We start from the raw sequence: 113,284 nt of genomic DNA on the forward strand, positions 1-113,284 counted from the left end.
TTCTGGCTTCAGCTTATCAAAGGCAGCAGACAAGGCTGCCATCCTGTGGCTGTGAACACCAGGCACTGATACAGTTCCAATTTAAAGGAAACGTTAAGCATATAGTCCATTACCTGATTTTTCTCAAAACTTCCTCTCAAACCTTCAAATAATAGAAATCTTTGCATGATTTTATTATATGCCCATTATTTCTAGCACATTTTTAAGCAAAACCTTTCCCTACTTTGTTAAACTCAAAAGAAGCCTTGTTTATCGCTGTGAGAATCTGAGAATAAAATTATTACAGGCGGGATTTTAATTGTCCGAGTACACATATAAAAATAAAGCAAGTAAATATTAAATTAGGTGTTTGATTTTTCTGTTTCTTCTAATAACCTGCAGAAGGATTCTCAAGGGTAGGTAGCTAGGAAATCCATGTGCAGCCACTCTGCTTCTAAACCATCACTGATCTCATTTTGCATCTATCACAATTATGCCACAGAAAAATATGAGAACCACTGAATTAATGCAGCTCAGTGCACTGGCTCTTCAGACTTCTCTGTAAGCAGGAAACACATCTCCCTCTCTCTCTCTGTCTCATATATGGGCACACATTTTAAACAGGATTAAACAGACTAATTCTAAAACAAAACAGAACATACTTAAATGGAAAACAGAAGTAACTTAAAATCAAAATTTAGAAGGACCAAGATATTATTTTAGCTTTTCTAAGGGATACACTGGACAAACTGCAGAGAACTGGCATGCTTACTCACATGTTTCAACCTTTTGGATCTAAAAATACATTTAGAGTTAATGAAAACAGTACAGAAACTTCAAAGCAGAAAAACAGCTATTAAAAATCAGATGACAAAAAGTGACACTTCATCTGCATCCACAGTATTTAATTTGTTTGAATAATATAGTTACAGATAAACAGGTTCACTCCATATACAATTACCAATATCTTTTTTTATACAGCTCATATTCCAGTACATCAACACTATTTTATTTACAAGATATTTATGTACATAACATCTTTCTAAAGTCAGTGCATTGTCAATAAGTTTTATACAATAATTTACAAAGTGAATGTAGTTAATAGTTAACTTAATAAATTTACTACTAATTCATGAATTAATTTAATTAAAAAATTAATTACAACCAATGTAACAAACACAGAAGATCAAATAACATTAGTAGATTGTGCTACCTGCTTAAATAAAACATTTTAAAGTAAATAATTTGAAAATCTTTCACTTTTCATGGAGTTTGCGTAGGGAGGAATAGAGAAATGGGTACTGAAAAAGCTTCTAACCTAGAAATTTACAACTCATGTTTGCTTTTCTTCAGACTCAATGTTTAGACCACTTGAAAGATAAAAGAACGTATAGGATAAGGAGCAACACTTTACAGATAAGACAATACTTATTTTGGAACTGCTCTGCTGTCCTTACAGAGGCACCACCTCCGAAAAAGACAACAAGGTTTTTGCCTGACTAAAGACAGCAAGACCAGCTGATAATTTCTTAAATGGATAAAACTCAGATCTTTCTGGAAATTATACACTTACCGGTAGGCTTGGCATTGCTGTAAAGCACATTAAAAGGAAGCCAAATATAAACCTCAGAGATCAACAGTGTAAGTTATAAGTTTTGTTAGTGAAGATACAAAATCTAAAGAATTTGGAAGATGGTTTGATAAAATTAGTAAGCTTCTAAGACTCAGCTGAGGAACAAAAGGCTGAAAGAGCGAACCATTTATCTTCATTCAGATATGCAAAAAATTTAACACTGAAAATGTTTAAAGAAATGCCTACTCAAAAATAATCATCTTTTTTTCTCAGTCTCTGCGAAGACTCTGTCATGCTTTCCTTCATACAATAAGCCTGCTGACTTAAAAGAGCATCTTGCAAGGACATGGAAAGCAATTCTGTTTTAATTGCAAGTATATGCATAACCTGTTGCAAGAAAGAATTTGAAGAAGGCAAACCAAATTTTGAAGAAAAAAAGCCCTATTAAATTATGAAATCGATTAAAAAAAACCATCCATGAATGCTACGATAGCTACCTGACAGCCACAGCTTCTTATCTGTTTGAAATACACAGTGGATAATTCACAGCCATTCACTCCAGAGCCCTTACAACAACAAAAACAAACTATGTTTTTGAATTTAATTATAAGAATTTTTAAAAGTGCAAATTTAAAAGCAACACCAGTCATGAAACATAACCTCAAGCATCTTTCCTTCCAAAAGCTGGGAACACTTTGTGCAATGTGCACATTTTAAGACACCACGCGTATAACCACAACTACTCTCTTCAACCTGAAGTTTCTTTTTTGAGGCATCTCAAAAGTCTAAGATAGCACTCTTCAGGCTGAAAAGCCATTCCTGAAATATGTTGATTTGCACAGCCACCATGTGGAGAAAACACAATTATAATAAAATCATTCAAGTGTAGAAATTAATCTCTTCTCAAATTATGATTTGGTTGTGCTCCCAACATACAGAAAGAAAGCAATTGACACACATTAGTGATGGCAAAACTGGAAACATTTCCAACTCTCGATGTTCAGCCTTCAAATTCATGCGCTTTTCATTCTCTTGCTTTCCTTGTTTTGCCAATAAAATGCAATAAAACTGCAGGAAAAAGGAGGTAGCAATATCATGTTGTCCAAAGACAACACTACAATTTTTTTCCCCATTATCTTAAATCTAAGGACAGCCTTAGGATTTTGTTAGGATAATTGGTAAACTCTACACTACTTTGTTTAGCTCTTATTTGGACTATTTAATTTAGCTCTTATTTGGTCCTAGTTGGCTTTTCTCAAACCATTTTATTTAAAGGCCAGTGGCAGTTTCAGCCTGATGTCTAACATCAGAAATGTTTAGAGCATGTAGTGAGATAACAGAACAAAACAATACTATCTTTATATTAACTGCTATTTAATTAGGGTTTTCTTTTTGTGCTTTCATATCCCAGGTACAATAACTACACTTAGCTTATCTGTTTCAATAACATTTCGCCAAATGTAAGTTTCAACGTGTTATCCCTCACACTCTCCAAACAGTCCATGGAAGATCACCTGCTCACTGTAAAACACAGTACTTCTTATAATCTGACTCAAAATCTTCATCCATGCTGCTTGTGTCTGCCATCTTTTTGCCATCTATCTTTGGCAGAAATTGTGCATAGTCTACCCCCTGCTGCTCGTAGAAAAGAATGTAGGCAGAGTCGGTGTCGATCTCGTCAGGATGCAATTCCTGCAAAACAAAACATTTTCTGAAGGCTGCAGTGGTACAATCGTGTTACTGTCACTGAACTTCAACACATGCATCGGCCCTAGAAACAGTCTTTTTTAAATGGCAGTTTACAGCAAGAAGAATCACATTTTCTCAGTCTCCCTTATTACAGTTATCAGGCTCCATTATTTACTTGAAAAGCATTACATATTTTTAGTGACAAATGCAAATAGTTAGAAATATTGAAACTTAATTATTCAGTAATTGAATACAAAACAGCTGGCATAATGAAAAATATTCTGGGACTTCCATTTTTAGTAACTTTTCCATCTTTTTACAAAATAAGCTGATGAACACATACTAACATGAAAAGACCTCATGTACAATTTCAGTTCACAATTTTAATAGAACGGTTCTCAAAAAATGTATATTTCTTTGACTGTAGACACCCAAGAAAAAAATTATTTCTTACAAAAATAAAACATTTACCTTACAGCTACTGTCATTGTAGCAGTACCACTTGTTGTTTGGGTTTTTGGCATAAGTAACATAATGACCCCCTCCCATAATTCCTGAATGGCACTGAAGAAAATGAAAAAGAAGAAAATTTTGGATCAAACATCAAGACCACAGAATTCACAGAATAACGTAACAAATTCATGTTCTTTCCATGAGTGACAATAGCTCATGACAATCTATACTTGCCAAAGATGCCTAAGTGTTACGGACTCTCTTAAAACAAACCTTCTCTCTGAAACAGCAGTGCGGCATACTGTATATGAGAGAAATATTTTATGCATGCTGGCCCCAGCAGTTCAGCATAGCCAGTCCAAGGCCAGTCCCCCCCTCACACCTCCTTATGCCTTTATCATTTTGCTTTACTACCAAATTTTGTTTCCTTTTTGTTTTCATTTTTCCTCATCCCCCCAAAAACTAAAAATAATCCAAGTGTTGGTGCACAGAAAGATCTTGCTTGATAAAAGCAGCAGAGACAGACAACCTGAAAAGTGTATTCTAATTCTGATTGACTGTGCTGTGCTTCACAGCTTTTTTTTTTTTTAAACATCTGAAGCTGACTAAGCTTATATATTCAAGCAGAAAAAAGAACATTATTCAAACATGTATTTTTCAGTTATATTCAGTTTTATGGCAATTTTATTTTGCTCACAATGACTCTACTTTGCTCTCCTCGACAAGAAATCTCTACTTTTTGTAATGAAAAGCAGTAAACACGTTTAGTCAAAACAATGCCACTGTAAGGGCATAAAATGTCAACTTACCGAAATTGCATATAGATTGTAAATAGGGTTAACACAAACTTCTTCTCTTTGGTCATCTGTAATATCCTCCTCGCTGTGGTTATCAATTTGACCATTGATACTTCCATTACTATATGCATTCTGCTCACAAATGTATCCGTTGGCTAAAGTCATCTCAGTGTCCTGAGCAGTGTATAGTTCACTCTGGCTACCACCCAAAATCCGCCCTCTAGTAAGAGCATCACCTTGTTCAGAAGTATATTTCTGTTCCTGGTCGGTACCATTCTCTTTACTTGCATCCAGATTTTCTTTGCTATTTGACAGTTTGTTTTTACCTAGCTGTGGTAGCCGCAGGCGCCCTTTACCTCTTCCTAAAGTCCTTGGGCTACTATTTGGGCTACTGTTTTTACTTGAAGGACAGTTGGTTGCACTTTTCCTTCCCAAAGATGGAGATGCTAGAACAGAAAACAAATATGAACTTAAAAGAGAAGTAAATACAATCTAGTTTTTTTAATAAAAGATTTCTTTTAATAACCAAACATTAAAAATCCACTGTTCCAACTTATGAGTAGCATATAAAAATAGGACTGTCTGTGCACGCACACACACATGCACACTTATAAATTTCAATTTAACTTTTTTACGCAGAAGCACGTTCCTCATTCTTAATCCTGTCCACTTACATGAACAGACAATGCTACTACCAATAATACCACTGAGTAACTTCATTTCTTCATGGTAATGCTTCATTAAGCTTCCCATGGCAAACAGCAGGGGAAATGAGTGTTTCGGAATAAATTTAATGCTTTGGCCAAAAAAATACTAACATTTTGTTAAAAATATTTCTTCCCCCCAAATACCAGCATTTACCGGAATGCACTATTTTCCCTAATTATTACTTACCTTTGATATTATTCAAGACATTAGTAGTGTTAAGGGAAGATGGACTTCTGTTCAGCACATCCCCTTCGCCTGCTGTGTAAGTGATCTGCAGATCTATTTTTCTAGACTCCCCTTGAAGAGTCCGTGCATCAGGAAGGTCATCAACATGGGGAGTTAGCTGTTTTCTTTGAAAATGACTTGGATCCCTTTGTACCAAAAAGGCACTTGGGTCAAAATTTTCTCGGGGAAATTTAACGATTTTCTGAGATTTTATCCAGCGGCCATTTACAAACTGAAATCTTTTCAGGTGAATGATCTAAGAAGAAACATGTTAGAGAAAGTCAAAGGAGGACAATTACACCACAATGACCTAATTTCACTATTAAAAGACATTTTTGTTCCTGAAACATATATATAATTTTATCATATATTAATAAAAAGTAGTAACAGTGGATCTAGGCATTTGGAATTAGAGTACAGGCTGATAAAATATGGAAAGAATATTTTCAGAGGAAAGTGATAGAAAAGATCGCTTCATTTCAGTCACCAGTGCTGTGTATAACCTACCAAATTTGAAAGGCAACAAACACAGGTGTTACATAACTAGACCAAAGATAAAGATTGTGTTACCAAGAAAGACTGCCTTAGTGTGAATTCTATGTCAGAGCAGATCAAAGTCAATGCAAAATGCAACCATTTGCTGCAACGTATCAGCTAAAAAGATGCACAAGGATTTGAGGTTTGTTTTGAGCTATTTGCTTGCATTATGGAAATGCATGATGCAAACAAAGTTAGTGCCCCTGCTGAGACAGTGAACAGGAGTAAATATAAACCTTCTTATTTAGTAAGAAAAAGGAGACATACCTAGCAATTCAAAATATGTGAGGAATGTACTTTGTTTCTGTTGCTGTAGAGGAAAATTATACAAGATCATACCAAAATAGGGGGAAGCCTCCAAAGATCCAGTTTTTTGGTGGCCAAACAATGGGTCTTGCATTTGGAACAGTAGTACATCTCATCCTCTCCCAATTCCTCCTCACTGGTGAAGGCTCTAAGACAGCTGTCCAGATTGATGGGCTCTGCCTGAGCTCGTCGGCTTTGTTCAACACTTTCATGTTCTTCTACAATCTAAAGAGGTGAGATTAAACTGAATCTGACTTGGAAACATATACAAACTGCTCAGAGGAAGGCTGTATTTAAAGTACCATAGAAGAAATATATCATATAGTTATTTAGGATTAAAGATCCAAAAACAGCTGTACTAATTTGAGCAGCTATTTTATTTCAACTATGAAAAGACAGACATACAGATAACGTGCTGTCACTATTCTTAGTTTTTGCATATCCACAAGGCACTAGTTTATGGATTCCACTCATGAATCAGTATAGTTCTTCTAGATTAACTCAGTTGTGTGCTTACTTTTATTTCTGTTTTGTAGACTCAGTGAAGCAACTATGTTTACTTACACACAACTATTTGTAGCATTGGTGTCCTTAGAAAGTGTACCAAATTAACACAGTGTACTATATTGTGGAAAGTAGACCAAAAGCAATTCAGAACAGCCAGAAAATACACATCTGTGGTTTCTTAAAAGATTCACTTTCATGTTACAGACATGTAGGAGGTCTAAAATTAAGACACAGATTTATCCAGAATATACTCTTCAATGACTACCTGCCTTTAATTTAACAATAAATAGATGAAACAAGAATTGCTAAAAGAAAAGAAAATATCTTCCAAACTTGGTCTTGGTAAAATGGGATATGCTTCAGAGCTATTAACATTCAAACAAACACTGCAGGCTTTATGTTGTCATTTTACCCGCTCCTGTGATGTCTGGTAGCGTAGGTGGAGTGCTGTTGGATCCCAGTCTACAGCAATGTAAGCATTCCCAACACAAGCTCTATCTTCTGTGCACTCAATTTTACAGCCACGACAAAATCTAAAACAAAAAGTTAGATGTGATAAACAAACTGTGCAATGACTCAGATCTACATTAATTCACATCCCAAATCTGCTCCTTATTTTGTATTAGATACACCTCCACAGTTACAGGCTTTGCCTTCAGTGTAAGAGGCATTTTTTGAAAAAGACAACCAATGCCAATTCTCTATTTTGCCACAAAACTCTGATGGAGATCAAACACTGAAGCATTTGGGTGAGCTCAGTCACCTGTCTGCAAAGAGTGCTGAGCAAACCTAACTACCACACCAAAACTACTACAGTTCTTTGTCTCCATAGGTATTCTACGATCTGATAATTAATGTACCTTATTTATCTAGCTGTAGGAGACACCTTTTTGGAATGAGCATGTGGTCTGACTACCTTCCAGCAACAGTCTGGGATTTTCACTAGCCTGTCCCTTGTTTAGGGAAAAACCCTAACCCACAAGAGTGCTCCTGGGCCAAATACCTGTTGTCCATTTTAGCTTTTACTTTTCAAATGGCACAGAAACTGCCAATGGTAAATGATTTACATCCAGAGTAGCGTGTTGTCATATGAAACCATCCTAAACCATCTACATACGTACAAACGTGCCCCTGTATATTTACACACTTGAACAGGGAAGGCTGGAAGAGGTTAAGAGGTTTTTGATAATCTGCCTATCTCCTAATTTAAAGTTTCTGTGTCAGTGGAGTTTTCAGCTCTTCAAGTCATAAAAGCTATTCTGCAGTGAAAGTCTGACATGTGGGGGTTCTAGTTCAATTAGATTCTAGACTCTCATTGTTTGATATTGCCTCTGAAGTCTGAAATGTATCAAAAACCCACTATCATAAATTACATTTCTGCTGAAGTGACTCCCATGATTAAATGTAAAAAGGACAATTTACCTGTACCATGGACACCAAGCGCAGGAGTTTCCATCCTTCTGAACTACCCTCAGGGTGAACGGATACTGATAGCCCATGCTATCATCACTGAAACGGAAGAGAAGGCAACGTGAAACATGAGCACTGATTCAGACTGCCAGTTACTTTTGACCTTACTTCATTACCCTTGCTGTTTACTAAAACACAAAAAACCCCACAAAAACAAAAAAAGAATCGTTAGAAATATTAAGCATAATATAATAAAACAAGATCTGCCTTTATGTTGTCTAAATTCTAAACATGCACATCATAGAATTAAGTCTACTCAGCAGGATAATCATTAAAGAGCAACTATTAAAAAAAGAGAGAGGCACAATTAAAATGTACATCAATCACACATTTATACTACTATCAACACTACTATCTACACAACTAGAGAGAAAGGAAAATTCAAGAATATTTTTAAAGACTTTGTGGAGGTAACAGATCTCACACAAGCATCAAGAGTAGCAAAGTTTTCTTGACACATGCTGGCGGATGCACAAATCAATTAACACAAATCATCCAAATCAATTAAGCAATAGCCAAGACTTTCACAATTTCACAGCAGTACATCCAACTAGAAATGGTCGCTCATAAATTGCTTTATATAGTGAAAGAAATTAAGGCATTAAATCACCATATATTAAAGATATGAGAGAGTTATTTAGTAGAAATAACACAGCAAGAAAATAGAAAAGAGCTTGTGATAGAACTCATAAGTAAGACAGTGAGAAAAATCTGTTAAAGGGCAGGTCTCATGCATACAGACTGACGCGTCCCCAAATAAAGGTGAAGTTTTCAGTCTATTTAATTAAATCATTAAGAATCTGTCATTTAAGCCCACACTGCATTAACTTGGATTGGGTCTGACAATGACAGAAATTTAACTGAGCAAGAACATCTGAAGTGTTTCCACAGAGGATTTACATATTGTTAAGTACTAAGCCGCAATGAATACAACCGTGAGCAGGTGTGCAGACGGAAGCAGACACCACAGTTTCAAATACCTGGTCTACCATTCATTCTGCCCCAACAATTAGCCTACAAATTCCAGATATTGTGCTTTTTCCACCCAATTCTCTAAAGTGAATCAGACTTAGCATCAAAAGCATCAGCTGCAAAGCAGAATTCAAATGACAAAGCCCTCCCCACCTCCAAAAGTCTGAACAGTTTAAAGTTTTACAAGAGAATTAAATATACAGAAGACACTTTATTAAATACAGTCTCATTTAGAAAGCTATCTGAAAATATCTTACTTTCACGAAGCTACTGTATTGCCTTTCATCGTCATTATTAAATTACAAGACTTTTAAGTGACTTCCTACAAAAATAACCCATGAGACAGAATCTGCAGGCTGAAAACATCTGAGGTAGAAGCACACACAAGGGTTTATAAAATTGTTGATATTTAAATCTTAATTATACGTTAAAAACTGTACATTCCTTCCATGGAGGTATTTTCAGCACTTAAAACGGATAAAGATGAAGAATGAGCACTTGTTAAACCTTCTAAAGGAATCTAAACCACTGCATTGGGTAATCCAAGTCAAAGGTTGGCATGCCACACTCACCAGTCTTGTGCATGATTACTAGCTTCCTGAGGAGGCAGAGGGCTAGCAAGCCTTGAAACCTGAATCCACACTGCATCATACAGGTCTTTTTTCCGTGTATGAACAGTACAAGGGACAATCAGTGGCATTCCAAAGAGGCTAGGACGATTCTTCTGAGACGACAGAAAATATAACTCTGTCCGCATCTGCATATTGTGGAATAAGAGAATGACTCATATATAAGTATGCATTAACTCACATCACCATAATTATTACAACGCTAACCTTGTTACTCATTTCAGTCTCTGGCAATTAAACAAATGATTAATTCAAATAAAAGTACTCAATTTCAGTAATTTTTTCAATATTAAAAAACTGAATTTTGATCACTGTCTTCAAACTGCCTGAAAATTTAATTGTATATTATGATATTGTGGCATTAGACCATATCAACACTTAACATAAACCTGTGTTTCAACCATGTACAATTTTTTATTTCAAATGATGCATATTTTCTTACTTTGACCACAACATGGTAACTTTACAATGCACACAGATGCTAATATCTGTCCCAAAAGGACTTCCACACTAGGCAAGTTTATGTCCTCTAGCGAAAGAAAACTGTTATGTCTAAAGAACATAATGGGAAGTTAATTTGGGCACTACAAACTCGTACACAGGTCATTCAAAGGAGATCAACTAATCTTTGTGCTTCACTCTTTCCATCTGTAAGAAAGATTTAACACACGGACTTAATGATACTGAGGTACAGTAAACTGCTACTGAGCCTTGCACAAGTTTTACGCAACTGACCTACTCCATTGATAAAATTTTTGGCAACGACAAGCATGGATTCCTGGCATAGCTTCCACAGGCAACTTTAACGCTTTGTAAGCTATATACCTAACAGCCTGTAACTGCTCAAAAGCATTATACCAATCCCCCTAACAGATTCTGCCAAATCTTGAATCAAGATTGTGGTGATAACAGTGCTCGTTGGCCACTACTTGAGAAACTAAAGCAAAAAAAGGTCCCCACAAACCCACTGTAAAGAGGGAGAGCCCACAACCACTAGGCTCTGTCAACAGATTCTAAGGCCTGGAGACAGAACACACACTGAAAGCGAGGTTATTTGAGGTGTCCAGTCATCCAGCTTTCACATTTAGAGTTCAACTTGGCTACAAATGCTTTTACAAAGAGTAGTTCATGCGAACAGAATGATCCATGAATGCACCATACATCTCCACTCTATTTCTGTATAAGAAATAATAAGGCTGTTCCATATAACAGGAAAGAAACAAATTTCACGTTGTTTCTCTAATTTTTTCTTTTTCTGCTCAGAGACTCCTGGAACATTTTATCAGGGAGTCAGTGAACACCCAAGTATGCATCTCAGGATTAAAGAGCTGGGAAGCATGCCAATATTGAGGAAAGAAAAATACACCAACATTAGACATTGCAAATTAAATCCATGAAGGAGAACTGTGTGCATGCCTAACAGGGAAACGTGTATTCATATTCCCTCTTTTAAGGAATACAGATCAACTGATCATATGGACTTCAAAAGAAAACTGTGCTGACTTTGAGAAAGTATGTTGCACACAATATATAACAAACAAAATCTACTCACCATTTTTCTGTGGACTGCAATTATATACCCTGTACATGGACTATCAGAAAGCAAGGGCACATGACCATTGAGAGTCCAGTTGGCAAGGTTATTACGTTCTGTTCCACATGGCACTACAGTGTTTGGCATTCCATTTGGAATTAGGGTTGGTTTGGGAAGGTCCCCATTCATCATTATGTTGAGTGCTCCATTAGCTGATGAGCCAGTTGAGAGATCTGTAGATGGACAATTACTCTCAATAATCTACAGCAACCAGAACTGATAACAACAAACAAGATTTTTCTGCCTTCCATTCTGCCCAATGTATTTCATGAAATACCTTCTATTCTCCGTCAGACCAATACCTAATCTTTTGCCTACAACTTTGCAAAATCAGTGCATTTGGTAACAAGAAATAACAGTTGTTTACAATCCATATATGAAACCACAAACAATGAAACAGAAACCGAAGCTGAACACCATGCTTACACCTTTTTAAAGTATGTCCTGCCCTACAGGCAATCTGCATGTTTCTTGTTTATTACTTGCAAAATATTTTCATTAGAATAAGTATATAGTAATCTTCAGACTCCTATCCTGGGCATGATCCTAGAAAGGATCACAGACCATCAATGAATATTGAGATGGCTCAGTTTTTTCTCTGGATCAGAGCTGTGACTTACCTGTCTCTTTAATTCTCACTGTTCCCAAATTACCAAGGAAAGTTTTTCTCCTGAATTTCTCCAGTATCTAAACTCTGTGCATTTTAAATGAACAGGAAAATAAGTATGTTTTATTTTACCTGTCTGCACAGGACTTGATGCTGATGTAGGGGATCCTGGAACTGGTATTTCAAATGCACACAAAAACCCACTCACAGATAACCGGACTTTCTGGTTGTCTTGAGGAAAGTTCTTCAGGAAAAAAAGGAAAGTTAATGAAACACGTATGTACTTTTATCTGTGATCTGGAACACATTTCATTCTTTTGCAAACAGTACAACTATCAGCTCATCTCTCCCCTCCCATCTGCTTTCTTACACCTACATGGAAAAAGGAGAGCCAAAAACCACATGACTTTGCAGATCTCTGCAGCAAGACCCGAGAGCACTATTATTCGTTCTCTGAACAGACCAAAAGCATCCAATTTCTACCCACTGAAAGCAGTTTTAATTCTATTCAATGACAGCCAAAAAAAGTGTGTGTGTACACATATATATACACACACACACACTACATAAAATCTAAGCCAGTCATTTCTTATACTTCCAGTCTCTTGATAGTGTTTAAATTCATCACAGCACTCTAACTTGAGACTTACTATGTTGAGAAGATTTTAGCATTTTTTTCTAAACATATCATTAGTAATCAATTCAATTAAAGTTTTGCAAGCTATGTCCAATTTTCATTTTGGTTACAAGTGGTTTATTATGGTTCAGTTGCCTTCAATTTTAAATCTGTTTAAAGCAAGCCAAATTGAGGTTTTAAAATGACACAAAAGTTCATACTTAACTAAGCTGAATTTATTACCATGCTTTTAGTTAAATTGTTTCAGGGCTCCTGTAGGCAAAGCTTAGTGTCAAAAAGAAAGACATAGTATGCTGATGCACACAAATAATCAGAAATACCAAAACTATGTTGCAACAATGATTTTTTTTTTTTTTTTTTTTTTTTTTTTACCTTTATATTGGAGCTATGCACTTCTGCAAGTAGAATCTGTTCTGGTTTTAGCCCACAGAGTTCACTTAACTGTTTTTTCAAACCTGTATACTTTTCATCCATGTTCAATCTCAGGCCATATCGAACAGGAGTAGTACCATCTAATTTAATTACTTTAAAGGGGAAAAGAAACACCTTAGTCAGCAAACCAGGTAAAATTTAATAGAATAATACATTATATCTACTTATTTATTAGAAAGCACTATTCTCCCATTTTTAAATCTGATTATTTTTTCATTATCAGACAATTTTCAAGGTCTGCAAAGAAAAATGCCAGAAAACCCCTAACTGCCCTAGCCCATAGAAAATGGTTTCAAATTTTCTTCTGTCGCTCTTCTCCCACAACATATGGGTTCTTCATAGTACAGCTCATAACCCACAAAATAATTTGTTTGCTCATTCTTCCCTCCCCCCTTTTTTTTTGCTCTAGGCAGATTTAAGACAACCTATAAAATGCAAATTTTCAGTGACCAGAAGGAAAACGTGCAAAATTGAGATTCTGCAAACTTATGTATTAAGTACTTCAGTCAAAATTGAAAATTGACCATCTATACTGTTTTAGAAGATTTTACTTTAACTGCATTCCAGTGAAAATTCTTATAGTCTAATCTATTATACTAAATAGTTATACTATTTTTAAAAACATAGCTGCATTGCTAGTAAGTGCTAACACAAACAAAATTTGTTTTGTGACTGCTCCTTGAAAAATCTGTTTTGTATATATAATTTTTGTTTCACAAAAGGCAAGTTTATAGGGTGTTAAACCACTACCCACCTGTTATTTCTAGGTGCATGTAGCTATCCATTGGTAAAGGCAAGGATAAAAAATTAAAAGGGTCAAATCTAACACTTATATGTCCACAAGTTTTACATTTTACTTGTGACTTAAGCTGCCCATGAAATAAATCTACGACAATGGATCTGTTTCTTCTCAGATGGTTTTCCCAGGCCTAAGATAAAGTGCAGAAAAATAAAATAAAGTTAGAGACTGAAGACCACTTGCTAGAACTGCAGAGGGAGAATATGTTGGAATATCTCCAAAGCTTTATCAGCCTATGGAACTGAAATATGTTCCTGCAGAAGTTGTTTATTAATTTATAATAAATAGGTAATATTTAGTTCCAACATTAGTAAAGAAAAGTTCATTCTAGTAAGACAATAACCAAGATATGAGATCATTTAAAAAGCTTCTGAAAAGACCATCAGGTATTCTGAAAAGTTTTGGTGTTCCACATTCAGAAGAGTCATTCAAAATGACTGAAGTACCACCTTTATACCTGTATAATATTTAAATCAAATTCATTTTCAGTTCAAAGGTGAAACAGATTCCTTAAATCACAGATCTAACAAGTTTCAAAAGACAGTATAGCAATAGTATTACCAGAGCACCTCTCATCAAAACCTTTAGCTTTCCTAAAAAATAAAGTAGTTTCTAGTAGCTTAGTGCTAAGAGAAAACACCTTAACCCATACCTCTGCTGCTACTTCCCAGTCTGGTCGACCATCGCTATCCTTCAGTTCAACATATGGCTTATCATGGACTCTGTTCAAATCCTCATGAAGGCCATCCAGAAGAAATGCCAGGAGCTCCTGTGAATCTTGTTGTTGAAAACCATTAAATCTTGGAGCATATTTTGCTATTGTCCACTATAAAAAAAGCCAAAAAGTTATTTAATATGTGACAAAAGTTGTAACAATAAATCAAAATATTGTAGAAAAAATGCATGCTGTCAACCAGCACGATAAATGCAATTCCCAGAGTTAAAGGCATCTCCCTGTGCTTTCAACAAAACAACAAAAGACCATTTACAGGCTATGCACAATCTTCTGTCCCTAGCAAGGGCTACAGAAGTCCATATCTTTAACACCACAGCCTCCAGTTCGTATGAGGTAACTCCTCTGAACTTACAACCTCAGCACTGAACCACAATTATAATCCACAGACAGGTGCTCCCTGAGGGCCAGGACTAATGCATCTTGGTTAGCTACAGATGTGCATCTTCTTCCCCCACAGCTCTTTGCTGAACACCTCTGCTACATTCCTCACAGACAAGAAATGGCAAATCTGTGACCAGTTTGGAGTAACGTACATGAGGACTTATTGCCCGGGATATGCACGCTGATGTCACAGCCGACTTCTAACGCACGGAATATATACGCAAGGTCCCTTCCCTTTCTCTAGTGGAGATATCTGAGTCTCTGCCCAGTACCTACACACTAACTTTAACAAAGCTGTAGGGATGTAATCATCTCTAAGTCTTCCGCATCTCTTTAAAATATGGCTGAAAATGGTCAGAGTTCAATGTTATTGTGAGTGGAAGGCAGGAGAACTGAGAGAAGATTTACAAAGACTAATTGCATAAAGACTGAAAAAGAATACTATAGTATTAATCATGCAAACTAATGACAGAGACTTGTGCTTTTCTTCCTTACATAGCACAGATTTCCATATTTAAATAAGCTGAACGACAATAATGAGTAACAGACACCATGAATGATAACTGACAACCTAAATATGTAGTCTAACTTTACTAGCAGCACTATAACATAATTAACATCAGCGATATGGTTGCCTCCAGCACAAGCTTGTAGGTTGCACAGTTCAAACAGATGTGTAAGTTTAATATGAATCCTTTTTTTAATTATCAAACTCTTAAAATAAGAACGCTTATTAAAATAATAACAACAGGAACATTTTTGTTAGTATTTCCTTTTTTTTAAGCCATAACAAAAAAAATTTTAAGAAAAACCTAACGTTCATACCCATGATCAAAGCAAATATGATAATTAAGTAGCATAGAGGAGGCTTTCCCAGAGCTATTACAATACAGATAACATCAGAAAATAGAAGAGTGCTTTTAAAAATTTTTGGTATTCAAAAAATAAATAAATAAAATATATTACAGACTTACCCGCAGCTTTAATGGCGCTACATTCTTCTGAGTTCCACTCCACAACTCCTGAACCAAATCCCCATAGCATTTGGCCATGTGTCCTTTCATTCCTATTGGATTTGTCCTAGAATTCATGAAGTCATTAATGTCATACTAAAATGTAAACAAAGTTCAAGCATGGGGATAAATGAGGAAGCCCAAAGGCTTCTTCCTGAACTGTTCTAACTCTCTCAGAAACAAAAGAAGCTATATTTTGGTGTACCTAATCTGGTACCAGTTGCATAGCTGATGGTTGGTAACGCTAAACTTAATAGGATTTATTCATGCTTCTACTTTTGAAGGCTGAAACTAATTAAAAAAAAAAAAAGTTAAACACAACTAAAATGCTAATGGGCTCAAATAGAAGATTACCTGTTAAGTTCATAAAGATGTCTTCCTGAGATGAAATATCGTGTTAGAGGTTGTGTATTACTGACACACTGGATACTGGAGTTCATGAAACATGTGTTACCCAGATTGCTTAAACCAGTAGCACCCTTTTCAGTAGGAACTGAGAGAAAGAAAATATAATTATGACAACTGTGCAGATGTGAAAAATTAACCCACAGTGCTATATTAATAAAGTTAAGTTTATGACCTTTTAATTGCAACTTACTCAATTTAATCTGCTCCCAATTACAAGACTACAGTTAGCACAGAGGCAACAGAGGACAAGTCTGTTCAAAATATCCACTCTCTCAATTTTACTTAAGTCAACAGTAATGGAGGTCAGCCACATTTTGTCAGGTTTGATCTAACATGGCCATCTGTACATGCCATATGAACTATTGATTTCATTTGGTAAAAACTTAACTATTCTTCATCTGAAAAAACCCCCCACAAAATAATAAACAAAAAATCTAGAATTTGTTAAGTTCCATTTGCTACTGCTGTACCTAGGCAACCCTCACAGATTTATTGCATCTAAGTTAATAACACAGAAAAAACAAGCAAAGTAGCAAAGGCATAAAAGACCTCTTTCAATGTTGAGAGCACTTATATTAAAAATAATTATTTCAACATAATATGCTCTTTAATTTTTCTTCTCATCATAATTCAATTACTGTGCTGAAACACTTACCTTTATGTCTGTCTATTTTACTGCTGTTCGCTATAAAAGACATCTCCTCTGGCCAGCTCATGTCTTTGTTTCGAACTAGAAAGAAATATGGTATAAGGGTTATAAGGACTTTTTTTTTAAAAAACTTACTCCAGAGAGCTTATACAGCTAGAGAGATTTAATTAAGTTTTCAACTATTTATTTAAATTGAGATTAGAAACTTGCATATTTTTAGTTGGTTATTATTTTTGTTAGCTTTCTTTTCAATTGCTTCCAGTCATTAGTCACCCCGGTAACTTCTCTGGGACGCAGCCTTGAGATTTCTTCCCTGTCGCATAACAAACCTTTTTAGGTATTATCATAATATTTAAAAAGGCACCCCACCAAACCTGAATGAATCTGTTCCATTCACGAGTGATTGCTAATATTTTTTGTTGTCGTTACAAAGCAACAACAGAGTCAAGTGTTTTTCAAAATAGTGACAAATTTCACACATTTCATGATAAAGTTGTGGAAAAAATTCAAGCTTTCCTAAACTAGCTTTGCCACCACCTCCGCAGTGATGGATTCCTTTCCCTCTGTAAACCTCTCCCTCGCAGTGACACAAAGCATTTGTACAGCCATGCAGCAGCCTGGCTTAGGGAACTGACCTAGCTGAAAAGAGGAAGAGGGAGTTATATTTCACTAGATCACTTCTGAGAGTCAGCTCATCAGATAGGTGTCAAGTAGTTGTCCACAGGTAAGGAAAGTGGCATAACAGAGGGAGGGCAGACTGCTTCTTTCCGTGGCAGCACTGACTTCAGGCAGTTTGTTCACCAAACAGGATTTTGTTTCACCCGATACTGAAAGGTACAGTCCGTCTCACCACCCATCAATTCTCATTTCCTCCCTTGCGTCTATTCTAGGATTAATGCACGTTCACAGTAAGTTGGATCAGCCACTAAGCCAATTTTAAATTGATTAAATATGGACTGAGCCAAGTGGCAAAAGTGGCCATGCCATTCAGCACACCAACTTGAAGTATAACATAAAAGCAAACCAAGCGAGGCTTGTACAGAAACAATGCAAAAACCACTTTTGAGTATTTCCTCTAAATGTTTATTTTTCCCATTCTTAAAATGAGCATAGCCTCTGCAATATAAGTGCAATAGTAGAAGGGATTAAGTATATACAATTGTGTTTCCAAATTTAAGAGATTAGACAAAAGTCAGCTCAAACTAGCTGAAAAGTCAGCTGTTCTGTGCACCCTTCTACTTTCGACAAAGGCCTATTTCATCTGCGATTAACAGTACTACCTAGCATCATAGCGCACGGTGGGAGAAGGAGAGGCAATGGACGTTAAGTTGAAAGGAAAGAGATAAGGACTGATATAAGGAAAAACTTTTTCACCATGAGGACAGTCAGTCAAGCAGTCAAGTCCAAATGCGGTAGATTCTTTCCAGATGCAGAAAAAAAGCAGTTTGTAATGAAAATCTTAAAAATGAACCTCGCTAGACTGAAACAAGCAGTTTTCTTCACCTTTTGCTTTGTATTTAACATTGTGTTCCTGCAAATATCATACCCCGTATTCTTGTACAATTAGTGAAGAAAAAAAAAGAAATCAAATAGCCAAAAAGTCTCAAATGCTTCACAGAGCTTTTGTTCTGTCTCTGGTGTTTTAGTTATTACTGTAGCAGCAGTGGATTATTTAAGTTTTGGAATTTTCTCCTGCATTGCTTTCAGTATATACAGACAGATGTATATTTACACACACTTCCTTCCCAAAACATTTCCAAAGATTTAATATTTAGGCAAAAAGTGTGTTTGTAGTACATACGCATAATTTGTTAAGCACATATATACTTCTACAAAATTGTACTTGCTCTTAGTGCATAGACTACCCTATAGGCCTCTTTCATACCTTCTATTACCAAATGCTGCTCATCCTGGATTTTAAGATACTCCAATCTATGATCTTCATCATCCAGCAAAGTAAGATAGTTCTGCAGGATAAAAGATACTTCATATAAATATTTCTTCTAGATTTAAAATTCTCTGAGGATAATTTAATCTCAAAGCAACTTTAATACATAAAATAGTATTAATAACTTCTTCACATGTAAGAATATTGGTTTCTTAGCTATGTTAGTTAAATACAGCAGTTCACTAATCTCCAGAAGCTTCTATGTCAATCCTTAAATTTTATATGATATTTCTTTAGAATGAGAAAAATTGTATACTAGATGAACCAGGAAATTTTGAGATGAAAGGGGCACAAAACATTCTCTTTGAAACTATAAAGCTGGCATGTTCAGAGCTGTAATCAAAGGGTGTTTTTCAAAGCACTTCCTGATCTGGAAGAATACATTCCGCTTTTTTATTGTGATTTGTTCTCCCAAGTCCTCCTAGACCTACTCAAGTGCCTCCCTAACATTTAATTAATTTACTGCATTTGCAAAGCAGTTTAGGGTTAGCCCACTGGTCCCAGAGGTACAGGCAAACAAAATAAAACAACCCTTAGTATACTTGCATACTACTGCATACTCAGATCCACTAGTATGAAAGTCTCAAATTACACTGTCAAGGACAGAAGACAAAATTACTAACTAAACAGTGTCAGTTGTTTATTAAATTCAAACTGAAGACAGACGCTTTTCTTTATTCCAGGAAGAGATGGGCAAAAAAGGCTTCTGAGTTTAAATCTCTTTCACACAGTGATATAAAAATGCTACTGTGTTTTAAGAAAGCTTCTTTTTTTGAATGCCAGACTGTATTCCAGGAAAGCCTACCTCTAGGCAGTTTCTTTATGGCTTAAGTAGCCAAATTTGAACAATTTCATTGGATTTCTATAGCTTCATTAAAATCATTAAATCATTTAGAAATCTTAAGGTTTTTAATCAATAGGCAAATACAAAATACATGTCTAATGAAAAACATTATGTGACTCTGGTCTGTGTGAGCAGAATACTCTAACAACTCTTGCATCTTTTAACTGCTTACTGTGACTGTCGTGATTCTTTTATTCATTGTATTAGAGTGGCTATCCATAATTAAGTTATCTGTGCAGACAGTGCATGATTGTAAGGGAAGTCTAATCTTTTTATGCAAACAGTCACTATGGACTTTTCTGTATGACTATTTCAACGTATTGATATAGAGCTGAAGAGCTGAGTAAACCAACAATACTGATCACAACTTTGCAATCACTATAATTAGTTCAATGTAAACTGCATTCTGCATCATGCCGATTAATTTGATTTAATGGCAGTTTTAAGTCAGTGACATTTTATACTGTCCTTTTTTCAGCTTCTTGCATAATCTTTTTTTTTTTTTTTTACTATGTGTAAAAGAGCACGAACAAACATAGACATTTGGAAAAGGTCCTGGATGGCTGCTGGTTTGTGTGTCAACAGAAGCCTACAGCATTATGTGCATCAATAAAAAAAAATACGTATTTTCAATTCCATTTACAACAATTTTTATGAAAATTTATATCAAGCCTCTAAATAAGTCAACCGATTGCCAATTTTTAAGTGAATCATAGGATAAATTAGTATGTATGAGGCTATCAGGAAAACAAAAGATAAATTTTCTGAATCCAAGATCTAAATTTCATTGCTTGGAATGCACAGCAAACTCCAAACCACCAGCTGCAAGACTGAAATCTTTATTTACACATTTTGGCCCAAATTTTTCAACCTGGGTAGTTAAATTGTGTAGGAAACTTATGTTTCATTATTTTTGCTGTGCATGAATGTTCAATAGTTTCTGGAAAAGAATACAGATTTACAATGCACAAAAGCTGAGGAAAAAAAAAAAAGACATATTGACATTACCTCACTGTTGTATAACCAGAGGCGCATATCCTCTTCTTTTATACGTAGCCTCTGAGAGAGATATTCGTGTATCTCTTTAATAGTTTGCATCCGACTAAAGCAGCCAGTATAAGCCAACACTCTTTTTAAAGGAGCATTAGGTGAAGGTACATTCCCTGGATTTACAATCATAAGAAAAAAAGCAAAAGATGTTCATAATGTGCATACCCATACGCAAAGCAAAGTAAAAAACTGATCACCAATAACTTACTATGCCTATCATGCTAAGTACTTTTTGTGAAAAGGAACTATACAGTTCTTCTCCTTTTATTTGTGGACAAAATAATGGGTCAGATCAAAACCTAGTTGTTACTAATCCTTTGGGATGTCTCACATCAACACGAAGTAAACTTGCTATCGCATAGCCAAAATTATCACAAAGCAGATAAATTTATTTCCCTTCTAACCAGAAGTAATAGAAAATTGATCTGTTAAGATTCTCATGGGAAGTAGGTCATTTACAGGATATTTTAACAGAATTGTCTGATTAACAAACTTTTCTTTTTTCTCTTAAAAATAGAGTATCAGAAACAATCATAATTTTCAATATAATTTCACGTAATCATAATTTTAATATGATTGCACATTTCACAACAAAAATACTCTTAAACTCATGTTCTGCAAGCATATTCTGTGAAGATACCTAGGATTTTGACCAGAATTTCACAACAATCTTATGTTTGCAATTCAAAGTAATTCCATTGCTCAAGATTGCTGCTGTTTTCTATAATATTAGCTCATCTTTAAACGAAAGATTTGCAAATACTCAGTTTGAAACAGATGAGACCAACTTTACATCTTTTACTTTTTTTAGCTTGTTCAGTTTAAACTTAGGGAAGTTCCCACCTCCCAGAGACAAGTCTGTAATATCTTTACGGAAAAGCTGGGCAATTGCATTACTTTAAGTAACCACAGAAGCGGTATCGTTCTAATTTTGTCATCAAAAGTTTAAAATAAATTAAACAGTATCATATGAAAAGACACAATATTACATGCAATCTGACAGGAGAGTAAAACTCTACTGTAATCATCTTAGAAGTAAGCAAAGCATCAGTTTTGCTTCAATATATCAGGCAAAGGACTAATATTTTAAAGAACATCAAAAAGCTTTTTCTAAGATTAGGGATCAGAGGATTAGTTGTAAGATTACAGCAAGAAAGCACATTTGAAAAACCTCAAAAAGATTAATAATTGATTGGACAAATGAATTAGTGCAGAGCAAAATGATTCCAAATCAAGATCAAATTTGCTGTGTCGGAAAATCCCATTTATGTGAATTTGGGCATTTTAGGATGTCCAAACAAAGCAGTTTCCATTGTACTTGGCGAAGTAGGAAAAATGAATTTGGGTAGCAGGCAGTTTCTGTAGCGGAACTTGATCAAGCAGGCAGCCACTATCTGCATATTAAGTATGAGATTCTATCAAAGCAGTGAAAAAACAAGCATCTACATGAGATTTTAAACACATACTAACACTAATAAATCTCTAGAATTTAATTTGCAGTAGGCAAGTGAGCCTATTTCTGGACACATGCTACTATGGTTGTCTAATCTGTGTGTATGCAAACACACATGCATATGAAAATCAGGTATTTCCTTAGACCCGTTGTACAAGCCAAGTATGCAATTGTGCATACAAACTGATAAGCAAAAACAAGTCCCTGCAACACTTTTTCAGCTGAAAGTGTGAAAAGCTAGAAGCTAAAGATTATTCTATAACACATGACTTGTACAATATTTTGGTGAGTACAAACGCTGTAATTATGGCACATATGTTTTAGTTGGAAGTTTATACTTTCCACCGAATCCCCTCCACCTCATTCTTCTCACTCTACTATGTTTAGCTTTGCAAACTGCATCAACTAATAGCCTTCATATTCCATTAATTCAATCTCTTTCTAAAGAGCATTAAATAACTTTGGGCATCAAAAGTCTAGCTGCCCAAGTAACTAAGAACCAGCTGAGGGCTAAACAACAGTTTAATTTATTATAGCACTATATTATCAGAGTATATAAAGTATATAAAAATTATATATATATACACACACGCACCAATATACAGATGCATGTATTCTATGGCTACATAATTAACCACCAATAGGAACGATACGATTTGCTCTTTTTAGCTGATTCTTTTATGCGTGCACATTTCTCACTTCCAATTAACCAGTCTATTTGCAGTAACCATGCAACTTAACTGACTTCACTGATAATGCTCCCTCATACCTCCTCCTTCCAGAAGGAGATAGGAAGAAAGTCTAAATTTTTTTACGAAATGCTGATTGTGCCTTACAGTTGATTAGCTGGTGTATAAGCACAGTGGCAGCAAGCTTCTACAGTTGTGGATCTCGCTTTCTTAGAAACTGCGCACTTTGTATTCTTGCTGCATTCTTAAGTTACCTCTAGGTAAATGTTGAGGAAACATTCTCAGGCTCATCATACCCATATTCACCCAGATGTTTGACTGTTGCGTTCGAGTGGCAGGCTGCTGTCTCAGAAAGAGCAGATAGCGAGGAAATAACTCTAGTTCAGGCACATTTGTTTTGCTGTTTTTGATCACCTAGTAAAGACATTTAAAACGCATTTTAGAGACTGCTGTGTGTAGGAAATCCTAACAGGAACAGGACGTAATGATTAAAGCAGAGGTCTAGGAAGAAAAAAAAAAAGTTATGTTTTACTAGGAGACAAGAAATCCTCTGAACTTCTTATGGGGTCTTAGGCAAATATCCTCAGGGATAATACTAATTTACTGATTCTGAAGTACTTTTTGAAGCTTATTAGTTTCAGATTGTCAAAAACAAACACTTCGTTTAGTGAAAGCTTAGCTTCCTGTACAATACCAGGGAAAGAACGTATTTCTAATTCCCTGAAATATCCATGAACTTACAACGAACCTCATGAATTGCACTCAGCGTATTCTTCAATAAAAAGGTTCACAAATATTAAAATAAACCCTCACATTCTGAAAATGTCTTTTCTGATCTTTCTGGATTATAGGATCCAATTCAAACCTTGATAAAGTTTACTATTATAAGGATATATTAAAACTTACTTTTGTCACATTTTGATATATTGACAGAGGAACCCAAAACTGCCCCCAAGGCATTACTGCAGCTACTCTGGTTACCATTCCCACAGAGATTTTCTGTCCAAATCTGCCTATTTGTAGAGGTATATAAATGGCAGGAAGACTATTTTTGTGAACATGTGAACCAGAAGAAAACACTCACCTTAAGTTGTGAAAAGCAATACACTGCACTATTGGAATTAAAGTGTATGGTATCAAACTTCAGTTACAATAAAAACAACTGAGGACTGACCTTTTCTGGGAAGAAGTAACACATAGTATTCCCCTACCGCAGGGTGAGAGATTGGAATTTTAAGTGCTGCCTGTATATATATGGTTACAAGTAACCGAATCATCTTCACCATCAAGAATTCAAGTGTTCACATAACTAAATGTCAGAATATTCTTTAATTATGGACTGAAAAGTCAAATTGAAAATATATATATATTATTTATTTATTTATTTATTACAGACTGGAATTAACCCCCAAACTCAAATTCTCTCATTCAGAGATCATTTTCTTCCTGGACCCTCTTGACAAGAACCATTCTGAATAGAAGTCTCCTTTTTAATACAGCTATAGTGAAAATCTCAAGCGTATTAGTTTGTGTTATGTATAAAGTGATGTGGCCTTTTCTGGATCATGAAAGGTGTTTGTTTCCATGGAGAACGTGTGGGAGGAGGATAACAGAAGCCAGTGATTTTTCACTGTAAAATAACTGCCAGGATCATGGCTAACAGACCAAACTGTTGAAAATCCTTTACCTAATTCTTCCTCATTTGTAACGCTGAATACTGTAAAAACATCGAAAAAGGCGGCAGCTTAAAATCTGTTTGGAATCAAAACATTTTAAAAAAGGAGGCCTGTCTTTCATAAACATCTTCATCTAACAGGATCCAAAATGCTTTACAATTTACTAAGAATCTAGTCTATAGATGCAGTCCTGGAACTGTAAGAATCCAGCTGACCACAAGGTGAATTCTATGGAAGAACGTGAAGCTGAAGGAAAGTGAGCAGGATTTGGTAAGTGACTTTTTAGTAAAATTATGACCAGAGAATCCTAATGGTTCTGGAAAATGTTTAGGCTATCTAAAGGGATACAAGAATCTCCAGACACGTCTGGTGAGAATAACAGAGGTTTCTTAAGTAAGACTCAAGTCTGGACATTGTCTGGCCAAGTCTCAGAGAAATCTTGCTCAACTTAGGCAAAGCATCAGGAATCAAAGCAAAAATTTTACAAGAGCTACTCAGGCTACTCCACTGAAGGTATCCTTTTGTTTGAGCAATATAATCCCTCTCAAAAGAGAAATTCCTTGCATCTTCAGTCATGTTATTTCAATTTCAGGGCTGCTAGTTCAGCCAGGATTTATCTGGCACGGTCACATACTATTCAGAGATGCAGGCTAGTTTTGCCTTCGGAGATGTAGGAAATGCGAGTACAACGCCAAGAAATGTCGCTGGCTGAAAGCTCCTTCAACAGTGTCAGGCATATCAGAGGAAGAATATATAGATATGGACGATCACTTGAAGAAGGGGTAGTATCCAAGTAATGATGTCATTTGGGTGGCAGGAGGGGGAGAGGAGGAGAAAGAAAATGTTTTCGGTATAGATCCACATACGGTGCTGGTATCTAGCCAGCACCTTAAGTGATACAAAAAGGGCCAGGGAATTTTCAAATACTGGGTCACAAAATCCACCTTTACATCTTATTAGAGTTTCTTTTTCACACAGTAGCCTTTTACAAGAACACTGCTTTTATATTTCCTCCAAATGTCATTAATTCATGGGCTGCAATGAAAGCAGATCTTCCAAAATAAAAACAAAGACTGGTCACTAAAATCCTGCCATTCAAGAAGAAATGACCACCTAATCTCTATAGCTACCTAATCTCTATAGCAAAAAAACTCATTCCCTTTTCAGATATTAAAGTGTAGCTCTTACATAAGACCCTGTATGATGAACAAGAAACCACTGTATGGAATAAATTCCTATTCAACAGAAATTATATAAAGTTTCCAATATTGTGAATAGAATAGTCCAATAAGTGAATAAATTACTTGATTTTTTCTTGATTAACTCCAGCCTAATTTTTAATAAATTCAAGATTAATAATTCAAAGCATGCAAGCTTTAGTTCTAAATGCTTATCACCTGTTAATCATTTTGCACTATTATACAGAGTAACAGAAAGATAGGTCAATAAATTGAGTAAGTTATATAATTTACCAACAACTATTGCTATATAATTATTGCTTCTCTTTTAGAATACTCTTGCTGTTTTAACTATGCCTGGAAAACATCTCATTGGGATAACACTACAAATTCATTGTTAGTCCACTCAGTCAATTCCATTTAATACATACCACTTACGCACATTTGAAAATTAAATTTTGTATTGTGCCCAAAATTCATTCCAAAGATATTTCAGCTTTAATTAATATATGTAATATATAATACCACTGTTATTTACAAAAGTCAGCTTCAGTTCCCCCCTCCTTAAAAAAAACCAAGAAACATGTATACAAACAAGTAAAAATATCACCTTATCTTTTAACAGGCTCATGCTAATTAGTAAATGTTATTGCAAGGTAGTAGTTATTATAAGGAACAAAAAACAGTTTATATAAATTCACAGTATTACTGATTCATAAATGCACTTTCTATTATAGAATGAATATACTTAGGTTAATTGTTTATAAATCTATTTCACAGTTTTACTGTGATTCACTGGCTTTTCTACTTATTGTAAAATGTAAGAAGTGTGAAAATTCACCACAATCCATTTACATTAATAATTTGCTTCCATAAGTTTGGACAAGTGTTACCGAGCTCATGCTCAAGAATGAGAATGATCATCACTTGCCTCATCAACAAGATTTTTAGTTACTTTTAAATTAAAAAAAGAAATTGTGATTTTTGCAACACTAGAAGAAACATGACACAAAAGAACAGCTCATTTTAAATATACTATCTGTTCAAAATAACAAATGGTATTCATACTGCCTTAATACATAAAGGCTCCGGAAAGAAATGAGAGCACGCGTGTGCACATGTGTGTGCGCGCGCATTACAGCATCTACCTTAAACAGCATCAGTTTTCTAAAACAGATAGTTCATTCTTAACTTTCAGAAATTTATATAAAATCAGCATTCATATTTTCACACTAATATTACAGATAAGTAGACTAATAACAAAAGTCAAAATCGAAGAATTAACATATGAAGAAAAGCATGACTGGATCAGCATACCAGTGAAGACTATTGGTCTTGCTTTTAGCAATGAGCATGGTTAACTAAAATCATTCTGACGCAGCCTTCAATAGTAGATGGCTGCTCAGTTTCAGCATCTCTTTCTTGAGGAATTGCCTATGATGAATGCTTTCTTGAAAAATATTTGACTGGAAGCTGAACAATTTAATCAGTCTGTGCAATACTCAAAAGTTGATGTGCTCATCCTAAAACTTTGCAGGAATACCTTCTCCTGAAGCTTGCAGCTCTGGAGTGTTTCTGAGCAACAGTTCTAATAAAGAATACTCTTTGCCTGGTTTTTTTTTGGGTTTTTTTGGTTTTTTTTAATTGCGATCACCTAGAGCTATCCATTTTTAGACTTTCAGTCAGTCTTGGGCATTGTGTTTTCTATGATGCTGAACTTGAAAAACAGACATTGTTAGTTCCCCCCACCATTTCATAAAGTTGTAAGAGGTAAGAAATGGACGTTTGAAGTCGCAAGCGTTCCAATTTTGATTTTACTGCTTCTATTTTCCTTGCAGAACAGTTAAAAATTTAAAGGCAAGCATTTTGATGCCACTTGTTTAAACTGCTTTCAAGTTTATTTTTGTCTGCGTTAGCAGTCATAGCCAGTTGACCAGCCCTTCTGCCCTTTGCAATGTATTTCCTGCAGCATAAACCTGCAAACGTCCTGATAGATGTCCACTACGTTATGTCCATGTTCATTTCTGAGACTGTTTCTTCCCAGTTTGCTCTTTAGATTTTTCATTCAGTCTAGGCATTTGGAATGAAGTGGAAGGTGACCTTAGAAGATTAACTTCTGCAACTGAAAAAAGCTCAGACACAATAGCTTGCATTTCAGCAGTTATGCCAGGTAAATAGTGCCTATATTCACAACTTACCGGCCTAGGCAAGGACAGATTTGCTCCATACCAATGGTAAAGTGCTCTCCAGACTGGTTCTGGTACCATTATGTAGTCCTTTCCTTCAATCAACTGTGGAGACCGTTTTAATCTTCCACCCTCCATTGTTAATGATGCAGCCTTTAAACAAAAAGGGATTTTGTTACATCTCAAATGCAGAAAATAGTATACAGCTGCAACAATTTTAGTTCATGAATACAAAACACATTTTGATTATTAAAATACTTCTAAGTAACAATTAGAAACTGCTTTTCATAGAGAAAGGTGGTATTTAAATCAAACAATAATTAATGCTTGAGTTTTACTATTTACTATTTCTCTGAAAGGTTGTCAAATACAAAATTCCTATCATGTTTCTTCTCTGCATCACCTACTCTGACAATTTTGGATACTGCATAGAAAAATCCTACTCAACATTGACGGTACTGGTCTGTGTTATATGTTTTAGTTCACGGGAATACTGGAGAAACTATCAGTTTGGTGTTACTATGAAGGCAGTTTTCTGGCTTTTATGCAATAGCAGTATGCTATTATATTTAGATTGAAAACACGGTAAAGAAATTAATTATAAAAATATTTTATGAGTAATGTTGAAAGTTGTGTTTCCACAGAAGTATTTTCCCCTTTTGTAAGTTTTGTGAAGCTATTTAAGAACACTTTGAATGCTTCTCTTCTTACCAAATACTCAAGCATAGCCCCATTAGTAGAACCAATTTTTTTTTCTTAAAATAAGAGTAAAATGTGAATTTTGATATATGACAAAGCAATGTTAATCTAGACTTCAGCCACTAGCTGAAACCAACAGCATTTAAAAAACAGTGATAAAAGAATGGTTAAAACATACTTTTCCTGTATTCACATGAGTCAGTTACATTTACCTTCACTGGTTCTTGTGTTACCAGGGGTTGATTATCAATAGCTCCTGGTTTCTGAGGATTAATCTGTAGCAAACTATTCCCATTGTTTCCAAGCAAACACTGGTTATTATTGTCCGAAGTATTATGCTGCCTGGCAAAACATGTATCAGTCCCTGGTGTGCCAGAGTAAAGAATATCTGGAACAGAAAAAACAGAAAAAATTCTCTATTTTACTTTGAGTCCATACAACATTAATGAATCAGTTAAACTGTTTTAGTCTTTTTTCTTTTTTTCTTCTTTTTTTTTTTTTGTTTTTGTTTTTAAGGTCATTGAAGACGTTTCCAATCCTTACTGCATCAGTAAAACATTCAACTATTCCAAATTATGGAGTAACACGTATATTTGCATTCACAGAAAAAATGAAGAAGTGGATATGAGAGACCTATATACTCAAGCAGATGCTTACACAAATATTCGTTTGAACACAGTGTAACTAGGCTTGTATATGCAAATATGTTCAGCATATGCTTGCCTGGGTGTTTGAATATCACCAAATCAAACCCTTGAAAATTTTATACACAAACACAAAAATACATGCAATAATGCCTTATTTGTACTTTTTCCTCCTCAAAAAAGGCAAAATGGTCATTTGGTTAAACGGAACACTAGATTCAAATCTCAGGTTTAAAAAAATTTGTAATCTAAAACTTGCTTCCCTTCTGGCCTTTCCCCTAACCTTCCACCCCACCCTCAAAAAGGACCATTGTAATTTATCTATTCTAAAAACAAGGATACACTTGTAAACACCAGACTTAATACTCAGCTGTCTTATAAGAAAAAAAAAAAAACCCTCAAATTCTCCCATGAACTGATTGAAAAAAATCAACACTAAAATCTCTTGTCCTTTCACAAAGATGGCTCCTAGAATCTACACGAGCTCACTTATATCATATGCATTGGAAAACCGAACATATGTTTTTCCTAAATCTTTTTCTGCTTCTTTCCTTTCTGTAGTATCTGAGGTCAGCTCATTGAAGACGTAGTACAATACCAACTAACAATGAGCTAAGAAGAACATACTGAGAAGGGGAAAAAATCCACTCAGAAAACGATGACAGGGCAAAAGCTATCTTGAAAACAATCCTGGAAACAAATCATAGCATAAAAGTTCAACTAGTTTGTTTAAGTGAGACTGTTCTGGTTTATCCACCACAACCTAAGTAACCAAAATCCATAGGTAGGCCACTTCTGCAACTTAAACTTCATTATCTTTAGTTTGGAGGAATCCATGCAGTACCTAGTTTTTTCAAATTTGTTCTACATTAAACCTCCAAGGAAATAAGATTTTATGCTTACTGCTGCTAGTAGTCTCTGAGGCTTCTGATGCAGTAGAAATATTATCTGAAAACTTTTCTTCTGTGGCACTGCAGTAATTAAGACCTCCCATTTTGTCTTCTCCCTGTTCTGAAGTACTGGCTGCAGCAGCTACGAGTGAATTCTTACCTCCACTCAAGACAGATGAAGGCTCTATCACAACAGGGTTTGCATCCTAAAATTGGTAGATGAGCAGAAAATTTAGTTATAAATCAAAGATATTTAACATCAGCCAAACTAATCACCAGACTTCACAGCTACGTTGCCACTTTCACATATCACAATGTGCTTTATAGAAAATTACATTTTCTACATCTATTTGTTAAGAATCTGCAGAAACAAATCAGCCGAGATTCTTAAACCAGTGGAATAAACTCCTATGCACAATATAAAAATTGTGAAATACCAGAATTTTTGCTGTCTAGATACCTAAAAAAGGTAATCATTTTAAACAGCTATAATCGCAGACTTGAAACATTTGAAGAATTGTCCTTGTTGAACTTCACGTGGTTAAACGAGAATAGCACGTGCAATAACAAAAAACATTCTTCCCTCAAACCTGCAACATTTTAGTCTTCCCTAACTTTGTTTTCATCAGCCACAGAAACATTTTAATATCAGAAGAGGCTGAGAAAAAGAAACCGATGAAAAGGCGACAGCTTAATGAAATTATACTGAAAAGCCCTCTGTGTGACAATGATTCAGCAAAACAATTATTTTTCACTAAGAGACAGAAGATGCTTAATTTCAAGCATTACTGGTTTAGCAGTCATTTGCTCTCCACTCTTTTTTCATGAACACATTCCCAAATACAAAGAAATCACTTATTCAGTATACATTACCATTATACTTACATATTTGACATATTCCTTCCACTGGTGCCACCATGGCATTGCAATAAGAAACCAGTTGTGCCCTGGCTGAAGGCCGTATCTGCTTTCCCTTTCTAACCAGCCTCTACACAGAGAGAATGAACACCATGATTTAAGTATTAACTGAATCGTGCAAATTACAAATCCCTCTTTTGAAAATAATGGAAGGTGCTTTTGAAACCTATAAAAGATTCAGAGCAAAACACACACCTAATAATCTGTCCTTCCTCTTCTGGAGTGGCAGGCCGTAGCCCCAAAACTATATGACACACCTGCAAAAAGAGAGGTAATTCTTATTACAAATGTTGCCACTATAAAAACAAGCATTAGGCAAATGAGAGGAAAACAAACTACTTTAATGGCACTTTTCAGAAAATTCTTTTTAACTATGTAGCAAGATTACTAAATCAAACAAATCGCTAAACAAGAAATATTTTAAAGCTACCAGATTCACAACCTGCTCCCGCTGTTTAGATAAAGATACTGAGAATGCCAAATGGCCGAAGACAAATCAGCGAATACAAAATGAGTTTTCATTACTTTCATGTCTTAAGAAAAGCACACAGTATGAAAGACCACAGTAACTGAAACAGATCTGATGTGCAAAAAGGTAAGACAGCTACATGTACTTGGGGGAGAGGAAAGGCAGAATGTGGAGAATGCAAGCTGCTGGAAGAGGATAAGCTAAATGTTAAAAGAAAGGAGGAGGGGAAGGGGAAAAATGGGGAAACGAGGAACACTGAAGAGAAGTGCTTATATAAAGGACTGAAAAGAGAAACAGCATGTGGAGAGACTGAAGGAGAAGTTTAAATGAGTCCAACCAACCAGTCACCAGGGAAACTGCTCTCAAAACCACAGAAAGCTTTTTGAAAGGCAAAAGGTCCTTCCTTTGACTTTTTTTTTTCCCCTGCAATGCAAAAGAAAAAAGGCACCGTCTCCTAGACAGCTGCCCAACCGGGGTGGGGTTCTATTCTGAGAATAGGACAGCAGTCCCAGAGGGCCCTTATTTTACTTCTTTCTGTCTAGAAAAAGTTGTCATGCCCTTGGCTGCAGTCAAGTCTCTAGCCAGACTCTGTGAGCACATCCCGCAGCCACCCGGCACGCGGTATGGAATGATGAGCGGAGGGAAACAGACCCTACGGGTGTCTTTGTTTTCCCTGTAGGGAGGGGGGTCAGCTGTCTCATCTCCAAGACAGTTTTCAGACTGGTTGCTACTCAACACGATTTATAGTCTTTTCCTTATGTCTCTTTTGAGGCTATCAATTTGCATCTCAGCTGGAGATTTCTAATGACTGGGGAGATATCTTATTTAAATTTGTATTACAGCATGAGACCATTCCACAATCTGAATAAAACAAAGGCCATTAGCTGCTGGGAAGCAACAGATTTTCCAGCACACGTATCACAGCTGGCTGTGATGCTTCTTTTTAGACTGATGTTACATTGTACTGGTATTAACTTCTTCAGATAAACTGCCCCAGCTGCAACCACACCAATTTGTCAAAAAGCTTTCCAATGTGCTTTACTAACACTACTTAGCTTTTCTGCCTGCAGAGGAGACAGAGAACCTCATGACAGTTCAAATAAATTCACAGGCAAATCAATGGCAGACTTTGCCCTGTGCCAGTATGCTGTTGAGTCTGCAGCATGAGACAAGGGTGCCTCGTAAGTTAGAGATATCAAAGAAAATTAAAAATAAAAACCTAAAATGAAAATGCATCGACTCTGTCAGAAGAAAGCATTGCAGATGCGACCTCCAACAAACAATGTGGAATAACCGCAACTAATCATCATTAAGACAAATTTATCAAATGTTCATTTGTTCTACCCCCAATATGCATAGATATTTGTTACTTAATCAACATTAAGTTATGATCGGATGTTTGACAATACTGCAAAGATAAAGATAGCCTTTCTTAAGAAGGCTACAAAAGGTGAGCAAAAACTGATGCAATTAGTGATAAAAAAAATTTATACAACTTTCTGATTTTATTCTCTTCAACTATAGTATAGCTGATGGCCTTAGAATATTTTCGCTCAGCCTACCTGAAGTTTTAGGAAAAGTATAGATCAGAATACAATCTGAAAAGTAGCCTAAGATTATAACCAGGAGAATGAGTAGTATGCTATTCAGGCAGGCTCTGGCAATAATCATTTACTGTTTCTTGAAATACCACACAACCCCTTTCAGAAGAAATATTTTCCTGCTAAAACCTGACTCTGATTAAGCTTCACTGATAAGATGAGAATGGAGCCCATTGGTTCTTCTCCACACTCACTGAAGAGCTGAGACTGTCACAGAGGGTTGGTGGTGAATACTGAATTAGAGCAAATCTTCAACACTCCATTAGGATTATTATTACTTATACTGAAGGTACCAGGTTCTATGGAAAACTGGTAAGGAATAAATTACATTGAATCAAAATACTCTTAGAGGTTTACTTTCTACACAAAGTGAGCCAAACACTGAAATATGAATGTTTTAAGCATTTTTAAAAATCCAATTCAAGCTCAATTAAAAAAGAAAAAAATCCAGCGCACGCTAATCCCCAGTTTCTGCAACATGAGAGTGAAATGATATCATAGTTTTCAAGGATTGCTCCATTAAGAAAGCAACGAAAGGTTCCTTAGACAGCCTTTACAGAATATGTAAACGGAAAGTGGTAAGGAGTTAGCAGTACCTTTCCTTATTTCCTGTATCACTTTCTTTGCAAAGATTTGGAAGCACAACCTTTTAAGGAACACAGCCTTTTTCTAATGGAAAATGTAACTGCTGATACACCTGAAATTTCCTTTCATTTTATAAACATTACACTACATTCATTTTAACAGATTATGCTTTAGGCATCTCCATACACTGAAAAGAATAATTAAACAGAGAATCATTTAGTCAAGGTAATGCACACTTGCAAAAACACATAGTTTATTGCAACAGACAAAACTAACCATGTTGGCACAAATACTGATGCTGTACTTCATGGTCAGATGAGTTAATTACTGTAATTTTCAAGTTTTAATTTTCTCTAAATATACCTGAAAAAGTAGATTTAAAAACTCATTGGCAAGAGCACTCTTCACACTCCATATCTGGTAGTCTTCCAGAGTTAGATGTCCAATCTTAAAGGGTGGGCAAGAAAGAGAAAAGAAAGAAAAGCATCAAACCATTAACCTATTTCTGTTAAAAAGCTATTTAAATGTGTCAAAAAATTAATATCTACCACACTTATAATAAAGCTTGACCCAATGAAAGAAGAACAATCCAGATATGCTAGTTTTAGTGTAACACATGCAACCTAAAGAACCAAAAATCTTTGAGAGTACACAGGACAAACTATGCACAGCACATAATCTTTGCTCCTAGTCTACACCATTCAGATTTAGTTATTCATGCTCAATTGCTGTCATACTTTCTCAGACAATGCAACCTGCAGAAGCAGTATGCGACTGCTCAGGGCAATCATTTTGTAGGAAACAAAACAGCTCTAAAACTTTGTTCTTCCGAATAAGCTCTGAACATACAGATACTTTTACCCATACAGAAACCCACCATCATCCCTGTGTGTCAGGAAATCAACATATCCCGAAGCATCAATTCCTTATGGTCTTAACTTGCATTGCTATGAATTCTGGTCATTGCAAAGTTAAAGTAGCATAAATGATCACTGTCAGAATTCCTTCTGATTTCCAAAAATTCAATAATAGGATCAATTTAATATTGTGATAACATAATCCATAACCATTTTTACAGCAGTAGTGGTTACTCTGCCCCTTCTCACAGGCTGTTTTTTCTCCAGAGTTCACAGGTCAAATGAGCTAACATGTGAATAGAGGTTTAGTAACTCACATAATAACTGCATCAATAGCTCTTTCCAGCACTACATTCAGGACTCACTGAGAAAGATATTCTGCAAACTTTGCTCTCTTCTGTTTTAACTCTTTGTGGAAATGAGATTGCTATATGCTTACTTATACACTACTGACATTAAAGGAACAAACAGGAAAAACCTTGAAGAATGAAAGAACGAGCTTACTGAAGCCATATTTTCTACTGCTTTGGTAATGAAAGAGCTCTAATAAAATATTTGCCTGCCACTTTGTTGGAATACAAGTAGGCAAGGCTACTATTCAAAGGAGTAATTAAGCATTTCTAGCTGTTCTTTATAGTTTTTCTTAATTTATAGTTTCCAGACATTCCTCCTCTTATAATTTGTGAAGCAACGGATTAAATGACGGAAATAACTTCCCATATATTATGTGCAGATGGTGGTGCCTATCTCTAAAAAGTAAGAACATAATTAAAGATTTTTACAAAACTAACTATAAAGCACCATATAAACTATCGAGATTTGTTACTTTCTATGTGTGTCAGGACAGATTGCTCCATAGTTTCACAGATGTTCAGCACTAAGACCATACTGTGGTATATAGTCCACTGTGTGCATATAAAATTATTCACAAACAACATAGTTTGATAATGATAACATGTAAGTTACTACTGAATTAATACAGTCCTGTTCTAAGATAGGAAGATAATACGTATTCTTATATAGCGTAAAATGTAAGATACACTAGCACACTTGCTTTTTTCTTAAGATCATTTTTAACATGAAATAAAAGATCATTTCTTCAGAAAAAGTCAAGCATCAGACTAAAAAGTGGTATTAATTATGCATAGAAAAGCCTAGTAAACAGCATATGGTTCAAATCTATTTCATCTGGTTATGTATTTTTGGTTTAGTTTCATATATAAAAATGGCTTGTAAAATTCAAACACATTCTTTTTCTAACAGAACAATGTGGAAAATTTTAATGGAAAACTGACAGCAATTGAAAGAGATTCTTTTATTGATACATCTCCAACTCTAAGGAAATAGTATATTCAAGAAAGAAGTAAAATCTTGCTAAGATATAAAAATGACAAGAAAAGAACAGTGAATTCTCACCTTTGTGGTATCATGCATATTCAAAATATCTTCTACAATTTCAGATAAATCCATGTCCAATTCCTAAACAAACACAAGGATCAGGAAAAAGAGTTAAATGCTTAAGGCACACTCCAGAGCTATATGTGTTCAGAATTAAAAAAGTGAACTGCAAGAAATGTTGACGATACACTATAGCACTGTACACTATAAAACTTGCAACTGAGTGCTTCCAGGCAGTTATATTTTTGTACCCAAGGTTTCTTTCTATCTCATGGAACAGCAAACATTATAGTCAAGTAATTCTACTTTGGTTAACGGTAGTGCTAAGTTATGAAAGGTAAGTTACATTACATCCAGTTAACACTACTCAGTTATGACAGCTCAAAGAAGTGTGTATCAATTGACATGAAATCAATTTCTGATTTCATCATTTCGAAGGATGACTTTAGGAAACAAGAACAAATGACTAAAAAGCCAGATATGACTTACAGGTATTTTATCAGTACGGTTATCTTTCCAGACTTCTAAAAGGGCAACCACCATTTCTTTAAGTTCAGTGCGAGACAACACACCATCCCGGTCAATGTCAAAAACCTTGAAGCAAACTGAGAAAAAAGAGTATTGCTTTTGTACGTTAGAACTACTCAACAACTATCTTCTAATTTTTTCTTGCAGAAAGAAAGTCTGCAGAGTCACAAGAACATGATTTAGTGCTGACAGTTTTGATGAGGCCAGATGCATGCATGGTAGTGAGGAAATGGAGCAGCTGTGTTTAATAAACTGAAATCCAGATTCCTGCAATTTTGTGCTGTGTTTTCTGATGTGACCTAGCAAGGAACATATGTGCATCCAGAAATTTCCAGTGAATGGTAGCATTTAAGTTGCAGTAATACAGAGCTGGAAAAGCACAGAATGAAGGTATTTCAAAACGCAGGAACCCTGCAGGGAACCAGCTGAAAAATGGACAATAAACAAGATAAAACATACTATTTACCACAAGCCAATCAAGTAGATTTGCTTTGTATTATACATAATGAACAGACAAATGTTTGCACTTTCCACTTTGTGTATTGACATACACACCTCTGCATCATGATGAGTTAACACTGCAAGAAAAGTTCTGAAATAACAAGGTTTTTATAAAAGTCCTGGATAAAAATATACTGAGTTAAGCTTTATCATGTTTTATAAAAGAAAACCTTCATATTTCAATTAGCTTCAGCTTAAGTCCGTCACGTCCCACAGATACACACTTGTTCTGTGGCAAAGATTTCTAAAACATGGAAACAACTAAACTTAATTGCTCAAACTGAAGAAGTTTTTTAAAGTTAATAGTTAATGTTTTCCACACTTACATTTTTGTCTTTCTGCCAAGGGTCCCCTGCAACATGCTGAGAGCCCACACGAAATTTCTTTAAAATCTATATGATTGTCCCGATTTTCATCAAAGGCATTAAACAAACCTGCAAACCACAGACGCATCTCCTGTTACAGAGTCCAGCCAAAACAGCTGACAATAATACTTAGCACTTATATGAAATGTTAATGGTCTACTTTTTCAAGGACAGGTACAAACTCATGATTATAACTAATCCCTGATAAATGTAATAAAGATAATGAAGCACTAATAAGAGCATTTTATTGCGGGGGGGCGGGGGGGGGGGCAAGAATTCCAAACAACAGTCCCATTCTCATGCCTTCCTTGTATTGACCAATTCATAGCAATGGGCATTTAAACCAGCATGGCTAGGACAAGTATTTTCCTGAGAGCTAAAGGACCAGAAGAGTAAAGGTACTCTTATGCCAAGATGGCTTTTCCAAAGTGCCTTAATACAGACTCCTATGAAAATCATTGAAAAACTTTGCAAATTTGGCCCTGAGGAAGTTAGGAGTTTCAGTCACACTGGCGTAAGAGTTTTATTCATTCAGCGCATATAACACTTTTTATTGCATAAAGTATTTTTTAGCGTCAGTAACCCAATCGCTTTATCCACAGGGGACACAGACCATGAACAGAAACCATTCAAATTTCCCCACAGGGAATATATTTATGGGGATAAATCCCAAATTGTTCTGTTTTTCTAACACTTTGCATCTGCTGCAGATGAACTACCCAGTTTCTACTTACGGTTGACACTTGTCAATAAAGTTGATAATTTGGTGACAAAAAATTGTCACCTTAGGACTGCAGATACACTATGGAAGTGGAATGTTAGAGTCTCTAAATTCTGCAGTAAATGACAATTAGACAATTGCAACTTCCAGTTATTAACAGCCTAGCTTCAACTGGAAAGACCAACTTGGTTATTAATTCCTTTACACTGCAATATATTAACCCTCCTGAACAGATCTTCCTTATTTTGTACTATTAAGGAAGACTGTTTCATCGACTGTATGATACAGCTTCTCACAAAATGAATTGTCATTTCACAGATGAAACTGGCATTTGTCACTTAAAAAATGTGCTTCTACTTTACCACATTCAGGCACAGCAGGTTATTTTGTCACATTACAAAATCTTAAGGAACCCAATGAAAAATGTCAAGAAACTACAAGGTAAAGTTATACAAAACGTTTGCCTATTTCCTGACAACTTGGAAGAACGCAACACGCAGAAGGATCACTTTCTCTGTCATTCCCGGCAAATACAGATTCTCAGACACCTTCTGTCATTGTCAAACATTTAAAAATCAGAGAAATGAATCTCCTTAATTTAAGTTTAAAATAAATTTTAGAAGAAACAAGCTCACTTTTAAAACTCTAAAGTTAGTATTTTGGGAGACATCAAGTATTTAAGCCCGCACCAACGTCACTTCAAACGTTTTATCAAAGTTCCATACCTTCACTCAGAGATGGATGAATAGGAGGGGAAACTAAGGGGGCAAATGTTTCTAAATCAAAACGTCCAGTTCTTGATTGAGCTTTTAGCAGCCAATATCGTTTTTCAAGATCAATGATGTCGGATTCTTCCACTGCATAATCAACAAAGAAAAGAATTTGGTAATATCTAGACCATGTTAGAGCTCAGCACTAAATAAAAACGCAGCATTATTTCTTCACAAAGGGAAATGGTGGTAATATTTTATATTTGATTCCTGCACATACAAATGGAAAAAAAAGAAAAGGGAGAGCTGGTGAGAAATAAAGTTATAATTTTACTTTCTTTACCCACAGAATCATCTCAACTGTTCGATATCTAGGAGTATAAAATCAATAGTGTATAACTATGTCTAGAAGTACCACAGAAATGAATTTTGCTCACTGCTAAAGGCTCCAGCTGTTTCTTCCAAGAAGCTTATTTCTTCCTGATCAATCAAACAGGTAGATTATATATGCAATATCATATTTTCATATGATATTCAATATTTAAATTCTCTAGAAAGAACGTAAAGTGGCTTTTAAAAAAATTCCCAAACTGCTATGGAAAAAGAACTTAGAACTTCATTTCTCTTGAAAAATTCATCTTTGAAAATTTTAGCCTACATACATAGTAATAAGGCTAAATTTTAACATGATATTTAGACACAATATCTCAGCATTAGTTATTTCCATATATAAAATATTTAATTTCACTTTATTATTTATACTACAGATGCACCAAGAGACTCAGTCAACTTTGGGGAGTGATTGTACCAACCTAGAAAACACTTTATGTTGAGAAACTTATAATCTAAATTAAAGAAAGAAAGAAAAAAAAACAGCAATGAGTAAAATAAAGTGCTATGCAAAGGTAGAAGAAATAGCCACAAGAATTTGCGTTTTCTTTCAAACCATCATATACAAATGTCATTTAATTTTTTTTTTTGAAGCCTCACATTTCTATCCTTGAAATTAAAACAAAAAACGGGAAAAAAAATATTTCTGCTCAACCGTATTTTTAACCTTTTTCATATGCAAGTGTGTCACAACACTGCTTTAGGTCAGTGCAAATTAATTGGTTCTCCAATAGATATGTAATGACAGAGCTGTCTATATTAAGAACCACTACGTGTGATCCCATTCCCAGATGGTTCTGAGCCTTTAAATCCATGCCAGCTTTCTAATAGGTTTAACTTGAGCTATTTGGCCTGGTTTAGCCTACAGAAACAATAATAATCCTGTAAAGCTTAAGAACAGAGGAGATAAAAAGACATCACGGAAAATGAAGTTGTACTGATTTTTTTTCTATTTCTCTCATTGACAGTAGTAATTAAATCAGAGTAGTAACTTAAAATTAGTGTGAACTGGTTGCAACAACTCAGCAGGCATGCAACATAATGCACTACAAACTACACACTGCCTTGCCCGCATCAGCGCAAAGTTGGGAAAAATTATAACAAAATATTAAAATCTGAAATGGGGTTGGAGGAGTATGCAAGGTTTGCACCTTCTCATAAAGTACTTTTTAGATGATCTGAAGAGAAAAGTAACACCAGTGAAAATGTCCTTTTCCTCTGTGCTTTTGGCCCAATCAATTGACAGACCATATATCAACACGTAGAACACCCACACCAACGCCACACCTATAGGGCCGCGTTAAGCCAATCTAAGTTCAGGCTATCTGGATGCCTACCCTTCCCGTAACTCCAGGCATAAGCTGCAGCATCCTCACTTGCACTAACATCAGCTATTGGACTGACGTGGTCAATTAGACAGGGAACTGATCCAGCTGAAAAACTAGCCGGATTTCCTTTCTTCTCTCCCCCTCCTGAGAAAGTACTTTCAAGCGGGATAATTCCCCTATCTAGCTTACATCTCCTAGCTCTTGATTTTGTAGTAATACATATGAAAGCAATAATCGAAACATATAAAAGAAGGTTATTCCACTAGGAATCAAGAAGGACAAATAGAATATATATTCCTTTGAAGATCAGCGCGTAGCAGTATCATAGATGCTGAAGACTGTGCCACAGATGCAAGCAGTTTCATGCGCTTAAGTAGAATGGTCGAGTGAGACTGAAGAAAGTACTGCAGCTGGTGTGTTCTCAGAAATAGGGGGACGTCATGATCACTTAATGACACACCTGTCCCACGATGGTGAGACTTTTGACAGATAAGAGAAAAACTGCCAGCTAAAATACACTTTCCCTCAATCTTGTTTTGTCTACAGATATCAGGGTGCTATAGTATTGATAACAAAGAGCTCACAAGATATCACATTAGGACTAGATGTCTAGCATTCTGCAAGAGATGCAAAAAAAAAAAAAAAAAATTTCAGAGTTTCAACACCAGAAATAATCAAAAAAAAATCAAAGGTAAAAGCTACTTTGTGAGACAGAATCCTAAGTACGTGGAAAGATTTGCAAAACCATTACAGTATCTAAACAACTGCTTATAAAGGGCAAGTTTATACTCTTATTTTTAAAGTAAATTTGCATGCACATGTTATTGCTTTCATTAGCAAATACAAATACATTATGCTAACACTCTTGAAGATGCGCATGTAAATCAGTCTGTTCCCTTTTAAGCTACCTGTGTGGCTGCACATCGTTAAAATCGGGAAGTAAAAGAGTTAACAGGGCTGCTGCTTCATTCTTGAGATGATTCAACAAGATGAGGCAGTTCAAAGTCTTTACTGAAGAGTAAACCTTAGGAGCAGACATTTGCTTCCTCTAGCAGGTGCATTATTTACCTTTAACTATTAAGAACTGAAATATGAATTGTCTCACAAGATAAAATATTCTCAAATATCTATAGTATAAGCTAGTTCTACTCCACTTACTAATTGTATTTGACAGCTAGTATCTACAATACTAACTTTATTGCTTTATCAATTTATTCTCAGAAAAGAAAGGTTATCAGACGGCATCTTATCTGCATTTCCGTCAAGCAGTGACTGAAATTACATGGTCATTAAAAAACAAAGCTTTTCCAAATCTTCATACTCAAAAGAATAGCTGCTAAATATGAACATAAGTAGTGTTACACTGATAACGCAGCCAAGGCAGGTCTAGTGTACTGATTATACTCTCACAAGGAGAAGTCAAACATTTTAGAAAGTAAAACTGACAAAGCAGTAAAAAGAACACTTTTTGTATTAATTAGACTTGAACAACTCAAATTGAATACATTTTAAAAGTGAAACTGTGACAAAAGAATACTTTTCATTCATGGTACCATGAATTGTAGTCCGTTATAATAGTTTCATTTACATAAAATACAGAAAGATTTCCTGCATTATAGTAGATGTGAATGTTTAACTCCAAAGTTGAAGAGCCAGCTACTAGGTAATTCCATTTCTCCAGAGTGATTTTTTGCATATAATCTTGTAAATCAATTTCGGTATATGTACTGCATCATATATTCCTCATTACATTTAAACGAAATGGAATCAAGTAACTTATGGCCTATATACTCCATTTCAGGCACTCAGCTTAGGACCCACTGAGGATGTCAGCGATTCAAAATACATACTGAACGCAATTTCCTTACAATTGGCACATACAAACTGGAGCATCGAAAGAAAAAAATCACCATGAATTTCTCAAAACAGTGCACAGTATTCATAATCCATATGCCATAATGGCTTGACTGACAGCACATTTTCAGTAGTCTTCTGTAATTTATGATACATACATATAACCATATTCATTACTGAAGTTTAAATGAAGCATGATAAAAGCAGAGTGTACTTATCCAAACATACTAGCTTTTATGAAAAAAGCCATCTTTTTCTAAAGAGGTTTCATCTGAAGTATTTTAGCTCTTCAAAGCATAAAATTTCTATTTTCCTAATGCCCGTTCAAGTCACAACAGGAAGTGTGGACTTTTATTCAGTAGTACCGATTTTGAATAACTTAAGATGATTTAAAAAACGTATTTTATAAATACAATATACTCCAAAGCATTGGAATAGACTGGTTTTCTAGGCCAAGTAAGCATTTATTTTCATCAATTATATGTGATAGGATTCTTTGAGATCACACTAAGATATATTCACCTGTGAAATTTAAGTCATGATTAGAAATATTTTTGCCTAAATTTAGAGCCTATACTAATAGCTTATTATCCTATGCTCTTCTTTCACTCCTCTCACCATCTGTCCATTAAAAACATGACAAATTTTCAGATGTGTAAAATTTTAAGGGTAATATCTTATAGTTCAAGTTCTCAAAGAGCAGCAGTTAGAGAAGTTTAATCAGATGAATAATAACATCAAGTACACCTCAAGCTACAGTCTTCATATAGTAAAGGAAGAACAGTAAACCAAACATTTTCAGCAAGAATATGCACCTGAGAAACTGTAAATGTACTAAAAATAAGTTAGTTTAAAGCCAGCTTCTACACCGATCAACCGCACATGAAAAACACTAAAACAAACACCCTTCAATTTAATGCCATTTTCATGATATGTACTTCCTTCTTAAATGTTACATAGGTAGCAAGCCATGAATATTCTTTTTTCTTAGAAGAAAATAAAAAATAAGGTCTCTTTCAGGCAATATTTATTATAGTTCTTTATAACATCAGAATTAACTGAAGACTTCAACACATTTTAACAATTCAATTTTTACCCACCTAATGGCACAATTCTCTCTGGCTCACAACAGTAGAAGCATACCATATTCCCAACATTTTAACTGAAGCTTGGTTTGTTTTTCTGTTCACCATGATATTCTCCAAGCAAATCCAGGTCCCATTCACATAAAGGGCTCTTCATCACCAAGTGGCTGAGTCAGAACCAGAAGACTGAATGACTGAACAACAGTATTTCTGACCACACACTTGTTTGTCACTTCCAAATTAACTCAGAGAAGATTCTGGGACCCAGGCATAGAGGGCTGCTTTACAAGACATCAAGTAACCTGGGAACTAAGAGGATAACAAAGCGGCAAGATGCAGATTAAGCCGCACTAGGGCATTTTCTTCTTGGCCTAGCCTGCTATAATACTTTTTTTCCCCCCTTTTAAAACAGAACAGGAGACACAGAGAAGGGAGTATTACAACTTCTACCAAGATTCTTGTGCATGCCAGCCGCTAGCATCTGGCTGTTTGCCTAGCAAAAGATAGTACACGCGTATCAGTGCCTTAATAAGATCGGAACACATAAGGAAAAGATATGAAACACTAAGATGCACCTCAAAGCACAAGTGTTCACACACTTGGAAAAAAAATAGTACACAACTAAATAAGCCAAAGGCACCTCTGTAAAAAAAAACAAACAAACCCCCCCCCCAAAACCCACAGATCTTACAGTATAGATACCAGAAGTATCTTATAGTAGCCTTAAATACATCATTAATAGACAGAGTTTCAAGTGTGGGTACCAAAACATAAGTAAGCAAGCTGCAGAACAGGAATCTGCACTTATACAGACTTTTAACATGAGCAAAGTTAAGTGATCACGTCATTCTGCTTACCTTTCACAAACTCACAGCTTGATATTGATATAAAGCTCTACAGATTTATAAACCCATCTCTGACAGGAGAGGTTACATTCACAACATTTAGTTTCAATTTCATATATTACTGTTTCAAAAACTCACTCTTGCATTTCAGCCATGTCTTCTGGTTATTCAGACCTACCCTCATTTATTATGTTAAATTAGCAATAACCATATGTTCTAAAATATAATCACTATACCCATTATACGCTGTCTTACGGGATCTCAATAAGTAAAAGCTGTCAGAAAAAGCAAGGGCATGTTGATGAATTTTTCTGATGACAGAAGAGAGGCTCTTTTTAATTCAAAGGGGAATTAGGATGCTACTTAACAAGAACTCAGTGACACAAGAACTGGAGTAACAGCACAGAAGCACAAACTATACAGCCTGTCAGTTTGAAACCAGTAACTTCTATAATGAATGGGAACCTTTTCCTGTTGAAAATGACTAAGAACCCAAATATAAAAGCCCATCATGGGAGATACTGAGACACACCAAAATGACCCAGCCATAAAAAAAAAAGCAAACACCACCTATGTTGCATCAGAAGAAATATTTCCAAGTGAAGGAAACCAGTGAGGTCTCACCTGGAATATAACAGCAACTTACTGCCTGACAGAGCAGAAACTGGAGGATGCAGAAAACGACTCTGATGAACAATAAAGGGAGATGAAGCACCCCGTCTGCAACAAAGCCTTGAACCAGGCTCATTTTACTTTAACAAAAAGGCCAAGAAGAAATATAACAGTCATCTGCCTTTATACTGAAGGGCTAAAGGGAAGGAGAACAGGGACTCTCTGAGATCAGGGAAAATATTGACAGAAAAGAAAGATATACACTGCCCACAGATGCACGTAGAAGATTTACTGGAATAGCTTCCCAATAATAACAACTCGGAAAAAAAAAAAAAGCCTCCGTATCTTATGAAAAGAGTAATAGTCGCTCACTGGGTCTGCACTCAGGGAGACAGGAGACCCCTCCATGTCTCTCGTGTTCCTACGTGTCCGTCTGCTAAATTAAGCAGCAGAAAGCTGTACTTTGCGGGGAGAATGACCTCAGTTCTATTCCTGTAATTAAAAGAGCACTAAGCAGCCACGGCATGCAACAAAATGACATCCCCCAGTGGCCAAGAATTGTTATATTACTGAACTACTATACTTGGGCTTGGGTACCAGAGCAGAATAGATGTTTAGTTTTTAATTATTAAGGATATGTAATGATTTGGGGGAATATTCTCGTACTGAGAATTTTAGTGTTAGTCATAGTCTCTGACAGGATTTACCTTTGATTTAAATGTTTCACTACATTTCTATTCAATATGACAATAAAAGAAATAAAACCAAAAACACCCAGTCGTACTACAAAACTGAGAAAATCCAAGCTAGTGCTAGTGGGTCATTATGCAGGTGGAGGAAAGACTCATATCCCTCAAACTGTTTTGGGGGAAATATACTAAAGGTCCAAGAGAAACTTAAGTTATTTTGCTGGCTTTCAAATGAAGTGATTCATATTCACAATTTAAGTGAAATGGAAAAAAAACTGATTAAAAGTAGCAAGTGTGTGCAACTTCCTGTAACTTCAAAATTTAATTTCTAATTATGTGCTGATATATAATTAAAGTAATCTGCATTCTGAAACAAATGATATTTACAAGTGAAAAATTAGAATTTCTTTGTTTCCTTGATATCTTGCCTCATTAAGCAAATTTAAATGGAGTCACTGATGCTTTGCAATAAATTGTTTGCTGTCTGTTTCTAAATCAATGTTAATAATTTTCACTATTTTTATCACAGCTATTTTTCTAGTCTCTGACATATTATTCAGGACATTCAATGGCAAGCACACGATGAGAGGAGGCAAGGCCAGAAGGGTTTGCAGCTTGAGCGGATTGATGTCCCAGGAGAGGGCGCAGCAGCCGGACTCCAGCATCCAGGTGATAAATCTGCAAACTGCATTAGGAAGTCTTACAAATTAATTTTCATTTCACACTAGAAGAGATTTAAAAACCTTCAGTCTTTCACTATACTTTAATAGTGTTTGTACAGGTTTACTAAACATTATTTCACTCACTTGTTCTCCCAGAAGACAACTACTATCCTAGTTAGAAGTACCACAAAACAAGCCTCTGTTTAGAGAAAAGGAACTGTCGTAACGGCCCTTAATGGTTTCTGTGATCAGCTGGGGTAAGAATACTGCTATACTAAAATTTCTTATTATTTAGACTGACACACCAATATATAAATATATATATATATATAAAAAATACATTCTTTTTTACTTTCATATCTGATGTACGATATTTCTATACAGCTTCAAATTACACAATAGATTATCAGACACTTTATAAAAAAAAGTATTTGTGCAGATTTGTGGGAAGCAGGTTAGTTCACCAGCAGTCATCTTACCATCTTAAATTCTTACCAGTTTTTCCATATTTGTCAGTTGAAAGACACTGAATTGCAGACATCATAATATAGACAGTACAACTACAGTCTGTTTCTCATTACTACATTTAACTGGAAAATAACAATTTAATTTTATCTTGAGATCCACACATGCACCGTAAGCTCCAAATTCAGTTAATTATATGGAACCCGTGGACACTATACAGTTTCAAACATTTTACATGTTCAAAGAGACATGTAAACTATACAATTCTCTTGAATACAATGAACAGCTTGACCTTAGATCTTACATGCAGATGTCAGAAGACTCAATAATCACTTCAAAGACTCTCAAATATCTTATTTAATTTTAGCTTCTTTTAATCCTAACAATTGAAAACTAATATTTCATTCAGTTCTATCTTCATTAAGCCAATCAGCCTATAGCTTATAGAAATAAGCTGAAGGTAAAGAAACAGAGTACTACCAACTACCAGAAAACATCAAATTTCTCAGTCGTCTGACCTACTACATAGCAACACAAATGAATTTTCTTTTCAGAACATACAGTTTATGTTGAAACACTCGCAGATACAAAATTCTGCAAATGTATAAAAATTTTGCAAATTCTCCAGCAGAACGTGTAGCTATACAAACCAGCACACATAAAAGAGCAGCCACGCATGTTTCCTAGAAAAGGAGGAAGAGCAGACACTTCCTCCTGTAATACAGTTTACAGTATCAGATGCAGCAATGCACAGAAGTGTTATGAAATTTTTATACACCAACTTGATCACAGAGAGACTAAAACCAAATACATGAAATTTACTTGTATTTATAAATTTTAAAATACAAGACTTGCAAAAATACCACTTTCTAAGAGGCAGGGTGAGCTGATTTCAAGGTTAACATTTTCGAAGATGGTTACCATGCTGAGGTATGATCACTGAGCCTACCAGGAAAATGTAAACACAGGGCGAGACAGTTACCTCCTAAGGGTGACAGTACATGCAAGAGCAATTAAGCAAGATTTGAGACTGTACAGTTGAATATCTCAAAGAGCTAACTGGAAGTTAAAGGGGACAGTCGCCATTAAATTGAAAACAGAGACTACTGTTCCTGCAGAGGCATTCTCGGGCAAGGATTACATGGCTGAAATGTTAACATAATGTCACCTTGATTTGCTGATAGGTCCCTGCAATCAAAGAGGATCAAATGTAAACAGGGGTACTTGAGGCAATTTGATTTGACAGCGACTGCTGAAGTAACTATAATTCTGTTAATCCAAAGGCTGAAAAATCTGAGAAGAAAGTGAAAACACACACTCTACAAAATGAGAAGAAAAAAGAAAATAATTATACCACAGTGGAAACAGGTGTGAGATGGACCCAATAAAACTTTTTCAAGAATCAGAATAGATTGTGTGTCATATTCTTTTCATTTTAACAGGCTCTCTCTCTCACCCAGTCTTCTTAATTCTTTTTTTAATTATAGCCCTTCAGTCTTAATGTCTCAAATTTCGGTTCAGAAGTGAAACAAACCCATAGCCTGGTAAGCTGAAGAAAGGCTTTCTTCTTGACACAAGAAAGTAGGTGTGGGTGGGCTAAAGTAGAATATTGTCCTCTTTAGTCTAAAGATCGTTTCTTCCCTGAATCATTTAATTTGCACATCTGCAACACACAAGGGAAATAGCTGGGCCTGGCTGCAGATGGTAACAGTAACAGGCACATAAAAAAGAGAAAAAGTGAGAATGATATTAAACATGAAGCATACAATCCATTAAAAATGGAGCTCTTCAAAATACTATTTTTTTTATTGACAATCTCAGTTTCAGTATAAATAAACTTTTTTGCAAAAAGCATAGTAAAAAACATTCAGAAAAACTTTCAATTTCAGAACATGAAGGAAAAGCAAAGTAAGTTCTGAGGTAACACCAGAGGCCTGGGGTAAACCTTTCCTTGAATCCCTAGGGCAAAGGACATCTGACAGGTTTGGAGGCATAGCACAGATCAATTTGATGCAGCTTGAGAGATTTGTACCAGGGCTAATGTCTGTAGAATTCAAAGAGGTTGGTGGGGGGGGGGGTTGATTTTTTTTTCTTTTTTTTACCATTGCTCTTTCTCTGCTCCATCTATTAGACTTCATAGTATTTAGTCATCTTCTGTAACCTCAACGCCTACTGCAGTCTCTCATGCAACATAAATATACTACCTGTCTATAAACTTCTAATTTTATTATGCATTTTCATTTCAGATGATCGCAACATGATTTTAATGCTTGTATTTAAAACTTAAAAAACAAAAAATACACACAACCCCCCCACCACCTTTATTCAAGAACTCCACCTATTAGATTATATGCCATGCTCTCACCAAAGGAAGTCTATGACACCGCACAGAGCAGAACCAGATTGCTCAAATCACAGATATCTCAACAGCAAACATCCTTCCTCTGCTAAGGATATGACAACCCCCAGGAGCTTTACTATAATGTATACTAATATTATATTTGCACATAAAGTATAATTTATCAGCCCTTAATTCTTACATTTAACCTAAAAAACAGCTGCTCCTTCTTTTACATCAACACAGACATAAGAAAGCATTTGTTCTTTTGAGATCATTTCTATATGTAAATTCTGAACAGGTTTCTGCTTAGTTAATTAAGTTGCCTGACTACATCGCATGCTAGGAATATTGCTTATTTCACTATAGAAAACAAATTAAGAGGTAATACTTATTTTTGAGAGAAGCATTATTTTCAAAACTGCGCCAATAGTTTTGAGATCTACTGTATCTAAAAGAGCAAATACAAATCTGTATTAACGTCAAGATCCTTCAAATGAAGGTATTTATCAAAGTTTTTTTTTTTTTTTTAATTTACTTGGTAGCCAGCTTCTATAAGAAGCATTGTAATCTCACTACTGTTATCTCTTATAAATAATGACTCACTACGTCCTTGTATATAACAATGTTTTACATGTCACAGCACAAAAAGCAGAGAACAAATTAGCACGGAAAATAAATTTATCTTGCTGAGCAGAACTGTATGCATCTAATCAGAGCAGTAAGATTTAATGAACAACTACTGCAAGGCAACAGTTTAAGTCTGTGAACTCTGAAATGGTTTTAAAAAATATGCATAAAAAGAACTACCATTTACTTACAGTGTGTGACTCCAGCGAGGGTTTGATAGAAGGTAGGGGTATCGCTATCATCAGTGAGTGTCACATACACACCTCCAGACAACAGCCAACGAGAAAATGTGAAAGCATCTTTGTTGTGTAATAGCCAAATCCTGAACTTCTCATAGTTTACCTTTTCACCCTATGAGAAAAATGAGTAGTGAGCTGTTTTTCTCCCCTTTCTAAGTATCAGTAAACAAGAACCATCCAGCTGTATGAACAAGAGGTGGGACAGTCTCCTATAAAAATAAGTACTAAAATAATTTTTGTGAGGCCATGCTTGTTTTTCCAATTTTACCCTGAACTATAGCACCGGGAGGGAAATTAGACTCCTCTGAGACTCTCTACATTTCAACCACCTACTCAATGTGGCCTTTGGGAAGTTATTTACCCTGAACCTGCGGCTAAGAGGATTATGAGAAAAATGGTTACTTACAACTCGCAATAACAGGGGTTATTTTTTATGAATTTAAATTTATTATGACTGATGCTCTTATGTCCCAAACAACAGGCGCTATAAAATCATAAACATTCTGTTATATCTGTGCAAGTGTACAAACACCTAATATAAAAATTCAGATTTGTGACTAATCATACCATTAGTTATTCAATGCAGCAGCATATAAAACTTTTCCCCTCTATCAACCATAAAACATCTTGAAAAGTATATGTCAACATGACATTCACAGTATCTCCTAATTCAGTCTCTCTTGCTGCTTGTCTCACATGGAACTGTGTGTTCAGAAATATATAAAAATTCAGATTTCACAGAGTTCAAATGCTGGAGAGGCTGTTTAAACCATTTAGTTGAATGGTTTTCAAGCTGTGGCCATGAAACCACAGAGATCAACAGACTTATTTTTACAGGACCCACAAAACTAACTAAAATAAACCAAGACTATTATCAATAGACAAACTCATTACAGAAGGGCCCTAATATCGGTGGGAAATAAACAAGGGTTGCAAACTATAAAAGGTTTCAAGTCATTGACTGGTTAAACCTCCCTAAAATCACAGACTATAAAACTTTATTGAATTACACCTTTACAGAATCCAGTAATTTGCTTTGGGCTATAGCCTATCTGGAACTGCCAATTGGAGAAAACTGAAAATCCGCCACTTCCTTTTCAGGTTGCTCAAATGGTTAATCACCATCACTGTTAATATGTTTACTTCATATTCCAATTAAAATGGACTGTTTCAGGTTCCAGATCCTAGTTTTTATGCTTTTCCCTAAGATTAAAGGGTATTCTAATATTGTATTTTTCTCTGATAAATACATGCAGATACTGTAATCAAGTCACTTTCTGACCCGCCTCTTAGTAATAAACAGAGGAAACTCTTTGTGCTTGTTGTTAGTTTTGCAGCCCTGTATCATTTTGGGGAACTTTCCCTACACCTTCTTGTATTACAAATGTGGTACAAAAGTTAATCTAAGCATGTCAGAAATAAAGAGAACTATAATAGAAGATTGACCAAACAAATATCAGGAGGGAATATCCTTTTAGAACACCCAGTTTCAAAAAACCTGCATCTGAACTGCTACACATTTACTATGATATCAGCATAGAAATATAGGGTGATGGAAATGGAAAAATAAAAGGTTTGGTGTTTCTTTTCTATGGGTCTTAGATAATAACATGTTTTAAATGTTTTACAAAGGTTCATCAGCAAGATTCAAATTGGCAAAATTCACTATCTCTTTATCTGTTTTCCTTTAAGTACATGCAAGCAAGCAATTTGCCAGTCCCCACCATTACTTGATAAAGTCATACAAATTAAATGAGAACAGAGTTTTTAATTTCTACTCTATTGTAAAATTTACACATACAATCCAGAAAAATTAAGATGCCTTAAAAATGCCTTGGTAATTCTTGGTAAACAACTCTCCAAGCTATGAAGCATCTGGAACCATCACAGACCTAGTGAAATCCGCATAGCTCCAAACCATAAAGCCTCCAGATGTGGAAGCTTCAATCTATAGCTAAATCTTTGTGTGTTACTTGTTACACTTCTGGTTTTGAAATCACAATACCTATATTCAGTAATACACTTACAAAACTTCCTCACATGCAGATCACTGTCTTTCAAAATCTGTTAACACACACAAACTGTAGAATTACCAGTTAATATCTAGAGGGATTTTATTTTTAATGCTTTGGGACAAAGTAGTTTATTTTCCACAGTTCACTCAATCAATTATTTAGAATAAAAAAATAAGTACTCAACCTAGCTGGGGAGGGAAGGGGGCTGTCAACAAAATAAATCAGAATCAAAACAAAACCCATCAAAATTACAGGTTTTATCAGGAGGCAGCCTTCATTAATAATTGACAGAGAAGAACGACTCCCTAACCTTCCAAACAGAGAAGAAAGGTAGAATTTATGAACATGATTCATTTGTTTCTCCATTGTAAAACCTGAGGGTTGTGCTACTCACTCATTTGTCTTTAATTAAATTGAACTCGGTAGCAGAACACAGGGCAGACTAACCCACTGGATATATGCAACAAAAAAATGGTAAAAATGCCCCAATACTTACAGTTACTAATCACACACTTCCACATGCTAGTAATTCAAGGAAGTCGGGATGGAGTCTACATTGGTATTCCATCTTCAACTTAATCTGTATAAACCCACACTACTCATGAGAGCAAGAGTCCTACCCTCTTCCTCCCAGCACTGTTCTGATCCCTTCTCTTCTGTGATTGCAGTCACGTTAGTGCAGCCATGTGGCAAAACAGAGCTGGCTGAAAAATAACCTAGAGGATTAGGAGTTACAGAAAAAGAGGTTACTTTTCAGCCAGATCAGTTTCCCAGTCCAGCTGATCAAGGAGTCACACGAATGCTTGAGCCAGCACAAGGGAAATGAATGACAGTGAGGAAAAGGGTAAGACAACCCTTGGACTTTGCAAGATTTGCAGGATTTAACCAATTATGGAAATACCACGTAAGTAAAATCAAATCCACTACCAAATGAACAGAGAAGTAAAACGTAGCCTAAAATGTATTTTTTCATTTCTATAGCAATTTAGATCAGACACAAGATGATTTTTTTACTACCTTCCATTCTACCTTTCCTCCACTTTTTTCCACTGTTTTTTTGAAAACGGAGCAAGAACTGTGCTGTGTTTCTCTGAGATTCTCTGCTGCTCCAATTGATTAGAGAAACAAGGAAGATGAGAGACAGGACGGCTTTGGATTGGAGGGGGCGGGGGGAACCACACATTTCAAGCAAGCAACTACAGCAACACAGATATCACTAGTGAATTTGTTTCCTGTGTTTCAGAAACAAGAGGGAGACAAAGCCAGATATATTTTAAAGCTCATATTTCTAGTTGAGTACATGCAATAATTCTGCAGGAAAGAATAAAAGTCCCTATAAACATCATCCTTGAAAGCATAAACTCATCTGCCATATAGCAGGAAGGAAGGCCTTCCTGCAGCAGGAACATAAAACTTTCTCACTATCCAGCAATGGCTTAGTATGATTAACAGGCCAGCAAATCCTGCTGAGAGGGTTATTACACTATTTTCATTTTAAAAGAAAATCAATATAGAGCATTTTCTTGAAAAGGAAAATGGTATCAAGTAACATAGATACTTCTCTTCCGAAACAGCTTCATAAAGTATTTCTAAATTTCTTGGACAGTATGCGATTAACTTTTAGTGCATAATTCATCACGCCATACTGATGGGAAATTATAAATAGGAAACACTAAAGTGGGTCAGCTCCAGAAACTGGACTGCAGTACACAAGTGATTTGAGGTTTCAGCCAAGAATGAAGAATGTAATCATTGCCTATGAAGCCATCATAACAACACCACCAGAATAAATGAGTCTGCCTCAGCCAATGCCTTTTACGTGTCTTCTAGCATAAGGTTATCTTCAATACAGTACAATAAAATTTAAGGTAATCAAGTACTCTGAAACCCACAAATGAAGCTGCTTCTTCTCAAACAGCTTTTCCAGTGGAACGTGTAAAGCCTAGATTTTGGTGGTCTATACTCCTCTGACAACAGGAATTGAATCAAACGAACCTGACAATTCATCAGGATCACTATTGGCAAAGAAGCATCAGGGAACATTTAAATGTAACATAGCCCATTTTAGCGGAGGACTTCATTGAGCTTCAAAGATTACATCTCTCAACCAACCTAAAGCATAAATACATACTGTAGCTCCTGTCAGGCAAAATGAGACAGAAGTTACAAAGCTTTTTCTGTTGAATGCAACAAATCAATGAGGTAACTGGAAACAGCAAAGTGTGCTCAAACTAAGGCTCCTGAACCAAACATCTATTTAAAGACTATTACACTTACCACTAGTGGGTTCTGCTTGAATTTAAAAATTAGAGAGATGGCTTTCGCACATAAAGTACAAAGTTTTACACATGAAACTTAAGGTTTGGTATAGGTTAAGAGACCATGAGGAAAAAAGACTATTCACAATGGCAGTAGTCAAACATTTGAAAAGGTTGCCCAGAGAGGGTGTGAAATCTCCATCCTTGGAGATATTCAGAATTTGACTGGGCAAGGCCCTGAGTACTCTGCTGTAGATGGGCCTGGCTTTTAGCGAGAGGTTGGACCAGAGACATCCAGAGGTCATTTCCAACCTATTTCATTTTAGGACTGTATTCCAAAACTCCTATTTTTAAACAACAACAACTGCTGGTAGGCTTTCTTATTGCCGGTGAGCAGATTTTCTTTCTCCTCTCAGACCTGTGTTCAAGATTTCTTTCCTGATTGCAATAAAATGTCCACAATAATCAAGAAAATCCCCTTAGCAATATTAATTTTTAAATATGATAACATAGTTAACCTTAGGAAATGGTATCTTTCAAACTACCATACTAAGTAAAGCAGCATGGAGAGCACCTACATTTATATACAAAGTTGCTATTCACATCAATGCAAATCACATATGATATAAGATAAAAACCTCTAAACTTACACTCTGTTTGAACGAGACCAATTTGCATGCATAGGACAAAGGAAAACAAACTGCCCAAAATAATAGTAATCTTCAATTTTTGTAAATGCAGCAGGATAAAACCTTTATGAAATACCTCAGAAAAACATTTCTTGAGCGATTCTGGGACTTTCCCATCAACCACATGCAGCATCTTCTCCATCTCTTCACGGACAACATAACTCCCAGATTCATTAGAAAAAAGACTGAAAATGTCTGGGGAAGAAGAGAAATGTTTAAGCAGCCACAGTAGTTACATTTTTCAAACATTAAGTTTAAACTGGCTGAAAAGGCCAAAAACTATGCAATGACTAAAGCACTAGAAACTTTTAGATTCGTTCAACTCCAATACAGCTCAAAGTTTAGGTTGAGAAATATTTCCTTTTTCTTTTACCATTACCCACTAATCAAAAGGAAAGCAAATTCGGATTAACAAGACGACGAAACAACGCAAGTCAGTAGGCAGATGCTTTCACTCATTTTGAAAAACATCAGTGCTATTCTCCTTTCTCTGCCCACATGCGATGCTCAACAGTCTTTCTGTAGGATCTTAACATTTACGCTCATGATGAAATATCAGATATTCCACTTTGAGTACAGGAAACTAAAATGCATTGAATTTCAAGATATATAGCTAATAATGTCTTAAAATGATACTACATTGGCAACCCTTTATGCTCTGATTACATACAAAAATAGTTACCGAGTATATCACAATATAAGCTTGCTTCAAGAAAATGTCTTTTACACACTCTATACACTTGTAAGTTACGCTACTTACATTTTGCTTTCTCTTCCTCTCTGCCTCTTGTAAGTAGAACTAATCCCACTATCAAGTTATTGAAGTGCAGCCCTTTGGATATTCCTCCAAATGAACAGTAGATAACCTAGGAGAACGGAACAGGAAAGTTAGCAAGTCTTTAACTGGGAACAGACATGGGGAGAACAGAGATGACAACACTGAAAGCAACAAGTTATCCTGGGGCTTTATTTTACAATCGTTTTCTGGGTTTGTCGTCTCACATTCAACTAAACATGCTGTCAAAACTAAATTGTGTTACATCTGCATTCGCTTTCCCTGTACCTATAATCCTAAACCAGTTTTTAGGATACACTAAAATTCAGGAGAGAAATTTCAGTCTTATTTGTTAAGAGGCAGATACTTTTCATAAATAACAATGTAAAAGAAATTATTACAATCCTTCAATGAAAACATTTTCTTGCTTATTCACAGGTGCCATTTCATCATTTTCCCAGTAAGTTTCATTACTTGCTTATAATCCTGATATTTTTACCTTCAGATATGTAAGCATCCATGACAGAAAACATGCACACATAAGAGAACATGAAATAAATCACTAAGACAAGAATTATTACACACAAAGATTTCCCCTTTTTAGAATAAAATTAATATAGATCTCTTGGGCACAGTTAGGAAACAGAAAACAATGCAGCACAGTTCAATGAAGAGACTGATGCCTTAACTTGGAGGCGGGATAAAACAAAAGGTTGATCTTGTTTCATTCAGAACAAGGCATCACAGAAGGGCTCTGACTGTCCAGTTTTTACAGCACAAAACCTACCAATGTACTAGACCCCCTCAAAAACAGCAGAATTCAGATCAAAAACCTGCTGGGTATGTCCAGTGAACACTTTAAGCATTAAATTACCTCTGAAAAACAAAGGAATAATCTGAAACTAGATTAAAACAATCAAAACTATATTTAACTACAATAGAGTTTTGTACGCCTCCGAAGAGAAAAGACTGCAGACACACACACTGGAAGAATATGAAGTACCTACATTTGGGCTTATTTGCAAACTTCTGTGATTAACACACACAAGGAAATTAGCAATTCTGCAGTTTCATTTTGTTTTTAGTATTTTCCAGCTTCTTCCCCCCCCATTCATTGCTAATTTAAACATATATAAAAACAATCATTCCTTTTATTTATTTATTTACTTCTATTCCTATCTTCTTATACGAAAACAAGCATTCCTTTTTTTTCTTCCTATTCTTTTTTTCCTACACGAAAACAAGCATTCATGTAGCAGGACTATGGATGAAATCAGGGAGCCAACTTGGATTCGAACTAACCATTTCTGTTACTGGGTTTCGCTAACACAGTTCACTGAAAGTGGGTGACTTCAGGGTAGAAACAAGTAGCTAAGGTTAAACTAACTGTGCAACTAGTACAAAATAACTGATGTAAAATAAATGGCATTTCAATTGCAAAAGAACATCTAGATCCTACCATAACGATGTAGGACATTTTGCTTAATCAAGGGCAATCTTTTATCAATTTGGCCTCTCAAAGGGGTCAGACAGCACAACATTACAACAAAGTGTAGTACAAAGGAAACCAATTCTCGACAGGCTGAAAGCCCTTTGCAAAATTAAAGTTCCATGTCTCCCAAACCAAGACAGACAAAAGTATCGTATCATTCACACAGGTCTATATGCCAGCAGGCTGTATGCCAAAGACCTGATGGGCATCAATAATTGTTACTCTAATTATAAGCCAAGAAATCTGTTAAGTACTTCAGCAGAATTTGTGCCTTCTACACTGATGAAGCAAAATTTAAGTCTACATTTGTTGTAAAAAATTTTCTCTCTCTCAAAACAAACAGCTGAAGACTGGTGCAATAACACCACAGTGAGGCTTTTACGAGATGTCAGTAAGGTAAGTGACACAAGCAGAAAGATTCGGGGGCTAAGAGGCCCCTCTGCCTATACCCTCCAGTAACAGCAGCGTCCATGCTGCCACCAGAATCCTCACTCTTACAGCACAAGTAAAGAAAGGGTGGAAGAGAGAGCCGAATACCAGAGTCATGTGAGTGAGTCATCAGCTCTTACCATCTCAGGTAGTTTTCCATCTCAAGTAAAAATTAAGGCAGGACTGGGCGCGAGCAAAGACAGCTGTGGGCCCGTCAAGGGCACTGCGATGGATAGATCTGGCTAAGCCACATAGTATTGTGGTGGCAAAAACAAGAAAAAGAAATACCTGAGACAAAATAGCTACATTATGTTAACTACTCTAACTGCCCTTTATGCTTTGCTTGTAACAAGCTGTGGAAAATCTACCAGTGTTGCCATTCCGTCAACAGGACGCAGAGTAGCAGAATTCATTGCAGCACGTGCTCTAGATCACCTAAAGAGCATCAGGCAACTAGGTAGAAAAAAATTCCAAAGTCTTGCTCACATGAGTACCATCACAATTACTACCAGACCTAACAGCAAATCTGACAGATTCCTTGGAAACACTTACCCAGATACGGTTTTGTGGGTTACCTTAGGTTTGTCCTCTCCCGGTCTATCCAACAAGCTACTGCTTTCATTAGTATATACTTAGACTATTACAAGATATCTGAAGGCAAGTAAATTTAAATTAGGCTTATAATACAGAAGGATCTCATTCTAGGAAAGACATTATTTAGACCCACGATTTCATTCTGCTATGCTTAAGACATAGCACTGCCCAAATGGATTAACTTCCCACAGGATGTTCAGATCATCCTCTTCTATTACTTCAGTTTAATCTATTACAAATGCTGAGGGGCTAAATTACTAGCACTAAATTTGTGCTCTGTTTGGACACAGTGATTGTATATGTTTCACGGACAATGTCATGGCAGAGATTTGAATTCCACACTTTCTCCTTCTAATCATTCTGATTTCACAAGATGCCTTCAAGGCTACACTATGTATGTAAGTGATTTTCCTTCAGTCATGCAAATAAATAATTTAAACACTGGAATCATAAGTGTTTTAAAAATATACAGCTCAGCGGCCAGCTGAACACTACAGTTTAGGTCTTAATATAATTACTTTTGATCTAAAAAAACACTAGCAGCACAAAATGGGATAGAATTCTTATATTTCACATTAATGGAACTTCCATGACCAAAAAAAAAAAGATACAGGAGTAAATGAAACAGTGAAATCACTGTTTTCCCCATCACAACTTATAATAAAAGATGATCTTTTCTGACATGTTATCCTTCATGGATAACTAAAGAGTATAATCACATGTTTTCTTTTCTATTTAAAAAAATGGTGATTTTACTAAAATTATATAGCACACAGAGTTTGGAAAAAGAAGTCGTCACAGGACTCAGTTTCTAATTAGTTGCAGTGGTATAATTTTAGAAGAATTTATGTTGATTTAAATAAGTCTTAATTTCCAGTAATGTAAATGAAGATGGCATTCTCCGTCTCTTCAGGCTTCCAGACTTCTTGACTAACATTGTTTCTCCCCATAAACTCAAGAGTGGAACTGGTAAAAACAAACGTATAGCAATACTCAGCAATTCAATACAACTCCTAGCATTTAAGCTTAACCCATTGATGGGATTGAGACAAGGTGCCAGACTGTACTGGATGAGTTAGGTACAGACATTTTATATTCTGCTGACTATGAATAAAAATGAAAACTTCAGAGAATTTAAAAATAGACAGCTTGGAGCAGCAAATCACCATAAAAAGATTTGGCAGAGCTTGTCGCAGAATCACAGAATGGTTGAGGTTGGAAGGGACCTCTGGAGATCACCTAGTCCAACCCCCCTGCTCAAGCAGAGTCACCTAGAGCACGCTGCCCAGGATCCTGTCCAGACGGATTTTGAACCTGTTCCAGCGCTCAGTCACCCTCACAGGAAAAAAGTTCTTCCTTATGTTCAGATGGAACTTCCTGTGTTTCAGATTGTGTCCATTGCCTCTCATCCCATCACTTCGCACCACTGAAGAGAGTCTGGCCTCATTCGCTGTACACCCTCCACCTGCTGTCCACCAAAAATTAAGTGTCTTCGCTTCTCTTCACAGAATTTACAATATTCAAGCTCACAGACAGAGCTAATACACTGGCTAAATACGAATACTAGAAGTTCACCATAATTTGTACTAAAATTTTGAGATGACAATGTCCCCAAATGGTGAGATAGTATCAGAAAACAATCGTGACTCTTCCATTAATTTCACTTCACCTACTGGAACCTGAGAACCAAGAATTAAAATAGATAATCATCACCAAAACTGTCTCCTTAAGCACAGATTTATTAAAACAGTAGAAGGTAACTAGTAGACAGCATTTGAAAACCCATAGTTTCTATTCCCGACCACAAAGTCCATATCATTCAAAGCAGTAAGTTAATCCTTAACATTGGAATAAAACGATACAAAAGTACAAATGAATTTAATGTAAAATTCCAGACATTTTAAATTATTTCAAACCAATCGTATGTAGCGCAGGACACACTTTTGCTTTTATCGTAAGGGCTACTAATAGTAAAAGCATCCAGATAACACATATAGAAATTAATAGTCCTGCTTTAAGCTATGGGCAAATCACACACTTTCTTTTAATCTGATAGGTGCTAATATATATTGCAGTATTTCCTGTTAAGTGCTTGAACATCCACATAAATCAAACTGTCAACTGTATTACAGAAGCAAGTAAGATCGTCGTCTTTGTTAACACTTGGGAGAAAAAAGAACAAAGAAAAGATTCAGCTTAGGAAAGGAACCTTCTACATTCACAGACAAAACAGCTATTCCCCATAGTAAGTCTTCAAACTACACAAGGAAATAATATCACTGGAATATATTTCACACTGTTAAACCTTTTGCATTGCATACTTCACTACTCACATTATCTAAATAAAACTGGAAGGCTTGTATGCTGCCTGTGAGGTCAATAACGCTCAAGATACCAGAAATAGAAGCTGTGATTAGAAGTGACATGGAGCAAAATATCATTTGAAAGGTCTGGCTAGTCTTATTCTTTCTCTAGCAACGGTATTTTAAATCCTTTCTCAAATCAGAGGCAACTTTATGAAAGAAAATATTTTTCTAAACATGAATGTGCGCAGGATGGTATTACTACTTTATTTTATATATACAATATTTATACCCATGTAACATATTTCATTTCTGGATATATTCCAGTTCATTTATATGTTTACTATAAATAAAATTAGTTTTAAGAGCTTGTAAAGATTATTCTGTACAATTCAAAAGCAAAAAAAAATTCTGCAGAAAACAAAGCAAAAGCCAACAGAATCTCAGACAAACCAGCAGCATGTGTATCTCCACAGTAAATAAAGTCCTCTATAAGGGCTATATATAGCATTAACCATTCCCAACCTTTCACTTCCCCGAATCTACATATGGATATTTAGGTGTACTTCAAAGTCATCTATCACCTATTACTTGGGTTTGAGCCAGCAGCTTAGTCAAGCACATGAGTGACAGCCCATACCCATGTCTGGCACATTATCCTCAGACAGAGGATTTACACTGTTATACTGAATGAAAAATGGAAAGAAATTAAATTAGCTGTGTACCTAAATAGGCATGTTTTCGTGTGCACATTTGCAGATGTACTTTATCAACTGCAAATACATCCCCAGGAAAAACAAAAACCAAAAAACAGTTAAGTACACAGGAGGTTACCTCAGCAACTTTTGGAGGAACTCCATCACCAAGAACTTCTCTGATGAAGCACTGTTGGGTCATATAATACGAGAGTCCACAAGTTCTCTTGAAAGCATCTTTCAGTCGCTTTAGCTCTATGTCTGTAACTGGGGAGGGAGAGACATTTATTCAATAAAGGTGCAATAGCTCAAGGATACTCAAATCCTATACACTTAATATTTAACTTCACAATAAAAAGATTAGAAAAAATGCCTGATTTCACTTAACTAGTGGAAAAATCTGACTATTGGAAAATGAGATCTAATAATCTAATCTTCCAAAATGAGAGAAGTCAAGTAGAACTAAAGTTAGCATCAAGGATTACAACAGTTCACTGCATAAGTTTTCTCCGACTACAATAGCATATTATAATGCCTGTTCCAAATTAAACACCATTATCATGCAAAAGGAAAGTAAGCTAGTTTTACATTCAATTTTACATTGCATATAGGCCAGACAAATGATTTGTAACCAACGGTGGTGAACATTTACTAAGAGCGGCTCCAAAAGAATGCTTCAAGCACTTTTATCCAGCAAGCAGTCTACTTTGTTGTAGAAAAAAATATTGAATCGCCACTTACAGGTTCGTAAGACAGTACAGTGAAGCATGAATTTAAATACTATAGCTAAATTTTAGACTAAATATATTTCTTCACCTTTCTTGCACAGCTAAAAACTGATTACCAGCTACAGCCTTTTCAAACTTGCTTACAAACTGTATAAATGAAAAGTTGGAAGTAATCTCCTTTACGGAAGCTCATGAGCTTCCTGAAAAGCAATCCCTGCATCATATTTTACAAGCATATAGAAACTTTCTAACAACGTGCCCCAGAGGCTCAGAGTAAGGAAAGGAACCGCATTATTTCCACATGCATAAAGTATACATTCAAGTATCCCACCGAACAAAATCTAAGTGCTTTATGAAAAGCAAGTTGCAGAAAATAACACACTATGTCCTGGATCACACCGTAAAAAGAGCTATTTACTATCCAGAAGCCTAAAGAAATTATGCTGTACTTGATAGCTATTTCACTGTATTTATAGTAAGACAATTCTCATTCCCTTGAAGCAAGCAGCCAGACAGAAAACACACTGACGTCCAAAAGCGTGTCAAGCTTTCTGTCAGCCACATTAAAACAGGACACCTCGGAACTTCACACAGCACTGAGACTTTTACATTTCAGTTAATTCATTCATCAGAAGAGAAAATGGTTCCTAAAAAATAAACCATGTTGAAACATTCCTAATTCTAATCCTAGTCAAAGTTTACACAGACTAGTAACTTAACTTCACAAGTCTGTAAAAATCAGACTTGGGCTGTGGGTTTTTTCTTCCCCAAATTTTGTTATAGGGGAAAAAAGATTTCATGGATCTAAGATATAAACTGAAAGTGTGACCTGGATTGCACTGGTGCTGTCAATAAGCACGGATTTGGCAAAAGACATACCCAAGATATTACCATCAAATATCTTGTTTTGATAAAATAAACAAAGTTCAATTATATGGCAGAAGAATGCCGGTATAATACAGTTACCTGGCATATATGGTGTTTAAATGTCATCATTTCATATTAACATCTGTACATACACTCATTTCCTTTCACTATGCCCTTAAATGTGATGCTTTAACAAATGCTAGCACACTTTGTTAGGCACACCAATTAGTTTTCTTCCGAGAACTTCCTTAGCTAATTGGAAACAGACTCTCAGACATGATATTTACAGTTTTAAGTGACATTCTCCACCCACCCACCCCCAAGCTCTTCTGAATTAAGGAAACGGGAAGCAAAATAAAGATTCTGCAAAGTAAGTGACCCTCGAGCCTCAGCCTTTCTCGTAGACATGTGGAGGAAATTAACAGGAGAGTGCTTCACATCAGAGGGTGACTTCACCTGGTCTCCCCCCCTTACCCACAACATAACTGCAATAACCTTCAGTCGAGAGGGACAAAACACTACCACATAACGCTTAATAAAGTAAAAACCTAAGATTTCTAAGGGGACAAAAGTAGGGAAGCTACTGGCTTCAGTATTTTGGCAAATAAAGCACACAACCTAGGTCCTAGTCAAAAGCTAAGCAACAGTTCTTTGATGAAAACTTTTTTTTTTAATTTCTTAGGTTTTTATTATGTGCACACACACGTATTTTCAATTAAAAACAGACTCAGGATTCTGTCTTTACTCTCCCATTCTGCTAAAGTTTTTTGAACTCCTCACCAATCCAAACTGCTTTGTGGTCATTCAGCAAAAAAGTTGACACACAAAGTCTTAACTAACCAGATGCTTAAGGCTTTACACATTATAATAGACTTTGAAGTAACCTAATTGTTGGTTACTGCAACATAAATTTTAAACATGCACAACACAGCCACTGCATATAGCATCATATCATTATCAGTTTTCTTATATAATTCAAATTATACAAGTTGAACACTATTTCAGGTTTAGTTTCCTGACTGCACAGAAAATTCAGACTTTTCATAAAAATTATTCATATTATGTTGGTGAATCTGAATACCAAGTGGTTTTTCTTCTGTTGTTTTTGTTAAACAGAAGTTTGTATACTTACAGTTATTAGTAAAAGATCAGAATTTAATCAAAGCTGAAGTTGTACAGAAAGTTCTGTGGGACTTTTCCCCTCATTGACTTCTCAGTTATCTTTCCTCTCCCCAAAAGCTTTTCAGTCATAAAAGAGGAAAAACAAAACAAAACAAAAATCTCAAAGATATCTCAGTACATATCCAGAACAATTTTAGCAGCTTTCATAATATAATAAGCTGTAGTGAAACCTGAACAATTACATACTTTAGGCCTGTTTCCATCTGCACATTTAACTGTAGGAGTGTGCTCTGATAAGAGCCACATAATTGAGCCTTCTGATTAAGAACAAAATCTCAGGATTTTTTTCAGAGATTTAATTTCCTTTCTTTTGTCTGCAGAAGTTTTCTTTTTTTTCCCCCTTCCCTCTCCTTACAACAGTCCTAACACGATCAGAATATGTTTCAACTTAGGACCACAGTTTCTTTCCACTAGCAAACAAAATTAATAGTAGCATTTATCTTATTACCTATGTATTAGGAATAATAATTAAAAACAAACAAAAGAAACCCGCCTCTAGCATTCATTTCCGACTACTCATTTTGCATCTCCTATTCCCAGTGCTTACAGTTTTTCCGCAGCCGGCGGCACCAGGGTGGGGAGCAGGGAAGGGGCTCTGCTCGCAGGGGCTCTGCACACCCGCACGGCAGTGCTGCAGCCGCCCGGACAAACCCAGGCGTTTCTGGCCACAGCCCTTTCACACAACTCCAGCTACTTTCCAGCTGCTGTCACTGGTGTTCCCAGTTACTGCAACAGCAACAGAACTGCTCAATAGCAACACAGGTACAGTCTTGCTGAGCTATACTTGTGCACTATTTTCTTTCTCTGATTAATTGAAAAATACAATACCCCACAGTCATGTAAAACTTCCAGTTACGCTTCTAATGGAAAATTTTATTTATCCAATAAATGTGAACTGACTATACACAATGTGCTAGAATTGGTGATTTTAGTCAGCCAAGTACTTTCACATTCATGAAATTTATTGATCACGCCTTTACGAGATTTATCTGTATTAGTAGAAATTAAAGCAATTTGTAATTTGGCAACCTAAACTGTAGCCCATACTGGTACTCGAGGAGTCTTTTATATACCACCTTACATCCTTAAGTGCTTAATAAGTTACAGGTTTCTAGGAGTCACTGAAATGCAACTACCTCTCTGGAGACAGAACTGCTTATAGCAATATTTTCTGTGCTAAACTTTAGTGTAACAAAGAACAGTGAATTAATTTAACCTTGGTAGATTTGCTGTTTTGCAGTTTCACAAGACAGAGACCTTTACGCAAATAGGTAGCACTGTATCATTATATCTGTTTTATTGTGCTGCATATTTAAGCAACCAACAGAGTCTGAGGTACTCGACCTCAGCACAACACTTACTCAACTACAACTCATTTAAACTAAACTAAAATCGACCTTCAATGTGATTTTCAGGCACCTAGATGAGCTGGTAGCCGACTAGCACACCTCGCTATCATTTTCCTCTTACATAAACGGGACAGCGTTCCATACTCCGGACTCCACTTCCCCACTGCTCTCAATGCCGCAGGCTTTCCATGCTGCTAGGAGGAGTTAAGGCCCTTCCCAACGCTGGCTAAATCCTCTGTTTCCCACAACCAAATTTCTATTTAACATTCTTTAGCTTATAGTAAAGACCACACTGGAGTCCTGCTGAAGGATGAGGTTGGGGGGGAGAAGGTGGGGAAGAAGGGGACTACTCAACCAATATTACTAACACCTTCAGAAGAACTGCCAGTATATCACCTAATAAAAGACTGCAAGTTGATACTGCTAGTGTATGTTTAACTTCAAAGGCAAGTCATTAGTGCTAGAGATCACTTAATATTACTGTTTTCATGCAGAAACTACAAAACAGGTCAGAGAATTGCAAGCAAGATAATTATTTCCATTCCTTCCCAGAGACGCATTAAAATGAATAATGTAGGCCATTTGAAATCATCTGCAAAGCCCTATAAAAATAAGTTCTTTATACATTTAGATCCAGACACATGCAAGTACTATTGAAACAAGCAGAGTGGAAAACAAAGATGTTATCAATGTTTGCTAAGTCTGGAAGACAAATAAAATATTTGAGTGCAAAACTCTGAAGTGCCAATCATTTGGCAGAGTGGTAGAACAAGATGGCCTGCAGAGAGGAAATAAAACTAAGTCTTAACTTATATTAGTAAGTTGCTTCTGGAAATATTACTTTCATAATAATAATAATAATAATATTACTTTCATAATAATAATAATAATAAACTGAAACACATACCCACCAATATAATAATAATAATAAACTGAAACACATACCCACAAGCTACCTTTTCTCTCTCAATTCCACAGATCCTTATGTTGAATAGGTGGTACAACTAAGATCAAAGATGTTACTTGCTACGAGCTTTTCTCTGTTAACCGGCAGATGTCAACCTCAGCCCTCAGCTTCCAGACAACAATCACTAATCACACTTAGTTGTATTCACTGGTGATATCTTTCTTTATTTCTATCTCTTTTTAGAGGGAGGAAGCAGGAAATAAAGAGAAGAAAAAGTGTAGAGGAAGAATTTTAAGACTATTTTCTTCCTTTTTTCAACCAAAGACTTAAGAGGCTCATTAAATGCTTGCTCAGTGATTGACCGACACTTGCCCAGTCGATCAACTTTACAAATGAATTAAAGAAGCATCTGTTAAAAACAATAATAAACAACATATAAAGAGGTATTTGAGTGGTAGCAAACATCAAACCATGGAGATAACTACATTTATGCCTAAGGGTAGGATTAAAAGTAACAACCCTATTTCATCATGGGTTCCTTCATGAAGTACATTCATGTTTTCCAAAGGCATAGTCCAACTAAATACTTTTTTAAAAAAAGTCATCTATAAATACGTAAGAAAAGACTGTTCACAAGCCACTTTCGTTATACATTCACACAGACACCACTCTTTCAGATATACTGTTGCTGCACTCATAACCTGACAGTGGAAAAAAACAGAAACACCTAAGACTTTCCAAAATAAGCTTACGATAGCCAACACAGCAAAAACTTTCTCCACATTGTACCTACCAAAAACGCATGGCACAACCTCAGTATTATTGCAGCAAAAGCAATGTAGCTAAGTGACTGGAAATGCACACCTAATTCCTGACACATCGTAAGACGTTTGCTTCTATATTCTTGAAGTTCTAATTCAAAATAATAAAAAGTTTCAACAGTTAAATACTGTATTCTGTTTCTTAAAATTGTATCTGACTCAGTCAGCTGCATACAAAAGTAATATTTTATTAAAAGGAAGCCTGCTTCCAAATGACATTATTGAAACAAACGGTCTTTTCCACAAACGGAAAAGTCACAGACTGTGCCACTCTATCTAGGCAGCTTTACTAATCAAAACCTTCTTAATGCTACTTTTGCTGGATGGTTTCCAAAAGTGTGAAAGCCAGTTTAACAAAAGATTAGTGCTGCATCCCACTCTCCAGGGAATACCTGAGCTCCAGTTTGTTTAATAAAGTTTAAACGAAACCACGCAACCTCAGCTAAAAATTTCACTCCAACCTACAGTAATTGTAACAAACCTCCAGTTCATCCAATTGCTGAAGATATTTTTAGTCTAATGGTGTTACTTAAACCTAATGCTGTTTATATAGACTTACAATTCTACTTTTCTTTTTTAAACTAACAAGTGTCCAGCTAGCGATTTGTGTAACACCTCCCAAGAGCAACTGTGCAATAAAACAATCCCATGCTGGTACTCGCTCTCTTTCCCCTGCTTTCACTCCACATATTTATCACCAAGCCATCTTGGAGTTTTCCTTTTAGAATAAAACTATAGCTCAAACTATTCAAGCCCAGATGCCCAACTCTAGACGTTTAAATCCACATTCAGCCACCTATACAGAATTGGCCTGAATTTCAGAGTGGATCCCATCTAGCAATGTCACTGGTGGGAATGGGAGGTGCAGGAAAACTCCCTCTGAAAATATAAACTGATTTTATGTAGAAGCCTAATGTTAGATACCCATGTGTGGGACGTTATATCTAATACACTATTCAAAAAAGCAAGGCACAGAACACAGCTGAAGTTACTGCTCTCCTCCTCATCCTACTTAAAATCTTAACAGGAGTGCATAAAATCAAGGTTAATAGCGTGAAGAGCCTAAGACAAATTCTGCAACATTTACATTTGCTCAACTACTCTAATTTTTAAAGTTTATTTTGTATTAAAAAAAATAGCCCAAATAAAACAAACAAGTAATTTACTTATCACAGAACGTTTGTCTTCAGGCAACAGATACTACAGACTGGGCAAGCAAAACGTGCAACGTTGAAGCAATATTGTTAGAAGTATCTTAAGTTATGTTTAACTAAACTAAGCTAGAGGAAATCAACCCCTACAGTACAGCTTTAGCAAGTTTTGCAGACATGTACTCTATTAATCTTAGAAGCTTTTTTCTTTCCACATCCTGTAACGCTAATGCCACCTCCACCTTCTTTTCTTTATCTTGGAAAGTTTTAAAACGCATTGTGAGTAATAACTGGTTAAACATTCAGCACAACCTCTATCGCTTCAAGAGAAAGGGCATACTACAAAGCATACGCCAATTTTGTACAACAAACACCTTTGCAAAACTTAACAAGCTGGAGAGCAAATACCTATTTCAGCAAAAGTTGCTCTGATGTTACAGACTGTTAGTAAACCTTCTTTATTAGGAGTCATCATAAAAATATGATTATGCAACTAAATACGCCTAATAATATTTGCTTATTCATTGTGTGGAAACAGAGCTAGAAATTAATTATATTAAAGCCGATTCATCACTACTGGAAGTACCTACATTACATAATCTATCATAGTTTCTTAAAGTAGAGAATGATGAGTTTAACCTAATATATCTACAAATCAGCTCAATAGTATATTTCATTCTAACAATATAAGTACTTGAAATCTGCCTAAAAAATTAATGATGCAGCAGTTGGAAAAATAGAGGTCAAGAATATAAGAACTGCCATTCACCCCAGCTTCTGCTGGGCACCAGTAACCAACCTGCACCTAAAGCGAGACCAACAGCCCACCTTTCACCACCACCTTTCAGCATATGGCTGCTCTCCGGTTCCCTCGCAAAGAAGTTCAAAGGTTTACAGACACATTGAGGAGGAGCAACACCAAAGTTTAAGAGCAACCCTTGCTGCTTAAGGTGCAACAGTTCACACTTGAATTGTAAGAATCATAAGAAATTAATATTAAGGGGGGGAAGCTTCTCTAAAGGTTAAAAGAAATGGTTAGTCAGGCTTAAAGGATTTGTCAGTGCTTATATAGCATAATTACTTGCCACCTTGCCTATGACATATGCAGTGAGAGTGAGCACCACAAATGCATCTTAAATTTGTATTTAATATTTATTAGGAAAGCCAGGACCAGCCACCAACAATATCTTCCTTTACAATGCTTCTTCCCCTATCTTCAAAATCCAAACAAAATCGTTTAAAATGCCGTGGGGCAAAATTCAAAAGTTGTTGAAGCCTTCAAAAGCATATGGTTGTCTGTTCAAGAAAGGGACAGGAATAAAACCACAGCATTTGAACCCATTACTCTAACATTGCCTTTCTGAGACACCCAGGCAAGAGGCACTTAACCTCTCTATGTCTTAACTGTCTCAACACTAAAATGAATATAAATTCTGTTCTACATAAAATGGATGTTTGATAAAGATTCATACAATTCCCAAATATTCTGAGATACTCTGTACAAGTACTATAACCTATTACTAAGGAGCTGCTTTAATTACCGAAAAGGACTGAATCCCAGTGATTTAACTGAGACTACGTGGAGTCAATCTGCCATGGCTACTATCAACCTACAGCCAATTAACATAATCTATAATAAACTGGACACAGAAACAATGCATCTGTTTTCTTTCCTTTGTTTTATAAAAAGAAAGGAGAGACTGCTGAAGACAGATCATCGAGTTGGTAACCTCTGATTACAGCAGAATCACAGAAGCTACAGGCAAATCATCATTTATTAGCATGAGTAGCAGTAACAGCGCCAAAAGGCTGATAAGGTCTTTATATATCAAAACCTCCAATACTTTAATTTCTTCTCATGTTGTCAACTTAAGTATTTATTCTTGTTTACAGGTGACCATTAAAAATAAATAAATCTATGTAGCAGATCACAACATATCAGCAGTGCTGAAAAATCAAACAGGAAACTAGATTACTACATAAGCAGGAGGAAAAAACAGAGAGGATAAAAAGTTCAGTTAAGGTGAGGGGTCAAGAAACTTTGAGCTCATTTGACTGAAGTATCTAAAAATAAATCTAGTAGGGCTAGTGCTTTTGCTCCATAACTGTAAGCTTCAAAATGTTCACAATACTATACAAAAGGGGAAAATAACCTGAATTCCTAAAGTCATTACTGGATAAAAAACAGCTTGCTATGTCAATGTCTTTAAAAAAAAAAAAAAAAAAAAAAAAAGCAATAATTTGCAACCATCAGCATTACATGGCATTCATTCTTTACTAAAAATAGCCAAAACTGATTTTTAATATAAATAGACATCTTGATCATCATTCAGAAAGCAAACAAAATTCACCTACCTCAGGCTCTTCCTGACTTCGAGCTCTGGTTTTAATAATTCTAATATTTTGATTTTTAAGTGACAATTTTACAGGTTCAATATCAAACTCACAGGGCATATAATTCTCTAACCAGACAATTATCTTCCCTGTAATCACTTGCTCACTATTCCCCCAGGAATCTTCATCCTAGTTATACACGAAAATTTTATTACTTTTTTTCATTAGTCTTTATTGTGACTCAATTGCTGTGGTTATGAAGTTGTCAAGAACCAAATCAATTACTGAAAAGCTTCAAAGAGGTAAAAGGTGCAAGTAAACGTAAAGCATGCTTAGGAATAATTCCAAATAGGAAAAACGAACTTCAAAATGCAATTGAGATGAATGAACCATCTATGACCAAAAAAAAAAAAAAAAAGTTCCCCCTCCCCACCCCAAAACCCACCAGATAATATTCTGGGGGGGAACACACATAGACACGCACACGATCCCCCCCGCGCCTCCAAAACCAAAACAGTTAATCCTCTTGTAAGGCATCTATCATGACCAGAATACCAAAAAGGGCACCATTCAAACTACACAGTGCATCTCACTAAAGACTTCATAGCCTTAACATGACATTTACCAATAACCCTGTGCAACAGGAATTTAAGGAAAACAGCAACACAGTTTTGGTATTTTAAAAAAAGTTCAAATTATTGAAGCCATTTTTTTTCCTCCTATCTATTCCTTGTTTTTTGGTCGTAGTGGCTCATCCTGAGGATAAAGCTCTTCTTGGTTCTCTTAGACCCAACCATAATGCGTATCGAAGGTTTAACATCTTGTGTGAGGAGAGTGGAAGAAGATTTAGTTATTACAATAGGATTTGCCAATTTTCTGTAACATGAATACTTAGCATTTGTGTGACAGTTTTAATCTTCAAAGAGCTTACTTCTCACAGCTACCATCCTCAAAAAGAATGTTATTAAGTATTATTAGCCTGTTTTATCCATCTGTAAAGTATCTCCATCAGGGCACACATTGTCACATTGCTATTTGGATTATGTTTGCTTCAAGCAAAGCTAATCAGTACGGGTTCTGTGACAACCTTCCCCATAATACTCGTGTGGATGGGAATTGCTACATATTAGCCCCAACAGTGAAATAATCCTCCCACCATCTGAGAAGTTAAAGCTTACTGGCTATATTTTATACCCTGAAGAATTAAATGAGCCTGGTTTTATGTGCTTACCAGTCCAACCCTGTAAGCCACAGAAGAAAGCTGAAAGAACCTGAAAATTCAGAAGCCTCTGCAGATCATTAAAGTAAATTTTACCACACACAATACTGCAAATTTAAATGCAACAGACTGCAACCTTAGGGCCAAAAGCAATTACTGTATCAATTAAAGAACTGTTAAACTCCTTCCCAGCAACAGAACAAAGTTATTTCCAGCCCTGATTAATCAGAGGATGCCACCTCTCCAGGCCCCAGGCCCTTGTCAGAGCACCTACTGCTTCCTCCAAGATGAGGTGCTGGTATTGCTCTAGGTGCTTGGCATAAACTATTGCCGTCCCCAGAAAAGAGATACCACTCAGCAACCTGACCAGCACAGCCAAGTGTGGAAACGGTGCAGAAAAGCAAAGGGAGAGGAGGCAGAGGCACAAGTTTTACACAATTTTAAACACAGAGCATAAGTCACCTTGCTGCAACACATCCACGGGAGCCCTGAACTACCCTCCTTCCCAAGGGATGACAAAAGCATGGAGAAAAAATGAATCGGGGGTTAGGGAAGCCTCAGAGTAAGCAACCATGTTTTGGATGCTTACCCTCTTCTGAGCAAAGTCTTCCGTTTCGCTCATTGCTCAGTTTCTAACCTCTTCATTCCTCTTATTTTTCTTTCCATTTCTACTACTGTATTCTTCTGATGCTTCTTCGTATTTTACACAATTTGTACATGATTTTCTAGGATGCTTATTTCTCAAACTTTTCAATATTTAGAATGGATAGTTCGTCCAATTTAGATTACAAGCAAAGCTCTGCTCTTCCGTGCTGGCACTTTGTCAGTTTTGCTTGCAAGCAGACTGAAGCTACGCATTGTCATAGAGAAGAACAGCTTCTGTCATGATTCAGAAAAGCTCCTTCTACTTTATTACCACCATGAAAATCATCTAGACACGCTTGTTAAGATGCACAAAATTATGTAACTCTTATCAAAGAAATAACCTACCAAAATCAAACTCAAAGGTAACAATAATCCCTAAGAGAACTCAGTCTTTTTCAGGTACAAGCAATATTCTGGAAATAAGCTTAAGGCACTATTGCAAAGCCAAACTACGCCTAAGGAGCTTGCTACGAAATAAATCCTAACGTAACAAATACTCCAAATCCTCTCTTCCAATAGTCCAGACTCTTAAAACATCTATACTCTAAAATGATACTGTTCTTCAATAACAAAAAAATAGACTAAGTGTGAAAATTAAGAATAATCAGTGACTTCTGTGTAGGAAAGCAGCATTTCCCATAGCCTTATAGTAAGGCCTTGTTTTCTATAGCCTTGTAGACTAATAACTGGAAGACTATCACTTTTAGTAAGATTAGCCAGCTACTGTGGATCTGATAAATCTATGATAGAAGACGGGCTCAAATTCTTTTCTGACAGTCTAGGTTCCTGCTTGGGAGAGGCGAGTCTTCCATCTGTTTGATGTTTCTTTCACGTCGACTAAGTTTCACCACTAATGTAAAATGTGTTAAGACACTACTTAGACCAGGATTTTACTTATACAGCTGGTATGGTAATCTATTTTCTGTATTACCTGGAATTGGCAAATTCATTTTAAATCAAGTTTTTCATTTTGTCTGTAATGTATATGCACCATATAAATCCCTCTCAGTTTACTGAGCCTTCAGACATACCACTTCTCAAAGAAGTGTGAATCTTTTCCTTCATCTTACAAAAGAATTAACTTTGATATCTAGTTATAATCATTGAATTGCTAACTCTTTTACTGGCAAATGGCTTTCCAGACTTTTAGCAAGAACTCTTGTCTTAAATCTGGAACAAGTTGATATTCTGTTCATTGCACTTACTGAAATAAACGTGTACTAAAGCAACACGGAAAAGAGGGAAGGAATAATAATTTATGATTGCTGGTATAGTTTTAATCAAGTATTTAATCAAGGGTTAAGTCTTTGGCAGTTAAAAAAAGCAAGAGCTAGTTCAGCATACTACTTAGGTACTATGACAAATAAAGGATGAATGACAATAGATTCAAAGGCTATCTAGACCTAGTCTAAATCTTAATTTCTAAGCAATTAGAAGAAAACTAGTTACTCACTTGGAAGTCATGTTTTGACATGAACAGCATATCACATACATACATGCACACATACAACCGATATACAATAAAAGGTTCTCCATTTTGAGCCTTCCTATCCCCAACTCTTGGGGATAAATCCACCTGGAAAATAATCTCAAACACAGATGCAAAGAAGAGTGAATCAGATCATAAAATTATATCTTTTGTTACGCTGTTATAAACACACAGTAATGAGTTTGTTGAGCAGTCTGTGAAAGGCTGAAAATAATCAACCAGAATCAGAAATAGAGAAACTAGCCTACATAGCCAAGAAATAAAACAAAAGAACTAACATGTGGTTAGTCCTGAGACCCTGCTGAGCCTTTGGTACAACAACAAGAATCGAATCAGACACGTTCAGTCATGAATAAATATATACTATTCTTAAGGTCCTACATTCACCTGATCCATGTATGTTCAAGACAGAATGGCACTTACAATCATCTCTGCTACAGTCCGTGAGAGGAAAGAAATCACCCTAACCCAAAGTAACAGTGAAACATCTGGGAGCAGAGGCAACTACTGTCTCTTGCCATCTTAGTAAATGAAAGGGTAACATACCTTAAAACAAAATTATTTTCTGTTTTTTATCTAGTAATAAACATTATCTGACCACTTGCCTCTCAATTTCTGACTCTCAAGTAATTGCATTGTATATCCCACTGATATTTACAACTCACACAGGAACTTCAAAGAATTATAAAGAAATATGACTGATAACTTTTTAGATGTTTTAGGATTCATCATATCAATAGAGAAAGTTACAGAATAATCATTATTTTGCATAATTAACAACCAAGAGATACCAGCTTGGATTATACTTTTTGATTTTATAAGCATGTCTATAGCATCACAACATATTCTAGGCATCCAGGTGAGTAACAGTTGACTGTTCCAAATTTTAAACTAAATGGAAAAAAGCATGTATTTAGATACACCATCTAACATGCTCTCTGTCAAACCATCTTCCAGTAATTTTACCCCCACTGACCAGTTCAGACTGATGTGATAACTCGGATTTTAGAGCCCCATATAAATACACTGTCCTCACACTGTCCTCTATTTCACAAGAGGAGTATAGAAATAGAAAAAAATATTAGAATGACTTAATCCTAAAGAGCTACAATGCCCTGAATAGCTTAAGCAATTGGAGTCTCCCACTGAAGACATCCATAAGATATCCCCAGGGACATCACAGGCTCTATTAAAAGCAGTGCATAATAAATTATGAACATTTTATATAAAGATATATTTATCACATTTTTATATTCTGCTTTTTAACCTCTTATAATACTCTATAGCTTTTGTAGATATGCAGCCAGCAGTGTTCTATATTAGAACTAGCATATATTCTGCTTCCTTCCTCCTTTAACCCATCTCTACTCTTAATTTACTCAATATTTAGGGAATAAGAATAGTTAACACAAGACAGTGTTATACAACCCCTTTTTCAGCAAGGTGATGAGAAGACAACTGTGAGCATCAGATAACACAAAAAGGTGGGGAATTAGTTATTGCAAAAAGATTGACTGTAATTCTTTAGGGAAAGAAAAATCCCACCATTATCTGCAAGAAAGGTAAAGAGACACCAAAAAGTTGCTGGATTACTTTTCCACTGATAACACCCTTCATTAACATCATCACAGAATACAGAGCAGGCTACACTGACTGCACTAACTGCTGATGACTATTTTTCTTAAAACAATGCTCTTTCAGATATATGAAAGGCAAAACTACTTTTGTAATTTCTAAACTTAAATCTAGGATTTAACTGCATCATACTGCTAGGTGAAACGTGGCAAAATTCTTTACAAGACTTGGAAATTTCCAGCACAGAATAAGATTTTGTTCCGGATATCACTTAACTACTAGAAATATGGATTAAAAGGAAGTACTTCTCCAGCCCAAAATAGACTCATGGTGGCATGTTAAAGTTTATTTATAGAACAAACTTAATCTGCAAAACTGAAGATCTCATAATTATGATCCCAACACTTTCACGTTCATTTTCTCCTTGTCCACAAACTTACCAAATCTGGCACTTCCTGTTGTGCTTTGGTTTCTGAGGTTTGTCCAAGTTTTTTTTCATTCATGGTTTCAGAATTTTAAAAGCACAATTTTCAGAACCAATGTAGTAACATAGATCATTTAAAACAATTTCCAAAATTCCAATTAAATTAGTCCTATGATTATTTGCAGAGTCCCATCATGACAGTAGCATATAACTATCAAAAGTGTTTCAGATCATGATTTCCTGCCAAAGCAGCCCACCATGAGACGAAACCTGAGCATTTCAATCATCACTAGAAATTAAGATCAGGAAATATCAATTCAAAATACAAACAAATGTAAAGACACATTTAAGTACTGAATACTTGGTATTAAAATAAATTGTATGGGGAGGATGCAAATTGAAAAAACCATCACCTAACAAAAAGATCTATGCAATGAGGATAGAAGACATAGCTCAGATGAGGAAGAATTTGAAAGATGCAACTGCTGCTTCCTTTAAAGGACAAGGAATATTTTTTATGCCAAATGTAATTACCGCTTACTTTGGTCTGACATTACTTCTCCTCACAGCTTTTAGGTCCAATCAGGGTCCGATTCAGACTCTATACAAAGGTAACATTATTCCTGAAGTATCAAGGACAAAGTCTTGCTGTTAAATGATTTCTCTCCAGGACTTGTAAGCACAGAATAATTTTTTTTTCTTTCCCTTTTCTACAGTTTAAAATCTGATGTTGCATGACCACTGAAGTTTGTTCTTTACCAAAAAAAAAAAAAAAAAAGTCAAAAACAGAAAGTTAAAATTTTATATTAGCATTCACTTTGGAGACAAGTTAGACCTTTCTTTTCACTCTTGCATAGCTTCAAGTCAGCTATTACCTACAGGATTAAATGAAACATCTTCAAAGCATTTGAACGTAAAAAATGATCATCAAAATAAATGTTACATAAGACACTGGAAAGTAAAGTTTCATTTTTCCTTTGTAGTTGATGGTTAGAAACATGGTACGAGCACTCTGATGAGTGATTTAGGTGCCTCACTCCACATCAGTTCTGTACCGCCCTTCTCTACTGTTCATCACATGGAACTGCAGAGAACCTGACCAGAAGAGAAGTCAAATCACTTTAAGTTACAGAAGGTATCGCTAATTGTTTAAAATCATACTACAAGTTCAAAATTAGAGTATTTGGGCAAGGTGTAAGGCCAGATGATGCTTCTGCCTGTCTTCTCAGTTTGCCTAAAGTTATCCATTACAAGCAAGTAACTATCCTGTTAGCCGCCTCTTCCATTCAGTGACTTCCCTTCCCAGCAACCCCGAGTGGTCTGCAGTGCATTCTATCCTAATGCACAGGTAAACACATTAACCCACGCAGCTTATGAACACCGTTCCAGAAAAAGAGATTTTTTTTGTCACATATGCTATATGGTAGGCACAATGAATTATGAGCCTCATCAGCACATTTTCATGTCGTAGTAAAGGTTTGTTATGTGCTCTGATAGGATAAAAGGGGAAAGGAAAGGAGAATTTTAAACCCCTGGAGATCACTGCATGTCATTTGATATGCCAAGTCACCTTACCCATGATAGCAAATGATTTCAGCAGAGGTGACAATTCAGTGGAAGTAACAGTTTCAGTGCTTTTGCCATTTTTATATTAAGTAATGCATGCAATGGCAAATAAATCCGGGTCACTACAAACTGCCTTGGTTGTAATTCATCCAGGCCTCTCGGCAATATTATAAAATTAAACAAAGGCCCTGTTGCAAATGTTAGCATATATTTTTTTAAACTATTAGATGATTTATCAAGTCAATAAACATCTCTGCCTCCTAGAACTCAGCCACATTTTCAACACTAATTACATGTGAGGATTACGCTAAAATAATGCACTGTCCGCTTTTATTCTCACTGTGAAGAATGACTTGATGGTCTGGATAGAAGAATGCTGAGATTAATAACTTGCATCAGTTTTTAAACAGATTCGGTCAAATCACTATAAAAACTATGTGCAGACTTGCTCTGTTTCAGATCAAGATCTGAGACCAAGCTTACAGCCTGACTAAGAACCAGAAACCCAGAAGAAATTTTCTATCAGTCTGCAAAACTGCTGCTTATAGATGCACTCTCTCCAAACTTGTCCCTACCTATGAGGACTATGCCTAGTAAAAAACCCACTTCTCAAAAGTGTTAAGATTCATTAGGTAGAACAGAAATGCTCAGTATTATTATACAGCTAAGCTGAAAAGACTAAAGTTATACAGAAACAGTCATCACTAACAAAAGCAAGATGTCCCTGAAGAAATCACAGAAGAGAATGTACATTAGGATTTTGCTACTCTTTAGGCAAGCAGAATATTTTTATTCTAGTAAGTGCTAGCAATAATATAGTATTCAAAGTTATGTGAATTAGACCCTTTCAAACTCTTCGGCAGAATCTACATTAATGGATTTTTCTTCTACATTCATCTTTGCCCAAAGGCTTCATTGTCTCATTATGTAAATGACCTTTTCATATGAAAATTAAATGTTAAAGATGCTTTTTTGTAGTTCTTCAATGCTGCAAATATCACATGGATATTCATAGTCATTTAGACTAAGTATACCTTAAAGAAAAAGCAAATGCTTCAAGCAATGTAACAAATTAAGAAGTAGCGTGTTTTAAAATACTTAAAAAATGAAAGGCTTATTTAGAATTAAACTCCCCAAGATTAGACTGTATAATGCCATACCAAAATACATGTAGGTAAAACTTGGAAGGGCTGCATATGCCTTCAGCACACTTTCCATTGCATTGGCTCATTCTTTGTATGACCCAGCTATCAGCAAACACTTAACTGGAGCTCACCTGAAGAGAGACTTAGCAGTTCAAATCAAGTGCTGCAGAGCAGCCTCCACTGAACCCCACATGTTATTCAAAATAATTCTGTAAGTAATCAGCATACAGTTTAGCACAGCTAGCTACCTATGGTGCAGTAACTAAGTGAATGGCAAGCACATCACACACTACAAAATTAAGGCAAAGAAGTATCAGCTGAGGACAGGCAGAAAAACCTCTCACACTTCTGCTCCTTAAGAATATCACTTCGTAGCTGTCCATGATGAAGTACCTTACTCTGCAAGGTCCCATGTCAAGACACCAAATGTTCCTTAGTGCACTCCCAGTCCCTCAGCCAGCAGCAACAAAACAATACTGCCTGCTCCCAAAGAGGAGCAAGCATCCACCGGAACCATCAGGACTTAAGTAGCAGCAGCTCCCCACTGAGCAAATTTTCCAAAATTAATAATTACTGTTAAATAACCCAGTAGGCCCTAATAAAAACCAACTGAAGAGCTCTGGCTTTCAACAGTCCTTGAAATAACTTAGTGTACAGAAACAACTAAGGTATTGGGAAGTACAATATTTCTGTTCTACGCCTCCTACATTTCTTTTCTACAAGCTCACTGAATTTTGAACTTCTTGGATCACAGAGCGGGATTATTTTAAATATAATCAGCAGCTAAGTCATGCAGATGCCATAAAACCTCAAGGATGTAAAACTCATGAGACCTAAAGGACAACTAATCTGACACTCCCCATATACTAAATTATTTAGGATAATTGTCAATTCATTCACTAACCAAAAAATATATATATTCTATTCTCAGAAGATATCCTGTCATTGAAAAGTGACAGACACTAGAAATGTCTGATTTTTTCAAATATATATATATATATAAAGTTCTATCACAAAGCAGCAGTTGTGCAATACTCCTAATTTACAGAATTAAATAGACATATCGTGTCTCACCTAATCACATAACTTGTTAATGCTATGTTCTTTTTTATTCTTACAAAGCTTGTCATCCCTTCACAAGTGCATTTTTTAAATACCATCTCATCTTTTTGAGTACTAAAGAACTGAATGCCTCGGTTATTTTATGGAATGAGACAGTAGGCTGACTTCCCTTTGAACAGAAGACCAAGAGGAGGGTTGTTTTACTGATTTCCCCCATAGTGCCAGAGGCCAGAGAGCCTGATACAGGTCAAGAATAACAGGACTCACAGAGCCCTCTTTTTTTGTTTTAAATTTCATTAGTGATGCTACATATCATTTTGAAAAGCTTCTCAATTTCTGTATATTTTGTTCTCTCTCTAGGACACTGTCAGGTAGATACATGCCCCTGAAGTTATATTTCATAAACATACGGCTTTACAAAATTCAGGATGAATAGAAACATTTCATAGAATCCCTCAGGTTGGAAAGAATCTCAGGAGGTAATCTACTTCAACCTGGTGCTTAAGGCTGAACTCACACCAGATTGCTTATGACTTTGTCCAGTTGGATCTTGAAAAATCTCTAAGGATGGAAGTTTCAAAATTCCTCTGGAGATGTATATTTAAATATATACATACATATCGCATACACACTATACATATACATTACTGTTAAGAGAGTAAAAACTAGAGAGTGAAACTGCTAAGGAAGAAATAACCACGCATAACTTGATTACATTGACTAAAATTTGAAAAATATAGCAGGAAAAAAACAAGAGTTATGTAAATTATGAAAGATAAAGGTATATATTCTATAACATGAAAAAGCATTCTGAGTAATCAGTTTTACTCTACACCATCAATATAAGAAAAATATATTATGTATATAATTGTCTAATAGTGTACTTTTAGCTTACTCCAAGATATTTAACACTCAAAATGAGGATTTGTTCAGCTTATCCTTTAACTTCCAGCCTCCACAGTTGAAATGATATCATCTATTTACCTTTGCTCGGAAGCTTTCCTGACCACTTTGATTTGAATCTCTAGTAACCTGCTGACAGGCTAAGAATGCATCCACTATTAAGAGACTACTACTATTTAGGGACACATTTCATTTGTTCAAGTGAGAAATGAGAGGACCCACAGCATCTACTGAATCAAATTTCAAAGAAAACTTCTGGGTTTTGAGGGTTTCAACCACATCGTGCTTATGGAGTGCCTGCATTCTGAACTCCTGTTCCATCCAACTTGCATCATTACATGTACATCCAATATGGGAACTTACCAAGTTGCTGACATGCTTGATACAGCTGCACTTGGGAACCATCTGAAAATCACCGAAAACCCACCAAAAGGGACACAATCAGTTCTTCCAGAACCACAGCACTCTGAGAAGGCTGAGCCCTAGGCAATGCTTTCTGTCTCTAATTTGGAAGTTTTCAATTGGTATTTCATAAAGAACTTCTAAAGTCCACAAAATGCGTATCAGGAAAGGAAACTTACTATTAGTTGACCTAAGTTCAGGAAACAAATGTTCCACATTTCCAATAGTAAATAACTTGAGCAGTTACAAATAAGAAGAGATTGAAAACCACTGATCTAGTTCATTTTTCTAAGCTTGTAACCTTAAGTAAAAGGAGAGAAAGTGGTCACTGTAACTTTGCAGAAGAGTTACAGGTAAATAACCTCTCTTCTAATAATAGTCTCTTATATCAGTTTGTGGCAGTTTAAGTAAAATTCCTCAAGCTACTTGGCCATTACAAATCGAACTAAGACTAATGAGGTATCCTCCCAGAACAAGCATCAGAATTGAACGCCAAGGTTGTGAAATAATTACTGCTCTGTGAATTTGAGTGACTACTTGCAGCTCTACAGATTTATAAACAGGAAGTGTGAAACTATGCATTCATACCTGCTTTAATCATATGCCAGAGCCCTAAAGCCATCAGATACTGGTTGACGTAACAAGTCTCCCTGAATAATCCAGACCATCTCAGTGATGGATTCTATTAATTATGATAGCAAAAAAACCCCAAACAAACAAAAAACAGAGATCTAGGCATTTTCACCATATCATTCAAACTTCCTTAAACATAAGGATATAGCTTTATACCCCTAGGCAGGAGAATGATCATCTACTTAGGCTATTCAAGCACTGCCTTCTAGAGATGAGAGAAAAGAATGTAGGACAATTGCCTCCATGGAATATAAGAAAAGACAATAAATGACTAAAATGCATCCCTGTTCATTTTCTCTATTAAAAAAATGCATCTAGGATTTTAAAATTTAGTTTCATAGTCAGGAGTTATAAAAAGCAGTCTCCTATAAGGACTCTATGGCTGAATCCATGGACATTATCACTAAGACAAAATCAAATAGATGATTATACGTTTGCTCAAGTTTTCCATCATCCTTTTGTCAGAAGATTTATTAGATCTGTAAGAGTGAAGATGTTAATGTTCAGACGCCAGCTGTGTATGCCTTGATTTAAATAAAACAAATGTAGCAATTTTTCTAAATAAATTGAAACACAAAAGGTCATTAGCAAGATTTATCCTTTGTCCATCATAAAACAATAGCCATTACTGGAAAGCGTTCTAAGTAACGTTTCAGTGGATTAGAGCAGGCTTTCATTGTTGTGAAGGGCATGGTGTTGTCCTCAAGTTGATAGCATCTTTGAGATGCACAAACTGGAGAAAACTGATTTCTAAAAATACTACTTCGTGACCTGTTCAGAGGCAAATCCTGTGAAACTCATACTCCTGTAAGCTCTACCTCTCCATTGGCAGGTGTTTTAATTGCAGGCATGTTTTCCAAAGACAGCATAACATTTGCTCTTTCTTACTTGGAAATCATTGTGCACAAACTCAAAACACAATGAAACAGACCTATCAATAGCCAGTCATTTCCCTGAACAGCATGCTTGTTGACCGATGTCATTACAGTATCCCCTTCTTTCATCCCAACATACATGCAAGACCAATTTTCCTTTGCGTTTAGCAGATTTGCTATGGAAAACTGAGCCTTCCTCCCCAGCACAAGTTTTACTCATCCATGATCATTCACCAACATTTCTTTCGTTAAAGTAGTTACCCGAGTAAATATTTAGCATGCATAAGCTGAAAATACCATGAGTTAGCATGACCTGCTTTCTTTCAGCAGCATTCACAGAAACATCGACTTTTCTAATCTCATAATTTTTAAGCACCTTTATAAATTTACACTCTGAGTCTGTGATTGTGCTCAAAAAGTTACTTAAGCAGCATATATTAACAGTCTTTGGAAAATAAATTCCTTCAAGATCTGAAATAAACTGACCAGCAATTAATGCCACGTATCCATCTCTTTCCTGGGGAATCCTCATTAAAGTATTCTACATACAACACAACGTACAGCAGGAGCTGCAGCACTATAGCTGGTATTATCGTAATAGAAAGCTCTTCTGTTTACAAAGTTACCCGGACCCAAAGAGAGCCCTTTAAGGAATCAGGTGCTGAGGCTGCTGCCAGAACGAGCGGAAGATAAGGCAGATTTTAGACAGATACCTCCTCAGCATAAGACAAGACCTAACGCTGGGCAATTCTCAAAAGAGAGAACAGTCAGACAGCCTGACAAAGAGAAAGGTAGTAGAAGTGTACATTGGAAGAGGCACCAAAACCAAAAAGGGATAGTGATTGAGCTAGGGAAGCCTGCCTGACTTACAGCACTGCCCTAAGGAAAAAAAAGGTTGCTGGACCTTAGAGCTATAAAAAGGGCAACAAACCCAAGAGCCGTATTAACAGTTTTTACCATCGCAAACTTAAATTCATGAAATAACCAATAACTTTATGCACAGTTTGGAATAAAGCATTTATTTTTACTTCATCTATAACAAACTGTACATGGACTTCATCTCCTTAAAAAGGACTAGCAACCTCAGAGTGAGCTCTACAGGGCCAGGGAGAGCCTCACACAGCGATCACTGCACGGTCAAAACCTGTAACCTCTTCTACAGCAACAGGCAGAGCAGTGCCTCTGGCCACTGAAAATAAAGATTACCATAATTCAGTAGTATTCATAACATGAGATGTCTCAAAAGTATCCCATGCTTTGACTCCCAAGCAACACAAACAGACACAGATTTATAGGGCAGGAGGAAAAAAAGGAGACTAACAGGACTCCATGTAATCTGTGCTGGGAAACACCAAACAATTTCACCATGCACATCCGCGTGGGCACCTCATCCACAGTGCAGTTGGCTCCGGCCATTCGTGCGCAGGAGCAGTAAAATCACAGCCCTGTCTCAGGCTCCAGCATGTTTTCAAAAAAACCCACTAGACCACCATCACATTTTCATCTCCTTGAACAGAACCAGAACCAGCAGCAGACACTATATTTTTCCAGTTATTCTGAACAACTGAAATGAAAAATAGTATCTCAAAAATATGACCAGAGCATTCTGAATGATTACTACTTCTGGAAATATAGTTAACCACTACTGATTCTCTAGGAAGAATTCACAGTTGAAGAATTTTTATAACATTACCTAATATAAAACTTTCCTACCATTTAATAATCAGGACAAAATGTTAAGAAGGTACTTCTAATTATACATAAACATATTTAGGGGTTTTTTTTAAACATATATTTGTACGTTTAGCCATTATCACTGTTTGCTGTTTGTGTCCACAGAAATGCCACAAGCACCAGCAGTTTTGTGCAAGTGAGAAGGACCCTAACAAATAATGTTTTGATAACTAGCCTATTTTCTACATACAATGATTCACTAGCTAAGTAAACAACACAGTTATTCAGCAAAACATGAATTTATATGAGTCTAAAAGAACCTTTCTGTTCTCCTACAGAAAAACAGTATTAAAAACCTCAGATACAATAACAATGAAGAAAAATACTACACCCACTATGCAAGTTTTTTATAACTATTACTTAAAAGTATATTTTATTTTTAAGTAAGCTTTTAATTATGAAGCTTCCTAGATTTCAAAGCAGTACATGAGTAAAAACCTAACTTGAAAATTCAAAACATTTACTTTTTTTATTTATGAACTTTGGAAGACACAACTTGACCAAATGATTACATTTTCCCTCCAAGAACTTATTTCAAACACTTCCTATTATATTAAACTTCACAACAGCACCAGACTACATTTATGACTTCAGTTCCTCTTAAAATGTGTACATTCACATTTTTAAAGACTCCATATACTTTCACTAGAAGTGAAATGTTCCAAGGCTATGCTGAAAATCTACAATGAAAATGAGTTTGAGTCATATATTTGTTTCTTCTTTTTGACAGCATTTAGAGTATGTTGCTCCATTTCCTATTTGGCATTGCATCCCTAAGTGGCTCCACCATAAGAAAAAATATTTAATAAACATACCATTTCATATTTATTTCCATTTCCCCTTCAATCGGGGCTCAATGCTTCCTCCCAATTTTTCCTCCATCAATCATTATCCACCTCCCAGGTATAAGCAGAAAAAAACTGGGCAGCCATGGTCTGAGCTGATGAATTTCATCAGTGTTGTAAATATCAAACAGGTGAACTGCTAGAACTGCATCCCAACAATACACAGCAGACCAATAATTATGTCTATAAAAGAAAATTTACCCTCCCTGCAAACCATTTACTAGCAAATAATTATCGTCCCTCTTTGTCCTTGGACTTGGATATCAGTCCTAGAGCAAGGTAGGTGACAGGGTGCAGCTCGCTGTCGCCTTGGAGCCCCGCAGCTGCGAGTACTCAGCATTTAACACGCTTATGCTTTCCTCCTCTGGTCCCTCTTAAAAATCCTCCAGGAGGAAATCTAGAAGCAGATGAAAACACCAGCATAGACAACAAACCGCACAAGCTACATCTACCTCTCAACCCGGAGATGCAGGTCCTGCGCTCCCTGTCATGGCCAGCAGCAAGTAAACACGAGACGCTCGTGTGTGCGTGCAAGCTGCGAGCTGACAGGCAGCGCTGCCAGAGGCGAGCCGAGCCCCCTCGCACCGGCTTTCCCGGCGCCCTTTTCCTGCCGTAGCCCGGGAGCCGGGAAGGGCCGGCGAAGGCCTGCGGGGCGGGCTGCGAGGCACCGGGAGGGTCCGGCGGCCGCGGCCCTCCGCCACTCGCCTCGGGGGGGGCACCGGGCTGGTGCCGCGGCTGGGAGGCAGCTAGAGCGGGAGGATCCTCGCAGCAGGCCCTATTATTAAAATTATATATAGATATATATAAATACATATGAATAAGGGAGGGGGAAGGAGGAAAGGAAGGGGGCGGGGAAGGAGCCCAAGGCAGAGCGACGGCGCAAGTGCCTCAGCGCCCGGGGTCTGTCATGGTGGTGTGAGCGGCGCCGAGCCGCCTCACGCCGCCGAGCCGCCTCACGCCGCCGCGCCCCGCCGCACGCTGACAGCCCCGGCACCGGGAGGGGGAAGGGGGGGCGGCCCGCCCTCCGCCGCCGCCGCCGCCCGGCCCGCCCGCGGGCCCCGCCGCGCCCCCCTCACCCCTTCGCAGCGCCTCATCGTAGCTGAGGAAGCCGATGCGGGACTCCTTGGCGCCCATGGTGCCGCTCAGTCCATGGCCTCCCCCGGCCGGCCGGCTCGGCGCCGCGGAGCCCGGGCTGCGCCGCTCGCGACTCCGGAGCGCAGGGCGCGGGCGGGGGGGGCGGGGCCGGGCGGGGGGCCGGGGGGAGGAGGCGGCCGCTCGCCCTCCCCGCCGCCGCCTCCATGGCGGGTCACGTGAGGAGCCCGCCCGCCCCGCCGCGTCACGTGACGCGGGAAGACTGTTGCGGCCCGGCGCGGCCGCCGCCGCCCGCGCCCTTCCCCCCCGCACTGCCCCCTCTCCCCCCCACGCGCGCCTCTGCCTTGGCGCCTCCTAACGGACGTCGCGCGCCGAAGCCGCCGAGGGGGCAGCGCCTCCCCGCCCACCAAGGAAGGGCGCGCGAGCTGCCCGCGTCACGTGACGCGGTGCCGGCCTGCCGCCCGCCAATGGCAGAGGCGCCGGCGCGCGGCTCCTCCCGCCTCAGCGGCTGCTGGGGGAGGGGGGCGGCCGCGCGGCGCTGACAGGGCTGCGCGGGGTGTCTGCGCCGCCCAGCCCGCGGAAGGAAGGGCGGGGGCAGCGGGCAAGAGCCAAGGCGGCACCAGAAAGAGACGGCTGGGCTTAGGCAGCAGGGCCAGCGCCTCAGGGACGCTGGCTCAGGAGCCCAGCCGCGCCGCGCCGCGCCACCCCAGCGGCGTCCGTTACGGAGGGGAAGGGCCTGTGAGGAAGAGCACTGCCCCCCCCCCCCCCCCCCACACACACACACGTACACACGCTTCCAAATTGGGCACTTGCTGCGTCTCGGTCTCAGAGTCCCCGAGGGAGAAGTGCTGCCAGCGTGGTGTGACAGTGGGCAGTGCCTGGTCCATTAAGAAAACGCCCTTTCAGCGCCTGAAACAGAAACACGGAGCGAATTGTAAAACTGCCAGAAATACCTCTATTGTTTGCTGTCCTTTAAAATGTTTGCTCTTTGTATTGAGGCCAATGCTTGCACAGAACGGGAAGATTTCCCAAATGACTTTGTTACAACGTTAAAGCTAAGTAATGTACCCTGGGTTACTCCCAAGCAGAAAGTAAGGAGGTGGAAAGAAAACACGGATGTCCAAGGACAGCTCATTCCGAGGATAGTTCCTGCACAACAGCAAAGCCTGGGAAAACACTAGCTGCAAGTCATTCTCGAGGAGTTTCAGTTTCCTTACTGCGTGATCTTACCACATCAGAGCTAAAGAAAGGTCAAGCAGAAGTTATTCGTCATTGATGCAAGTCCATGCGTAGGTATTTTGACAGCAAATATTCCAACTAAACTCGTACCTGATAGGCAATGCCAGGAGTGTTCACAGAGAAGTTGGCTTGAAAGCCAGATTTGTCCCCATGTAACACTACTAAAGTGCAAAGACACTAGAGGTGAATTTAGCTTTGTGAATCCTCCTTGTAGCTTTTCTGCCATCATCCGAGTTGTCTTTTACTTTAGATTTGTGACAGAGAAAAGTAATTGCTACACATGCATAACATCTGCCACAAACAACCTTTTGCCTCTCTGGAACAGAGAATTGGGCAGTGGGGGGGATTGGTGCTTTTTAAAAATAAAAGTGAAATTTCTGGAAGCATACTTCATCCACTAGCCGCTTGAAACATACTAGCCTTTTAAACTTGACTTTTTAGTTCCCTTATATCCTCTTATTCCTATGCTACCTTTACATATCTCTTCTCAATACATCTTACAGTCCCTCCCCTCAAACAAGTTTTAATTTAAATATAGACTTTTTAAAATACTTGGAAGAATGAATTAAAAAACATGGCAACTTAATGCTCATAAGCAGAAGTTGGCAATAATACTGGAAACAGCTGGAGAAGCCTCTCTCTTTAATCTCATGATTAAATAAGTATTCCACAGCCTCTAACAATAGCATTCATTGTACCATGCTTCATTTGTGATGGATCACTTTTTTAAAAGTATTGACTCACAACTGAGGAGATACGGTTTAATTCCTGACTCTGCTGTGCTGTACCCACGTCACCTTATACCTAGTAATAATCTTTGTTTTGGTTGCTCCTCTGAATTACAGATAATGATACAGAGTCCATTTTGCTTGGAGCAAAAAGCTGCACTGGGATACAGCGAGATCCAAACTGGTAGAGCAGTTACAGAAGGCAATTAAAACAGGAAGCAACCACAGTGGTGCCATAAGCCAGCTGTCTATTATTTTCACACTAGTTTCTTCACTTTTCACACCGATTTCTCCATGACTATTGACAATTTATCCTTGCCTAACCTCCTTTCTTCACTCTCCTAACTTGTTTTTTTGTTCTTTTCAAACTCATAACTTACTGAAAGTAAGTAACAAGGCATACCACAGAACCCACCTAACACTCTCAGCCTACACGATGTTCACTCTTGCCTGTTTCATTTAGATATATAGGACTGAAGAGACCTGCTGAGACAATGATTCCTGTCTGATGCTATTGCAGCTGCCACTGTTTATAACTCCTTTCACTTACTTCCTGAATTCCATCATAAAAGCCATTACATTTTTTGTCCCTACAACTCACATTAGAAAGCTCTTCCAGACCTGGTTTCCTCTAATGATTAGGAACATTCTTATTAATTTCAGCCTAAATTTAGTAATTGACAGCTTATGTTTGTGCCAGCATTAAGCTAAAGTAGTTGCCTGCCCTTCTTGCATGTTTACAGACACCAATCTATCTCCTTTCAGCTTTCATTTTGGAAGAGCAGGCAAGCTAAGCTCTTCTAGTTGCCTCACTCAAAAAAAAAAAAAGTGCACATTCCCCAATTATGATCAGGCTACCTCTATATGAGTTTCAGATCAGAGTTTTATTCCATTTTTCAGATGAGGCCTCACCAGCACTTACAAAATTACTCCCCTTTTGTCTGTTATGCCCTGACAGAACCTATGCTTGTAGCATACACAAACTCTGTTCTCAGGCAGCAGAGATTATTAGACAATGTAAGATTTTAGCAGCAACTGTTTCACTTGATAAATCATAAGATGATGAACCTCTAAAATGATAATTGCAAATCAGATTCTGCCTCACCATCCCAGCTATTTCTTTCTGCTTTCCAATCTACCCCAGACTTAAAAGTTTCTACCCCAACTTAAAGTATAGCCACAGACAACCAACTAGTAGGGAAGAAGGAGAGCAGATGGGAATTATAGTTAATAACTCAGATTTAAAAAAAAAATCCAAATGTTTAAATAGATATAGATATATATATTTGCATTAAAATTTGCTGCTTTTCACAACTGGTTTAGACTAATACTTCATTTTTGTATGACATTTAATAAACCCCAAACTAGAGTGACATCTCTTTTATGCCCCATAAATAATGTCTAACAAGCAGTAGAATTTTGCTTGAAAAGTGCTTTAAAATAATTTGCAGTATCCATTGTATGCACCATGGCTTGCACCAAATTTAATAACAAAGATGTTTTAGATTGGAAAAATCAAACTGGAAGCTTATGATGGCAGCGTCTTTGTTCAGATTAAATTAAGCATGTTCTCAAAGGCATTCAAGCAGGTACCTAGAGATAAGACTTTGTATGCTAACCATGGATTAGATCTAGCAGTAAGTTTTTAATGAAGCCTTATTGAGGAGCACAAGATTATAGATGTTGCTACTATTTAAATGTTATGTCAAAGGTAAATCAAATTAAGATACAGTAAATTTAGACTTGCATTAGATGAGTTCGGCTCTCTGTTTTTTTGGAAGAGTGCTACAAAAGCAGCTGTAACTGGCCACGCATTCTTTTGATTGCTTTATTTAATTATTCACTAATCACAAATTAATTCACAAGCATTTAGCAAATATCTTTCTTATAAGGGGCTTTGCATGAGTGTCAAATATGCTGCAGGAGGTGTGCAGCAATGTTGACCTCGTGGCAGAGCAGCTGTCAGTCATTGAGAACGTGATGTGTAGTTTGCAGGCTTACAGGAGGGGGGGGGAAAAAACAAAAAACCAAAACCTTGCAGACCTTCAAGTGCAGACAAAGGCTGAAGTGGGCAGAAAGCAAAGGGAGGCAGGCAAGGGCATCTCCTAAAGAGAAAGTGTGTGTCTCTGAAGAGACTGATAAGAACTGAGCTCAAAAGAGATGAGTCAAACAACTAGGAAACTACCACAGTGACTCAAGAACAATTGTGGGAAGAGTGGTATAGTCCCCAAGATTTCCCGGTTTAAAATTCACTAAAAACAAGAACTGGAGATGAGTTCTAGGCTCTGCTCTATCAGTTGCCTTTAAACCTCTGCCTTACTTTCCCCAACATGTGTCTTCCCCCCAGGGATAAAATTTTAAGCATCAGTTGATCTTTGTAAACTACTTTAAAACTTATAAATGTATAATACTGTTCTACATAAATGCCACATTCCGTTCTCTAGAATAATTGCAATTTTTATGTTCAGGATGATCTAAAAGATATAAAACATTAGGACATTACGATATTCTTTCATATTTGTACTTAATACCAGATAGATGGAAGTAGGACTTTTCAGCACAGCGATGAGAAAAGATAAACAAAGAGAGCTAAAATTAAAGTTAGAATGCCAGGAACATTGTACAGGAAGGGATGGCCCAACAGACAAAAAATACAAAATAGCCGAAGGGGAAAGAGGAATTGCTAGAACACTGCGACCACCCATGTCAACGGCCTAGATCGAAGCAAGCAGAATGGATCTCAATTTTCATGTTTCCACAGAACAGCGGTTCATAGCACCAAAGATCGTCTCCCCACATCTCAAATGTTTCCCCATAAACATTATTTAGTTTTATTTTTTGTACAGTGTTATTACTACAGATGTGCTTTACATAAAGCACAATTCTACTAAAACTTGCTTTGGGATAGGTCATCATTAGGCATTTCCGTGTTAGGAATTTTCTGGGTTTTAACTGCTCCAGGAAGTGAACATCTAGTCATCCAAATCAAATTTGTCAGTAGAAAGTGACAATAATCATTTAGGGTTTAAGTGACTAAGGGACAGAGTTTCACTTTGTCTTGTATTTAAGCAACCCTTCCTCATCTGTTCTCATCTGCTTCAGAGAACTGGAGGCAGGGACGGAAAGTCCACCCTAGGCAATTAAAGCCTTTATTTATTTATTTAACTTGGGTACATGCTAGAAGCATGTACGCTTACTTTTATCAGATGGTCTCAGAGCAGAAACGCAAAAACAGAATTTGTAATTGCATTTAATGGATTCTGGTCAAACAAGTCCTACTCACTGCATTAGGATCTCTCTCTCTCTCTTTTTTTTTTTTTATAAAGACATTTAAGTGCTTTTGAAACATAGATCCCAAAACTCTGACACAGACACAGCTAACAGAACTATCTTCACCACTCAGCCTGGCAGGAAACTTGGTGCAGAATTTTGAGAGATGATTCCCCTCTGTAATTCGCTCTTATTGCCACCAGTGCAAGTCTGAGACATCTTGCACTAGGTACTGTACAAGCATAAGACAACTTTTGCCTCTTGCTGTTTCACAGGTTGTCTTGAGATGGAGTGCAACAGTGCACATCTCAAATATTTGAAAAGAGCAAAAGGCGGGAGAGAGAACTGAGTATTCATTTACCATAGGCCTGCAGTGTTCATAGCTAAATAGTTGCATATCTTCCCCATTGCATTTAACTGATGAATGAGAGAAATACTCGGGTCATTATCTGCCAATTTCATTCTGACCTTATCAGAAGCAGGGGGACACAAACGGAGGGTTTCCTCAAGGGACGAAAGAACACCACACGCAACTTGCAACTTTCATCACATCCCAAATTTTCCAGGAAACAAACGGTTTTGAATAGTAGTCAGAGGTTGAAATTTGCTAGAGATTTACATGCAACTAGGGACAGGAAGAAAGGAAGGGGTTCTTACCAGGATCCTCCTATGCCACACTGTTATCATATAAGCTGTACTCCAACGCCATTGCCAACACAAACTTTGCAACAGAACATCGCAGGGAAAAAGGCAGATAGGGACACAAGGCTTTCATGGTCAAAGCTGAATGAAAAAAACAAAAAGCAGAGAAGAAAATGGCTTTAATACTTCTAGAATTCAGTTTTAATAGCCTCGCTGTGACTAACAGCAACAGGTAGGAAAAATGAAGTCTTAGTGTTATTTTCTCTCACAGGAACACCCACAATATTTAACAAATTTTATATTTATTGTTTTAATCCCAGATACTCAGATCTGAAATCTGTACACTCAGTAATCACCCCCCGCCCCTTGGTGAAGGACACGTTAGCAAATGCAGGGCTCGCCAGGGTTGCACTTTTGCACATCCAGGGGACCCCAAGAAAGACACAGTTTGGACTTTTTCCCCTTTTTTTTGGTACCAGGGCACTTCTCTTTTACAGGTGCCCTGCAGTTCCCCAGGTCAAGAGCCGCTTCCCAGCGCTCTCACTACTGTGTTCAAGCAGCTGCCCTTCCGCCACCCGACACTGCTGCCTCCTCTGGGAGGGACGCGGCCAGGCCCTTCGCCAGCAGTCAACCCCTGCAATTTCCTCAGCAGCAGCAGACACCGAAAATCTTCCTTCTTCCTGCTGGGTTGGTACCACACAAGCAGGGTGAGGAGGCCAAAGAGGTGCAGCTCTCCGCCCCGGACAGCTGAGCAGCGACAGCGCAGTGCACAGGCAGCAGCTACGGCTGTGCAGGCAATAGCTGCACAGACCTACATACCTGTGCGTCAGGTTGTAGCAGATAGGGGAAGAGGTGCCCAAACAGCCGTTCCCAGGCTTCTCCAGGAAAGGATGGCAAGGTAGATGGAAGCATCCCACAGGCCTTGTTTGGGCTGTGGGCTACCTCTGTTTAGTTTCGCCAGCCCTTAAGAAGTGGATTAATAAGTATTTTTGCTCAGCCACTTCCCTCTGGAGTAGGCTACACCTTTATTTGGGTAGTCCATGACAGATTTAAAGCCACTCAGAATTGCTGCTCATATTACCACTCAATACGTAATTTCAGTTCATGTTATTGACAGCATTATCTACACAATGAAAGGAAGTCGGGCACGTTACCTGCATTCTTAGCTATTTTAAGATTTGTGGGCAAGTGGTCCCCCACTCTCACTGAAGTTGCCTTTGCAACACATAAAAGAAAACAGCATAAGGCGCACTCCACTCTTGAGGCTCTGCTTAGTAAAGCTGCATTGTGTGTGGAAGGGTGACACAGTCGCACTTGAGGCCCACAAAGAACAGTTAAAAAAATTCTTTTTCCTGGCAGACTTTGCTGACTTTCCTCCAACCCAAGGTGTCACAACTAAGGAAAGTCACAAGTAAGCGTAATGCATTAGAAATTTTTTCCTAAATATCACGTCCTTGCTGATGTTCTATCAACCCCTTTGATTATGCTGCATATGTGAAAAGTGCAGCCTGCTGCACTGAACTCTAAAGGAACAGATGAGCTTTGCAAAGGCTGCTGCTAGCATTGAAGAAAAGCTGTGACAAGAAAAAAAGCAGACCTAAATCCAGAAGCGTTTCATTCAGAAAGGGAAACATGCTGTGATTTATCAACACAAAAAAATTGATGGGAACATAGATCTCCCATCTCAAAGTGTTGCGTCTCTGCAAATTAAAAGTAGTATCTGTCATCAAGAAACAATGGGAGAAGAAATATGTTTGATAAAAGCAATTCCATACTCTCTCGTCGACAGAAAACCACTGTGTCATTGGAAATGGAACCAAGGGATTGCTCCACAGTACCACTCAGCAGCAAAAGAAGGGGCGTGACAAGAGGAAGAGCAAATATTAGTAACAGAAGATCTAATGGAAGGAGTGGCTTTGCAAGAAGTGACTAATGTTGACCCCGTTTCAGAAAAGTCAAAATTACATTGTCGAAAGAGGATGCTTGCATTGCCCCCAGAGCGCAACGGCAAACCCAGCGCACAGCGGGCAGCAGCCTACCGCTGCGGCACAACAGGGTGGCTTTTCCTTTCAAAGAGAGAGCTCCTTTCTTCTCAGATCAACAGCTGCTGCACACCGCTCTCCAACATCATCTTAGCAGTTTGATTTTTGTATACAAAGAAAAGCAATACCAAAACATAAAGCATGTAACAACTTTATGAACATTTTGCCAGCAGCTGATGCAATGGAAAGCACATCTCAAAACAGCAGGACAGCGCAGTAAAACAAAAGCCACGGAGCAAGCACCTTCATGTAATTCGGCACATAACTTGCCCTTCCTTGATTACATTTCATATCTTGGAATGGAAGACCAAAGTGTCTTATTTACTAATTAAGGTCTCATATGATAAACACTGAACAAGCAAACAACATCCGCAAACAGAGAAACGTGTCAGCCGTCCTGACCTTGCCAGCAGACTGATTTCTCAGTTCAATGACTTCACACCACAGATAGCAAAAAGAGCTCTGGACAACTGCAAACGCGTATGTCTACGTGGTGCCTCCTCGCACACACACAAGTGTTTTTATGGTGGCATGCACCCAATACCACTGATTACGATCCAAAAGTTACACCTCTCTGTTTGAACTAAGGACGCTACAGAGCTTACAGTTGGCAAGGGACAGCAGGGAGAGAAACAGGGACACTAAAATAACAGACCTCTATTTTATAGTGTCACTCTGTTAATGCTAATTATTGAGGATTCTAAAATGCTTTAGAAAGTGGCATTATATGAACTAGTATGATGCCCGTAATCTGTGCAGAGCTGATGAAGAACTGCTGGTGAAGCCTACAACACAACAACAAAGTCTGACTGCTTGCCATCTGCTCAAACCACCACATCACACCTCATCCCCTAAACACAGCCATCAGCCACAACAGGATGTAGATGTCCAGATTGTTTAGCTGTCATTTCAGCTGAACACCCAGTGGCCATTGATGTGTTACGGTGAACTCTCAATGCAAAGCATAACACATCACTGCCAGGCAAATAGCTCCTTCCATTTTATGCTTTGCCCATTTTTGTGCGGGGGTTCATCGTTCCCATGAAGCAAGATAAAGCATTAGGGGTTAATTGAACAGTTTGCCTACCATGTTAAGTATTTGCATGTGTTATTATATAAAAATATAGTTAAATGATCCCTAAAACTCTTTGGTACTCACTCTCCCTTTGGTTAGAAGCCCAGGTACTCATACAAGAGCTTTTGGCCTAGTAGCTCCTTTTGAATAAACCTACTATTATAAAAATCAGGTCTGGCATATTGAGCAGATTCTTGATCAGTTCTTAGCAATAGAACTCAAGTTCAGAGGAGCTGGAGGTTGCCAAATTGTTGCAGTTTGAAAGAGAAAATTGGTACATTCAAGGAAGGGAGCAATTTGAAATTGTTATAAAGCACTTGGACACCATGATGATGGGCAAGAGTTTCTTCTGTCATTTCTCTTATCACTTCCCAGCTGTTTCTTCCACTTTCAAGTAGTTTCAATTTATCTTTCCATTTTTACCCACATAGTTACCTAACAGCCTTCTCATTGATGCTGCTGTTTTTAGAGATGAGGTACCAGCTGTGCATCCTTGCAAGCTGGTGCACATATGACCTTGAGATATTCCATGGATGCAGTCAGAAAATGGCTTTAAACAGTGTCTCCTATCTCCCTGACAGCATCTCTCAATTTTTAGCTTTAGATATATATCACTTTATAGCATCCAAAGTGTTGTGCAAATGTTACCCAGCTAACGCCAACAGAAAAATCATTCCTCTACCAGCCCATACCCTGTTATTGTCTGAGTGTTCCTCCATTTCACTGAAGTCAGCCTAGGGAGTCCTTTTTGCTTGCTCCTCTGCAGGAAGATTAAAAGAGAGTAAGAATAAAGGGAGCTGTTAATTTTATGTCACAGCTAGGAAACCAAAGGTCTGCAGATCACACTTTCTCCTCAGTCTTTAATTGCAAAGTTATGTTTGAAGGTTTGATGCAAGTCTCTCACCTCCCTATTTTTAAGCCACTAACAAGAGAAAACAGCCCCAAACCTACATAATCTTGTTTGAACTGCAAAGTCTGCACAATGCCTTACTTTGGAATAGGTGAAATACTGTTAATTACTAGCATATTCTAATAGTCCTTGCCATTTTACAGGGAGCTGTGCTGAACTAAACCAGATTATGGGTCAGAATATGTGCTTTTTTATTTTTTAATCATTGATACAAATTCCTTCTGTGGTTTATGGCATTCTGAAGTGGCACCCCCGCCCCCACGATGAGTCCTTGCAGATAAATAATGCTAGCCTCTGGCTAGCATTGCTCAGCCTCTTCATAATTATTCATCACACTAGATCCAGCAAAAAAGGTGTTCACAGCATGCTCTTCTCACATTTTGTTTAATCATTAGATACAACAGCAGTTAATAGACAATTCTGATTTTCAAGCAAGAGACACTGGAGTTGTGGGGGGGGGGGGGGAGGAGGAGGGGAGTCAGGTGACTTAGAGAACTCTTGCTCCAGGAAAAAAGGGGGGAAAAGATTCTGGAGCAGGGCTTAATGCCTTTCTTCTTTCTTTGGATAAGCAATACTCCAGATCCTGAAATGCTCCCACTTCTAGATACGATGTTTATTAACCTGTACCTAACTGCATATTAAATTTTAAATTCAAATAATGGGAGTTTCACCTAAATAAGTTAGATCATGACATCCTGTGATGTCGCACTTTTTGCCTTTGCCATCAGACCTGCAAAAGCTCAACAGCACTCTGACCGGTTGTATCCCAGGATCCTCGCCTGGCATCCTGGGTTGCTCACCCCCACCATTCCCTGTGGCCACCCGTTACCCTCGTCCTGCAATTAGACTCCAGGCTTTAGGATACAGAGTCATTGCTCTGTGTCTGTACAGCACCTAGCACAACAGGATCTTATCATCTAGAGCCCTAGCTGGCAATTACACAAGCAAAACATCATCAAAACCTTTTTTTTTCCTGCAGATAAATGTTGTAAGTTATGCCTGCCATAAGGTATAAACAACATAAAGTGCACCTCTTTGCATTCCAGCATATTGTGGAAGATCATAAAAACACTTAATATATTATTTAAGCCAGTTAAGCTAGATAGCACAACTGCAGTAATTAGCAACAATTCTCCAAATCCCCATATGCCAGACAAAGGATCATGTTTAGCATTTTCAGGCTGGTAGGAGGGAATCAGAACATTGCAGAAATTAAATGACACACTGCTTTTTTTTCTTCTGCCTCTCTCACCAGAGCCTACATTTCACTGCAGCTACCCCACTGCAATATAAATACAAGAGACTGAAATCCATCACATAAAGAAGGTTGGCCTTTTTTTCATTATTTTTAATATTAAGAGAGTGTTCAAAGCTTTAAGAAAGGAAAAGTTAAGCCACTTCTCTCAGTTAGCTGCATTCTCTAGGCCAGAAGGGAATTTCCTTTTTCATAAAAATAAAACCCAAAATAAAAAACCCCAAGTCCCCAAACCTGACTTCCCCTGGAAAATTCATGATCTGAAGTAAATGTTAACTAGAAGCTTAAAATATCCCAAGCAACAGCCCCCACCCTTGAATGAAGGGTCAGGCACGGGGGCAGCATGGTGCACATGCAGGCTGGGGCCCGGGAAAAAGCCAAGGTGGGATACGGAGAAGGGCAGCAGGTACCAAACGAGGACGAGACGCGATTGCTATGGGCAGACAGAGCTCTGCAACCCCTGCAGCCCTGGCTCCCACCACATGCCCCAAAGCCTGGGCAGGCGTAACCACGTTGAGGACAGCTTTCTCAGAGGTGTCTTTACCTCCATGGGCATTGCTATGTCAGGTTCTCAAGGTTATTGGAGGGAGGGGAAAGTGAGCAAGGCAGTTATTGCCTAGAACAGTTTATATGATGTGATCCAACAGATTAACAGAAGAAGTTAAGTCATTTTTGATATTAAAAGATACTCAACTTGTTATAGACTTGACTTTGTGAACAGCAGCGAAGGGGCAGGTTTATGAACATGCCATTAACAGCATATTCAGTTTGCATAAAACCCTCAAAAATTCCCAAGTACAATATGAAGGAAGACCTTTAAGTATTCTGTTTCTCACAGGCTGCAAGTCACAAAATACAGAGGAAGCTGATAAAGCCCTTTCAGTTCCTCAGAACGCCAAGCAGCTTAAAAAAAACCCTGAGATTAACAAACACCATTAATAAGCACACTAACATCTGGCTGGAAGTCTAAAGAGAGAAACTCAACAACAAAGCTGCTGGAAGCACAAAAATAGTGTAGGAACATGAAGAGATGCATCTATTGACAAGGAGGTATCCAGCACATGAGATTAGTCACTAGTAGCGCTAGGTACTGTGGAAGATTTACCTAGCTGCGTCTTCCAGTAGGAGAATATTTTGCACATGTCTGGTCAGTTTTTTCAAGAAAAGGTGAAGATAGTGAAAGGGATGCAAATGTATTTATGGCTTCAAGCTTAATACCTACATGGCACTGGACACAAGCGGTATTTGGGTTCTTTACCATACCAGTTCAAACAAGTGATTAAACGAACAACTCCCAACACTCAGCAAAAAGAGGCTATGATGTTTTAGGATACCTTTAATAATACCACACAGAAACAGTAACTAGGCCCAAATTCTCTTTTGGATCTCTTCCACTGATACAAGATTTATTAACTTGAGCTGTATTTACTGGCATCAGACTGCAGGGAGAAGACTGGTCTCCAGCCAGCTGTGAAAGTTTGCATCATGCTGAAGCACCATGAAAGGAATTTCCAGCTCCAATTAGCGAAGCCTCCACCCCATACGCTGAGCAGTTGCACCGGGTATCATTAATCACTCTATCAAATGAAGCATTCACCACCCTCTTGGTAGGAACAAGTTACTAAAGAGCATTCCTCATTACAATTCCTTTTCAGTATGACGCTGAAATACATCTGGCACTGCTCAATTTGGTTTTTATATTTAAATAAGCCACCTGTACCTTCAGCTGATTTTCAAGCAAAATGTAAAACACCTGTACACCTGTATGCATTTGTCAGCTCTCATTCCCTATGACCTATACTAAATAAATATTGCATCAGATGCTTGCGTACAATGTATGCAACCTGACTCATCAAATCACACATGGTATCCATACTAAATCTGCATAAAATAGCAAACAACAAACAGCAGCATAAACAGAATATCTTCCCAAATATTTCCTTTTTGGCTACGTGCATAATCCTGCACTGGAAGAGCTGCTCCACCACCAAAGTTAGTCAATGTTTGCATTTTCACAGCTCATTGAAAACTAAGGCACTCAATAAATGGTAGAAATTACTATTCACAGAAGAGCTGTCAGGGGAAAAGGAAAAATTTTCCCTAAGGTGTACTGTTACAGTCCCATGTGTCTGACTGGCTCTTAGGCTCGCTTTCCTTCACTGGGAGAAATATAAGACGTGCTATCAATTTGTAATCCTGACTTTCCCCCGTCCAGTTAGGGCACTTTCAAAGGATTCCTGACCTTAAGTGAGCAATATAATCTGATGGATTTACTCCATAGATGTGGTCTGGGTTTGTGCCATCTCCAAACATGCTGGGCTTCAAAGTGGAAGTTAATATCATCTTCCAGAGGAGCGAGGGCAGGGATACAGCCACCAACATCTACAGGCTCAAAGGCATTCTTCGTGCGTGATCTTGTAGGAGCAGATTCATCCACGAGACCTTACATGGTGAACAAAATGAACTGAAATCTGACTCAGTGATACCAAAAAAATGCCAAGAGACAGGAAAAACTTACAGCCTCAGTGGTCAGAGTACAGCTTTGAACATGATGACACAGTTCAACAGTGGGGGAAAAAAGCATTTTGCAACCTCACCTTTCTAGTCCTTTCCTGCTCTGCTACTGTATCAAGTAATTCCAGAGGAGACTAGTAAGAGCACTGCCGCTGTTGTGAACCAGGTTAATTGACACCTGAAGTTCAATGAGATCCTCAGATGAAGAATGTCCAAGGAAGTTCATCTCTGCCTCCTGGTTGTATATTTATTGCATTGGCTGTGCTGTCTGTATGTGGCAATAGCAAAATCATAGAACAAAGATGGGATTTTCAAGGGGAACTCAAGGCCTTCTCCATCCTCCGAAACAATGATGTGTACACGTGATAAAACAAAAGAGCCTTTCCATGCCGTAATCACATGTTTGTGGAAGCTGTAATCTCACAAGTGCACAGATACAGCCATGCAAACATGGGTTATGCCTGTGCTAGCAACTGGCATATGTCCCTAGGGCTCCTGAATGGCTTCTAACCTAAGGTGCCAACCTGTGTGAAAGCCCATGCTGCAGCAGCTTCACTGCTCTCGTTAGCCAGGGACATGCTGTCCTTTGGTATTGCCTGGCCTGGGAGGTGAGGACATGAGATGGCAACTTCTTGGTTTAGACCTTAGCAAGGGAAAAGAAGAGGAGCTGCCTTGCCACATCGAGGATGGATGCCACAATCACAGACAGAAGATCCAGTGGCAGGGCGTGCTCCAGGCAGCGTGCAACATGTTGAGAAATCAGCTGAGCTTTCAACATCTCCTTCCACCAAACAGCCTCCAACACAGTCTCTGCAAACACCAAACCGAAGCTGTCCTAAGAACACTTACCTGGGTTATCTTCATGCCTTCACTCTGCTACATAGACCTTACTTTGTGTCAAGTAATATATAGCATATCTTAAAATCTGACTATAGACTAAGAAGGCGTAACATACCTCAAATGGCCAAAGCAAACTTACCTGTGAGGCATTAAAAGGCTGCTTGTCTTTGCCTCTGCTCAGCACCAGCCGGGCAAGGCTCCACTGGCACGGAGCCTGCAGGCACAGGGGAGGCAGAACGCAGCCAGGGAGAGAAAAGATCCACAGACGTCCTTGGGGAAGGCATTTGCTTAGTGGATTTTTGTCATTATTGAATTCAATCACAGATAAAGGCCAAACTTCCATATGATGGCCTGAAAACAAGAACCTTAATCTGTTCCAAGGTCCATAAATGGGTACTTTTCCAAAGTTACTACCTGGAACAGTCACATAGCTCAACGTGACCCTGTGGGTGCTCAGCATCCCTGCAGGCAAAACAAGTCGCCCAGAGATGCTCGACCAAAAACATTCCTCCTTCTGCCACGAAGGGTGCCAGTTCCCTCAGCAAAGCTCTGTTCTGGAGGGACCTGGTGAGCAGAGGCCATTGCACAGGCCTGGAGATGACTCCCCGTGCCAGGAGTGACCTGGCACAGCTGAGTCACAGCCACAGTGATTGCCCCAAGAGTGCAAGGGACAAAACAACCACACTTGTCTGACCGGTCAGGGCATGACAGGATCTCAGCCCATTTTTTCTCTGTGAAAGCATTTATCCTTGAAATAAATCTCCAAGATAAAAAAAAAAAAAAAAAGTCCCTTTTACTCCAAGCCTTTCCAGACTTCCTCCTGGCAAGCACAGCTTACTCTTTTTGAAAGGGAGAGTTTGCTATCAGATGTCACCCAGAAAAGTTTGATCTCACCAAGGCCAGCTTTTGCCACATGTGAAGGAGGTCTCCTATGAATTTCTATTAAATTGTAATGGGAACTGAGATCCCAACTCCATCAAGCTCCTTTAAAAACACCAGCCAGGAGGTTTCGGTCACACCTAGATGCACATGGCATCCGGCAGCCAGGCCATGAGTTACCTTGCTCCGAATGTGAGAAACGGCATCCTCTGGAGCTGATCCTCACCCTGCAACCCTGGCTGATCCTCCACGTGATCCTCCAAGCCAAGGGCCTATGCTTCTGTGAAGCTTTGAACAGCAGCAAACACATAATCAGCAAAATAACCAGTAGCCTCCGTAGCACTAACAAACAGCCCCAAACTTCCCAAATCAAAGTCTGCCCAATCCCTGAATGCACAGCAGAAACCAGGGGGAAAAGGAGTCTCCGCAACAGGGAGTTATGAGAAGGGAAAACTGGTTTTATGGAGAAGTATTAGACCAAGAAGCCTGGGACGGTCCTAGGTCCCTTTACCTGTTGCCACCCGTGTTCCCCATCTCTGGGTCACAGAGAGCACCTACAGCTAGAAGCCTCCTGCCACAGACCAAGCTCTCCAGCCCCAAGGGTACAGAAGAAACCAAGGGGACATCTCCCTCGCTCTGTCTGCAGGAGCCGCCGACAGTGCTGAACATCCTGACTACCGACAGCATGGGGAAAATGCCAAGTTTTACACCTATTTCTCAGGAACGCATTTCCATGCTGCCGGTGGGGTTGGGGGGGGTCCCAGGCACCACAGCTGGTGGAACCCAGAACTGGCCCTGGGTTGCCTTGGCAGCACCCAAACACTGGAGCCGTGGCCCCTTCCCGGGATGGGAGAGCGTCCCGCAGCTCGTGGAAGAGATGACGAGCTTGGGAGAGGAGGAGGACAACGTTATGGCGGGCACGGGCCAGGCCGGGAGCGGGGCCAGCCAGGTGAGCGTGGGCAGGGAGAGCGGCACGGAGCCAAGGGAAGGCGCAAGCAAAGCACAGCTTCAGTCTTACCTCCAAAGTGGTGTTTGTGCTCAAATTTGCAAGCAGTAGTAGTAATATTGCAGGGGAGTAGAGGGCATCAGAGAAGAAAACTTCTCTTCCTACACATTTTAGCATGTTTTAAAAGGCAACATAAGCTTGTGTTCGAGTCAGTTATATAGTCTTGACTTTCCAGAAAAGAAGCTACCTACACAAACATTGACACGGGGGGAAAAAGCCATTCCCTTTGCAAAAAGGGAAAATTTTACCCACAGACCAGGGAGGACTGAGCTCAGTGGCTGAGGGTTTTTACTGTTTGTTTTTAATCTGGCTTTGTAATGGGTCAGTCCTGGTACCCTTTGACATCAATGAAAGTTTTGCAGGGAACGGAGCACAACGTATTACAATGAGCCCATTGTAGCCACACATTTGCACTTAACAAGTAAACGCCAGCTCTTATTTGGTTAATGCCATTAGGAACGAGTGACCATTGTTTACCTTGTGATTTATTAGAAGCAGGATTTCCAAAAAGGACTTAAAGTAGATGCCTAATTCTTATAGGCCTTTAATTATAATTGAATACCTAGCTTCATTAAGCACCTTTGAAACCCCAATCTGAAATGCTTTTGGCAGAGAGAGCGAGCAAGCGAGATGCTTCTGAGCCTTAGGATGTGGTTTGTCCTTGGCACCTTTTTAAACAGAGGATGCAAGATTTGCATACGCTGAAAGACTAATCTATGGTTTTGGCAATTTGTAGACCACAGAGCAGGATCTGCTTGGCACAGCAAATGAGACAACCTATTCAGAGGGCAGTCTGAGCGCTCCACCTGGCAGAACTCAACTCGTCTGCTGCACGGACGACCTTGATCAAGACACCTTTAAAATTGTGAGATATTAAATAGATTTTAGCAGTAGAAGAAAAAAAAAGTGGCATTAAGTTCTCTTGAGAGAATGAGCAAATAAAACTCAGAAGTTTGGCAGAGGGAGCAAAAAAGAATGACAAAACACTTCATCCTGTAGCTACTTCCTTTCACATCTGAAAGTTTTTAACCTCCTCATTGTTTTATAGTCAGCTGGGCATCATTCTGGCTTTTAGTAAATTAACAAAAATGCATTACCGAAAAAACCTTTTCACATACCTTGTTGATTTTTTTGGAACATGTACTGCTATGTTATTATTTCACGTAATGCCACATGCACCCTGATTTCAGTTGTTTGGTTGATCTGGATTGCTTGCACTGCGATCACAAAGCTGAATTTCCTCATGTTCCTGCAGAGCCCCTACAGAGGGGCACCTCATTTCCATTTCTGTTGCATCGTGGCGTAACCATGCGCAACCCCAGTCCTGGCCGATTGCATTTAACAGGAGGAAGGGTTGGGGGGGTGAAAAGAAGGCATCCAGGACCTGTTGTTTGCTTTTGCATACCAAGTTCCTGTCATGTGCTAGCATTTGCAACATATCCCAGGGTACAGCCACAGGAAGCAGAACTGGGTGAACAGAGGTTCCCTTCCCCCTCCCTGCACAACACCATAGCTCTTTTGCAGCCTGACATCTATATGTTTTGCCCTATGATGTCAAAAGGGAATCCCCAGTCTTGGAAAGCCCTTTTGCTTTCACATTTGACATGCTTCACTCTGGGCATCATACCAGGAATGAACCTGAAACCTGCAGGCCTGATCCCCCTGTGCACGCGGGGAAGGCTGCAGAAGATCCCAGCCCAAACCCATTTTAGTTCACCCATGTCCACCCAGAAGACGTTCAGTAAAACATAGGGCTCCCTTGCTGTTTCTTCAGCCAGCTGTTTAATCAGTTTATTTCCTGAAGGAAAATGTCTGAGTAGGACTGAGTGCTGAAGACATCCATCTCAACACACTGAACTGTTTTCCTTCACAGTGCAAAGAGTTTTTGAGACCCTTCAAAAAAGCACTTCGGAAACTGTACTTGCCCCAGCACATTGCCAGAGAGAAAAAGCTGAAGTACACTAAGGAGAGCTTGACCTTACTCGGGGACCACATCAACATGTTTCTTGAGCAGCACTGCAAGCCTGCGGAAGTCAAGCACTGGAAGAAGTAAGGTCACCCTCCTCCCCAGCAGCAATGGTGTCCTAACCGCGATATTCCCGCACGAGGGGCTCCCGGCTCTGCTCCTCACGCCTGGGCACTTAGACACATAACTTGACACCCCCCCCCCCCCCGTTTCCAGCAACTTGGGTGCCTGCTCAAGACCTGAGTAGTTTTTGCTCCAAGTGCCGGATGCTCAGAGATGAGATACTGAGCTCTGGCGTTGCCCCGTAGGTAATTTCAGCAGAGGCCAAGCGGCACCTAGCACTATCCAATATCCAAAGCAAGGCTGGTTTCGATGAGCCGCCTGGCAGCAACATCCCTAGGCAAGTGCAAGGGTTGCTGCTTGGACACCCGAGTTAACAGGTAATCCTTTGCATAAGCCTGTGAAGAATTGCTCTTCCCTAAGCATAAGCTTTGGGAAAACCTTCGTGCAAGGGGTACGCTGCTGGTTATCCTTGAGGACCTGGGGCTGATGAGAAGCGCTAGGAAGGGAATGAAATAGTCTATACTCACGTGAACGGGCACGGGTTGTCCTTTCCCTAGGATGCTGTGGAGATACGTCTCCCTCTTCTCCGAGATGGATGCGAGACAGCTGCATAGGCTGTATAAATACGCCAAGAACGATCGAATGGATAAGTTTCTGGTAAGCAATCAGGAAGGTTAATACCCAGCAAGGTCTTCCTGCTTTAAAAGGATTACTATACCATGGCTGGACAGTGTTAAAGGAGAAACCTTTACTCCTACTGGGAAGTCCCGAGGTGACTGCCCAGGGCCTGGGGACCCGAGGTGACATCTGCCACACAGTTTTATGGTTTTGGGCACCGTTTGTTGACCTGAGCCCCTGCCACTGTGCTCCTGCCAGAGCCCCCCGGCAAGTCATGCATTACAGAACAAATTTTATCCCTAGTTTTATTTGACAATGGAAGAGTTGCATTTTGAAACAAGCAGCTATTTTCAGATAAAAGCTGTGCTTCCTAAAGCTCTGATCTCTGCGCCTCGGCACCAGCTAGAAAAAAGGAAACTACAGTGACTGGTTTCCTGAGAACACAAACTCCAGAGGGTTAATCCAGCTAAGCACGTTCATGACCAGGCACAGATATCTCTCCTGACCAAAGGCTGAGTACTCCAGGAAGTGCAAAGGTCCTTAAGAAACATATACTTCATCAAAAGAAAAAAAAAAAAAAAAAAAACCCAAAAAACCCACACCTCCCACCAGTTTAAAAAAAAAAAAAATTTAGAGGCAACTAGAGAACCATTTCCAGTAAGTTAGAAGACAGCAGCAGACAAGGCCTCATTCGGTTACTGCAGCACTATTTGCTTCACATTAGAGAGAGAACTGTGGTCATCCGATATCTGGCAGTGATAAGGCAATAAATAAGTTTGAGGCTGCAGGTAAACAGCTGTCTCTTCCATTTTGAGAGAAAGGGGGCAACCAGCCACACAGCTTTTGGTTCCAGTTTATGGGGAAATAAAATCATTTGTTTGCTTTTAAGGCCAGAAAGATATTTCCAACAATGAGGAAATTAAGCCTATAGTTAAAAAACAAAACCAAAAACAACAAAAACCCCAAAACACATTGCTAGCCTGAGACACTCACAATTAATTGGGGATATTAAAATAGCAACTGCAGGCTCTAGGAGCCAGGCTGCAATGGGTGTTCTCGCTGCCATAACTCCAACTCTTCAACGCTACCCAGCCAAGTCAGCTCCGTTTCCAGCATGGCCATTCCCAGGGGCTCGGCCCAGGCTGGGACACGACCTCGGCTAAGGACAAACCTTGCAGAATCCATTTCTCTCACATTAGGTCTCTATTACCACCCTGAACAGTAAGTACTATAAGAAAAATTTAAACAAAAACACCCTCCTATCCCCAAAATAAACCACACAACCAAAACATAGAATCCCGCACCACGTCTATCTCTCTCCATGGAGAGAAAAGGAAAAAAAACGAATCGTATGTGACAAGTATTAGTCATGCTGCATCGTGCACTATCGGAGCGCATCAGCGCGTGCCGATGAGCATCTACAGGAGCCTGCACAGAAGAAGAGGCTGCCAGATACTGCTGCGTAACATTTGCAGTCTAGTCTGCTTCCAAAAAGGCTGGTAGAAGCAGCGCGACAAATCAGCCCGTTATATAACGGTTGACAAATGCCTTTTGTTATGCAAGACAAGTGGGAGAAAATAAGCATCTTTGCCCTTTGTGGGAAGGGAACAGCAGTCAGCTCCCTGCTAAATCATAAACAACCGGCTGCGGATCGGAGTGGTGCCGGCACGCTCTCTGCGAAACAGAAATAGGCTGTTTGGAAACACCTCGTTATTTAGATAAGTGAGCATGAAAATATGGAATCAATGTGTATCTCAATTGAGGTTGTCAGCATGTTAATTTGAGAACTTCATGGATTTTCTTTTTTTTAAAGCAAGAGAGGCTTGCAGAATAGCCAGCGAGTTAGCTGTACTCATTAGTCATCATAAGATCAAAAATCTGCATTCCCTTTCCTTGCATTTGGGCTTTTCAGCCTTTTTGTTTTAAAAAAGCATTTGAATTTAAATACGGGCCCCAATCCTCTTGTTTTAGGCTTCAATACTGAAATATCAGGACAGATCCAATTCTAGGGATAGAACTGGAGCAGAATAACATTTTTCTTTAAGCTTGGCTTACAATGCAATGCAAAAAAGCTCATTTGCAGTAGAAATTAGCCCCGTGTCTTAAAAAGCAAAGAAGTTTTCTGGGCTGAGACTACCTGTGATCCCAGAGGGTTTTTTCTTTTCTCTCTTTTTTTTTTTCCTCCTATTTTTAAAGAAATGTCAAGCTTCATGACTGCTGGCATCGTGCAAATAATCTTTTTTTGCTACGGGATTCTGTAGAGGGACCCGCATAACCTCACGAGGTGTCTAGAGTGATCTTGCTGGTGGCAGGCTGCGCTGCCCCATCGCGGCAGGACACTGCGGCTCCGGTCCCGGCTCCGGCTGGGCAGCAGCGGCCGCCTCCAGCGCAGACACTACCGTAAAGCGACAGTGACATCCAGTGGTGACCCACACGGGCCCAAAGCAGGCGGCTCTCGGCGCGAGCTGGGGCTGCACGCCAGCGTCCTCCTGGGCACACCTGAGCCCGAGTCCAGAACACGTAGCCGAATGGCACCATCTGCTAGTGACCCCAAAGCTTCTGAAAAATGGTACTATTTCCCTGTCACGGGTGTGCCGGGAAGGATCCTGGGTTTAATCTGCAGCCTGCGGATTTCGGGTGGCTGTGTAGCGAGGGCAAGACGCGGATCGCGTGGGGAGCCCCGGCACGGGAGAGCACGAGCGGGTGCGGATGTGGCCCCAGCTGAACCGCGGGCGCAAGGGAAGACGCTGTTGCAATGTCTCATCCCATCGCCGTTGCTGCCCGGCAGGGCCGGGGTTGAGCAAGGGTTGTTTCCCAAGAGTGAATCAGGGCATGGTATCTGCTCACGCGAACGCCTTTAAAAGTGTCATCTGTTCTTTTCCTTAAGCGATTATACTGTCATCCAGAAAACCCAGATTCAGCTCCGGCGTCCGGAGAAAACCTGAGGAAGCTCTACGACACGTGGGGACTCTGCGAGGGCACGAGTGACATGCAGGGACACCCAGCTCGAGGAGACGGCCGCCAAAAACACTCCCGCAAAGCGGCACCCGGCAGCAGGACCGAGGCGTGACAGGTAGCGTGGCTGGCGGGTGCTGGTACAGCCAGCATCAAACTGACGCCGGCCCGGGGCACCATCTCCCTGCTCGGCCAAGCGCAGCCATCGCCGCTTGGCGTCTTTGCAAAGTGACCGAGGGGTGAAGATGGACAGCAGCAGAGCAGAAGTCAGGCAGGTTGGACTGCCGGCTCGGAGAACAGCCACAGAAATAGGGAAAACTGCCCTAGGAAGAGCGATGGTATCAGGAGGGGGCAGGGAGGAGGATGGGAAAGGCATGCCTTCATCCGCCCACTGTCACTTGACATTAATGAGCATGTTTTTACATACCAGTCTGGATGCTCAAAACATACTTGCGGTTTTTGGGCCCACCCCAGCACAAGCCGCACACGCTGATGCTCTGCAGCAAAAATGCGGACCAACCTGTAGCGGGCGGATTAGCTCAGAAGAGTCACGGGCAACCTGTTTACTCTGGCGTACGCACACTCTGGAGGAGGAACGGAAAAGGGACGTGAGGAGTGACGGCGGGAGAGCTCAGCTCTGCCGCAGGCAGGTGCCCCAGCCTGCCTGTGACGGGGCTTGTCCCACATACGCCTATTTTTGAGCTGCAGTCACATGTCCTGTGGGAGTTCTCACAAACCATCTTGCTTCCCATCTCTTTTTTCTACGGGTTCTGTTTACCTCTAAAAAAGGTCCAATTTGATACGTTAGAGCACTTAAAATCCAAACTGATAAATTGAAAATTGAAAAACAAAAAGCAGCTAGACAGCATGGTCTAGAAAAGTCAGCACACAGCTGGCAGGGGAGAGCTCTGTGACTGCAGACCCTGGGTTCAGGCTCTGCTGCATTGCTCCCTGCAAAAAGAGAGAAAATGCCACCTAACCGAGCCAGCAGAGATGGCACTCGATTCTTACATGGGTAAATGCACTGAAGACAAAGTGCACAAAACACTAAAAATTACTGCAATTGAAGTGTAGCGAATGGAAACCAAGGCTTTGGGATTACTCTTTGCTTGAGAGCCTGCATCCCTGGGCATCATGATCCACATGATGTTCCCACACGTTTCTAACAAGGTATTTGTGGAATTAAACCATACACAACATCCACCCAGTAAAGACCCCAAAGGACAGCTAGGGGTATAACAGTATTAGCTTCCTTAGGATATACTGCTGCTCAGGCCTCAGAGGAGCTATTCCTGCCATTTACTGGTTTTTTTGTTTGTTTATTTGTTGTTTGTTTTTTAGGTTCTAACAGACACCTTCAGAGGTCAACAGAGAGGCAGAAATCGATATATGCGGTACCGTCACCCAGCAGCCTGGACAAAATGCACAGAATAAAAAGCAGTCCTCATCATTTCCCAAAACTGCAAAATACCGAAATACTTGTGGTGTCATAGCAACGAGCTTCACCCAAGCAAAATGAAAGTGTGCAACTTTAAACCATGCGATCCTATTTATAATTACCCTGGAGTTTCTTAACAACAGTGCACCAGCATCAAGACTTGTTTGAGGATGTCGAGCTGTCAGACCTGCCTTTACTACATCATCCTTTTTGAATAAAGCCTAATAACTCTGGAGCAGTTGTTGTGACCAGACTGCGTGTACCTTCCCACGGAAGCAGGCCTTTTCCAGCCAGGGCAGGGTCCCTTCCCCTTTCCGTGCTGCTCAAACGCGTAGGGACACACAGACACCCACGACACGCGGTCAGCAGCTGCGCTTTACCTGGGCAGAGGAGAGACTGGAAGAGGGAGAGACCTCTTAATGAGTATGTTGTGGTGCGAAAACAAAAAAGAGTTTCATAACATCTACACACACACTTGTTATTTCTAACCGTTCCTGGGCAAATAGTGGCCACAAGCCAAGAGAAACGTCAGTGTTGCTGGCAAGCGTCACGGCCGCTGCCCATTGATCCAAACCGAGACGCTGGCAGCGCCGGCAGCCCACTGCTCGGGGAAGAGACCCATCCGGGAACTAACGCTCAAGGATAGTAATAATTAGAAAATAAAACAGTAACAAAGCTGACTGGTTTGCGTTTCAGGGTGGGCTAGATTTGACAGGTGGAATCTAGGTTTTAGGAAAACATCAAAAATGGCAATAGCTCACCACGGAAATTTTTTAGTCTGATAAGTAAACAAAATAAAATGGGAAGATCCTTCCCTCAGGCTAAAAATCGGATGTTTTGTTAATGGCTTCAGTTATTGCCTTTACATCTGAGCCAAAGCAAGCCCAGGGCAAGGTCATTCCCTTCTAGACCCCTTTTGCAGAGCAGCTGATACCGGCAGTTTTCAGAATTCTTCAGAAAAGCAGACTCACTTTTCAAGGGCCTCTTGGCTCACGTCCGGAAGCCTTGGTAGGGGCTAAGGTGCCAGGCTACGCTGTCCACCCAGGCACCTCAGCAAAGCGGAGGCAGAAAACCGCTTGGGAGAGGCTGAAGCGGGAAGCTACGGAGCACCTTTGCCAGCCCAGAGACCCCGCTTCTCTCTGGGGGCTTCCTTGCACACAATATCGGACAAGCAGGCAGGCAGCAAGAGCAATTCAGTTTTATCAGGGGGTTGCAATGAAAAAAGAGCTGCTTGTGCAGGGCAGACCTGGGTCAGCAGAACATGAAGAATTTTCTTCCGATAATTCTATAGAATAATTCTGTCAGCTAAAGGTTTGGAGCTTTTTCCATGGCATGCGCTCTATAAGTCAGCTATAACATCACATGCAATTGCATCAGAAAAACGCTGTATGCCCTCAAAATGTCACACTTGTTTAAAACAAAGTTGAGCAAGATTAAAGCATGCTCACATCCTGGATCATTCCTGAGTTTATCCCGTAGGACTTGAGGGTCTTCGAAGTGACAGGAAAGCTCTCAAGGAAGACAGAGCTCTGCCAGGAACAACGTCCTAGAGATCCCGCCTGGGTGACGTGGGCAAGGAGAGGCAATAGGAGAGATTTCACCTTGGAGGTTCTCTACTCTCAGTATATTCTGAGAAAACCTTTTGTATAAGCTATCAAACATATTGGTGCCTCTAATGGAATATCACAGCGGTGGCTTTTTCCTGCTGGTTAACGTTGAAGGCTGGCAAGCAGCGGGACTACTGAAGGAGCCCCGCACAACTGCAGGAGTTCCAGTGCTCAACGCGCGTTTCCTAATGCAGGCTCTTTTCTCGTTTCCATTTAAACGGAGCATCAACGAATTCATGGAAGCGTTATGCAATCTTGGTTTCGGCTCTTAAGAAAAGCAAGGTTTTCCATGCACTTTGTAAAATGCCAGTGTGTAACGTAGAGCCAGCCAACACCCCCTCCCAGCAAAGCATTCCCTCAACGAAACACAAACCTGAAGAGATGCAACAAGGCCACTGTTTACAGTTAAAACAAGTTCAGAACAGTAAAGTACATGATTTGTGATGCAGAAAGCAGAAATTTCATTCAATAGGAAACAAAAGGTGTCAGAAATAAACAGATACTGTGCTGCCTGCAGCGGTGATGCCTGGTGATCCCTCCGGGATCTGCATCCCCAGCACAGGAGTGGTCTCCAGCCTCGGCACTAGCATTTCTGCTAGACAGACAGACGTCCCTGCGCTTCAGAGAGTCCAGGGGAACCAAACCCAATCTTAAATGAAAAGGTTGCAGGGCTAAACGCACCAGGGTCCCTCTCTGTGCACCAGGCACCGTGCGGCATTTGCTTCGGTGCAACACGCTCTTGCCCGGGTCCCTCGCAAGCTGCCCCCAGCCCCTTCCGGGGGAATCGGCGTTAAGTTTCATCATCATCATCAGCAGCAGCGCTGTGCTTATCCCAGAGCTCTCGCGCTGATGTCAGCATTTTGGACTCTGCTCACACTAACCGGGGGAAGAAAGTCATCGCTGGACAGCAGCTCGATTTGCCAACTCCAAAATCCACAGGGTGACCACGTACCTCTATTTTCAACAGGTTCCCTTTGCCAATGTAGGTTGACTCTTTCTGTTTGTTAATTCTTCCTTTACACAAGCATAAACTCCTCGTCGCCTCTTTATCAGTCTTCTGCCGTTGGTTTGCGCTTTGTCCTTTGGCTTCGGCACTCCCCAAGCATCTATGTTTCCCTGGGGGGAACGGAGCGAACTGAGAAAGCTGCACGAGCGGAGGAGCCGCCCTCGGCTCGCGTTTCTCCCCGTTTCATCCGCGCCGACCCCAGGCAGCGAGCCGCGCAGCTGCGGGGACCACGACAGCAGCAGTGACAGCCCAAGCTTCCCAACCTCGGGATTCATCCCTGTTTTCCCAAAAGCAGGCCCTGACCACAGAGGAAGGTGAGATGAGCTCCTCAGGGTGTTACTGCACACTCGAGCAGCGCTCAGTCTCCCAATAGCCAGGCCTGTTTTTTTAAGGCATTTTTCTGCTGCATGAAATTGCAGAACTGTGAAGTTTAGAGGCCTCTGCCCCAGCCCGGAGCACACCCGGGCGTTTATCGGTCATTTACAGGTGAACTGAGGGCAAAAAAAGTGACTCAGAAACCGGATGGTTCGACAAACGCTGGGTTACCAGCGTCCCGACGGGACTGCTCGTTTGCACCAGAGACCTTTTGCGTTCCTGTGGCTCCTTTGGTAAAAGCTATTTTGGGGCTAAAAAACCCTCTGACCAACGAGAGGGGAAGGAGCTGTCTGAGATGGCTGACGAGGGCCACCCTGTTCACGGGGGTCCTGCTCCAAAGCCATCTGCCAGCCTCAGTCACTCACCCTCGCAGTTCACAACAGAAAGCTGTAGTAATCGGCGCGTAGGGACCAGCATTAACATCTTCACCTGCAAGAGGGTCGGCACCTCTGGGATCACAGCAAGGGCCCAGGTACAGAGCGCATCGAGGGAGGAGTCCTCACAGGGGCC

At 38.5% G+C, this 113,284-nt stretch overlaps 1 protein-coding gene across 5 annotated transcripts; it reads right to left on the bottom strand.

The window, feature by feature from the left end:
- Positions 1-857: 857 nt before the first annotated feature.
- Positions 858-87,217, bottom strand: USP32 (ubiquitin specific peptidase 32). 5 transcript variants are annotated; one of them, XM_026107405.2, is made up of 34 exons: positions 87,135-87,217; positions 61,538-61,665; positions 55,871-55,976; positions 55,187-55,305; positions 50,101-50,260; positions 39,027-39,158; positions 37,542-37,649; positions 36,676-36,791; positions 36,205-36,267; positions 34,295-34,378; positions 31,472-31,533; positions 31,244-31,346; positions 30,372-30,564; positions 29,037-29,212; positions 28,138-28,278; positions 23,340-23,499; positions 20,902-21,056; positions 18,987-19,068; positions 17,108-17,182; positions 16,399-16,537; positions 16,006-16,111; positions 14,567-14,740; positions 13,870-14,044; positions 13,056-13,207; positions 12,179-12,290; positions 11,398-11,612; positions 9,789-9,973; positions 8,197-8,283; positions 7,187-7,307; positions 6,301-6,492; positions 5,386-5,680; positions 4,504-4,937; positions 3,713-3,805; positions 858-3,244 (listed from the first exon to the last, which is right to left on the bottom strand). In XM_026107405.2, exons 2-34 carry the CDS (start codon positions 61,598-61,600, stop codon positions 3,071-3,073), a joined length of 4,752 nt encoding a protein of 1,583 aa, XP_025963190.1. In that variant the 5' UTR covers positions 61,601-61,665; positions 87,135-87,217; the 3' UTR covers positions 858-3,070. The 5 variants fall into 5 exon arrangements, with proteins under 5 accessions (XP_025963190.1, XP_064379195.1, XP_064379193.1 ...); XM_064523125.1 differs by lacking the exon at positions 87,135-87,217 and adding an exon at positions 86,331-86,529 and having other exon boundaries at positions 30,519-30,564; XM_064523123.1 differs by lacking the exon at positions 87,135-87,217 and adding an exon at positions 86,331-86,529.
- Between the last annotated feature and the right edge of the window lie 26,067 nt (positions 87,218-113,284).

Source organism: Dromaius novaehollandiae, chromosome 19, assembly GCF_036370855.1.
Source record: "Dromaius novaehollandiae isolate bDroNov1 chromosome 19, bDroNov1.hap1, whole genome shotgun sequence".
NCBI lineage: Eukaryota > Metazoa > Chordata > Aves > Casuariiformes > Dromaiidae > Dromaius > Dromaius novaehollandiae.

Bases quoted from the DNA above. Each gene is read 5' to 3' on its own strand.
- USP32 (XM_064523123.1), bottom strand. From the start codon at position 86,388: ATGGGCGCCAAGGAGTCCCGCATCGGCTTCCTCAGCTACGATGAGGCG. The intron at 37,650-39,026 runs GTATGGAACTTT...TGTGGTTTGCAG, and splicing joins TCATCCATCTCTGAGTGAAG to GTTTGTTTAATGCCTTTGAT. The intron at 6,493-7,186 runs GTAAAATGACAA...TCACCTCTTTAG, and splicing joins ACCAGACATCACAGGAGCGG to ATTGTAGAAGAACATGAAAG.